Source organism: Pelophylax lessonae (assembly GCF_965119305.1).
Source record: "Pelophylax lessonae genome assembly, chromosome: 5".
Taxonomy (NCBI): Eukaryota; Metazoa; Chordata; class Amphibia; order Anura; family Ranidae; genus Pelophylax; species Pelophylax lessonae.
Window position 1 is genome coordinate 515369405 of NC_138772.1, and position 144179 is coordinate 515513583.

At 44.0% G+C, this 144179-nt stretch overlaps 1 protein-coding gene across 1 annotated transcript; it reads left to right on the forward strand.

Annotated features, from left to right (window-relative positions):
- Positions 1 to 13899: 13899 nt before the first annotated feature.
- On the forward strand, positions 13900 to 107780 carry TBC1D31 (TBC1 domain family member 31). Its single transcript, XM_082259631.1, has 21 exons — positions 13900 to 14109; positions 16350 to 16496; positions 28366 to 28481; positions 30081 to 30259; positions 42032 to 42183; positions 54291 to 54450; positions 56445 to 56645; positions 61789 to 61980; positions 64323 to 64402; positions 67839 to 67985; positions 69460 to 69593; positions 69817 to 69950; positions 78523 to 78702; positions 84663 to 84895; positions 86058 to 86210; positions 90175 to 90403; positions 93813 to 93947; positions 96451 to 96645; positions 98862 to 99015; positions 104981 to 105100; positions 107566 to 107780. The coding sequence occupies exons 1-21, from the start codon at positions 14033 to 14035 to the stop codon at positions 107706 to 107708; spliced, it is 3261 nt and encodes a 1086-aa protein (XP_082115757.1). The 5' UTR covers positions 13900 to 14032; the 3' UTR covers positions 107709 to 107780.
- The last annotated feature ends 36399 nt before the right edge of the window (positions 107781 to 144179 follow it).

The following is a 144179-nucleotide window of genomic DNA, read 5'->3' on the forward strand; positions in this document are numbered from 1 at the left end:
ACAGGCGCAACTGCTAGAGTAGGAAAGTTTGTTTGGGCCAGCTTGGAGTTTAACCACTTGCCGACCGCTCACATTGAGCGTACTGCGGCAAAGTGGCTTGTTATCCTCCAGCGACGTAGACCTACGTTGCTGGACTCCACCCCTTCTCAGCGGCGCGCGCGCCGCCGGAGGCTCACTCCCGCTGCATTCAGACACAGCGGGAGTCGGGCCAGGGGAGGAGAGGCGGTGATCACCGCTGCTCTTCCCCGATCGTCGGGGATCGAGTGAAGAAATCCGCCCGCTTGTGTAAACAAAGCGGGCGGATCTCCTCTGTGACAGACAGGGACAGATTACAGGATTCAGCATAGCTGAACCTGCGATCTGTCCCTGTGTCACTCAGTCACCTCCCCCCACACATGGCAGTAAGCACCAGGCATACATTTAACCCCTTGATCACCAATAAAGTTAACCCCTTCCCTGCCGGTGTCATTATTACAGTAAGGGCTCTTTCACACGGGCTTTCCGTATGTCCGCAAATCATCCTATTTTTTTGCGGATGATTTGTGGACATAATGTAAGTCTATGGCATTGCGGATGTCAGCGGAATACCATCCGCTGACATCCGATTTTCTTCCTTTCAGTTCTGTTCCGGTTTTTTGGAACGGAACAGAACCCTATTTTTTCCTCCGTTCAAAAAACGGAAAGGAAGGAAAATCGGATGTCAGCGGTGTCATCCGCAATCCCCATAGACTTACATTAGGTCAGCATATCATCCGCAAACGGATGGGATGATATGCGGACCTACGGAGCAGATGACAGAAATGTCATCCGCTCCGTGAAAAAAAAAAAAGGACCGCAGCGGAGCTCTCACACGGAAAGCCCGTGTGAAAGAGCCCTAACAGTGCATATTTACAGCACTGATTACTGCAGTAATGTCCCTGGTACCCCCAAAAGTGTCAAAAATGTCAGTTAGGGGTCCAATCTGTCCGCCGGCAATGTCGCAGTTCCGCAAAAAAAATCACAGATCGCCGCCATTACTAGTAAAAAAAAATAAACAATAAAAATGACAAAAATCTTTCCCGTAGTTAGTAGCTGCGATAACTTTTGCGCAAACCAATCAAAATACGCCTTTTGCGATTTTTTTTTTTACCAAAAATATGTAGCAGAAAACAAATTGGCCTAAAATGTTAAAAAATTTAGATTTTTACATTTTGGGGGGGGGGGGGGGGGGGAATTTCATATAAAAAAATGTGAAAAATATTGTTATTTTTTCAAAATTGACGCTCTTTTTTTGTTTATAGTGCAAAAAGTAAAAATTGCACAGGTGATCAAATACCACCAAAAGAAAGCTCTGTTTGTGGGGAGAAAAAGGACATAAATTTAATTTGGGTACAGCGTCGCACGACCGCGCAATTGTCCGTTAACGTAACGCAGTGCCGAATCACAAAATATGGCCTGGTCAGGAATGGGGTAAAATCTTCCAGTCTTAAAGCTGTTAAAAATACGCTCATTGAGAATTTTTTTGTCAAAGACATGTAGCTAAATACATTTTGCCCTCAATATATGACAAAAATGTAATATATTTGTCTTTTTATTAATATCGCAAAAAATGAAAAATCGCACCGGTGATCAAATACCACCAAAAGAAAGCTCTGTTTGTGGTAAAAAAAGGACGTAAATTTTGTTTAGGTACGGCATTGCATGACCGCGCAATTGTCAGTTAAAGTCGCACAGTGCCAAGTTGCAAAAAGTGGCCTGGACGTAAAGCAGGAAAATCCTCTGGTGGTAAAGTGGTTAATATCACAATTTCAAAATGTCACATGTCATCAGCGCCACCTGCAGACTATCAGTTAAAACTGCAGCCAAGCTTATCTGTTGTAGAATTTATTAAAGTAATTCTTCAGTCAGGTTAAAAAAAATAAATAAAAGTTAGCAGCTATAAATACTGTAGCTGCTGAGTTTTAATAAAAGGACAACTACCTGTCCAATCCTGTGCTGTCCTTAGCCAGCCTTCGGGTCCCTGGCGCTGGCATGTTTAGTGTGGGGTGACAGCTGTGGCTCCATGTGGCCTTAGAGCTGGCATGAGCCGCGCCGCACTGTGTGAATGGTCCTGCAGCCTCCTGGAATCTGTGATGCGTCCCAGAGAGCTGCGGGTGGGGGAGAACTTTTAGATGAATCGCCTAGACGATTTCAGCAGAAGTGGGAAGCAGGCATGGGCGTCCGCAGGTAGGGGCAAGGTGGGGGGGGGGTCAAATGCCCCCCCCCCCTGGAATCTCAACTTCCCCTTTTACAGTGGCTGTTAAGCAACTTTATACCACCCTGTTGGTCTGTTTAATAATGCTGTGTGCCTATGTTTTAAAAAAATAAGCCGTTCTTTACCAATTTTTATAGCGCCGAGCGCCGCTCATGTGACATGTGCGGGCGGGGCCAAGTATTCCTTGCTGACGTCAATCTGGAGGAGGGGAGGGGGAGAGGAGGAGAGAGGCGGCGGTTCACGTGAGCGGCGATTGGCGCTATGAAAAGTTTTTATAATACAGACACAGGGGCACACAGGATTATTAAACAGACTGTAGAGAGGATATAAAACTTTAAATTAAACTACAGCAGCAGAAGGGGAGGGGGGTGGTAACTGACACAGGAGCAGACAGGGAGGGAGGAGGGAGAGAGGACAGAGGAGGACAGGAGGGCTGCGGATGACGGAGACACATAAACTGACCACAGTGTCAGAGCTCAGCAGCCATGGTATACCGTGGTCAGTTTACAGAGGGGAGGACATAGCCAGGCAGGTATTTTAGGTAATAGGGGGGGGGGGGATTACACAGCAAAGCACTGTGCTATAAATCATGCTTTAAGGCAGGGGTGTCAAACTCAATTACATCGCGGGCCACATCAGCATTATGGTTGCCCTCAAAGGGCCGGTTATATGTGTAAGATTAGATGTCCAGAGCACGCCATGCCCCCTTACACCCTTACATGAGATGTCAAGAGCCCCTTGCCATCATAGGTCAAGAGTCACCCACCCTTCCTTACATCACAATGCACCACCCTTCCTTGTGCTACTGCCAGGAAGAAGATACGGGTGGATCTGGGAAGAAGAAAGTGCAAGGTCCGGAGGAGGACCAGAGGAGGGCTGGAGTCAGTATACAGAGTCTGCTGAATTCTGCGACCAGGGGAGACAGAGAGAAGGTGGTGTTGTGGCTGCACAGAGAGGTGCAGGATCTGTAGTTCTGCCCTCCACTCTACTGTAGACTGCTGAAAAGGGGGATTGGCAAAGACGAGCCTTTCTGCAGCAGTACAGAGAACCACAGGATCTGGCAAGGGAGTTCTGTCCTCTCTGCTGCTGACTGCTAAGACGAGGTGGGGGCAAAGACAAGGGGGGTGCCGTAGCTGCAGGAGAGGGGCGAGGGCCACATGAAATGGCCTGGGGGGCCACATTCGGCCCCGCGGGCCTTGTGTTTGACACCTGTGCTTTAAGGGAACAGGATCAGTTGTTCTTAACAAATGCTTTAAAAATAAATGCTGCCACTTTCCCTTTAAAAATAAATACTTAAAATAAGTATAATGATTAAGCCCCTCCCCTTCATGACATTGTTGAAAAGAGGCGGAGCATGGGTGACCTTAAAACTATGCCCCCCCCCCCGTGAAAAAAGTTCTGAGAAAATTAGGTATCCCCCCCCCCCCACACACACACACACAACAAAAAAAGAAGTTCCAAAAGAAGAAGGGGGGGGGGGGGGCATATGGTGGAACTTTCTCTATATGGTGAAGTTCCGCTTTAAAGTGGTAATAAACCCAAAAGCAAACATTTATTATATCGCAGCTTATAAATTCTTAGATGTAATGGCTGCATTTGTTTTCTTTTTTTCTTTTCACCGAGTGATCCGGCCAGTAAGTCTGTTGTTTTTCAACAGAACAATCTGTCCTCCAGATGTAGCATTTAGAGGGATTAGACAAACAATTTACTACTGACAGGTGCTTACAATGATCAGCTTTTATCTATTTATGTCAAATCTTTATCCTAAAGGGGAAAAAAAACTTCTGTAACTGCTTATAAATTGTGATCTGGAGTTTGGCTTCAATTTGTTAGTGTATAGAAATCTGCTAGTAGATCAAACACTCCCCTCCCCCAGGCTGACAATGCTGCTGTCCAAAGGTGCCCCCAGTGCCCATTCATCCAGAGTGGGAGCACTCTAATACAGGAGGAGTTTTACTGACCGGATCACCAGGTGAAGACTGCGGAAAAAGCCTAAATGTAGAAAACGAATGCAGCCACACATCTAATGATTGGTAAGCTGCAATATACATAATTGCTTTTGGCTTTAATACTGCTTTTTCAGGAAGACTTACCAAGTGTAAGGCAGTATCAGGCTGATCTCTAGAGCCTATTAAAACCTGCACCATCATCTTCAACCTGGCTTCAGGGTCTGGTTGGGGTTCATGGCCTACGGTCATCCTGATTGGCTAGTCTAGGATGACATACCTTCCACGCATGTGCAGAGCAGAGTGATTTCCAAAACATCAGGTGAGGTAATAAGACTTTTTTTGTGCCAGAGACATAGTAGGTCTCTTCTGCAATAAAATTCCTTCCTGCTTGCTCAGTTATTTATAGAGATACCTCCAAATGAATGTTGCAGCAAAGTCCACTTGCAGGAGCCCCTGAGGATGAAGCAGCGTCTCTTTGTGTCAGAGACCTGAAGAGAAGATCTGTGATGATTAGACCCTCCAGACATTACCCAACCAGCCTGGAACGCAGTCCTGGCTATCTGGCACCAGCAATCCTAATAGTAACACACTTTTTGTCTATGGAGTAGGTGTTTTGTAGTCCACACAGATACTTCAGGAAGGGCTTATTTGAGAGTTCAGTGCAGCATTGTCAGCTTGCTGCAGGAAGTTAGAGGATCACTAGGAATCCTAGGAAGATCAATAGGCACATAATGGTCTCTTGTGGCTGGGTGAAAATACAACAGCAGCAGACTTTATCTCTCCCTTTACTTCCTTCTTCCTGGCACAGACAGCAGAGGCAGGAAATGCTGTACATAATTATACATACAACTATTACAGTGGGGAAAATAATTATTTGAGTCCCTGCAGATTTTGTCGACTTAAAAAAATAAAGGCTCCTTTCACACGGTCCGCTGTCCGGTGTGGACTGTTCTCTGCTCAGCGGGGATCCATCCGCCGAACCCCGCTGAGCAGGCGGATGACAGCTCCGTCTCCGCACTGTGTGTGGAGAGGGAGGTGTTAGAGCCCCGCTGTCCTCTATGGGGGAATAGCTCTCATCCGATCCCATCCGATCCGATCCCCTGGATGGAAAATAAGGTTTCCATCCATCCAGATTTCACGGACAGGATCGGACACGGATGGCAGCGGGTGTCAGTGGACATGTATCCGCTGACATCCGCTGCCCCATAGGGATGCATGGAGGATCTGATCAGATCCGCCTAAAAAACTCACAGGCGGATCTGATCGGATCGTTCCTGTGAAAGGGGCCAAAGGGTCTAACATTTTCATCATAGGTGTATTTTTAATGATGGAGACAGAATATCAACCAAAAATCCAGAAAAAACACATGATACAAATGTTATAAATTGAGTTGCAGTTCCGTAAGTAAAATAAGTATTTGACCCCCAAGCAAAACATGACTTGTTGGAAAGCAGAGGTAAGACTTTTCTTGTAGTTGGTGACCAGGTTTACACACATCTCAGGAGAGATTTTGGTCCACTCTTCTTTACAAATCTTCTCTAAATCCTTAAGGTTTCTTGGCTGTCTCTTGGCAACTTAAAGTTTCAGCTCTCTTCATAAATTCTATTTTATAGGATTATGGACTGGAGACTGGCTAGACCACTCCATGACCATAATGTGCTTCTTCTTGAGTCACTCCTTTGTTGCCTTGGTGGCATGTTTTGGGTCATTGTCATGCTGAAAGACCAATCAATGACCCATCTTCAGTGTTCTGGCTGAGGGAAGAAGGTTCTCATCCAAGATTTTCCAATAATTGGCCTTGTCCACTGGCCCCTCAATGCGGCAAAGTCGGCCTGTACCTTTAGCAGAAAAACAGCCCCAAAGCATCATGTTTCCACCTCCGTACTTGACTGTAGGAATGGTGTTCTTAGGGTCATAGTCAGCATTTTTCTTCCTCTAAACATGGAGTCGTGTTAATGCCAAAGAGCAAAATTTTGGTCTCATCCGACCACGCCACTTTCTCCCAATCCTTCTCTGATTTATTTAGATGTTCATTGGCATGACTGTACATGTGCCTTCTTAAGGAGGGTGTCAGGAACTCAATACCCTGCGCAGGCGCACTGGCGTCGCTAACCGGCGAACGCCTATGCGCATGCGCTGAGGCTACCTTGGTAGAGTTCGAGGCTGCCTTGGTAGAGTTTGAGGCTACCTTGGTGAAATTCGAGGCTACCTTGGCAGAGTTCGAGGCTACCTTGGTGGAAGTTTGAGGCTAACTCGGTAGAGTTCGAGGCCACCTCGGCAGAGTTCGAGGCTACCTCAGTGTAGTTCGAGGCTACCAAATTGGCGTCAAAATGGCCTATTTTAACACAGCTGTCACTCTAGGTGATTGCTGTGTTGTCTTCAGCTCTCCTGTATCCTGTCCCTGTTATATCTGCTGTTCCTGTTTACCTGACCCGGCTTGTCTTTGGATTCTGATTACCTGCTGCCCGCCCTGACCTTGGCTTTTTCTGACTATCCTCCTGTCTAGTCATGATCTGTTTACCTACTACCGGCTATTGGTCCTGGACCTGTTCCTGGCTCTCCCAGGGAATCCGTGGGGCCGCGACCTGGTGTTAGCAAGCGGCCAAGTCCATCCCCACCATCTGGGGCCCTGGTGAAAACCGGCTAACACTTAGACTCCGCGCCTCTGGTGAACCTGTGCCACGCCAGTTACCCGGTAAGCCACTCCTCTTACGTCAGGCTCTGCCACGTTACCCCATGACAGAGGGGGACTCGCCGTGTTTGTAGGAAGACAAATGCTGACTATGACCCTAAGAACACCATCCTTACAGTCAAGCATGGAGGTAGAAACATTAGGCTGTTTCTCTGTTAACGGTACAGATCGACTTTGCCGCATTGAGGGGACAATGGACGGGGCCATGTAATGTAAAATCTTCTCTCAGCCACAACACTGAAGATGGGTAATGACGGGGTCTTCCAGCATGACAATGACCCAGACATACCACCAACGCAACAAAGGAGTGGCTCAAGAATCACATTAAGGTCATGGAGTGCCCTAGACAGTCTCCAGATCTTAATCCTATAGAAAATTTATGGAGGGAGCTGAAACCTTAAGTTGCCAAGCGACAGCCAAGAAACCTTGAGGATTTAGAGAAGATCTGTAAAGAAGAGTGGACCAAAATCCCTTCTGAGATGTGTGCAAAGCTGGCAACCAACTACAAGCAACATCTTACCTCTGTGCTTTCCAACAAGGGTTTCTCCACTAAGTACTAAGTCATGTTTTGCTTGGGGATCAAATACTTATTTTACTCACTGAACTGCAACTCAATTTATAACATTTGTATTATGTGTTTTTTCTAGATTTTTGGTTGATATTCTGTCTCTAACATTTAAAATACACCTATAAAAAATTATAGATCCTTCATTTCTTATAAGTGGGCAAACTTACAAAATTGTAGAACAATCCTCCTGCGCTCGAGTGACATATGACAGAGGGAAGAGAGATACTTCAGACTCAGGTGGATAAAGCCTATGGTCTTGCTGCCCCCTCAGGATCAAGGGTATCCAGAACCAACTGGGAAAAAGACAAAAGAAAAGGGGCGCACCGACCTAGTGCATTACCACTAAAACCATTTATTAAAATATTAAAAAGTATGCAATATACTCACAAAGCAGATGTGAATGTACACACATCAACATATTGTACATAAAATCTCCAAGTTTGCCAAGGTCCCACACGAAGCTGAATGGCATGCAGACTGCCGCATGGGGCTGCTATGGCTAGGCTGACGCGTTTCAGGGGCAAGCCCCCTTCCTCAGAGCCAGAAAAGTTGCTGCTTGGAGATTTTATGTACAATATGTTGATGTGTGTACATTCACATCTGCTTTGTGAGTATATTGCATACTTTTTAATATTTTAATAAATGGTTTTAGTGGTAATGCACTAGGTCGGTGCGCCCCTTTTCTTTTGTCTTTTTCAAACTTACAAAATCTGCAGGAGATCAAATAATTATTTTCCCCACTGTATATTAGCAGCTAACAGTAGAGGGCAGTAGATCCCTACACAAGCTTGATGTCTCAGTATATCATGCACATGCAAAAATCTAAAGTTGCTGGCAGGGACCTTTGGTGTATCGCAAAACATGGCCTGATCATGAAAGGGGGTAAATCCTTCTGGGGCTGAAGTGGTTAAATTACAGAACAATAACTAAAGACTAGGCGGCCATTTTGTTGTAGTCTAAAGTAAGTGTGGAGTTCTCTCAAAAGAGCCAACTCGTCAAAATCTCCAATTACGTCACTTCTGGTGACTCTCAAGCTAATTGCAGATTTCTATAGCAGAGCAGTAAGTTCAGATTTCTATAGCAGAGCAGTAATTGCAGATTTCTATAGCAGAGCAGTAAGTTCAGATTTCTATAGCAGAGCAGTAATTGCAGATTTCTATAGCAGAGCAGTAATTGCAGATTTCTATAGCAGAGCAGTAATGTCAGATTTCTATAGCAGAGCGGTGATTGCAGATTTCTATAGCAGAGCCGTAATGTCAGATTTCTATAGCAGAGCGGTGATTGCAGATTGCTATAGCAGAGCGGTGATTGCAGATTTCTATAGCAGAGCAGTAATGTCAGATTTCTATAGCAGAGCAGTAATGTCAGATTTCTATAGCAGAGCCGTAATGTCAGATTTCTATAGCAGAGCAGTAATGTCAGATTTCTATAGCAGAGCAGTAATGTCAGATTTCTATAGCAGAGCCGTAATTGCAGATTTCTATAGCAGAGCAGTAATGTCAGATTTCTATAGCAGAGCCGTAATGTCAGATTTCTATAGCAGAGCAGTAATGTCAGATTTCTATAGCAGAGCGGTGATTGCAGATTTCTATAGCAGGGCAGTAATGTCAGATTTCTATAGCAGAGCCGTAATTGCAGATTTCTATAGCAGAGCAGTAATTGCAGATTTCTATAGCAGAGCCGTAATGTCAGATTTCTATAGCAGAGCGGTGATTGCAGATTTCTATAGCAGAGCGGTGATTGCAGATTTCTATAGCAGAGCAGTAATTGCAGATTTCTATAGCAGAGCAGTAATTGCAGATTTCTATAGCAGAGCAGTAATTGCAGATTTCTATAGAAGAGCCGTAATATCAGATTTCTATAGCAGAGCCGTAATGTCAGATTTCTATAGCAGAGCCGTAATGTCAGATTTCTATAGCAGAGCAGTAATTGCAGATTTCTATAGCAGAGCAGTAATTGCAGATTTCTATAGCAGAGCAGTAATGTCAGATTTCTATAGCAGAGCGGTGATTGCAGATTTCTATAGCAGAGCCGTAATGTCAGATTTCTATAGCAGAGCGGTGATTGCAGATTGCTATAGCAGAGCGGTGATTGCAGATTTCTATAGCAGAGCAGTAATGTCAGATTTCTATAGCAGAGCAGTAATGTCAGATTTCTATAGCAGAGCCGTAATGTCAGATTTCTATAGCAGAGCAGTAATGTCAGATTTCTATAGCAGAGCCGTAATTGCAGATTTCTATAGCAGAGCAGTAATGTCAGATTTCTATAGCAGAGCCGTAATGTCAGATTTCTATAGCAGAGCAGTAATGTCAGATTTCTATAGCAGAGCGGTGATTGCAGATTTCTATAGCAGGGCAGTAATGTCAGATTTCTATAGCAGAGCCGTAATTGCAGATTTCTATAGCAGAGCAGTAATTGCAGATTTCTATAGCAGAGCCGTAATGTCAGATTTCTATAGCAGAGCGGTGATTGCAGATTTCTATAGCAGAGCGGTGATTGCAGATTTCTATAGCAGAGCAGTAATTGCAGATTTCTATAGCAGAGCAGTAATTGCAGATTTCTATAGCAGAGCAGTAATTGCAGATTTCTATAGAAGAGCCGTAATGTCAGATTTCTATAGCAGAGCCGTAATGTCAGATTTCTATAGCAGAGCCGTAATTGCAGATTTCTATAGCAGAGTAGTAATTGCAGATTTTGACAACTTGCCTGTTTTCTCCAAACACCGGTGTTCTGCCAAAATCTCTAACTTGCCGAGAACCCAAACCACGTCACTTCAGGTGACTGTACAGCAGAAATAATTGGAGATTTGGATGAGTTGCTGTTTTCACAGACCCCCGGCAGCCTATACACTCCAGTACGCGCTATAATGCCTGGACGTTGTTGGCAATGGCTGCTACTAACCAACAACATGGCCGCTTCCAAGGCCGCGACAACAGTGTTCCTCCTTACCCGGTGTTCTGTGAAAAGAGTGTATTGGCTGCTGGTGGTCTATGAGAACAGCAACTCATCGATATCTCCAATTATTGCTGCTGTAGAGTCATCGGAAGTGACATTGTTGGAGATTTTGGTGAGTTGGAGTTTTCGACAGAACAGGACGAGTTGGCTGTTTTGACAGAACTCCGGGTACGGAGGAAAAAAGTTGTCGCCGCCTTGTGGGCGGTCATGTTGTTGGTTATTATCGGGCAGACTAACAATGTTTACTTATTATAATGGGTACCATAGTGCTGACAGCACGCAGTGCCAACCCTGAAGAATCTCAAAGCCGTTTTTCTATCAGAATAGCGCTACCTATCAGATTCTGCAACCAGAAGTGACGTACGGACAAGAACAACTTACTGCGCAGGCGCCATGCGTTCCAACATGGCCGCTATGCGCTCCAATAGGTTTCCTAATGTGACAGAACAGGAAGCAATGGCGGACATCTTCTTACACCCACGCAATTCTTGAATTTTACATTTATTTTAGCAGTAAACTCACCTTATAGACTGAAATAGACTATTTCACCACGACCGAGGGAAATAGTTTATTTCACTATATAATCAGTGTGGCGCTGAGCAGTGTGGGTGTACCAAGATGGCCGCCGCCACCTTCTGCTTGCAGATTTCTTGTTATATTTACTATTATACAATAATTATAGAAATGTAATACTGTTATTCAGTATATAAGGTGAGCTTACTGCTAAAATAAATGTAAAATTCAAGATTTGCGTGGGTGTAAGAAGATGTCCGCCTCTGCATCCTTTTCTGTCACATTAGGAAACCTATTGGAACGCATAGCGGCCATGTTGGAACGCATAGCGCATGCTCAGTAAGTTGTTCTCGTCCGACCGTCACATCCGGTTGCAGAATCTGACAGGTAGCGGTATTCTGATAGAACAACATGATAGAGTAACATTGCAGCTCTTTGGTCGTCTTTCATGAATAAGCCACGCCCTCTGTGCAATCAGTGAGAGAGTAGATATTGGCAGTGAGGAAGCACGCCCCCCATCTCTAGTTTATCTCCGCCCTTCCCTAATATGTCACCGCCCATCACCAAACTCACTTCAATCGCTGAAGAACAGGACTCCGCCCATGTACTGGCATCGTGTAGGCGGAGCCGCTGTATTGAAACCTACATCAAGTGCGGGCGGAGCTTTGTAGGCTGGGTTCAGCTGCTATTATAAGGGGGTCCAAAGCATTTTTATCAAATAGCAGGCTAGACTTGCGGATTTCCAGACTGTGAGAAAGTTTATAGGAACTGTGAAATAGTATTAATTTCAAGACTGGCAAACTGCCATTGGTAAAGATGGCCGACCCTTCAATAAACTTCCGCAGTAGTAATAAAAGTTTGCACTCAGTCAATAATGAATTCCAGTACTGGCAAGCTGCCATCAGTAAAGATGGCCGCCACTAACACGTTTTCTCCGACCTTAGCTAAACTTTGACTGGAGTAACGACTACATTACATCGTTTTTAGTTTTAAGAGGCTAACTTTGCCCATGCGTGCTTTGCTGCACCGAGTAAATAAGACCGTGAACAAACAAAACTGCCGTTCTGGGTGACCGGAGTGATGTCACCTGTGTGGGCAAGGCGGAGGGATAGGTCACTTGTGTGGGCGGAGCGGAGGGATACAGGGAAGTTTGAAGTTCCCGCTGTAGAGCGCGGCAGCTCAGGTGTGGAGTGCGATGGGCGGGGCTAGTGTAACTCCCAGCAACACACAGACTGGGCACACACACAGCGGAGAGGACATGCAGCCAGGGAGATAGACATTGCTCATACACACAGCCAGGGATATAGACATTGCACATACACACAGCCAGGGATATAGACATTGCACATACACAGCTTATTTATCTACACACACTTGTTAGAATATAGCACAGACCCACAACCTGTCCCTATTGCCTACACACACCATATACAGGCAGAACACAAGCTGTACACACACTGTGCATAGACACACAGCCTCCATATAGTGATATCTGCCTCATACACACTGCTAGAAACTTCTTTACAGCTGCTGCAAACATTTGACAGGACTGGCACATATTCCCAGGCCAGTGTACAGCTGAAATACAGGCTCGCTGTATTCCATTTAGCTCCCACACTCACATTTGCTGCACGGTAGCACAACCTGTGTGTACAAACCCTGCTGTACATGCTGCGATCTGACATGTCCAGCACACTGTGAGTGTCTTAACTGATCTAGACAGGTGTGCAACTGCTGCATACAGTATGCTGTGACACAACGAGTGTACACACCGTGACGAAACTGCTGCATGGAAACACACACGGCTGTATACCAGCTTGTAGCATTGCTCTAGGCCTCTACAGCTCTATACCACACCACATCATAGTATAGATATAGACCTGCTACTGGTGATCGGGACCTGCTACTGGTGATCCGGACCTGCTTTACTGGTGATCCGGACCTGCTATACTGGTGATTGGGACCTGCTTTACTGGTGATCGGGACCCGCTTTACTGGTGATCGGGACCTGCTACACTGGTGATCCTGACCTGCTACACTGGTGATCCTGACCTGCTACACTGGTGATCCTGACCTGCTATACTGGTGATCCTGACCTGCTATACTGGTGATCCTGACCTGCTATACTGGTGATCGGGACCTGCTATACTGGTGATCGGGACCTGCTATACTGGTGATCGGGACCTGCTATACTGGTGATCGGGACCTGCTACACTGGTGATCGGGACCTGCTACACTGGTGATCGGGACCTGCTACACTGGTGATCCTGACCTGCTACACTGGTGATCCTGACCTGCTACACTGGTGATCCTGACCTGCTACACTGGTGATCCTGACCTGCTACACTGGTGATCCTGACCTGCTACACTGGTGATCCTGACCTGCTACACTGGTGATCCTGACCTGCTATACTGGTGATCCTGACCTGCTATACTGGTGATCCTGACCTGCTATACTGGTGATCGGGACCTGCTATACTGGTGATCGGGACCTGCTATACTGGTGATCGGGACCTGCTACACTGGTGATCCGGACCTGCTATACTGGTGATCCTGACCTGCTATACTGGTGATCCTGACCTGCTATACTGGTGATCCTGACCTGCTATACTGGTGATCCTGACCTGCTATACTGGTGATCGGGACCTGCTACACTGGTGATCGGGACCTGCTACACTGGTGATCGGGACCTGCTACTCTGGTGATCGGGACCTGCTACACTGGTGATCGGGACCTGCTACACTGGTGATCGGGACCTGCTACACTGGTGATCCTGACCTGCTACACTGGTGATCCTGACCTGCTACACTGGTGATCCTGACCTGCTACACTGGTGATCCGGACCTGCTATACTGGTGATCCGGACCTGGTGGTGTTACACAGTCACCCAATACACACCACAGGATGCAGGTATAACGCCGGGCACAGCTGGGTTCCGGTTGCACACACTCCGAGGTCATTGATACCAACATTTTTATTTGACTCTTGCATAGTGGGAGTAGCAGAGTTTGTAAGGTAGCCATATAAACTGGCACACAGCAGACTGGTCTGCTTTACATTCCACTTCTGATCATCTTTGGGAAATCATATCTGCCGGAGATCACCGGGTACAGCGCGGCATCATGCAGGCAACAGATTTGGGCAGCAGAGAGACGGGCAAGATCTGGCACAGGAAGCCCACACCGACCTCCAGTGATGGGTAAGGAAAAATACTTTTGATATACTGATTTTACTATTTTTTTAACTGGAATGTGAAAGAAGTTAAAGCTGACCTTTACATCAGGGGTCACCAAACTTACTAAGGCCGGACCCATTTTTTTTTGGGAGGCCAGACTATGGCCAGCAAGAGTAGAAAATGCCCCAGTGTCAGTGGGAGTAAACAATGCTCCGTCATTGGTGTCAGTGGGAGGAATAGTGCCCCATCATTGGTGTCAGTGGGGAGGAAGAGTGCTCCATCGTTGGTGTCAATGGGGGAAGAAGAGTGCTCCATCATTGGTGTCAATGGGGGAGGAAGAGTGCTCCATCATTGGTGTCAGTGTGGAGGAAGAGTGCTCCATCGTTGGTGTCAATGGGGGAGGAAGAGTGCTCCATCATTGGTGTCAATGGGGGAGGAAGAGTGCTCCATCATTGGTGTCAATGGGGGAGGAAGAGTGCTCCATCATTGGTGTCAATGGGGGAAGGAGAGTGCTCCATCGTTGGTGTCAATGGGGGAGGAAGAGTGCTCCATCGTTGGTGTCAATGGGGGAGGAAGAGTGCTCCATCGTTGGTGTCAATGGGGGAGGAAGAGTGCTCCATCGTTGGTGTCAATGGGGGAGGAAGAGTGCTCCATCGTTGGTGTCAATGGGGGAGGAAGAGTGCTCCATCGTTGGTGTCAATGGGGGAGGAAGAGTGCTCCATCGTTGGTGTCAATGGGGGAGGAAGAGTGCTCCATCGTTGGTGTCAATGGGGGAGGAAGAGTGCTCCATCGTTGGTGTCAATGGGGGAGGAAGAGTGCTCCATCATTGGTGTCAATGGGGGAGGAAGAGTGCTCCATCATTGGTGTCAATGGGGGAGGAAGAGTGCTCCATCATTGGTGTCAATGGGGGAGGAAGAGTGCTCCATCATTGGTGTCAATGGGGTAAGAAGAGTGCTCCATCGTTGGTGTCAATGGGGGAGGAAGAGCGCCCCATAGTTGGTGTCAGCAGGGAGGAAGAGCGCCCCATACTTGGTGCCAGCGGGGAGGAAGATCTGGCACCCCAGATGTTTTGAAACTACATTTCCCATGATGCTCTCTGAACTCTGCAGTGTAGTTGAGCATCATGGGGAATGTAGTTCCAAAACATCTGGGGTGCCAAGGTTCGCCATGACTGGTCTATGGGAATGTTTGACCATTCTTCCAGAAGCGCATTTGTTTGTGAGGTCAGGCAATGATGTTGGACGAGAAGGCCTTGCTCAGTCTCCACACTAATTCATCCCAAAGATGTTCTGTGAGGTTGAGGTCAGGACTCTGTGGCAGGCCAGTTAAGTTCCTCCACCCCAAACTCACACATCCATGTCTTTATGGACCTTGCTTTGTGCACTGGTGTGCAGTCATGTTGGAACTGGAAGGGGCCATCCCCAAACTGTTCTCACAAAGTTGGGAGCATGACATTTTCCAAAATATCTTGGTATGCTGACACCTAAAGCAGGGGTCTTCAAACTATGGCCCTCCAGTTGTTCAGGAACTACAATTCCCATCATGCCTAGTCCTGTCTGTGAATGTCAGTTTTACAATGCCTCATGGGATGTGTAGTTCTGCAACAGCTGGAGGGCCGTAGTTTGAGGATCCCTGACCTAAAGAGTTCCCTTCACTGGAACTAAGGGGACAAGCACAAGCCCTGAAAAACAACCCCACGCTATAATCCCCCCTCCACCAATGATTTGAACCAGTGCACGAAGCAAGGTCCATAAAGACATGGATGAGTGAGTTTGGAGTGGAAGAACTTGACTGGCCTGCACAGAGTCCTGACCTCAACCCGATACAACACCTTTGAGATGAATTAGAGCGGAGACTGTGAGCCAGACCTTCTGGTCCAACATCATTGCCTGACCTCACAAATGCACTTCTGGAAGAATGGTCAAACATTCCCATAGACACACTCCTAAACCTTGTGGACAGCCTTCCCAGAAGAGTTGAAGCTGTTATAGCTGCAAAGGGTGGGCCAACTCAATAATGGACCCTATGGACTAAGACTGGGATGCCATTACAGTTTATGTGCGTGTAAAAGCAGGTGTCCCAATACTTTTGGTAATATGGTGTATTTCCATACTGTAATATTTATATTGCATAAATTAAAAAAAAAATTTGCTATTTTTACAGCATAAAAAGCATTGTTGGTCCCTGCATTGCAGCGTGTATTCATATGATTTCTGCTATACTTTGAATTTACCCGTGTATCTGGGGTTTTTTTTCCTGTCCAGGATTATGGTGAATGTAATGCATGGAGCTGCAGCTTCTCACACCCAGACAAAGCGGTTTCTGCAAGTAGCATTTGATGAGTCTGGTGATTGCTTCCTTGCCGGGGATCACTTAGGAAACATCTATCTGTTCAACCTAAACACAAACAGGTGAGAGGCTCGCCGACCTTCCTGCTAATCTGTGAATTATTAAATAGCCTGTCTAGGCAACGAGTAAAGCCAATGATTGAGCGTTCAATGCCCTCTGTTAAGTGCTCAAATCACAAAGTTAAAGCCCAACTCCGGGCACACCAAAATAATTACCCTTGAAGTCAAGGCCCCCCCACACTGCAAGGGATGAATGCTCAACAAAGCGGAACATTACCCATAACAAGTTGATAAAAAAAATAATGTTCTGTCGAGACTAGAGTCACACCTCTGCACTCCTAGTGGCCTTGGTGTGCTAGAGTTCTCAAAGAGCAATTGCTGATTTTTATTCACTGGTTGGTTCTCCATGTAGCTCAACCAGTCACCGGTACAGCAACATTGGTGCGCTAATCTGCTGTTCTGTATGGGGAGGAATGATGTGTGAAAGATGAGTTCTGCTTGTAACTTCTGTGGTGTCTGATGTGCACATGCCGCAGTAACATCACTTGTTTTACCATTTGTATAAACAGCACATTACAACATAGTTAAATTGTCAGTGGGCAAATTTTTACACCAGTTGGTGGATTCTCCTACTAGAGAAAACGCAGTCCTGGATCTATTGATCACTAATGACCCGGACCTAATCTCGGAGGTAGGAGTCCAGGACAACCTGGGCTCTAGCGATCACAGGATGATCACATTTAGCGTAAATAACAATATAACAAGGCAAGTGGGGAACATAAGAACCCTTAACTTCAGAAGGGCAAACTTTCCCAAAAGTGCTCCATGATGGAAAGGGTAAACTGGGACCAAACCCTGGGATCACTGACCACGGAGGAAAAATGGGATTGCTTTAGGAACATATTAAACAAATGCATCTTGCAGTGCATTCCTATGGGAAATGAATTTAGAAGAGACAAAGCCAAACGTGGCTGGCTAAACCGTAGCGTTAAAAAACTTATTAAGGGAAAAAAATTGGCCTTCAAGAAATATAAATCAGAGGGCACAGTATCGGCCTTCCAGCAATACAAGGAGGCAAATAAGAAAAGTAAATACGAAATCAAAATGGCTAAAATCAACTTTGAGAGACAAATAGCGGAGGATAGTAAAAAGAACCCAAAGAAATTCTTTAAATATATCAACAGCAAAAAAACTAAGGCAGAGCATATTGCACACATAATTAACAATGATGGGAGGATGGTTACAGAGGACACTGAAAAGGCAACCGTGCTGAATGCTTTTTTCTCGTCAGTCTTTACACAGGAAAAGGAGGGGTACACTGACCATGGCTGTATGGTTAGTAGTAATACACAGGATTTGCCACTATGGCTAACAGAGGGTGAAATCAGGGAAAGGCTGGATAAAATTAACACAAACAAATCACCAGGCCCGGATGGCGTACATCCGAGAGTACTCAAGGAACTCAGTAAGATTATATCTAGACCACTGTTCCTGATCTTTGCTGACAGTATTAGGACAGGAGATGTACCAGGGGATTGGAGGAAAGCTAACGTGATTCTGATATTCAAAAAAGGGCAGAGGCATATCCCGGGAAATTATAGGCCTGTCAGTCTGACATAGATAGTATGTAAACTTCTGGAGGGGATGATAAGGGACTATATCGTAGAGTTTGCTAAAGACAACAGCATCATCAGTAGTAACCAGCACGGGTTTACAAATGAGCGTTCTTGTCAAACCAATCTATTAGCATTCTACGAGGAGGTGAGCTGTGAGCTAGATAGGGGGAGACCAGTGGATGTGGTGTACCTGGATTTCGCTAAGGCGTTTAATACAGTTCCCCACAAGCGCTTAATTTATAAAATAAGGTCTGCAGGCATCGACCGCAAGGTCTGGCCTTGGATACAGAACTGGCTAAAAGGGCGTGTCCAAAGGGTGGTAATAAATAGCGCATACTCAGACTGGTCTGAGGTGGTAAGTGGGGTTCCCCAAGGCTCAGTCCTGGGACCAACCTTGTTCAATTTATTCATAAACAGCATTGAGGTCGGGGTCAGTAGTTCTATATCAGTTTTTGCAGATGACACAAAATTGGACAGGGCAATAAGGCAACGACATGACAAATGAGGTTTAATGTGGAGAAGTGTAAGGTTTTGCACTTACACAGGTTCTGCAGTGTAAGGTTTTGCACTTTGTATCTGTGATTAAATAAGATATAACTTAATGTATAAATATTGTCACAATAAAGTGGCCATGCTAATAAATATTAACTGTTGATACACAAGTGGAAATTCATCAACAAATAGTGCAAAGTTCATAAAAGTGGTGATGCTTCTGTGCTGTGCAGATATCAGGTAACCAGGTGCCGGTGCTTTAATTCATAGGGTGACTTAGTGCATTGATGATAATGCTGGCCGCTCACCTCCTGGTTTGGCTCACAAGTTATAATAAGCCAAGCTCGTCTTTTGCACACACAGGTGCTGCTAGGTAATGGATAGGCTGCTTCCTCCTGTCCTCCCTCTGGATGACGGTGCCTCAGGTAGGATATGGTGGCCAGACTTGCCGTGTCAGTAACACAGTGAAGGGGATAAAGTTGTCACTTCCTCATAATCGTCTCTCCACCGTCACGAATGGGTACATGTATAAAATAAACACAGCGATCTAGTGCTCTCTGTAATATCTGATTTATTGGGGTAAAAAACAGCAAAACACTCACATGGGATGGCACTTAGCCAGTGCAAGCATAGACAGCAATAATGGGTGCTACAGCGTGTGCAGGCTCCTCCCCCGTACGCGTTACGTCAAATCCACCACTTGCTGCTGAGGATTTTTTATTGCTGTCTATGCTTGCACTGGCTGAGTGCCATCCCATGTGAGTGTTTTTGCTGTTTTTTTTTTTTCACAGAAGGATCACCCACTTTTATGAACTTTGCACTATTTGTTGATGAATTTCCACTTGTGTATCAACAGTTATTATTTATAAGCACGGCCACTTTATTGTGACAATATTTATATATTAATTTATATCTTATTTAATCATAGATACAGTTTCTTACCACCTGGATTAATTTAATTAATGATTTAAGAGCAAGTGCACTTTTATTGTGATATCCACTTTATTTATTTATTTTTGTGTAGCTATTTGATATTCACTTTGCTTTAGTGCCGGTTCACATTACCGCGACGCTACTTGCAGGGGCGACCTCCGAGATCGCGGTGCGAGCAGCGCGCCGCGACCTCGGAGCGGCCGCCACGGACTTCATAACATTGAAGTCTATGGCGGTCGCCTCCTGGTCGCCCCAAAGAAGCTCCGGACCCTTTTTCTAGGTCGTAGCGACTTGTGTCGCTCCTATTAGAACGGGTCCGCAGCTTCCCTATGGGAGGCGACCTGTGAGGCGACCAGGTCGCCTCACAGGTCGCCCTAGTGTGAACCGGCACTTATTATTATTATATCTTTTGTTGCTACATATCTTAGGGCTCTTTCACACGGTCCGCTCCGTAGGCGGATCCGTGTTGTTCAGCAGGGATCGATCCGCGATCCCCGCTGAGCCAGGCGGATGACAGCTCCGTCTCCGCTTGCAGAGCGGAGAGGGAGGTGTCTCAGCACCCGCTGCCCTCTATGGGGGATCGGATGAGAGCGGACCGCTTGTCCGCTCTCATCAGATCCGCTCCGCTCCGATTACTGAACGGATGGAAAAATAGGGTTTTCATCCGTCCAGATTTCACGCACAGGATCGGATGCGGATGGAGACACCTCCGCTGACACCCGCTGCCCCATAGAGCTGCATGGAGGATCCGATCAGATCCGCCTAAAAAACTGACAGGCGGATCTGATCGGACCGCCTGTGTGAAAGAGCCCAAATACGTTTTGAGTTAGTGATTTAGTTGGTATCAAACTTATTTTTCTGACTTTAAAAAAAAAGATAAAAAAATAATGTTCTTTAGCAAAGATCATACATTTCACATGAATAATAATGCTACCAATATTAATGTGCGCTGTAAATTGTCCCCAGCAATATTCCTGTTTTTTCTCGCTGAAGGCCAGAGCCCCTGAGCAGCAGTAAATCTTTAGGCTGTCAACAGATCAGTCTCTTAATTTTCAGCACAGTGCAGAAAAATAGAGAGCAATTGCGTATTTGTAGAGTAGGAGGAGACAGTGTATTACTGGATTAAAAAAAAACTATATAGACACTTATTTGTAATGTTTTATATAGCTATACCTGCAAAAGGGGGCCAGAAAATAGTGTTCTGGCAGGACTTAATTTTCAAAGTCTAGGGGATTGTGGAAGAGGCTGTAATATTTACCTTCTCTTTGCTGCAGCAGGGTACCTCGATCTGTGCGCCCGGTCCCCCATGGCCTCCTCTCCGATGGGCTTTTGGCCACAATTGCAGCCTCCATGTACAATGCAGGATTAGAAGCCTTGCATTGTACATGATGAGATCTAGTGACTGTCAACAGCCCATAGATTTGGGAAGAAGTGAACAGCGCTGGAAAGGTGATTCAGGTATGTATCCTCTTGTTCTACCTTTCTACTGCCTAGACTTAGCAAGCATTTAACCCTTTTATTGCCACTGATTTTATTTGCACTCACAGCTGCTATGTTTGAGGGTTTAACCACTTCTGGACTTGAAGGATTTGCCCCCTTAATGACCAGGCCATATTTTGCGATTCGGCACTGAGTTACTTTAACAGACAATTGCGCGGTCATGCGACGCTGTACCCAAATAAAATTGACGTCCTTTTTTTCCCACAAATAGAGCTTTCTTTTGGTGATATTTGATCACCTGTGATAATTTTTATTTTTTGCGCTATAAACAAAAAAAGAGTGACAATTTTGAAAAAAAACCCCAATATTTTTCACATTCTGCTATAAGACATTATCAAAAAAGAAATGTAAAAATCAAAATTTTTCATCATTTTAGGCCAATTTGTATTCTGCTACATATTTTTGGTAAAGACAATGGAAATAAGCATATTTTGATTGGTTTGCGCAAAAGTTGCCTGTGGATGTGGTGTATCTGGACTTTGCAAAGGCCTTTGACACCGTTCCCCACAAACGCTTACTGTACAAACTAAGGAAGGTAGGTATGGACCATAAGGTGAGTACCTGGATAGAGAACTGGCTCCAGGGGAGAGTCCAGAGGGTGGTGATTAATGGGGAGTACTCGGATTGGGCGGGTGTGGAAAGTGGGGTCCCCCAGGGTTCTGTCCTGGGACCAATCCTGTTTAATTTATTCATAAATGATCTAGAGGAGGGGATATCTAGTACAATCTCAGTATTTGCAGATGATACTAAATTAGGCATGCCAATATCTTCTATGCAGGATGTGGAAATCTTGCAAGCGGACCTGAACAAAATAACGGGGTGGGCAACTACATGGCAGATGAGATTTAATGTAGAAAAATGTAAAGTAATGCACTTGGGGGCCAGAAACCAGAAAGCAAGCTACTCACTAGGGGGGGGGGGGGAACCTCTGGGTGAGTCTAGGATGGAAAGGGACCTGGGGGTACTGGTAGACAACAGGCTTGGCAGTGGCATGCAATGCCAAGCCGCTGCAAGCAAAGCCAACAGAATACTGGGTTGTATAAAAAAGGGGATTCACTCCAGAAATAAAGAGATTATTCTTCCACTCTACAAAACTCTGGTCCGGCCACATCTGGAGTATGCTGTCCAGTTCTGGGCACCGGTCCTCAGGAAGGATGTGCTGGAACTGGAGAAAGTCCAGAGAAGGGCAACAAAAATAATTAGGGGAATGGAGGACATCAGCTATGAGGAAAGACCACAAGCACTGAACCTATTCTCTCTGGAGAAGAGACGATTGAGAGGGGATATGATATCAAAGTACAAATACTGTACTGGCGACCCTAGCATAAGGAACAAACTATTCAGAGTAAGGGAATACAATAAGACACGTGGCCACTCACTAAAACTTGAAGAAAGGCGGATTAACCTTAAAGTGCGTAAGGGGTTCTTCACTGTAAGAGCGGTAAGGATGTGGAATTCTCTTCCACAAGCAGTCGTATCAGCAGGGAGCATTGATAGTTTCAAAAAACTATTGGATGGACACCTTAAAGACCACAACATACAGGGGTATACAATGTACGGTTAAAAGTTGTAACTATGTAACTATATAAGTTATCGCATCTACAAACTAGAGGAAAGATTTATGTTATTTTTATTTTATTTTATTTTTTTTTACTAGTAATGGCGGCGATCAGCAATTTTCAGCAGGACTGCGACATTGCGGCGGACAGATCGGACCCCTGACTGACATTTTTGACACTTTTGGGGGGACCAGTGACATTACTACAGTAATCAGTGCTAAAAATATGCACTGTTACCTGTAATAATGACATTGGCAGGGAAGGGGTTAACCTAGGGGTGATCAAAGTGTTAAGTGTGAGCCTAGGGAAGTCTTTACTAACTGAATGGGGGATGGGCTTGTGAAATGACCATAGAGACCTGTGATCCTATATAGAAGGATCACAGGCGCTCTCTGATCATTTCAGAGAGAACGGTCGGCTGTGTTTACAACAGCTGCCCGTCCTTCACTCTCAGCAGGGAGCGATCGTGGGTGGCCGGCGGCAATTGTGGCTGTCGGCCCCCGTGCATCAGCATCCCCACTCGCTCCCCAACACCACGCGTGCGACTCACGTAGGGCTACGTTGGTTCGCGCAGTAGAGGGTGCCTGCCGCAGTAAACCTGCGGCGGGCGGTCTTAATGTGGTTAAAGTAAACTTCCGGTTTTATATATATATGTAATCCAGGTCTTCCCGGTAGTGCGCGCCACCGGCAGCTCGCGATTATAAGCAGCGGCAGCCGATCAGGGGGATCAGGGGATGCCGCAGATTCAATGTCCGCCGGCACCCACAGATCATCCTGCAGAGACACAGAACCGCAATCTGCCGATGTAAACAAGGCAGATTGCCATTATGACAGGAGGGAAGGCATGGATCCTGTGTGTCTGCAAAGCAGGGACTAGAATCCATTCCTTCCCCCAAGTAAAAGCACCTCCCCCACAGTAAGAAACACTGGCTAGGCACACCGTTAACCCCTTCCTAGCCGGTGTCATTAGTACAGTGCTTATTTTTAGCACTGATCACTGTATTAATGTCACTGGTCTCCAAAAAGTGCCAGGGGTTCAGTTACTAAAGCTTGAGCGTGCAAAATTAGTCACAATACTGCATGGAATCCAATCAACTTTTAACCTTAGCTCGTTTAATTAAGCTTTGGCAATAAAACCTGGAAACTGATTGGTTTCAATATACGCTTATTGGTATTTTTTTTTACCAAAAATATTTAGCAGAATACATATGGGCCTATTTTATGAAGAAATTAGATTTAAAAAAAACATTTTGTTGGATTTGTTTTATAGCAAAAAATAGAAAAAAATAGTTTTTTTTTTTGTTCATAGCGCAAAAAATAAAAACCGCAGAGGTGATCAAATACCACCAAATGAAAGTTCTAGTTGTAGTAAAAAAAGGAAGTACATTGTTTTTAGATACAGCGTCACATGACCATGCAATTGTCAGTTAAAGTGCTGTATCGCAATAAAATGGCCTGGCCATGAAGGGGCTAAAACCTGGAGGTGAAGTTTTTAAAACAAGACATCACTAACCTGTCTAGCTGCTTGTAATGTGAAGTAATTCATCCTCAAATATCACTCTAAAGTGGGGATTCTGTCAGTTTCTAACAGCTTACAAACATTTGCTGTGAGTTTATATTGGAGGACTGGTGGGCTGCCATGATTCTGCTGCAATGGAAAGTAATAGAAAAAAAGCTGAGATCTCAGTGCCTCTTGTGAAATTTGAAACTGAATTTCTCCACAATTTCTGAGGTGATTGTAGCCGTATTCATGCACTTGCGACAGAAACAGACAACCCATCAAGAAACATAAGGAAGATGAGTTCTGCACACCTGTGGGACATAATTTCTCACACCTGGGCCACATTATAGAAGACCTCAATGTCTTATGGGCCATACACACTATACGATTTTCTGAAGACTTTTTCCTTTAGACTTACCAAAACCATATAATATGAGGCCAAACCTAAACACTTTCAATTTGTATGCAATCTGGCAGGCCCTTGCACTACATAGAAAAGGTAAATCTGAAGGAAATCTAACCACAAAAGTTGGATAGTGTGTAACCAGCTTTAGGGGAATTTCAGACTTTCCAGGAAAGGAAAACTTTTGAACTAAGAATGATACTTCTATTTGACACTAAAGATAACGGCCTGAATTAAAGAGGAAGTAAACTCTTCAAAAATGTTTTTTTTCCCCCCCTGCAAAGTAAATGCATAATGTGCTAGTATGCATTTACACCCGCTCTGAAGCCTGCGTTGTCCCTGCTACCGGCCGCATCCATCTTCACCCGTCTTCCTTCCAGGTCTGCGGACTCCGGCTGTATTACTGGCCGGGGACACATGACGTCACTCCCGTGCAGGCGCGCGGGAGCCGCCAGTTACGGCACAGGGCTCTAAAGGAACGCACGGGCGACCGTTTTTTCAGAGCGCATGCACCGATGACGTCATCGGCTGCATCCACTGTAAATATCTCCTAAATGGTGCAAGTTTAGGAGATATTTACAATACCTATAGGTAAGCCTTAACCGCTTGCCGACCAGCCGCCGCAGATGTAAGGGGGCAGGCCTGCTCTCCCGGGCAAAGTCCCGTACATGTACAGCGCTCGCCTGGGAGGAGCTAGGGGCAATGGTGCGCCGCCGGAGGCACGCTCCCGCTCTTCAGCAGGGAAGCTAGTGCGTGCGGCAGACGGCTCCGATGGCCGCCGGCCACTCGCGATCTCCTGCCGCTGACAGAGAAGGACGGACGGCTGATGTAAACAAAGCCGTTCGTCCTTCTCCCTGAAGTGATTACATATGTCATGTGATCCTGCTATATAGGATCACATGTCGCTGGGATGACTTCACAAGCCACGCCCACCCACAGTTAGAATCACGCCCCTAGGGTCACATTTAACCCCTTGATCACCAGTACTGTTAACCCCTTTCCTGCCAGTGTCATTTTTACAGTAACAGTTCATATTGTTAGCACTGATTACTGTAGTAATGTCACTGGTACCCCCAAAAGTGTCAAAAATGTTAGTTAGGAGTCCAATCTGTCCGCCGCTGTGTCGCAGTCCCGCAAAAAATCGCAGATCGCTGCCATTACTAGTAAAAAAAAAAAAAACAATAAAAATGACAAATCTTTCCCGTAGTTAATAAATGCAATAACTTTTGCGCAAACCAATCAAAATACGCTTATTGCGATTTTTTTCATTTTTTTATTTTAACCAAAAATATGTAGCAGAAAACAAATTAGCCTTAAAATGTTAAAAAATGTTGATTTTTACATTTTTTTTTTTTTTGAGAATTTCATATAAAAGATGGTGAAAAATATTGTTACTTTTTCAAAATTGACGCTCTTTTTTTTGTTTCTAGCGCAAAAAATAAAAAAATCGCACAGGTGATCAAATACCACCAAAAGAAAGCTCTATTTATGGGAAAAAAGGACTTACATTTTGTTTGGGTACAGCGTCGCACGACCGGGCAATTGTTCCATTAAAAGTCACGCAGTGCCGAATCGCAAAAAAGGGCCTGGTCATTAAGCAGCAAAATCCTCCGGTCTGAAAGTGGTTAATATAGGCTTACCTATAGGTAAAAGTCATTAAAGTTGGTTTACAACCACTTTAAAGCCTGGTACGCATTTTTTTTGGGTTGCACATGAAAAAAAAGAAACTTTCAGCTCAGGTCAGAGTTGCTGTACTAATGATCCGATATTAGTCCAGCGATCTCCCCTTCTGAGCTGTTGTGTTCTGACAGGGGGACAGCTCCCCGCCAGAACATTCTGATCAATGCTCTCTGCCATTGGCTGAGGGCGCTGATCAGGAGTCGGTCGGCTGCTGGTTTTCTAGCATGCACATTCGACAGATACCGGGTGTTCAGGTAGATTCTGTTGGACAGACTGACATACACACGGGCCGAATGTCGGAAGACATTGGCTGGTTCCAAAAAAATGGCCGACATTCGGCCCGTGTGTGTCGGTCTGTCTGACCGAAGCTAGCCAAATGGCTGGCTCGTGTGTACCCAGCTTTAGATGTGGGGTTTCTTACTCATTAGGCCCTGTTCACAACTGAGCGATTCTCTGCTTGAAGCTTGTAGCTCTAAAACGCTCAACAAGCCAAATCCCATTAATTTTAATGCCCGCCGTTCACATTTGAGCGTTCTGTCGCCTAAAGCAAAACGCTTGTCTCTCAAAACAGTACATGAGCTTCTTTTTGGCAGATTACAAGCGTTTATGGCCCCATAGACTTCAATAGAAAGCCTGAAAACCTGTGACATGAGTGTTTTAAAAGCATTTTGTTGTACGTTTTCTGCTCAAACAGGAGCTCTCCCACCCCAACCCCAAACAGGAGCTCTCCCACCCCCTCCAGTGCTTTCTGTTGGCTAATCATAAATGCCTGAAGCTGTAAAACACTTGTAATAAGCTTCTAAAAGCTCTAAAAAAACCCTCAAATAAAAATGCCTAAGAGTCGCTACGCTCAGGTGTGAATGCAGCCTTATCCAATAGTTTTGTGACCCCCCCCCCTCTGTGACTGTCATTCCCCCCCCCAGTCTATAAAGGCCCGTACACACTTGACGGAAAACTGACGAAATATCCTCCGATTTTTCTCTCTCTTGCTCAGCATTCATAACCGTTTTTAGTTGACAGTGCATAATGTTCACAAAATTTCTCGTCCGATTTTTTATTTTTTTTGGGGACTTTTGTTCCCAGACTACCGGGTCGTCAGCAACTTCAGATCATGCGCGGTCTTTCGTATCCAATTTTTCACGGACGTACTGCATACACATTAAACGAAAATTGGTCGTCTAGGGATGGACGATAAAAATTTTGGTGTTTGTCCCTCCGTTTTTTTTCGTTGAAAAATGTCGGCATCGGCTGCTGAAAGTTGTGTACACACTAGCTGAAAATCGTACGATTTTACCTCGGATGGGAATTTTCGGCAGATTTTCTACTAGTGTGTACCCCACTTAACCCTCCCTCTGTCTTATCTCATTAACTATGCACATTTTTTTACCATTGCCATGTACATTTGTTTGTGTGTTTTTCCTGTCTCGGTCCACTATGTCTATAACTACAGAGATGAATGAGGGCTTGTTTGAGTGCCGGTTCACACTAGTGCGATGCCAGACATCGCATGTGATTCGCACCGCATTGCTGCGCAGATCACATGCAATGTCTGTGCGATGCAATTTCAGCCATACAAACCGTATGGCTAAAATCGCATTGCATTCACACCAAAAATTGCTCAGGACCTTTTTGTTTGGTTTGCTCTAAAAATCGGATTGCATGGGTGTTGACACGTATGTAATCCAATTCCTGCACCATTTTGCAGTTTGCACTGCGATCCGCGAAAGTGCTGGTTCACACTGGTGCGATGGGGGGAAACACTGAGATTCAGTGCCAGTTCCTGCATAGCACTAAAAGAGCACACTGGTTCACACTGAGATCTACGAATTGCTGGGGGTGTCAATGTAAAGTTATAGACACCCCCAGATATTCGCAGATCTCAGTGTGAACCAGTGTGTGTTTTTGGTGCGATGCAGGAACTGGCACTGAATCGCAGGGTTTCCCCCATCGCACCAGTGTGAACCAGCACTTAAAGGGCTTTTTCTGCTCATTCATAATGTGTGCATAGTCTGGGCACAGGTTCTCTTTAATGTCTCTAAGGTAGCAAGGTGGCCAGGATGCAGAGGAGTTTCAAAATGAGATTGCCTAGTTATATACCCCTTCACATTACAATGCTTGCCTTGCCCTGCTGCTGTCTGTTAATATAACCGTACATAGTTCATGGAATCGCTTTGCATCTTTACGGTCATGCTGCATATTTTTTTCCTGTAAGGATGAGTCTCAACTTTCTATCATTTCTCCCTTCTAGGTTTGATCTGGTCCAGAAAACGATGCAGGCTTGCACAGCGTTGGCCTTTACCCTGCACAGGAAATCGGAGTTTCTCGTGGCTCTTGCAGATTATTCTGTGAAGTGTTTTGATAAAGGTAATCATGGATCTTTCTCTGACTCGGTTTACAGATGGTGTCAGTGAAATACATTGTTTTGCTTACAGACCTTACCTGCATAGAGACTTTTACCCTCGGAGCTGGAGCACAATTATAGTCACTCTTATTTTTATTATTTTAGGTGTAGTTTGATTGTTAGCTTTCATATTTAATGCCTTTTCACAGTTGTTTCTTTTTCTATTATATTGCATTATGATTTGAATGATTTACTATACTTTACTAGCCTAAAAATCACAATGGGCTCGTTCACACTAGTTTTGCTCTCTGAAGAGCATTTTGTGTTCGGATAGGATTCAGAGAGCATTTGACAGGTGGTGAGGAGGCATCCTTGTACCCCATAAAAACAACCATTAAAAAGTCTCTATGAAGCACTTGGAACAAGGCTGTATGGGCCATGGGTGTGCAGACACCGCTAATAAACACCAGTCTTGGAAAGGCAATAGTCACTGAAACAAGAAGAGTTTATTTGAACTGATGATAGTATAAAATAAAACATAGCATTAAAAATCCATGAGCGATTCAATAGTTAAAATTTGTATGCTGTGAAATGAGCCGGCACCTGGTCCACCAATAGCCAGATGTGAACAACCAGGGGCTGTGCAGACTACTTGCCCATATGTGGAGATGTGATGGATGGGTCCTCAGCCGTGGACGAATCACAAGGCTTGGTTACCCGGGCACACACGGAGCATGTAGAATGGCTGGGCTGCCACTCGTGGCACCAATGTTGAGGTAAAGATGGAGGGACCTGCAGTGTTCAATCCGTGGAGAGGCTTAGAGCGAGGGAGGCGGCCAGCGATGACGTCACAGAGCCGCGCCGGAATGGAGAGCCGGGTGAAAACCTCTGGGGATGATGGAACTGTGCTGAGTGGTGAAGGTCCTGTCACTATGACTACACGTTTCGCGCGCCTGCGCCTTATCCAGTCAACATCCATGCCGCGACTGGTGGCTGTGGTAGCAGCCCGGCCATTCTACACTTTCTTTGTGTGTGCCCGGGTAACCACATGTTCAGTGATTCGGCCACGGCTGAGGACACATCCATCACATCTCTACATACGGGCAGGTAGGCTGCACAGCCCCTGGTTGTTCACATCTGGCAATTGGTGGACCTGGTGCCGGCTCATTTCACAGCATACAAATTTTAACTATTGAATCGCTCATGGATTTTTTATGCTATGTTTTATTTTATGCTATCATCCATTCAAAAAAACTGTTCTTGTTTCAGTGACTTTTGCCCTTCCAAGGCTGGTGTTTATTAGAGGTGTCTGCACACCCATGGCACATACAGCCTTGTTCTAAGCGCTTCATACAGACTTTTTGGTGGTTGTTTTTATGGTTTACCTCCCTCCCTCCCAGGTGTTGTCTCCAGCTGCTAAGACCAGTAGAGCTGTCATTATTAACTCCCCCTAGTAATTTTCCAATGAGCGCCTGATCTCTATATGGTATTTTAGTCTTTTACCCCGCACTAGCACGCTGCATTGCTTAACCATGGGGGTTTTATCGCTCCCCAACCTCTAGTGTACTGTAAATGAGCCCTAACAAATATGCTGCCACTATATAAATATGATGTTTTAATAGATAGCAAAGAACTGGTAAGCTGGATGCGCGGACACGAGTCCACAGTCACATCTATCTCTGTACATGGTTCTGGTCGTTATGCGGTCACCACATCCAGTGACACCGCTCAGCTCTGGGACCTGGACACCTTCCAGAGGAAGAGAAAGCTCAATGTTCGCCAGTCTGTCGGAATTCAGAAGGTAAGGATTATTTTTAGGAGTATAAAAAAAGAAAAAAATGATTTCAACTGAAATATACTCTGTTTGCACTATTTATTAGGTAAGATGTATTTTTGAGGATTCATTTCAATATTGAACAATTAGTGCTCTATCAATCCGAAATGTTATTAAATCTGTTAGGAAAGTAAAAGTGAGGTTTTGACTTTCTTCAGAGAATATCTGTGTGTGCAGAATTATTATGCAACTAAATGAAAAAGGAAAATTTTCAAATCTCATTTGTTTTCTGGTAAAGTGAGAATATTAAGCAACTCAAAATTTACAAATAATAACATTTCTGACATTTCAGTGACTAATTTAGCCACCTTTTTTTTTTAATAAGGGCCTGTTCACACTGTAGTGATGCCAGGCATTGCATGTGATTTGCACCGCATTGCTGTGCAGATCACGTGCAACGTCTCTGCGATGCAAATTCAGCTAAGCATATTGTATGGCTGTATTCGCATCGCATTCGGGCCAAAGTCGTACAGGACCCCTTTTTTTTTTTTTTTTTTTCCCACACCAGAATCAAATCGTATGGGTGTTTACACCCATGCAAATCCGATTTATGTCCGAATTCACAGTTCGCACTGCAATCTGCGAACCAATCTGGGGGTGTTATTAACTTTGTATTGACACTCGCAGAGGGCAAACCACCAGCGATTAAGGTGCGCACCGGATTTGCAGGGTTTCCCGCATCGCACCAGTGTGAACCGGCGCTTAGTGATAAACCTTCCATTCGTGGAGTCTGTCTGTTTCTTATCTGTTGATGATCAACTTTTTTTGTGCAGCAGCAACCACAGCCTCCCAGACACTTTTTAGAGAGTGTAACGGAACAGGGCACCCCTGACCGGGTACCTCCATTGACAGATGCTCCTAGTGCTTCCCGAGGGGCTCCAAGCACTCCACCAGACACCGTAACCACTTCAGACCCCACGAACCGCCGCAGCTTGGTTAGGGTCTCACCGTTTCCTATCCACCCTGGACCTCCGACAAGGCTCCAGATTCCTGTGGGTGAATCTCTCTTTCCCCAGAGAGTGCAGTAGAACAAGCTCTTATACAAGCTCTTACAAGAGCTTAGTGATTATCCAAGGGAGTATGGAAGACCATAGCAATCCCTTGCAGCAAATTCCCCCCAATAAGAGACAGAACTCTAGATTGAGGGTGAAGGAACTCTAGAACAACTTTATTGAACAAGACTTATATACAGTTTTCACCCACAAGGTTACCACCCAGATGGACCTTGTTGAAGACTGAACATAATATTCACCATCCAATAGGAACAGAGTTTTACCCTCTCATACAGTGTACAAAATATACAATGTGGCACAATCCCCCCTCCCCCTTAGAATCCAATCCACATATATTTATACATCCCATAATACGTTTCTCTTAAGGCAGACAGACAGAACAATGGGAGGTCATTAACACTTAACAATGTAAAATCCACATTCCCTCCCAATACACAACAAAAGGAATACCTGTCTGACATTGAAAGACATGTAATATACCCAGCATTTAGGAAGAACAGATTTCATTGCAAATGGGAATAAATCTTTATATTCCTATATGGAGATATTGCTGGCAAATATGAAGCAATCCAAACCATTACTTATCTGTCTTTAAATTCCAGTGACGGTGAATACTGTCACATATCTTCCCCCCAAAGGTAGACGAACCAGGTACCAGACCTCCAACTGGTCTGTGCCTGAGTTCGTCGGGTTTATAAGTCCCAAAGAGTCCATCCATGAGGGAAGCTTCCTTGACAAAGTTCCACATAGTTTGTAAGTTTGTCTTGGCAAGGCGCATGGAGCTCTCATAACCGATCAGTCTGTGAAAGTCTGGTTTGGGCAGGCCAGACTGGGCTTCTTGGGCACCCTGTGTCCCTAAAAGACACAGGGTGATTTAGACATAAGAGGAGCCTAGTAGGCTGAGAGAAGAACTTTCCAACCTCTCTAAGGTAGGCTGTGTTCCACAGGCCCTCCCAATGTCTGCACCCACCCAGTACCCCAAACAAATTGTCGGGAAAACAGTGTTACTCTCCCAGCCAACCTCTGCCTCTCTCGCAGAATATACCCGCTGCTGGTGATAAGCGTGGACTGGCCCTTCTCCTGGGAGTCCTTTCAGCCGCTGAAGAGAAGACAGGGTGGTGGGGCTAACTTCGTCAGGCTGTTGGGGATCTGGGCTGACTGTCCAGCATCCCTGGGGTGTACAAATGAAGACTGTAGCTTTTGCGGGTGCTGGGCAGAGGTCGGTAACACTCTGCCCTGTCGCCAGCTCTTCTGCTGGGTTGGGGTTGGCGAATAGTACCCTCAGAACCTGGTTGGGTGTCTGCTGTAGAGAGGAGAGATCGCTTACCTCCTCCTCCTGGTATTCCTGCGGGGCAGGTTGGGGATCTGGACCGTCCGTCCAGCATCCCTGTAGGTCTGGTGCAGAGACCGCGGTCCCATCTGTACCATTGGGGTCAGGTCTGTTGTCTCCCTGTGGTTGGGGAGAAGGATTAGTTGTCTCCTCTCCCTGCAAGGTACACTGCTGCTTGGAAGGAAGAACGACACCTTCGGCTCCCTGTAACTCCTGCTGTAGCTGGGGACCTGGGCCGGCTGCCCAACCTCCCTTTAGGGCCGGTAGAGAGACCTCGGTCCCATCTCCACTTGCCATCGGTGGGTCTTCACAGTACCACCAGTCTGTATTGTCTCTCCAACTCAAGGGTTGTGGGTCTGGATCTGCCACGCAGGACTCGGGCTCTGCTTGCAGGGTAGATTGGGGTGGAATGGAGCAGAGCAGGCGTTGGTAGTCCTGCTCCAGTTCCCACTCCATTCTGACCAGATGAATCAGGTCTGACCCCACGTCATCCGCTTTGGGGCGACCCAGTAGGGCTTCCCTGGTGTCCTGGATTTCCCAGTGCCGAACCTCTGCTGGACATCCAAAGTCCCTCTCCTCAAAGGCCTCCCACAGCAAGCTCGGGCCACTATAGTCCTCACCTTCCGGCATATTGTAATCAGCCATCCAGTGCCGGGTGGCATACCACTTTAGTGCCCGGTAAGCTTCATCCAGCCACAACTCCTTCCAAATCAGGTTCCACAGCTCCGTCACCCACTCATCCAGGGGTTGCTCTCCTAGGAAAGGTAACCGCAGGGCAACGTATACCTGGAACCGCTGTTCTTCGCTGGGAAGGTTCTCTCTCCGCCTCCACTGCACATCCTCTAAGGTCTCATACCACATTTCCTTTCGAGTGACATCTCTCCAGTCCAGTATGGCTTCCTCTGATACAGACCCATCCTGTTGGACCAAGTGTTGCTGCAACCTCCAGAGAAACTCCTCCTCATATGGGGACGCTGCACGGGTGTTAGCTCGCTCCATAACGTTACCGGTGTCTCCGAGCTGCTTCTCCTCACACTAGGATGCCATCCCACCGCTTGCCACCAATGTAACGGAATAGGGCACCCCTGACCGGGTACCTCCGTTGACAGATGCTCCTAGTGCTTCCCGAGGGGCTCCAAGCACTCCACCAGACACCGTAACCACTTCAGACCCCACGAACCGCCGCAGCTTGGTTAGGGTCTCACCATTTCCTATCCACCCTGGACCTCCGACAAGGCTCCAGGTTCCTGTGGGTGAACCTCTCTTTCCCCAGAGAGTGCAGTAGAACAAGCTCTTATACAAGCTCTTACAAGAGCTTAGTGATTATCCAAGGGAGTATGGAAGACCATAGCAATCCCTTGCAGAAGATTCCCCCAATAAGAGACAGAACTCTAGATTGAGGGTGAAGGAACTCTAGAACAACTTTATTGAATAATACTTATATACAGTTTTCACCCACAAGGTTACCACCCAGATGGACCTTGTTGAAGACTGAACATAATATTCACCATCCAATAGGAACAGAGTTTTACACTCTCATACAGTGTACAAAATATACAACGTGGCACAATCCACCCTCCCCCTTAGCATCCAATCCACATATCTTTATACATCCCATAATACGTTTCTCTTAAGGCAGACAGACAGAACAATGGGAGGTCATTAACACTTAACAATGCAAAAGGGCAATCCACATTCCCTCCCAATACACAACAAAAGGAATACCTGTCTGACATTGAAAGACATGTAATATACCCAGCATTTAGGAAGAACAGATTTCATGGCAAATGGGAATAAATCTTTATATTCCTATATGGAGATATTGCTGGCAAATATGAAGCAATCCAAACCATTACTTATCTGTCTTTAAATTCCAGTGACGGTGAGTACTGTTTTCCTTTACCGTAAATTTCCCATTTAAGAAGGGACCACAAGTTCTCAATAGGGTTTAGGTCAGGTGAGAAAGGGGGCCATGTCATTATTGGCCTTTACTGGCTAGTTACCCAGTGGAGTGCTTTGATGCATGAGATGGAGCATTGTCCTGCATTAAAGGAGTTGTAAAGTCAGAAGGTTTTTAATCTTAATGCATTCTTTGCATTAGGATAAAAAAAACCTGTGTGTAACAGCCTCCCCAGCACCCCCTAATACTTACCTGAGCCCCATCTCTCCGCGATGTCCACGAGTCCCTCGGCCGTCTGGGACTCCCCCTTCTGATTGGCTGGGACATAGCCACGGCGCCATTGGCTCTTGTGGCTTTTATTCAAAGTCAGTTAGCCAATCGGGAGAGAGAGGATCCAGTCAGCTTTGTGTAAAATCAACTGTATAACATTATTATTATATAGGATTTATATAGCGCCGACAGTTTACGCAGTGCTTTACAACTTGAGGGTAGACAGTACAAATACAATACACTTTAGTACTCGTAAGAGCTTACAGTCTAAGAGGGAGGGTCAAGAGATACAAGAGGTAATAACTGTAAGGGATGGGTTGATGGAGAAAATATACGTACAGTTTTAGGTGGACATAACATGTTTGTTGTTAAAAAAAAAAAAAAGGAGACTTAACAATCACTTTAATATCATGGTCTTCTTGAAAGATGCAGATTTTCGCATGTCCGCTCTGATGATTCAGGAACAAATGTCCAGCATTGTGAATGATTCACACTCTTAATTCCTTAAAATTTGGGGACCATGGATTTCTTATGAGTTCCCCTCATTACAGACGGCTTGTGCGGGCCTCCTCTAACTGTCCCCGGCGGCGTCCGAACTCACCCCTTCTCTCCTGCCAGCTACTGATCATTAGTGGGGACCGAGAGCTGTCCTTGTTATCTCAGTCTCTGAGCTAGGAGCAGCGCTCTCAGTGCAGAAACATTGGCCACCAAGTGACATGTATGTGCAGCGTGTGGGTGAAAGTCTACCCTTTTGCCAACGCACATATGTGTTGCATGGGCAGCAACAGGTTAAAGAAACTTTGCCCTGAAAATAAAATGAAGACTGCCATCTTGATGATTGCCTACTAAAAATGTTACTTTTCCTGGCTTTAGTGCCCGGTAAGCTTCATCCAGCCACAACTCCTTCCAAATCAGGTTCCACAGCTCCGTCACCCACTCATCCAGGGGTTGCTCTCCTAGGAAAGGTAACCGCAGGGCAACGTATACCTGGAACCGCTGTTCTTCGCTGGGAAGGTTCTCTCTCCGCCTCCACTGCACATCCTCTAAGGTCTCATACCACATTTCCTTTCGAGTGACATCTCTCCAGTCCAGTATGGCTTCCTCTGATACAGACCCATCCTGTTGGACCAAGTGTTGCTGCAACCTCCAGAGAAACTCCTCCTCATATGGGGACGCTGCACGGGTGTTAGCTCGCTCCATAACGTTACCGGTGTCTCCGAGCTGCTTCTCCTCACACTAGGATGCCATCCCACCGCTTGCCACCAATGTAACGGAATAGGGCACCCCTGACCGGGTACCTCCGTTGACAGATGCTCCTAGTGCTTCCCGAGGGGCTCCAAGCACTCCACCAGACACCGTAACCACTTCAGACCCCACGAACCGCCGCAGCTTGGTTAGGGTCTCACCATTTCCTATCCACCCTGGACCTCCGACAAGGCTCCAGGTTCCTGTGGGTGAACCTCTCTTTCCCCAGAGAGTGCAGTAGAACAAGCTCTTATACAAGCTCTTACAAGAGCTTAGTGATTATCCAAGGGAGTATGGAAGACCATAGCAATTCCTTTGCAGAAGATTCCCCCAATAAGAGACAGAACTCTAGATTGAGGGTGAAGGAACTCTAGAACAACTTTATTGAATAATACTTATATACAGTTTTCACCCACAAGGTTACCACCCAGATGGACCTTGTTGAAGACTGAACATAATATTCACCATCCAATAGGAACAGAGTTTTACACTCTCATACAGTGTACAAAATATACAACGTGGCACAATCCACCCTCCCCCTTAGCATCCAATCCACATATCTTTATACATCCCATAATACGTTTCTCTTAAGGCAGACAGACAGAACAATGGGAGGTCATTAACACTTAACAATGCAAAAGGGCAATCCACATTCCCTCCCAATACACAACAAAAGGAATACCTGTCTGACATTGAAAGACATGTAATATACCCAGCATTTAGGAAGAACAGATTTCATGGCAAATGGGAATAAATCTTTATATTCCTATATGGAGATATTGCTGGCAAATATGAAGCAATCCAAACCATTACTTATCTGTCTTTAAATTCCAGTGACGGTGAGTACTGTTTTCCTTTACCGTAAATTTCCCATTTAAGAAGGGACCACAAGTTCTCAATAGGGTTTAGGTCAGGTGAGAAAGGGGGCCATGTCATTATTGGCCTTTACTGGCTAGTTACCCAGTGGAGTGCTTTGATGCATGAGATGGAGCATTGTCCTGCATTAAAGGAGTTGTAAAGTCAGAAGGTTTTTAATCTTAATGCATTCTTTGCATTAGGATAAAAAAAACCTGTGTGTAACAGCCTCCCCAGCACCCCCTAATACTTACCTGAGCCCCATCTCTCCGCGATGTCCACGAGTCCCTCGGCCGTCTGGGACTCCCCCTTCTGATTGGCTGGGACATAGCCACGGCGCCATTGGCTCTTGTGGCTTTTATTCAAAGTCAGTTAGCCAATCGGGAGAGAGAGGATCCAGTCAGCTTTGTGTAAAATCAACTGTATAACATTATTATTATATAGGATTTATATAGCGCCGACAGTTTACGCAGTGCTTTACAACTTGAGGGTAGACAGTACAAATACAATACACTTTAGTACTCGTAAGAGCTTACAGTCTAAGAGGGAGGGTCAAGAGATACAAGAGGTAATAACTGTAAGGGATGGGTTGATGGAGAAAATATACGTACAGTTTTAGGTGGACATAACATGTTTGTTGTTAAAAAAAAAAAAAAGGAGACTTAACAATCACTTTAATATCATGGTCTTCTTGAAAGATGCAGATTTTCGCATGTCCGCTCTGATGATTCAGGAACAAATGTCCAGCATTGTGAATGATTCACACTCTTAATTCCTTAAAATTTGGGGACCATGGATTTCTTATGAGTTCCCCTCATTACAGACGGCTTGTGCGGGCCTCCTCTAACTGTCCCCGGCGGCGTCCGAACTCACCCCTTCTCTCCTGCCAGCTACTGATCATTAGTGGGGACCGAGAGCTGTCCTTGTTATCTCAGTCTCTGAGCTAGGAGCAGCGCTCTCAGTGCAGAAACATTGGCCACCAAGTGACATGTATGTGCAGCGTGTGGGTGAAAGTCTACCCTTTTGCCAACGCACATATGTGTTGCATGGGCAGCAACAGGTTAAAGAAACTTTGCCCTGAAAATAAAATGAAGACTGCCATCTTGATGATTGCCTACTAAAAATGTTACTTTTCCTGGCTGCTGAACCCCCAGTTTAAATGCTCTGGGTTTTTCATCCCAAACAGCCATGCAGATGGCCTCAGAAAGTACTGAAGCCAAAGAGTCGACCTAACAGCCAAACAATGACATTTACAGAAGAAGGTCAGTGTCACGATTCGACCACGCCCACGGCGACTAGCTAACCGAGACGTGGTAAAACCGTGACTGGGGAGTATAAGGGGATAACGAAATAAAGAAAATTCCTACTAAGTAATTAGATTGGCTGCAATACTTTCACAGCCTGCACTGCCTTAGGTCACCACTAGAGGGAGACTCCACTCCAATCCAGGTGGCCGACCACACACAGGCAGATACAAATCTTACATACAATCTGGTGCACTCTAAGGGTTGGGGAGCAGTCTAGCAATTATCACACACTACTAGGATTCCTCCAGCTATCCTACAAGCCAGAACCCCTGTGTTAATCACTCTGTCCCCACACCCACACACCACAAATGATAGCCTGCCACCACCCAACAGTTTGTCCGCAAACTGGTCTGCTGGGACACCACACACACACAGATCTCCGTCTGGTGTACAATCTGCATGCAATCTGCCAACACACAGTGCAATTGCATACAGATTGGCATGTAGCGTAGCTCAAGCAATTTAGGCACTAAAATGCAAATTATCTCTCTAGAGGTATGAGTCCTAGCTTAGTACACAGAAGTCGCTTATTAATTTTATAATTTAATATCCCGATAGTGGGCAGTGCATAAAAAATATATACAGAATAAAAGCAGTTACAAAAATACACAAAAGATAAAAAGACACACAATTGGCAATTTGCTATGAAAATAAAAGGGAATAAAACAGAAATAAACTTTACCTAAGCTTATCTCTTTGGCAGAAGCATACCGGAAATCGTGCAGGAACTCCTCAGTTCAGAACTGGCTTCAAGGAAGAACAATGTGCAAATCTCAGATTCCCAATTTATTGGAATATCGATGTGGGCTGGACTTTAGCCCTTAACGAATCAGCCACAAGGGGTTGCCCCCGGCTCAGCCGACCTGAAGTTCTGTGTTCTGAACTGACCAGAGTTGAATTGGCCCAGAATGGCGCTGACCGCTGGGCCAGGGATAGGAGTTCTGACACCAGCGCATCGGTCTGATCGCGACAGTACCAAAGACTGCTTGCCTGCCGCAATCAGGCGCCATATAACGGTTTTGTTCAATTCTCCAGGACCCCACCCATGCCACTGACACAAATTTATACATACTCGTAGCCCCACACGTGAGCCACAAGAAGGAATTATTTTCATCTCTCTGCCACTAATATTTTAACTTTTATGAGAGATAAAATACATTCCTTTGATCTGACAGCTCGCTGACTGTTGGGAGCCTTCGACCGCACCCCTGTGGTTTTCCGCAGCCAAAATGACTAGCAGTCTCCTTTGAAGCTTCCGGGAAGGTGACAATTTTTGTTCAATTGCATGGGGGGCCTTAATTGGCAACCAGGTGTCAACTCTATCCCAGAGACCAGCTGTGTCCTTTCAAATGCTACTAACAGGACATGTGTGTGATAATACATTAATTAACCCAAAATGACATTACATCTACAATTCACTACATATTTCTACAGATCACTTCATATTTCATATTTCGCTAACGCAAAGCTATTCCATATCTGATATTTATGTTACAGTCAGCAATGGCAGCCCCTTGAAAATTTTAATGACAGGTTTACTTTTAGGTGAAACCGCCTTTTAGTTAAAGTGGTTCTAAAGGCAGAAGGTTTTTTATCGGAAGGCATTCTATACATTAAGATAAAAAAAAAACCTTGTGGGTGGAGCAGCCCCCCAAATACTTACCTGAGCTGCATCTCGATCTAGCAATGTTGCACGAGACCTTTGGCTATTCAGGACTCTCCCTCTTCATTGGCTATAACACAGCCATTGGCTACCGCTGCTGTCAATCAGTCACTGAGGCAATGAGGAGAGAGAGGGGGCATCTGAGTGAAAACGCAGAGCTGCGGCTCAGCTAAAGTGCCCCCCTAGCAAGCTGCTTACTGTGGGGGCACTTGGCAGGAGGGGCCAGGAGCACTGGCGAGGGACCCCGGGAAGAGAAGGATTTGGGCCGCTCTGTACAATAACAAAGACTTTAAAAAATAAGTGTTGTGTGGATGCTGGCAACTTAAAACACATGACGATTTCTTATCGTTTAAGATTTTACTGATGAGCATTTAACTGCTGTGGCCATTACATAGTAAAATGATGGAGCCCCTCCCCTTTAATGGTCTTTCCATTATATACAATTAAAGCTGTAATAAACCCAAAAGCAAACATATTGCAGCTTACCAATTCTTAGATGTAATGGCTGCATTGGTTTCCCGTTTAATCTTTCTTCTATTTTCACTTGGTGATCCAGCCAGTAAGTCTGATATTTTTCACAAGCTCAAGCTCCCCAGCAGAATGTATCAGTTTATACACACGAGACAAACCACCTAACACTGGCAGGGATTCCTAAAATTATCAGCTTTTATTTATTCATGCAAAACTTTAATCCTAAATGGAAAATAGTAAACTGTTTGCTATAACTAATTAAGTGTGCGCTGGAGTTTGGCTTCAATTTGTTAGTGTATCTAAGTCTGCTAATACATTTAACACTGCCCCCCCAGGACTGACGATGTTTCTGTGCATCCTGTTTTCCTCCAGAGTTGTGTTTAACTAATACAGAAGATGTGTTTATGGTCAGATCACCAAGTGAAAATAGAGAGGAAAAAGTCAAAGAAAACTAATGCAGCCACTACATCTAAGGCCTCTTTCACACGGCCGCTCCGTATGTCCGCAAATCATCCTATTTTTTTGCGGATGATTTACGGACATAATGAATGTCTATGGCATTGCGGATGTCAGCGGATGACCATCCACTGACATCCGATTTTCTTCCTTTCAGTTCTGTTCTGTTTTTTGGAACGGAACAGAACCCTATTTTTCCTCCGTTCAAAAAATGGAAAGGAAGCAAAATCGGATGTCAGCGGTGTCATCCGCTGACATCCGCAATGCCCATAGACTTACATTATGTCCGTATATCATCCACAAACAGATGGGATGATATGTGGACATACGCCGCTCCGTGAAAAAAAAAAAAGTCCAGCAGCAGAGCAAAAAACCGGAGTGGCCGTGTGAAAGAGGCCTAATGGGTTTAGCACCACTTTCAAGAAGATGTGCCGCCAGAGAGAGCTCGTTTGGCTGTACATCTCCTGTGGATCACAGGAGTACAGTTCATTCTGCACTCCTGTGACCCATTTTCAGCAGACATCAGGCTGAAGTCCGCTCTCTGCTGACGTCACAGAAATCGGTCCAGGCTCCGCGTCATCACAACCACAGAGTTGGGATCTGCCAGGTGCCTGGACCGACACCCACCCCCTCCACAGCCCAGCGCTCCAATGAGTGAGGAGGGGGCAGAGCTGAGAGCTGTGACTGAGAGTCAGCAGGTCTCTGCTCGGGGAGCTGTCAGAACCGAGCGATCAGCGGTTTTTGATCGCTCGTTTCTCAGTGTAGAGGCGCTGGGGGACAGATGCTACATCCACTTAAGCTTAAGTATGAATAGGGAAAAAATGGAATCCCATACATCTCCTTTAACTATTGGTGAATCCAGCTACAGAGAGAGTTGACCTTTTTATTGTCTTGTGGGAAGAGTAGAGCTAAACTTGTTTAATCCCAACAACGGCATCAATGGAATGTGCTTCAAATGAATCAATAGGTGATTCCATCACACTGGGACTCAACCCCAAGTGAAAAACCAGCCTTAACTGAGGTTGGCCATTTAAAAACAAAAAACAGTTGTAGATCATTTCTTGGGGGTGTGTGTGTGTGTGTGTGTGTGTGTGTGTGTGTGTGTGTGTGTGTGTATATATATATATATATATATATATAATGTGTGTATAAAATATATAATTTGTTCATTTCTTTTTTGTTTTATGTTTTTTTTTTTTTTTACTCTTCTGTCATTTTTATTTCCATAGGTATTTTTCCTTCCACTAAGTAATACCATTCTGAGCTGTTTTAAGGACAATTCCATCTTTGCTTGGGAAAGCGATACTCTTACCTGCAAATACCAGCTTCCGCCTCCTGAGGATGGATCCATGGTGCGATACAAGGCCTTTGCTGTTACAAGGTATGATGGGGCCTGTGGTCAGGGATTTGGATAGTCTTGAACTGGTTAGAAAAACATCCTTTCTTCTTCCTTGCACACACTTTTCTGACATTGTGGTAGGTCGCATTGGGCATGATTTTCAGGTTAGTGTGATTCTAGCAGGCATGTTTTAGGCATCGGTCACACAGAGCTTACATATCTCCATCGTTACAGGCGTTGAGCATTTTTTTCAGCCTATAAAAGTACCTCTATGTTGGCCTACGTGTCCATGCACACAGAAGTACTTTCAGGAGAGGAGCTGAAAAGAAGAAAAAAGGCTGAACATGACTAGCGTTTGACTATTAAAGTGGAGTTCCACCCTAAAATGTAACTTCGGTCCATCTTCTTGCTCCGGGTCACCTGAAAAACAAATGGATAATCGCAATTTTTTTTTTTTACTTACCTTGTTTTAGAAGAAAATCTACTCACCTTACCATCCACTTCCTCCCTCGGCGGCCACGGCCGCCGAGGGAGGAAGTGGATGGTAAGGTGAGTAGATCGCGCTGGCTTCAAGCTGCCCACACCTGAGATGGCAGCGCTGGACAATACATTTTCAAGGTAAGTATTTCTTCTTGCAGGTAAGTGCAACCCAGGACAGTTCAGAGGCTAGCCATTGTGGAATGTACTAGCCCTGACTGTTCCAGGGGTATTTTAATGTATTTTTTTTTTGGTTTTAGGTGGAACTCCGCTTTAATGCGTTTGAGTGGCCAGAATACATTAATATTCTGACCAATGAAGTCCATTAATGCTCAAACACTTGACGCTCCTGAACACATGTGCAATATGTGGCTTTTACAACATTTTTTAACAAAAAACCCCCTTGAGGAATGGTTGGGACTTTAGAGGTAACTATATTAGACTTTGTACAAACAGTCACAGGTTACAGCAGAATCCAACGCGTTTCAAATGCAGTATAATACATGAATCTTCCTCAGGGAATCTGCATATATTCCTGAAAAAGTAACCACATACAGAATAAGTCCCAAAAAGAGGGGCACAGTTCAGTATATACAGTTTACAAATATATAGATATATATAATCTTGCAATTGCGACCATGTGGTCTCGAGAAAAAAAAAAAAACCAAGACAAGAGGGGGGAAGGGGGGAGAGGGGAAGGGAAGGAGAAAAATTCCCAGATGGAGTTCCACTGATTAGGAGGTCACATACCTGCAAAAAATGGGAAAGCCCAGCAACCCTGTCCCAGTGGGGATATGTTCCGTTCCCACAAAGTGAAAGCTAGAGTCAGGTGTGTATATTATTAGCCTTAACCTAGAAGCAATGGTAAACAATCAGAAAACTACAATTGTAGAGTTCAAGCTGCACTATACCAAAAAAGTATATAAAATATTTCAAACAATTCACCTGGTTCGATGATTAATCACAAATGGAAATGTGAAAGAAAAGGGAGTAAAAAGTTTTCCCTGAAATAAAAAAACAACACCCACAGGGGGGAGGAAAAAAGATATTGTTCCTGGAAGGTTCCAATTGATTATTCCATAATATGAGTATCTCCAAAATTTAATAAGTCCTATATTAGGAAAAGAAAAGGAAAAACTGAGCCATACATAGATGTTCGTGGCCGTCATATGAAATATGGTGGACACATTTCATATGGGGTGCCTTACCTCAGTAGCGGTGAATCATTATGGTATTTCCATCAATTCAATGCATATGTATAGTCCCTCGGGATATGTATAAACAAAAGTATATTCCAAAATCCTTGGTGAGAAGTGCACCATTACTTGCCTAAGATGAATGTAAAGAAAATACATGAATACGTGATAATTGTTTCCAATAAAATAAAGGAAAATATAATACCATTAAATGTAGGGAAGGCAATAAACCATGGAGTCACGCTGTCCACCAAGGCTGACAGAATCCAGTTCTATGGTACCTTGATAGAGCCGCAATGGCGTCCACCACGTGTGTCCTAGTATACTGGAGGGAGGGGAGAAAAAGCCTCCTTAACCAGAATCAAAAATGAATGTAACAATCGGGGTCCTAAGAAAGGTACTTACTATCGTGTAACAGGTTTCGAGGAACACCAGTCCTGAGGTGACTTCGGAGAGAGGGACTGACTCTCGGCATGTCCTTATGTAACCCAAGGGGGGGCCTGTGATCTCGCGGTAAACATCGCGAGATTTGCGTGTAATGATGTCGTCATTTCCGTCTATCGCGGGATAGCCCGCGGGTTTTTTAAGGATGACATCACTTCCGTTTTAGATGTCCACGTTGCGGAGCGCTATATGAAGCCAAAACTAGTGACTACTTCCGCCCTTACTCGGTATTGGACATTATTGTATGTCCACCCAAGATCACGGCGGTTCATAGGCATAGCAAGATGAACAAAGGAATAAATTTATCACATAAGTGAAACCCGATTGAAAATATAAGGATATAAATTAATGGTTATATCTCACATAAAAGATCCAATCGTTGTACAGGTTCAACTAAATAGAAAAAAACCCTTTTTAGGCGGGCACCACTTGGGGAAAAAAAAGGGACAATCATTATCAGATATAGCCCCGGCATGGGTAGTGGCGTTAGACCCCCGAAAACTATCGGGGGTTCAGACCTGGAATCTCCAGAGACAATTGTCTCCAGGGATTTACCATTCCGAAAAACGCTTCTTTCTCCAGATGTTCAGGGTCCACATCCAGAGTTGAGGACACCCTTGGAGATGTCTCACCCATGCCGGGCTTCCACTTGGGGATGATCCCCCCACAGGGATCAGGAAATAGCAGTCCCACTGTGCTCGTGGATCCACCTGGTGGGAGGAAGAGAAATAATAATAATAAAAATAAGTAAATAAATAAAAATAAATATAAATAAAAATAAATATAAAAATAAAAAATAATAATCATAAAAATAAGAAAAAAATGATAAAGTAAAAATAATAATATAAATAATAATAAAAATAATAGAAATAAAAATAAAAAAAGGGGGGGAGGAAGAAAAGGAGAGAAAAAAGGGGGGGGGGGGAAAGGAGAAGAAGGAGAAGGGAAAGAAAAAGGGGGGGGGAAGGGAAGAGGGGGAAAAAATAAAAAGGGAAAAAGGGGATTAATTCCCTCGAGGAACAAGAAACCTCCCCATAATTGTCAGGGAGGACATGAATCGCACATGCAATCATACAATTCTCTAGTTCAATTATATTTTAACATTATACAATACATGAAAAATAATTCCTTGTTATTTCATATTTATCCCACTCCGAGAGAGTGTATATTTCTAAATAGAGTATAATATATATTCATTAACATATACCATTAAGATGAAAGGGACAGGGAGGGGAAATTAAAAAGAACCCCCAAACAAATGTAAAAATTGGGGGAGGGGAAGGTTTCTAGTGTGTAGCCTAAGATGGTAACAAGGCTTTATTAAAGGCATACATAGACCAGCAAAGTGAAAGAAACAAAAAGGTTTATAGTGATGGAAAGGAACAGAGGACCATCTAATCTGTCTTCCCGGAGGAAAACCCCTCCAAGAAAGACCTATAACTTTCCATTTCGTTCAGACCAGGGGGGGTGGTCGCCCCAAGCCTAACAATCCAGCGCATTTCGCGCTGGAGCAGCTGCTTGTTCCAATCACCCCCCCTGGTCGGAATGTGCACCCTTTCCAAGGCAAGAAAAGTCACCACTGGGGTCCTGTATTTGTGGGCAATAGCCATGTGTCGGCCAAGTGGCAGATACAAGTCTCCAATGTTAAGGCTTTGCATGTGTTTACTGATGCGTTTGCCCATTTCCTGCTTGGTCTTTCCAACATAGAAAGCCTTGCATTCGCAACGCATCAGATACACAACCCCCTTGGTTTTGCAGTTCACAAAATGTCGGGGGTGAAAGATTTCCCCATTAGGGAGCTTAGTTGTTTTGCATCTAACTATCACCTTACATTGGTCACAATGGCCACAGGGAAATGTCCCTTTGTCTCGACAGGGATCCTCTCTGTTTGCACCTTTATACTCGCTCTGGACTAACGTGTCCCTCATAGAGGTGGCTCTTCTGTAGGTGATAGCTGGGGAGGGTGTCACTATCTGTTGAAGGATAGGGTCCTCACTAAGTATTGCCCAGTGCTTTTTCAAGATGTCATAAATTTTCTCATGTTCCGTAGAGTAGTTGAGAATTATTCTAGGAGGGTTCTTAACAGGTACTTCATTAGATTTCGGGTTTTTGAAGAGCAAATCCTTTCTCTCCATGGTCTGGACTCTGTTATAACTTTTCCTAAGACATGTCTTAGAGTATCCTCTTTCGAGGAGTCTCTCTGTTAGTTCATTAGCCTTTTCCCTATAAACCTTTTCGGACTAACAATTTCTCTTAATTCTTAGATATTGTGAGTATGGAATAGATTTCTTAAGGGGCTCTGGGTGGAAGCTAGCTGCATGAAGCAGCGTGTTTCCCGCTGTGGATTTTCTAAATAGAGATGTTGAAATCTGGCCCTCATCACCCTTGGTGATGGTGATATCCAGAAAATCCACCGATTTCAGGTCATATTGCATGGTGAAAAACAAATTCATATTGTTGTCATTTAGCTTCACAAGACATTCTTCTAGTAGTTCCGCAGGACCGTCCCATACCAGGAAGATGTCGTCGATGTACCTCTGCCACAATAAAAAGTGGCAGAAGTACATCGACAAGTCTTCACTGGTGGTAATCATATGCTCCCACTCCCCCAGGTACAGGTTGGCGTAGGATGGGGCACAGCAGGTCCCCATCGCTACACCCTGTACCTGGAGGTAGTGGGAGCCTTCAAAAGAGAACACATTGTGTTCGAGAATGAACCTCAAAATATCAAGGATAAAATTGTTGTAGTTTAGTTCCTGTAGTCCTCTCTGTTTCAAAACTTTTTTGATAACAGAGAGACCTTTCTCGTGAGGTATGGAGTTGTATAGACATTCGGCGTCTATAGTTACTAGGAGGGCATTACAAGGTACAATAACATTTTCTAGAATTTGAAGCATGTGAATGGTATCTTTAGTGTAAGATGTCAGGCCAGTAACATGCGGTCTTAGATGAGCGTCTACCACCCGGCTTGCTGTTTCGGTAATGCTACCATTGCCTGAAACTATCGGACGGCCTGGTGGATTTCTTAGGTCTTTGTGGACCTTGGGCAGGCAATAGAACGTGGGGATACGGGGATATGGCGTCCTCATGTATTCCCATAATTCTGTCGTGATTGTGCCTGTTTCCCTGGCTGAGTCGATGATAGCGTAGTACTCTTCATTGAAACCTTTGATAACGGAAGTTGATATTTGTTTATAGCAAGTTTCGTTATCAAGAAGTTGATGACACATTTTTTCATAGTCAGCATTGTTCATCAGAACAATATTCCCTCCCTTATCACTGGGTTTAATAGTGATGGCGTTGTTTTTTTGAAGGGTTTTAAGGGCTTTACGTTGATTGGGGGGGAGGTTGATAAATTACACAAAAACCAAACGAGAGACAGTGTCCTTTGAGACCTGACGAACAAAGAGGGATATGGTGGGGTTTTGATTGAGTTGGGGAAATTTTGGAGATTTCCTCCTAAATTGTTTAGTGGAAACTTTATCCTTACTTTGAGTTTGTGTGGGTTCATCATCCGAAGAACTGCTGAGATTTTCCCAAATCTCCTCATTATCATAACCACTCTCCTGCAGAAGTAAATTCAAGTCCCGAAGGGCTCGATATTCTGCTGCTTTCAATTTAGAATCAGGTCTCTGTGATTTATCTGTTTGTTTTAGGTATTTACTTTTAAAGAAGATGTCCCTTGCAAATAAATTTATGTCTTTTAGGACATTAAACTTATCCGTTGGTTGACTTGGACAAAAAGATAAACCCAACATTAAGAGTTCCTCCTCCTCCGGGGTAAGATTATGAAATGAAAGGTTAATAACGGTTAGTCCATTTTCTCGGTTACCCTTATTGCAAAGGAGTCCATGCTGGCGTGTGTTTTGACCGCTTGTCGAGTATGGGGTTTCCCTAAAAAAGGCCCCTTATTGCTTGTGCCTTGTGCTTTAGTTGTTATTGCTCCATCTACCTGAATCATAGTAGGATCTTGACTAGCATGGGGGGCACCCATGGTCTCCTTAGTTGTGCCATCATTGTTTCTAGGTGTTGATGTTGGTCCTCGAGGGGTGTTAGTTCTATTTTTAGTTTTATCCTTTTTTTTACCCCGTTGGGGGTAATCTGCTCGAGAGCGGCCTCGTGAGTCAATTTGGGAAGAATTTGAGGCAGAGGAGTCAGAGGAGTGATGGTCACTCCTGTTGTATTCACTCCTACGTCTCATATTTCGTTGTCCTTGATTCCATCTATATGCCTTACCCTCATTGAATGCTATTCTGTCCCTCCAGTATTTTTTCTCCTTCCTTTGCAGGATTGACCTGTTATAATCCTCCAGGTATAATTTTAATTTACTCTCTTGTTCTATATAGAGTGGAGAGGTTTTAAGCGGAGTTAGTTGTTTATTAATAGCAGAAACTTCAGTTTCTATATGTTTTAATTGTTTTAAATATTCGGCCTGAAGAAGAATCATTAAATTCTTTGAGCATTCATTAAGAATTCTCTCCCAGTCCTGTTTGAGATCTGGTGAGATATTCTCCAGAGTAGGGAAGATCTGAATCCTTAATCCTAAAGGATTCAGACCTTCCTTCACATATTTATCAAAAGTTTTGATATGCCAGTGCAATGCTGACTTTTTTTCCAAGAACCGTTTCAAGGTGGAAAATAGAGTAAAGATATCTGATTCTATTTGTTCCTTTTGCTGAAATTTGCTTTCAATGTCTGACATTAGCTCCTCCCACCCATCTCCCTGAAACCCTCCCATCTGAGGTATATGTGTTACACACGCTCTGTAGAGAGCGTGTGAAGGAATATGCAGAGGAAACTTAGTGGTGAAGACCGTTTACCTCCTAAACCTATTATTGTTAGTGAAGAATATTAATAAATTATATCTCGAAGCGTGGGTGACCTGGAAAATACCTACAAAAAAATGGGGGTAGGGTGTGTTATCCACCCAAATCGTGAACTATAAATATATGTAGGTAGTTGCCAAGTGCTGTGTTACCATAATCCCTATAGAGTTATTTAACAAAAAAACCCCTTGAGGAATGGTTGGGACTTTAGAGGTAACTATATTAGACTCTCATAACAGAGATATATAAATAAAAATGTGTCTTTATTTTGAAAAAGTGGAATGATTAAAGAACCATCAAAACAGAAGGAACATATGTTTAAACAGTATACATGGACATTTGTACAAACAGTCACAGGTTACAGCAGAATCCAACGCGTTTCAAATGCAGTATAATACATGAATCTTCCTCAGGGAATCTGCATATATTACTGAAAAAGTAACCACATACAGAATAAGTCCCAAAAAGAGGGGCACAGTTCAGTATATACAGTTTACAAATATATAGATATATATAATCTTGCAATTGCGACCATGTGGTCTCGAGAAAAAAAAAAAAAAAAAAAAAACCAAGACAAGAGGGGGGAAGGGGGGAGAGGGGAAGGGAAGGAGAAAAATTCCCAGATGGAGTACCACTGATTAGGAGGTCACATACCTGCAAAAAATGGGAAAGCCCAGCAACCCTGTCCCAGTGGGGATATGTTCCGTTCCCACAAAGTGAAAGCTAGAGTCAGGTGTGTATATTATTAGCCTTAACCTAGAAGCAATGGTAAACAATCAGAAAACTACAATTGTAGAGTTCAAGCTGCACTATACCAAAAAAGTATATAAAATATTTCAAACAATTCACCTGGTTCGATGATTAATCACAAATGGAAATGTGAAAGAAAAGGGAGTAAAAAGTTTTCCCTGAAATAAAAAAACAACACCCACAGGGGGGAGGAAAAAAGATATTGTTCCTGGAAGGTTCCAATTGATTATTCCATAATATGAGTATCTCCAAAATTTAATAAGTCCTATATTAGGAAAAGAAAAGGAAAAACTGAGCCATACATAGATGTTCGTGGCCGTCATATGAAATATGGTGGACACATTTCATATGGGGTGCCTTACCTCAGTAGCGGTGAATCATTATGGTATTTCCATCAATTCAATGCATATGTATAGTCCCTCGGGATATGTATAAACAAAAGTATATTCCAAAATCCTTGGTGAGAAGTGCACCATTACTTGCCTAAGATGAATGTAAAGAAAATACATACATCTATGTCAATGTATATAGAAATCTCGGCTAGAATACGTGATAATTGTTTCCAATAAAATAAAGGAAAATATAATACCATTAAATGTAGGGAAGGCAATAAACCATGGAGTCACGCTGTCCACCAAGGCTGACAGAATCCAGTTCTATGGTACCTTGATAGAGGTAGATAGACATTTTTTTAGGCAGCTTTTCTGCTGCCAGGAGTTCTGGCATTCAGAGGGGCTAAATAGACACCTTACTGTACACAAACCTTTACTGATGAGTGATGAGTCTGATGAGGAAAGTATAATAGGAACATGTTGGGGTGGCTATATCAAACAAACTGAGAAAATAAAGAATACTCAGTACATATGTAACAGGCAGAAAATGTAAAAAATAGGCTTGGAGTTTAAAGAATATGTTACATTTCATATTCCTGATAGGTGCCTGTTGTACCATGTACTTGTAAGAAACCGTATCCTGTTCTCTTTGTATTGCTTCATTTATGTGAAATCGTTGGTGTTCCTGCCAGTCCCTCTGCTTTCCTATTTAAAAACTGACCACACTAAGCACGAGGGCACAGCAAGGTCAGTTTTCTGGCTATTCAGAGAACTCAACCTGCTCTCCTCCAATGATCAGACTTGTCCTGATACACCTACACGGCCATTCAGTGGGAAGATTTGTTTTTTATTTTTTGCGATATAAGCAAAAAAAGAGCAAAAATTTTGAAAGAGAACTTTTTGTTTCAAAAGAAATCCAATAAAATTTTCGTCATAAATTTAGGCCAGAATAAATTCTACTACATGTCTTTGGTAAAAAAAAAAAAAAAAAAGTCCTGATAAGTGTATAATAGGTTTGAGTGAAAGTTAAAGCCTACAAGCTAAGCTATGTATCATTGAAAATTGATCAATCCTGATGTACTGACTACCTATCTCATTTCTTGAGGCCCTAAAATGTCAGGACAGTACAAATACCCCCAAATGACCCCTTTTTGTAAATATGACTATCCACAGTATTTAGTAAGAGGCATAGTGAGTTTTTTGAAGTTGAAATTTTTTGCCCACAATATGTTGGGTAATGAAGATTTTTTTTTTTCCCCACAAAATTGTCATATTACCAAGTTATTTCTTACACATGGCATAGATAAACTTACAATTACACCCCAAAATATATTCTGCTACTCCGGAGTATGGCGATACCACATGTGTGAGACTTTTCTACATACAGAGGCCCAACACCCAAGTAGCACCGTCAGGCGGTCTAAAGGCATAAATTACACATTTCATTTCCTCAGTACCTATCACATTTTTGAAGGCCCTGGAGCACCAGGACTATAGATTTACCCACAAAATTACCCCTATCTGTGCTCACTGATGGGCCTCGGAAAGGGTTGTCTGCTCCCTCTGCGACTATTTCCAGATGGATCGGACAGACGATGATTCTGGCCTATTCCATCAAGGGTAAGGTTCCTCCTTTCCCTGTCAATGCGAACTCTACTCGGGCGCTCAGTGCCTTCTGGGCCTCCCGTCGTCAGGCGTCAGTGACGCAGGTTTGCAAGGCGGCCACCTGGTCGTCAGTGCACACTTTCACAAAGTTCTATAAAGTGGATGTGTTGGCATCTGCAGATGCTTCCTTTGGCCGCAACGTTTTGCAGGCTGCTGTTTAGATGACCTGGTCCTCTTTGAGGGTGTATTGTTTTTTCAGGTGAACTCCAGTTGTTTTGGTTGAGCTCCTGTTTACCTGGTTGGCTAGCCTTGGGAATTTATTTTTCTCTGTTCCCACCCCTCATGTTTAACACTGCTTTGGGACGTCCCAATAGTTAAAAATATCAGTAGCTCTCCTTAGCCATATCTCCACGACTGCTGGCCTGAAATCCTTCGAGACCCTGAGGGAACAGTTTTCCCTCCCTGGCCCCATGCACTACAGGTATTTGTAGCTGTCCCACGCCTATAGATCTCAATTTCCTGACGGACCACCGGGACTAGAGCCGGTTACTACCCTCGAGATTGTTAAATGTACAGAACCCAGCCACCTCATTTCCATATTCTACTCGGAGCTCCACACACCCTCTTCCACCACTATGGCGTATGCACTCAAGACTCGCTGGGAGCGGAGTGTGGGGGCTATGGAGGATGAGGAGTGGGAGGATGCCCTGGAGACAAGTCATTGTGTGTCACCGAAGCTGTCGGACCGCTTGACGCAGACCTTTATACTCCACCAGGCCTATCTCACCCCCCTTAGACTGACGAAATATAACCCTGACCTGGTCCCCTCTTGTCCTATGTGCGTAGACCCTGAGGCCTCCTTTTTTCATCTACTATGGAGCTGCCCCCAACTGCAGGTTCTCTGGCGACAGTCACTTTCCTCCATGACAAAATGGGATCTCCTCTACAGCTCTCCCCTAAGGCGTGCCTCCTGGGGGTCTACCCGGATGCAGAGATGCCCAAGTCCACTATAATATTCCTACAGGAAACCTTGTTTGTTGCACGTAAACTGATAGCCAGACAGTGGATGAGGACCACTCCCCCTACTTTTGGGCTCTGGATTAAAGAAATAAACAGTATCCTCCCTTTTCATAAAATTCTCTACAAAAACAGGGGATGCCCTCAAAAGTTCAACAAGATCTGGGACAGATGGGTGCAATGTCTGGATACGGGCCAGTAGCACTGTATATTACCGCCCCTTGAAGGTCATGTCCACTATTGTTCCTATAACTGAATGCATGTTGCTCAGCTATTTTCCTGCCTTATGTGCTTGTACAGTTTTTATATGTTCTCTTGGTTACTCTTTGTACATTTGCAAAACATGAACAAGGCAAAAATTTCAGTGTATAATTTATTTTTGTATTGTACCAAAACGTTTTCAATAAAACTCACTGTTTTCAAAAAAAATATCAGGAGCTGTGTCTGGCAATGAACGAAAGAGAAAATGGGATTTTTGACTTACCGTAAAATCAATTTCTCTGATGTTCATTGATGGACACAGCACCCACCGCCCTGTGGCGTGGTAATTTCTTCTGACACTGCTTGTAACAAAATGGAGTACCTATAGCCGAGAGGGGGAGTATACCCCCTGGGACTGCCCATAGGTGTAGCCAGACTTTTTTTTTTGCCTAGTGTCCTACTCCTCTAGGGGACAATATAACTCAATGGTTAAGAAGATCGGGAGCTGTGTCCATCAATGAACATCAGAGAAATGGATTTTCTGGTAAGTCAAAAATCCCATTTTTTTTTTATCAAAGGGTAACTCCAATTTCATGGGGGAAAAAAATGGCAAATAAAAAATAATATAGCATATACAATTGGGACACAAGTCATATTGTAAATTGAATGTTATTAAAATAACCTTTCCTTTTCAATCTGCAGCCACTGTAATTTTCTGAAAATGCAGTGCAATATGGCCGCCTGGAGGTGTTTTGTACACAGAATGTATACTGACCACACCCCAGAAACATCATTTCCTGCTTGTGTGATTGGCTCACCAATTTTCCCAGAAGTCTGCCTAAGATACAAGTCAGATTTCAGGCATTTCCTGGAACAAAAATGTAATTTTTGGTGACATACTGCCAATAAGAACACGTCTAAAGGGATGCAGAACCAGCAGATTTCCTCATTTATGCCCTGGAGGTGCAGCAGCTATATGATTATTATGAAACCACTCTTATTAGACCCACTTAGCACAGGGGCACAGAGGAACTAACAGTGATTTCCTCAGAATAACAAAAGGAAGGAATCTGCAACAAAGGTTGTTCTAATTCTTGCAATGTACAGAGAACACCCAGAGGGGAATGTTTTTTTTTCCTCAACAAAAGGAGTTACGCTTTAAGGCTTCTAAACAATGACATAAAGGGATGTCCCCAACAATTTTTGGCAGCAGTTGCTTCATTTGCTTTTGCTAGGTTTCCTCTGTGATCACCAATTGTGTAAGCTGACCTATACTGGTAACATTATTTTGTTGTTTGCAGGGACGGAAGGATGTTGGCAGCCGGAGGAAAATCCAACAATGTGCATTTGTGGTGTCTGACCTCCAAGCAGCTATTTCGAGTACTCCAGATGCCCAGTACGGTGCGGAGTGTGCGCCAGCTCGAGTTCCTCCCTGACAGCTTTGATGGAGGGTCCAGTCAGGTATGACTCTTGCCTCCTTAGATTGCATGCATTGCTTATTACTTAAAATGGCCATAGACTTTATGAATTTCAGCTGGTTTGTAAGGAACCTGTAGGCCTCCTTCCACCCAAAGCCATGGAAACATAAAGGGATGGAGTTGTGCTCTGCATTCCCAGTTTTAAAGCTTTTCTTGACAGTATGTGTGTTATATTCTCTATATTCTCCGTGTTGTAAGAGACACAGGACTCTGGTCTGGAACAACGGTTGTTTATTCAGGACTCACTGTACACTCTAACATGCATTACAAGACAGCTCTGTATATCAATGCATCTCTTACATGTCTCTAAGATGGCCACTCTGCCCCTTGACCCTTGTCATCACTCCTGGGTGGAGCCAGCCTTAAAGTGACAGTACATGTGAAACCCTTCAGGTATAACCGTGTGTCAGTACGCTGCAGTCATTTTTTTTATCCCTACATGCTGTAAAGCATTTTCCTTCACAGGCTTTTTCCTGGAGGTAGAAGCAACATGTTTGTGACTCTGCAAGCAAAATTATAGGTCATATTATTACTATAGAAGATGCATGAGAGCATATTGCTCTACTTGGTGATAGGTAGGCAGTACAGGAGGTTTTCCTTGCATGCTTTGCAGGAAAGTTGGCAGTTTCTGGTATCTTGGCATCCTCTGATTATAGGCTTGTCTCATGGTAACAATCTCTTGTTAGATGTTGCTGTATGTGACTTTGAACTACCACTTCCCCCCTTACCATTTAATACTCCAGTGGGAGAGCTTTAGCAGCCAGTAAGAAGTAGGGATCTATCGAGGGCCAATATGCACTTTCCCCGATATGTGGAGGGGGGGGGGAGATTAGTGTTCCCCATATCCTTGGCTCTGCCGGCTATCTTGTCTCTGCCCTTGACGAGATAAACCAGTGCTTTGTTTTGTTTCACCAAACCCTCTGTAGTTCCCGGGTGACCTATAGGGCCAACGAGTTGACCTCCTACTTCGAGACCATAGATATTTCTGTCCGAATCGGCCCCGGAGGTTACCGATATTTCGGGAAAGTGCTGTACCGGAGTGATGCCTGCAGCTAGAGGCATCACCCTGGTACCGGCATCCATAGCCGAGGGTTGGCTGTCTTGTATTGACAACCGATGCGGCTGAGAAGCGGCTGTACCATTTTTACCAAGCTGTGTCACCTAAAGTGGTTCTGAAGGCAGAACGTTTTTACCTTAATGTATCTGTCCATTATGTGTGCAGCTCTCTTTCAGCCCCCCTTATACTTATCTGGGTCCAATGTCAATCCAGCAATGTGCATGAGAGCAGCATCACTGTTCTTTCTCTCTCCTCACTGGCTTAGAGGCATCAGTGGGAGACATTGGCTCATGTTGCGGTCAATCACAGCCAGTAAGGAGGAGCAGGGGTTGGGCCGAGCCACACTGTGTGTGTCAATGAACACACAGAGCATGGCTCGGTAGAGAGCCTGCATGAGTGCTTCCATAGCAAGCGGCTTGCTAGTAGGGCACTTGGCAGAGGGGAGGAGCCAGGAGCGCCAGCAAGAGACCCAAGAAAAGGAGATTCGGGGCTACTCTGTGAAAAACCATTACACAGAGCAGGTAAGTATGACGTTTGTTTTTATTTTTATTTTTTTCTCTTTACAGTCACTTTAAGATTAGCATAGTCTGAGATCAGGTAGTTGGCTGAGCGATCTGTCAGGAAGCGTGGATCACAAGACTTTCTCAACAGACTTATAAATGCCTCTGGCAATTAAAAAATTCTACTTGTATGTATTTCAGCTGGAGCTCAGATTTAATTTTTCTATATAAATTTGTAATTTAGTTTCCCTTTCAATAAACCCTTCCTTTTTCCAGTTAAAGCAGGGCACATCTCTGTTTGAACATCTGCCAGCATACAGCAACAGCTGTAACTGTCTTCCTATATTTCCTCCAGTGATGTTTATATCTGTTTGAACATTTTACAGTATACAGCAAAGTTCTAACTTTCTGTTCCCGCAGGTTTTAGGTGTGCTCAGTCAAGATGGGATAATGAGGTTCATCAATATCCAAACATGCAAACTTGTGTTTGACGTTGGAAGCCATGATGACGGCATTGTGACTTCTTCTGTTAGCCCAAATGGACGTTACATTGCCAGTGTCATGGATAACGGCAGTGTGAATTTGTACAGCATTCAGGCTCTGACCAAGGAAATCAATAAGGTAAGGGGGATTAACCACTTCCTAAAATGTTTTCCCAGCACACTTACCAGCTAGCCTGCAAAAAACAAAAAAAATAAATGACAGCGTCTAACAAATTACATTAATAACCTAGGTGTTAGTTACACACATTTGCAAATATATATTGGAAGCTGCACTGCCTTGTCAATGCTTCTCTCTGAGACCCCGTTCACACTGGGGCGACCCGACTTGCCGGGGCGACCTGTGAAGTCGCGGTGCGCAGCTCGCACCGCGACCTCGGAGCGGCCGGCATGGACTTCATATCATTGAAGTCAATGCAGGTCGCTCCAGGTCGCCCCAAAGAAGCTCCGGACCCTTTTTCTAAGTCGGAGCGACTTGTGTCGCTCCTATTAGAACGGGTCCTGTGCTGCTCTATGGCAGGCGACCCACGGTGACTTGTCAGGCGACCAGGTCGCCCCAGTGTGAACGGGGTCTCAAGTGCGGTCCTAACTCATATTTGTATGGGACAATCATACTGGCGCAAAGAACATGACTTAGGCTACATCCCATAGGTAATGTGATATAATAAGGGCAATAGAAACTTCAATGAAAGGTTCAATAGGAAGTTCAAAATAGGTCCTTGATGTTCTTGTGCTGGCTCCTTTAACCACCTCAGCCCCGGAAGGATTTGCCCCCTAATGACCAGGCCATTTTTTGCGATTTGGCACTGCATTACTTTAACTGAAAATTGCGCGGTCCTGCGATGCTGTACCCAAATAAAATTGATGTCCTTTTTTCCCCCACAAATAGAGCTTTGTTTTGGTGGTATTTGATCACCTCTGCGGTTTTTAGATTTTGCGCTATAAACAAAAAAAGAGCGACAATTTTGAAAAAAAGAACGCCATATTTTTTACTTTCTGCTATAAAACATTCCCAATAAAAAAAATATTAAAAATTAAAATTTTTTATCAGTTTAGGCCAATTTGTATTCTGCTACATATTTTTTGGTAAAAAAAATCCCAAAAATCGTATTTTAATTGGTTTGTGCAAAAGTTTTAGCGGCTACAAACTACGGGATAGATTTTCGAACTTATTATTTATATTTTTCTATTAGTAATGGCGGCGATCCTGTGATTTTTAGCGAGACTGCGACATTGCGGCGGACAGATCGGACCCCTAACTGACGTTTTTGACACTTTTTGGGGACCAGTCACACTAATACAGTAATCGGTGCTAAAAAATAATATGCACTGTTACTGTATAAATTACACAGGCAGGGAAAGGATTAATACTGGGCGTGATCAAAGGGGTTAAATGTATGCCTGTGTGCTTAATCGCTCTGTGTGTGTGTGTGGGGGGGGGGGGGGGTTTGTGACAGGCACAGAGATCGGTGAGCTTAGCTGAAACTGCAGATCTCTCCCTGCCTGTCTGAGAGAAGATCCGCCTGCTTTGTTTACATAAGCAGGCGGGTCTTCTCTCCGTTTCCCGGACGATCGTGGGAGGAAGGCGGCGATCGCTGCCTCTCCTCCCGTGGCCCGCCTCCCTCTATGTCTAAACACAGTGGGAGCGCGGCTCCGGCGGGGCGCGCGCGCTGCTGAAACCACATGCACTCCAGTCACATAGTACTACGTGACTGGACGCAGCCGAGCCGTCCTGCCACAGTAAAAAGCCGGTGGGCGGTCGGCAAGTGGTTAAACGGCTGCTCAGTGTGCAAGCAAGAAGAGGCTTGTGGGTTACTAGAGAGAAAACACAAGTGCCATCTAAGTATAGCACATCAAGTGATTTATTGGCAAGAGGTATATAGGTACTGACAATTAAATATGTGATTGAGCGGCTGGTAAGGATGTGCTGACATCCACCGGTCAGGGGGACGTGCTTCACAGGGCTATATATGTTCTATCACATATTTAGTTGTGATTACCTGTATACCTCTTGCTAATAAATCACTTGATTTTCTACACTTAGATGGCGCTTGTGTTTTCTCTCCACTAACTCATATTTGGGAGTCTCCTTATTGGAGCACATATAACACCGGCTGAATTACGGGCAGGTGTACCTGGAGGTAGCCCATTCTTTCTTAAAGCGGAGTTCCACCCTGGATTTTTTTTTTTTTTTTTTAATACCCCCGGGACAGTCAGGGCTAGTGCATTCCACAATGGCTAGCCTCTGATCTGTCCCGGGTTGCACTTACCTGTTAGGACAAATACTTACCTTGCAAACGTCTTGTCCAGCGCTGCCATCTCCGATGTGGGCAGCTTGAAGCCAGCGAGATCCCCTTCGGCGTCTTCTTCCGCCTTCTTTGGTCCCACGATGCACTGCACCGGCCCCGACGTCACTTCCGGGTCACGCGCGTCATCCCTCTACAGCTTCTGGGCATGCCCAGAAGCTGTTTAGAAGGGGATGACACGCGCGACCCGGAACTGACGTCGGGGCCGGTGCAGGCGCAATGATTCCTGGGAGCTATGACGTTCAGCTCCCAGGAATCATTGCAGAGCCAGGAAGTGACGACGGGCCACGGCCGAGGAAGGAGGAAGAAGGAAGTAAGGTAAGTATTTTTTCTTCGCTACGAGGTAAGTAAAAAAAAAAAAAAATATGCGATTATCCATTTCTTTTTCAGGTGACCCGGAGCGAGAAGATGGAGGTAAGTATAAAAATAGGGTGGAACTCCACTTTAAGGGTGCCTGGGACACACTAGAAGCCCAGCTAAAGGTGTCCAGTGTGCCCCTACAACTTTCAATGCTGCTGGCTCCTGCTCTCTCATTGCTGCTTCTCTGAACTTCTGGTCTTCACAGGAAAGCATTAATAGTGCAGTCTTCATCCAGTCTGGTTAGATTGGAGAAGGAAGGAGGATGGAGGAGCCGGGGTGTGTCTTGCTATCCTAGGCTACAGGGCTGTGTGTTTTTATATTGATGACCACAACATAGGGAGACACAATTCCAGTCCCCACATGCAAGGGTTGCTTCATAGGATGCTGTAAGAGAAAGGAGCCTCCCTGAAATGAGAAACTTGGGGCAGTGGTCATGGGACCAGCTTGAAATGTAACATAGGCAAAGAATCAACAATTGGGAAGCTGCATACTCAGTAAGTGATTAAATCAGGTGTTAAAAATGCCTAAAACTAATTAACTATCCCATTAATGGCTTAAAGTTGTTTTAAAGACTCAAGGTTTTTTACCTTCATGCATTCTGTATCCATATTATTTATTATTTTATTGCTTAAAATGTCCAAAAAATTGAAACATAGTAGCAAAATAATTTTTTACATGGGTTATGTATGTATTATATATGTGTATTATGACTTTGCTGTGTAAACAACCAGATTGTTCCTTTTTGTGTTATTTTGCTACTATGTTTAAATTTTTTGGACATTTTAAATGATCTGCAAAAATAGTGAAAAACTATCAGCGCAATAATATAACAAATCAAAGGTGCTAACTAACAGTGATCAGCTGCAAACACTAATTGTGATCCCACTGCACAAACCATGAATAAAAAATAAAAAAATGTGTTGCGCTAGATCATATAAAAATAAACAAATCAAAACGTTATGGGATCATCTGAATCACGTTTTGATTTGTTTATTTTTATATGATCTACCGCGACCCATTTTTTATTTTTTATTTTAAATGATCTATTTAATAAAAGTGTATTTTTTATTACCCCTTTACAATATTTTTTGACTTCTACTTATAGGTCGCTATAGTCCCACTCAGTGGGGAACTTGTCTTTTTTGCCAGCTCAGAGAGGAATCTGTCTGCTGATCTGTTGGGCAAGTGGATGGCTGGTCCATGTCTGCCCTGCTTATGCAGAGTGGACACAGACACAGCCGGCTCTCCTCTGTGGGTGGACGGATTACCGCCTGTCCGCTTACCCCCGATTGCTATCCGATCTGCTAAACAGATGGGGAACAGAACCCCATCTGTTTTTTTCAAATCGGATTCAATCGGATTCAAAGTTGGTGGATGTAAACGGACACATGTTGGTTTACATCCGCTGCTCTATAGTGGATAATTAAGGGTCTGATCAGGTCTGCCTGCAAAACTGACATGCGGACCCAATAAGAACGCCCGTGTGGAAAGGGCCCTTATCAGTATCATGTTACACGTGGGATTTTTGAATTTGTTTTTAACCACTTAAGCCCCGGAAGATTTTACCCCCTTCCTGACCAGGGGGTATTTTGCGATTCGGCACTGCGTGACTTTAACGGGCAATTGCGCGGTCGTGTGACGCTGTACCTAAACGAATTTGATGTCCTTTTTTTCCCTCAAACAGAGCTTTCTTTTGGTGGTATTTGATCACCTGTGCGATTTTTTTTGATCATGCGCTATAAACAAAAAAAGAGTTTCAATTTCACAAAAATAACAATATTTTTCAAATTTTTTTATATGAAATCCCCCCCAAAAAATGTAAAAATCAAAATTTTTTAACATTTTAGGCCAATTTTTTTTACCATATGTTTGTTAAAAAAAATCGCAAAAAGCGTATTTTGATTGGTTTGCGCAAAAGTTATTGCGTTTACTAACAAAGGGAAAGATTTTTGTCATTTTTGTTGTTTTTTTTTTTTTAATGTAATGGCGGCGATCTGCAAATTTTTTTTTTTTTTTTGCGGGACTGCGGCGGACAGATCGGACCCTTGACTGACATTTTTGACACTTTTGGGGTTACCAGTGACATTACTACAGTATACATATGCACTGTTACTGTAAAAATGACACTGGCAGTGAAGGGGTTAACTTTATTGGAGAGGGAGGGGTTAAGTGTGTCCCTAGGGGCGTGTTTCTAACTGATTGGCTGTGGCTACTAGTGTAAGAACAGAGATCAACGGTCCTACATAGTAGAACCGTATGATCACTATTCTTACACAGGGAAGAATGACAGGCGGCATTGTTTACATTAGCCGCCTGCCTTTCTTCCAGTGTAACGGAAGATCGCGAGTGCCCGCCGGGCACACGCGCGGGGGAGTCTGTGACCGCGCGGGAGCGTGCCTCCGGCGGCGCGCACTCGCTCCCAAAACCCTTACAGGCTAGCGACGTAGTACTACGTCGCTTTGCCTGTGAGGGGCTGACCGCCGACGTAAATAGTCGTGCGGCGGTTGGCAAGTGGTTAATCTGGTATGTTATCTTTGTATGGTGCCTAATCTAAGAAGTCTGTATTTCTAAGTAGTGAATATAACCGTATTTTTGCAGCCTCCGCCACCACTTGTAAAAGCGGTTGATTTAAGTAAAGACAAGGACTCCACAGTGGAAAAGTCTAAAGCAAGCAGTGAGAAAGTTAAAGTTTCATCTAGCCGGATATGTCGCCCGTGGAAGTCGAAGGAAGAAATAGTGAAGACCCGAATTCTGCGCCCAGACGGAGATGACAACGACAGTAATAAAGAGGTTTGTTCTAAATTAACACTTTATAAAAATGCCCTTGTGCATGGTTTTCCACACTATAGGAGGTGCATTAGTGTTGGTACTGGTCCATGCTATAGGTAAGTATTGTAGTGGAACATGCATATTGTCGAAACCATCCCTTTTTTTTTTTTTTTTTTCAGCTGACATGGTAGCATGCAGGAATGCTTGCATAAGGCTAATAAGCGATTCCATTGTTCTCCTTCCCTCTTGTGTATTGACTGATCAAGCTCTTGCTTTTTTTTCGGAGTGCCTTAAATGAGTCTGGTCCTTGCATGTTACTGCTCTTCCTAGGAGGGAAGGGGGTAGCCTCTAGCAGTACCAGGACAGGTTCATCTAGCACCCAGGGCAAGGTTGCGGAACTTTGCCCCTTCCCCACTGCTAATGCATGCCATAGAATGGGTTTACTGCCCCTTTACTCAATTGTGGCCAGGGCAGCTGCTTGTCCTGGCCTTGGCCTCTAAGTAAGCTTGCTGACAGCTTTGTTGATTTATCCAAATATGCTCATATAGACCTCAATGTACACATGTGTGAGGATTTTGTTGTATGGCTTTTCTATATATTTGCGTTTGTATAAAAAACGATTCAGTTTGTAAAGAAAATGCAGTGTGCTTTCTCTGCATCAAGAATGCTAATTTTGTTTGACAGCCGAGACTCTGCATGTGCTGTTAATGCAGTGCAATGCTGCCAATCACCTGTCCGATCCCGGCTTTACAAATTAGTATCGTATTTTCCAGCGTATAAGAGGATTTTTTAACCTCAAAAAAATCCCCCAAAAATGCGGGGGTCGTCTTATACGCCGAGTATAAAAGTCTCCAAGGTAAGTAAGTGTAATCTCTCAAAAAGCGCTGGCTGTCTGTGCCCTATTCATCTCCAGGGTACCGTAAGTAAGTATTACCGGTAGATTTAATCTCTCGCTGGCTGTGTGTGAATCCTGTACCGGTATATATACCGTATGTACTGTAGCTTCAGCTACATACAGTGTACCGCACTGAGCCAATTGGATTGGTGGAGTCAGAGAGAGTAACATCAGCTCGCCTCTCTGACTCCGCCAATCTGAGCAGGCTTTGCATTCAATAATAGAATACATCGCTCACCGCGATTGGCTCAGTGCGGTATACTGTATGTAGCTGAAGCTACGGTACATACGCTATACCGGTACAGGATTCCTGCACAGCCAACGCCTTGTGATATATAAGAGATCTGAGAAATCTAATGTTTTTCAGTGGTGTTGCCTTGCTTCGGAAGATGCATATGGCGAGTATAGCCCAAAACCTATATTTTAACTTGAAAATTAGGGGGGTCGTCTTATACGCCGGAAAATATGGTATCTGAAAATAGAACTAAAGGCAAAACTTTTTTTTTTTTTTTGAATAGAGAAAGAGAGGGCTATAACCCCTTTCTTTTTTTTTTTTTTTTTATGCCATCTATGTCCCATTCAGGAGATTTCCTTTTTGCTTTCTGTCCCATAACCAAAACAGGAAGTAACTGGGAATCCCTCTAATGTAAGGTAAGCCCTCTTTGTCACCAGGATCACTAGAATTAGAGTCTCCATTAGAAGATCTCCTTTCTAATCCTGTTCTGGTGACAACTTAAAACTTGGGATTTACTTTTGGCGCTTTTCCACTGCATGGAACCGAACGGTTCGGCTCGCTTTTGTGCTTTTCCACTGCTGGTACTGCATGGTATGGTGTAGGAACGGTTCGGTACGGTACGGCGGCGCTTTTCCACTGCATGGAACCAAACGGTACGGCTCTCAAAAACAGTACCACCTCGATTGTGGTTCCAAGAGGTGCCATACCGGTACCATATCCCACAATCCTTTGCATGCAGTCACTACTAGCCACTGATTGGTCAGAGAATCGTTGTTATCCCACCCACTTAACTTTAGTACTACTTTAGCGGAAAAGCAAACCATACCGTACCGTACCGAACCGTTCCAACACCGTACCATGCGGTACCAGCAGTGGAAAAGCAAACCGGGCCAAGCAGGGTTGAGTAGAGCCGAGCCGGTACTTGCAGTGGAAAAGTGCCATTAGTGATACCGGTAAAAAGGAGAAATAGAGGGGGCAAAGCAAACACCTGGCTGTCTCTATATAGATTGGCAAAGGAAATGCAAAGCATTTTTGTACCAGACAATGCCACTAGCAGCTTGGTTATATAAATTAAAATGGGTTACTACTCCCTGCTTTTGAGTGTGATGAGTGTTTCTGTAAATTGGAACTAAACATTTATCCTTTACCCCAGAAGGCAGTGGTAAATCACTTTTAGCTTCCAGTGAGCTGAATTCAGTTATTTAAACCGTTTGATCTTTGTGCTTATTGCAGAATGTATTGCCAACTGGACTGAACAAGCAGCGCCTTTTAGCGTTATTGAAGGGCTTTGGAGAGTATCCAACAAAATACAGGTAAAATATAGCACATTAATTTGTTTTGATTGTAGTTTGTGAATAAAAAAAAGGTGAACTTTTTTAGTCCACAAACAAGTGGTACCTTCCTAAACACTCCGATTAGTTACTAGCTTTCCATTGGTAAAAAAAAAAAAAAAAAAAGTCCAAGCCTGAACTGTGCGCAGAAATGCCTGTACAAGGCATTCAACACCCAAAAGATGACCAAAGATGCTCAACTCAAGTATGCATGGAACCTTCTATTGTGTACAATGATTGTGCATTAGTGAGTTATTTATTTGCTGATAAGTGGAAGTGATTGTAGGGCCCCTTTCATATGGGGCACGGAGTGCCCCTGCTCAGCGGGGAATCTGACCGCGGATCCCCACTGAACAGACAGAGATGGCTTGTCTGTGTCCACTCCGCTTATGCACAGCAGACACAGCCTACTGTCCTCTATGGGCAGTCGGATGTAAATGGATCGCCATTTGATCTGATCCGCCATCTTTCTGTTTTCAGCGGATCGGATGTCGGCCATTCTATAGAGGACAACGGATGGTCCGAACAAGTACACCTGACAGGTGTACCTGATTGGGGATATCCGTGTGAGAGGGGCCTTAGGGCTTCAATTTTTTCTTTTCTAGACGAACAAAAGATCATACTTACCTGCTCTGTGCAGTGGTTTTGCACCAGGCAGCCCTGATCCTCAGGTCCTCTGCTGGCACTCCTGGTTCCTTCTCTTTTCTGATTCCCCCTTGCTATGGGAGCACGCATGCGGGCTCAATCCCAAGCCGCACATGACATGTCAGATTTAAATTGCTGTCTGTGAAAGAGACTCCCAAATTTCTGTCTCCAGAACAGTAATAGAGGGGAAATCTTCCAATGGGGATTCTAGTTCTGGTTGCAACCAGAGATTTTCTTTCTTTGAAGGGATTTCCTATCATTCCCGCCCGCAACCCGCTCCTGCTGTGATTGGTCACAGCAGGAGCCAAACAGCAGGTCCGATGGACGTAATGTCCACCAGGACCCACTGATCAGTCTCAGGAGAGGCAGAGCTATGTAAACAAGGCAGACCACCGTTCTATGAGAGGGGAAGACCGAGATCTTGCTAAGCAGAAACACAGATCTGTCTTCCTCCAGTCAAAGCATTCCCCACACAGTTAGGAAGCACTCCCTAGGAGCACACTTAACCCCCTTTGATGACCCCTGATGTTAACCCCTTCCCTGCCAGTGTCATTAGTACAGTGACAGTGCATATTTTTAGCACTGATCTTTATAATAAGGTCACAGGTTGCCAAAAAGTGTCAGGTGTCCGAATTGTCCACAGCAGTGTCACAGTCCCGCTAACAATCGCTGATCGCCACTATTATTCGTAAAAAATAAATAATTCAATAAATATATCCCATAGTTTCTAGGCGCTATAACTTTTGTGCAAACCAATTTACGCTTATTAGGATTTTTTTTTTTGGGTATGTTTAATAGCATAAAGTAAAAATATTGTTTTTTTTTATTATTATTTGTTTTTTTTTTTTTTATAGAACAAAAAATAAAAACTGCAGAGGTGATCAAATACCACCAAAAGAAAGCTCTATTTGTGGGGAAAAAAAGGACATCAATTCTATTTGGGTACAGCGTCGCACGACCACGCAATTGTCAGTTAAAGTAACGCAGTGCCGTATAACAAAAAATTGCCTGGTCTTGAAGGGGGTAAACCTCTGGGGTTGAAATTATTAAAGTTAAATAAAAAAAACAAACATGTTATACTTACCTGCTCTGTGTAGTGGTTTTGCACAGGGAAGCCCTGATCCTCCTCTTCTCCGGTTCCCCGCCAGGCTCAGGTACATATTTGGAGGGCTGGGGGGCTTCTACACAGAGAAGGTTTTTTTTTTTTTTACCTTAATGCATAGAATGAATGAAGGTAAAAAACTTTAGCCTTTACAAACACTTTAAGCCACAGGTGTCAAACGCAAGCCTGCGGGCCGAAAGAGGCCCCCCCAGGCCATTTCACGTGGCCCTCGCACTTCTCCTGCAGCTGTGGCACCCCCTTGTCTCTGCCCCCACATTGTCTCAGTAGTTGGCAGCAGAGAGGACAGAACTCCTTTGCTAGATCCTGTGATTCTCTGTGCTTCTGCAGAAAGGCTTGTCCTTGCCCACCCCCCTTCTCAAAAGTCTGCAGCAGAGAGGAGGGCAGAACTCCTCCTACAGATCCTGCACCTCTCTGTGCAGCCACAGCACCACCATGTCTCCCCGAAACATGTAGTCTGCTTTTGGCGTTCTTTCCTCCCTAAACATCTGGCCGCCTCACTATCACTCCGGTACTGTAGAGTGTGGACACTGTCTTTCTCTTCACTGACTCCGGCTGCCTGGTGACGTCATCTTCCGGCGCTGCTGTGGACCCACGAGAGCAGGAGACGCCGGTGCGCTCTGAGGATGTTGCCGGTCATTCTAAGCAAGCACCTGTGATTCATCTTTTCGATGCGGGATAACCCTGCAGGCTCTCGCCTGTGATGTGGCATCCCTCCGGTTGTTCTTCCCCCCCACCATCACCAGGCTCAGCTCCACCTCATCCTCTATTAGGGGTGACATCTCCTGCTTAGCACAGTGTCTTCAACATTGGCTCCCACTCAGGGTACTGCATATTCACTTATGCTATTTACATGGCAGTGGTGGCCAGTGTTTCCTATCCATCACTTGGAGTTTCCTGTTATGACGTCTTCAATAAACTGACATTTTTTACCCCAAATTTACAAGCCTTGTTTTCTTTGTCTGGGGGAGCGCTTTTTATCTCATTTTTGTTGTTTGTTCCGCCTTGTCTCTGCCTCCCCTGGTCTCAGCATTCAGCAGGCTCTGTAAGCTGACTCCAGCCCTCCTCTGGTCTCCTCCTCCAGACCTTGCACTTTCTTCTTCCCAGATCCACCCGCATCTTCTTCCTGGCAGTAGTAAGGGGATGCATTGTGATGGAAGGAAGGGTGGGTGACTCTTGACTTATGATGGTGGGGGGGCTCCTGACATCTCATATAAGGGTGTAAGGGGGCGTGCGGTGCTCTGGACATCTAATCTTACAGATATAACCAACCCTTTGAGAGCAACCATAATGCTGATGGGGACCACGATGAAATTGAGTTTGACACCCCTGCTTTAAGCTGTCTTTTGGGTTTCACTATGAATATAGTCACTCACCAGAAACCACTGCAGTCAAAACTCTCAAGCAGGATACTTTGGAGATTGAGGACTCCTATCATAATGTTTCGGAGCACCTGGTTTTTAGGGTGTTCTATGAAAAACAGAACAGCCATGGCGGCATCCAGAAGTGCCTACTTTATAGAGTAAGTGTCAGGTGTATAGGTTTTCTGTAGCCATAGATCTATTTTATAGACTCTGCTTTGTAGAGGTTTATTAGCTGTGTGTGTAGTGTGAGTGTTACTCCATCTAAGGTTAAACTATCAATTCTCCTTAGGATGTTTATCTGGCGCTCACTGCTCCAGCTGCCAGAGAACCATGCAGCTTTCAGCAGCCTAACCGATAAAGGCACGCATCCCCAATACCTCCAACTTCACCAGGAATACCCCATCAAGAGCAGGAAGCTCCTGAGAGTACTACAAAGGTAAGCAGGCTTTGCGGAACCCTGACACGGCACTGCAAGTATTTTTTTTCTTTTTGCAAGTTAGAAGGCAGCTTGAGTCTGGCACATCTCAACTATGGCTGCTACTTAAAGCGAAGCTCCACCCAATAGGGCAAGCTTGGTTTGTTTGCACCCCCCCCCCCCCTCCACTGCCAAAGTTGGCACTTTTTGTGGGGGGGGCTGGGTACCTGGATTTGACAGGTACCCTGTCCCACTTCTGGCTAAGATTGCCACAACGATCTTTGGCCCCTCCTCCTCCCCCCCCCTCCCTTCCCTTTACCAGGGTTATGACTGAAGCCATCAGCCATAACCCGGTACTTTTTTTTTCTAGCCGCCAATCCTCTTTCTCATAAAAGCGATCTGAGTGGCTGATTAGCATCTGGATCACTTTTAGAAGCAGTGGGAGGGGTTACGCAGCTGGTGACAGAGGTAAGGAGAGACCAGACCAATCTAGGAGGACCAGAGGGACCTCTGGCCTAGGGCGGAAGTAAACATTTTTTTTTTTTTTAAGCATAGGATCATTGTTATCTCTTTTTTTTGTTTTTCTTTGATCTGACAGTTTTAAAGGTAGAGGAAATATTGATCTTTCCATAAAGAGGACCTGTAATCCCTTATTTCTATCACAAGTGATGTTTACATTCCTTGTGATAGAAATAAAAGTGATGCAAAAAGAATAAAGGGACAGGGTACAAAAAAAAATAATAATAATATATATATATATATATATATATATATATATATATATATATATTTATATATATATATATATATATATATATATATATATTTATATATGCACATAGGACGCGCACGCATATGTAAACGATGTTCGCACCACACGTGAGGTTATTACAGGGAATATTATAGCAAGGGCAATTCTAGCCCTAGACCTCCTCTGTAACTTTAACCCGGTAACCTGTAAAAAATTTTATAGCGTTGCCTATGGAGATTTTGAGTATCGTAGTTTGTTGCCATTCCACAAGCGTGTGCAATTAAAAAAGGTGGCATGTTAGGTATCTATTTACTCAGTGTAAAATTATCTTTTATATTTTACCAAAAAAGTGTTTTTTATATTGTGTTTTCTTTGCATTAACATTATTTAAAGTATATTTTTTCCAAAAAAATTGCGTTTGAAAAACTACTGCGCGAATACCATGAAACATAAAAAATTGCAACGATCGCCATTTTATTCTCTAGGATCTCTTCTAAAAGAGGGGGTTCGCAAATCTTGCAAAAAATACTGATTTTTACTTGTAAACAAAAAGTGCCAATGTGTAGGGGTTTAACTAATCTTCAGGCCTAAAATGTGCATTTTAATGTGTGGAAAAATATGGAAAAAAATGTTTTGGCAGTGTAAGGGTTAAAGAACACATGGAGAAATCTGCACGTGTGACCGTGATGTATTTAATATTTTTTTATTTCTAAACAAGTTTCTGTGATTTCCTTTGCTCCCCAGGACACTTTCAGCCTTGGCTCACTGGTCTGCGATATTTGGAGAGACGAAATACTTACCGCTGATGGCCTTCCCGTTTGTCAAGCTTTTTCAGAACAATCAGCTCATTTGTTTTGAAGTTGTGGCTACTGTCATAAGTAAGTTGTTTTTCTATGTGTGAAAATATATTTTTTGTTTTTTTTAAGAAGGTGACAGTGTGAACATGTAGCATTCAGACTTCTGTTCTTCTGATTATAAAGCCAGCAGTGTCCTTCCAGTTGTCCGGAAGCTACAAGGATCAGTATGTAGGGATTGTCCTCCCAACATCTGGAGGGACTTGCATTGACCTAGCCTATGATAACCTGTCATGTTTCTTTGCAGCTAACTGGTGTCAGCATTGGTTCGAGTACTTTCCTAATCCACCAATCAACATCCTTGGCATGGTTGAGAATGTTTTAGTGCATCACGACAAGGAGGTTCTTCAGCATTTTGTGAATTTTGGAGTCACATCCCAGGTAACAGGTCCATCCTCTGTATAGTTAGCTCTCAAAGTCAGCATTGTGTTTGTAGTTTGATTAACCAGTTACGGGCCCCTCCTGTGTGAACCGCCATAGGGTTACGTCGGTCGCGCGCCTGGTGCTGGGGGGCGAGCGCACATGACCAACTAGGCAGCGGGGATGCCGATGCACGGGACCACCCGCGATCGCTCCCCGCTAAGAGAGAAGGACGGGCAGCTTTTGTACAGTGGGGATCGAGATTTTTTCATCTTTCCTTGGCTTCTTTATGCACATTAATACAAATTTTTACCTGGGGTGCCCAAACTTTTGATCCCCACTGTAAACACAAGCTGACCGTTCTTCTCTCTGAAATGATCACAGAGTGCCTGTGATCCTTCTATATAGGATCACAGGTCTCTATGGTCATTTCAAAAGCCCATCCCCCCACAGTTAGTAAACATGCCCCTAGGCTTACATTTAACCCCTTGATCACCCACTAGGTTAACCCCTTCCCTGCCAGTGTCATTATTACAGTAACAGTGCATATTTTTAGCACTGATTACTGTAGTAATGTCACTGGTCCCCCAAAAAGGTCAGTTAGAGGTCCAATCTGTCCGATCTAAAAATCGCAGCTTGCCGCCAGCACTAGTAAAAAAAATATATAAATAAAAATAACTTAAATCTTTCCCCTAGTTTTGTAGACACAATCAATTTCGCGCAAACCAATCAATAAGCTTATTGCGATCTTTTTTTTTTTTTACCAAAAATATGCAGCAGAATACAAATTGGCCTAAAAGGATGAAAACATTGGTTTACATTTTTTTTTTTTTTTTTTGGGAATGTTCTATAGCAGAATGTGAAAAATGTATATATTTTTTTCAGAATTGTCGCTCTTTTTTTTGTTTATAGTGCAACAAATCAAAATCGCACAGGTGATCAAATACCACCAAAAGAAAGCTCTTTCTGGGGAAAAAAAGGGCATCAATTTTATTTGGGTACAGCGTCACAAATTTCTGTTAAAGTAACGCATTGCCTAATCGCAAAAACTGGCCTGGTCAAAAAGGGGGCAAATCCTACCGGTCTAGAACTGGTTAAAGTGATATTGAACCCTCAGTTTTTTTGCAGTCACTTGGGGTACATTTACATTTATGGTGTAATAAGACTGCGTTGGTCAGCGTATTCCAGGGCATTCCCACTGCAGGACAAGGCAAAATTCCTCATCTCCTACCTGGCTGGTCCATACCACTGAACTGCAGTGTGTGTGCTGGAAAAAAGTACTGTATTAAGGCGCTCCATTCAGAAGTTTGCGCGATTTTACAGCGATTAGTCGGGCGACAATCGCGACAAAATCGCACCGCGATTGGGGTTACATTGAAAGTAACGGGAACCGCAAGCGTGTCCCATGTTTTGTGGCGATTCGGAAAGGCGGGCAGAATAGCAGCAATTCCCCCTGCGAATCGGAAGGCCTAGGTGTGAATGGAGCCTAAAGTGGTTGTGAAACCTTACATATACCTAGTAAAGTGACTGGCTTCAGGGCATACACTGAGCTGAAACAAATCCTCCTACGTAAGTTGTACCTGTTTATCTGCAGTTTTCTCTTTTCTAAAGCCATTCAAAATGTATAAAGCTTGTCTGAGATGTCAGAATAAAAGGGGGCAAAGAGGTGCTGATTGGAAGGAAGGAACACCCCCACCTCCCTATTCACGCCAAACACAGGAACAGAGCTGAGGCTGCCAATTACAGGCTGTGTGCTGGAGCTCCCTTCTGTCACCTTTTTTTTTTTTTCTTGGTGCCCGGATAAATTGTCAGAAGTGATTCATGCTGATAGCAGAGGAAGAGGTAGCAGTCCAAAAATAACACTTAGGTGTCTATTCATGAAACCGAGATGGGCTCTGGATTGAGACAACTACACACTATAGAGGGATATGCTTTGCTTATATTTCATGTCTTAGGTTTACAACCACTTTAACTACTTTTTTTTTTTTTAGCGCAGTGTGACGCAATCCACCACCTAGTACCGCCCTGCGGCCAATAGCATTTAATAAAAGATTGAAGAGAAGAATTTGAATAAAGTTGGCTTTATTGACACATGTCCAAGTACAATGTACAGCAGGAAAAATGTAGATGCGTTTCACACATAGTGAACGTCTACATTTTTCCTGCTGTACATTGTACTTGGACGTGTGTCAATAAAAGAGATATTGCTTCATTCAAGACCGGACACCCCCCCCCCCCCCCCCCCCCGTGGTGTGTGGCCACTTTCTCTTCTAGTCTATTGTTCATGGTGGCGAGCCGGAGTCAGGCACCTAAGTCGGATTGCTGGTGCAGACTCACCTGAGCGATGTACACATCCTCTTAATATAGGAGAAATAAGAGGAAGAGGGAAATTGATCGGGACTTTAAATGAGGAAATTACATGGTAGGGTCATATACCGCCATCCCTAGGCCAATTGAATAAAAATAAGGGGAGATTGGGATTTTAAATGAAAAAAGGTTTCATTTAAAGTCCCAATCTCCCCTTGTTTTTATTCAATCCTCTCGATATACTGGAATTACATACTTAAATGTCTGTTTCTCTTACGTCCTCCGACAGTCGCCGCCATCTTCATATTCGTCACAATGGGGTATTAGACTTTGCTCCGAAGGAGTAGCTAGGCAACAGAATATGTTAACATTAAAGCTTTTAACATATCCCACCCCCAGGGGGTGGTCCCCTCAGTCAATACCCTCCTACTTCCTGCATCCATATCTCAGTTTCAATGTCTAGCTTGTCAGGAGTAGCTGGATCTCTCTATGCTGGGGCATTTTGTCTCAGCCTTTCTCTTCTTTTTTGATTTTTTGTTTGAGTTTTTTCTCTCTCTTTACTTAGCTGTTCTTTTTGTCAGCATTAGTTAGTTCTTCTGATGAAGAGGATTTGTGCGGGCTGGGTCTCGGGCTGATTCCCCTGGTCTCAGGTTGTGGGTCAGTGGCTTCCCAGCCTGCCATAGAGCGTTCAGCCAGGTAACGCTCCTGGCACAGTGAACGACCCATCCCTGTTCGGTGCAGGGATGATTTGGTGAGGTGGCTACCTCACTGGACGCTGTGCGGTTTCTTAACCCCGATTTTTTCTGCGTCCTGAATGCGACTCTCCCTGCCACATGTGCAGTGGCTTGTTCGCCTGTGCGGGTTCCCCACGCCATTAGGAGGTAAGTGTATCTATGTGGGGACCTGTCTGTTGGGGGGGGGGTTTCAGTCTGGGACTGTGTAACCTGCCTCTGTTCACACTGTTTAGCTCCCTATCGCTCTGGCTGCATGCAGTGGGCTGCAGGGGGGGGGGGGGCTGTGCTGCACTATCTGTGTCAGACTGTGGGATGTGTGACAGGCTGTGTGCTGTGGGGCATGTTTTGTCATGTTTGGGCACAATACAGCGATCGCTGCGGCGGTCCGCCATGTTTTTTACATGTTGTAGTGTTATACTGCGGTCCTCACAGTAGTGGGGGAGCGGCGGTTTCGGCGCCAAACGGCGCCATTTTGGCTGCGCTCGCCCCGGCCGCATGTTTGCACTGCGGGTGGCCATTTTCTTGTAGCCTTCCATAGGCTTTAATAGAGCGCCCTGATTTCATCACTTCCTCTTTCCTGGGTGCACCGATCGAGGCGGCAGCAGCAGCAGTGGTCTCTTCAGGTTTTATCCTCTCTTCTTCCTATATCCATTGCCTGTGTTCAGTTTTATCCCTGTGGGGGTCTGCTTGTGCTAGTGTGTGTGTGTGTGCGGTGGGCTGCGCTCGCCGCGCTTGTTAAAGGGGCATTTAACCCTTTATTCTCCAGCATATTTTTTTGGGGCAATGGATTCTCAGGAAGGCAAATTTCCTGCCACCTTGGTGGGAAGCCAGGGGACTGCTGTTTCCCCCCCAGGGGGGGATTTGGCTGAGGTGGTGGCTAACCTTGCTGCTCAGGTGCAGATGCTTGTGGCTGCTCAATCCACTAAAAGACCCAGAGTTTCAATTTCCTCTGATTCAGAGGGTGATGGTGATGGGGCTGCTATGGCTGGGGTCTCCTTATCGGGGTCCCATTCCTCCCTGGATCTCGTGGGGTCCGAGGTGGAGGCTGAGGTTGAAGGGGTTGATAATTCTCGCCTGAAGAGCTTGCAATCATGGATGAATTGGTTGCTTCTATTAAACAAACGCTGCGTTTGCAGGATGAACCGTGTCCTCCTGCTGCCCTGGCGGCTTATGGGACACAGAAAAGACGCACGACATCGCAGGTCTTTCCCTGCACTGATGATTTTCAGCGCGCTGTTAAGGAACAATGGCGCAATTTACGCAAACCTTTTGCTGTGCCAAGTAGGTTCAGGCTGCGTTATCCTTTCACGCCTACCACTGATGAACGGTGGTGTGTGCCACCCCCGGTGGATCACGCGATAGCGGTTTTCAATAAATCCACTGCGATTCCTGCAGAGGATACTCCGGTGTTCTGAGATGCCACGGATAGGAGACTGGAGTCTCTTGCCCATCATACTTATTCTGTTACGGGTTCGATGCTAAAAGCTCTGTTTGCCTCTCTTATGGCAGCCCAGGCTGTCGCGAGTTGGACGCAGGTGCTTAGGCGCGTCCTAGTGGCTGATTCGGCCTCACCGGCGACATTGGATATGGTGGATCAAATCCATCAAGGTGTCATGTATTTGTGTGATGCGGACTTGGATTTAGTGCCGTTGGCTGCACGTGTACACAGCGTGGCGGTGTTGTCTCGCCGCCTGGTTTGGTTAAAGTGTTGGTCTGTGGACCAATCTTCGCGCAAGACCCTAGCCAATCTGCCTTATGATGGATCTCGCCTTTTTGGAGAATCCTTGGATACGTTGATAGAGGGGATCACGGGCGGTAAGAGCACACTCTTGCCCCACTTCCCCAAGGCTAAGGGGGCTCCTGGTAAGAAGCATACTAATTTTCGGCCTTCTCAGGGGTCCTTTCGTGCCTTTCGGTCGCACTACAAGGGCAAACCGTTCAAGGGTCAAGGCTCCCAAAAGAAGCCGTGGTCTGGTAAGCAGAAGTCCGGTCAGTCCGGACCCGCTGCCCATAACAATGCGGCCTGAAGGGACGCCCTCACCCAGTTCTGGAGTGGGGGGACGCTTGCTCGGTTTTCTTCAACCCTGGCTGGCCCGCGTTCGGGACCGGTGGGTTCAGGAGATCGTTCGATCTGGCTACAAGATCGAGTTTCTCTCTCGGCCGGAGAGCAGATTCTTTCCCTCAAATCTTCAACTGTCTCCAGAGCGTTTGCGGGATCTGCACCTAGCGGTGCGGGACCTGAGGGCTCAGGGAGTGGTGGTTCCGGTGCCTCATCGGGACAGATTTCGGGGGTTTTATTCAAATCTGTTCACCGTGCCCAGGAAGGAGGGCAAGGTTCGTCCAATTCTGGACTTGAAGGCTCTGAACCGCTTTGTGCGGGTTCGCAAGTTCCGCATGGAATCCCTGCGGTCGGTGGTGGCTGCCCTGGTTCCGGGGGAATTCATGGCCTCCATCGATTTGAAGGATGCGTACCTTCACATCCCGATTTTCGAGGGTCACCAGAGGTACCTGCGATTCGCCATTGCGGAGGATCATTACCAATTCGTGGCGTTACCTTTTGGTCTCGCCTCGGCTCCACGGGTTTTCACCAAGGTGCTTGCACCGGTTCTGGCTTTGTTGAGAGCCCAGAGCATCTCTGTCCTGGGGTATCTGGACGATATTCTGGTTCGGTCTGCGACCAGCCAGGGTCTGGAAAAGGACCTGTCCGTCACGATGCACACTCTACAGGAGTTTGGTTGGACGATAAATTTTCCAAAATCGACACTGGGTCCGTCGGTTCGTCTTCCCTACCTGGGAATGATCCTGGACTCGGTCCAGGCGAAGGTCTTCCTGCCGGAGGACAAACTCAGGACTCTTCAGGAGGAAGTCAGGTCCCTCAGGGACGTTCCGCACTCGTCACTACGGACGTGCATGAGATGTCTGGGGTTGATGGTCTCGGCCTTCAAGGCGATCCCCTTTGCCCAGTTCCACACGCGGGGTCTCCAAGCGGAGATCCTGTCCAGGTGGGACGGGCGACCGCAATCTCTGGATCTTCAGATCTCGTTGAGCCATCGCACCAGAAGGGATCTTCTGTGGTGGCTCCAGTCCCCGATGGTGTCGGGGCAAGTCCTTTCGTCCTCTCTCGTGGACAGTGATCACCACGGATGCCAGCCTGTCGGGCTGGGGTGGTGTTCTGGGCGTTCTGTCCGCCCAGGGAACTTGGTCGGAGGGTGGAGTCCTCCCTTCCGATCAACATTCTGGAATTGCGTGCGATAAATCTCTGCCTTCGTCGTTGGACGGACCGGCTGCAGGGCTGTCCGGTTCGGGTGCAGACGGACAATGCCACGGCGGTGGCCTAAATCAACCACCAAGGGGGCACCAGGAGTGCCTGAGCGGCTCAGGAAGTAGCCGACATTCTATCTTGGGCCGAGACTCACGTCCCGGCGATAACGGCAGTTCACATTCCGGGGGTGGAGAACTGGCAGGCGGACTATCTGAGTCGCCAGACCCTGGATCAGGGGGAATGGTCTCTCCATCCGGCTGTCTTCCAGATGTTGTGCGCGAAGTGGGGTCTTCCAGATATGGACCTGTTCGCGTCTCGTCTGAACAACAAGGTGAAAAGGTTCGTGGCAAGGACGCGCGACCCTCGGGCAGACGCATCGGACGCGTTGGTGGCCCCGTGGCATCAGTACCGACTGATGTATGCGTTTCCACCGATTCAATTGCTGTCCAGGCTCCTTCGCAGGTTGCACTCAGAACGCAGCACGGTGATTCTTGTGGCGCCGGACTGGCCTCGCCGGTCCTGGTACGCGGACCTCGTGAATCTGGCGGTCGACGCCCCGTGGCGTCTGCCTCTTCGAGACGATCTCCTGTCTCAAGGGCCGATATTCCATCCTGCTTTACAGTCGCTGGCTTTGACGGCCTGGCTGTTGAGACCGAGGTCCTGAAGGATAGGGGTCTCTCCCCTGAGGTCATTCACACTTTGATCAACGCGAGGAAGCCTTCCTCGGGGAAGGTCTATTACCGTACTTGGAAGGCCTATTTTGCCTGGTGTGAGTCCAGGGGGTTTTCACCTCGCACGTACTCGGTTTCTCGAGTGTTGTCCTTCCTTCAAACGGGTGTCGACCAGCGTTTGGCGCTGGCTACGGTCATGGGTCAGGTGTCTGCGCTGGCCGTTCTTTTTCAACGTCCTGTGGCTTCTAACCCCTTGGTTGGCACTTTTGTTCAAGGGGTGCGACATCTGGTCCCTCCTAGGAGGGAACCTCTGCCTCCTTGGGATTTGAATTCACTTGGATAAGGTGGTCTTGCGACCTAACCCTTCTTTTCTTCCGAAGCGAGTTTCGGAATTTCATCTCAATGAGGATATTGTTTTGCCTTCGCCTTGCGCGAAGCCTAAGCATCCGAAGGAGGTGAGGTTGCACTCCTTGGATGTTGTTCGGGCGATAAGGGTTTACCTTAAATCGACTGAGTCTTTTCGCAAGACGGACTCTTTGTTTGTTCTTCCGGAAGGTCCTCGGAAGGGCATTGCGGCGTCGGCTTCTACCATCGCCAAATGGATCAGACAGATCATTGAACGGGCATATGCTTTGCAGGGAAAAGTTCCCCCTATGCCTGTGAAGGTGCACTCTACTAGATCTCTGAGTACGTCTTGGGCCTGTCGTCATGGGGCTTCTGTGGCCCAGGTGTGTAAGGCGGCGACCTGGTCGACCGTGCACACTTTTACAAAATTCTATAAAGTGGATGTTCAGGCATCGGCAGATGCTTCCTTTGGCCGCAAGGTTCTTAGTGCGGCAGTTCCTTAGGGTCCCTTGTTTTGGACCCCTGGCTGTTTTGGGATACGTGTTTTATCCCTGGGTTATTTGCTTTTCCTGGGTTGTTGCTCCTGTTCAAGTTTTTTTCATGTTGCCCAGCTGGTTTCCTTCCTTTGGTAAGGTTCCTTTCTTTGATGTGGAGACTGCGTTGCCTCACGGCGCGGCTGCGTTTCCCACCCCTCATGTTTGCACTGCTTTGGGACGTCCCCATTGTGACGAATATGAAGATGGCGGCGACTGTCGGAGGACGTAAGAGAAAACGGAATTTTTGTAAAATCTTACCTGTAAAATTCCTTTCTCTGAGTCCTCCGACAGTCGCCGCCCCCGCCCCTCTTTTGGGGTTTGGTTGTATACTCTACTGCTATTCCACTGAAACTGAGATATGGATGCAGGAAGTAGGAGGGTATTGACTGAGGGGACCACCCCCTGGGGGTGGGATATGTTAAAAGCGTTAATGTTAACATATTCTGTTGCCTAGCTACTCCTTCGGAGCAAAGTCTAATACCCCATTGTGACGAATATGAAGATGGCGGCGACTGTCGGAGGACTCAGAGAAAGGAATTTTACAGGTAAGATTTTACAAAAATTCCGTTTTTTTCCTGGGATTATTTATTATTTTAGTGCTTTGCGTTGAGAGAATATATTGAAGAATACTCATGGTGTGTTCTGTCTGCATTGCCATGCATTACTTTTTTAAAACTTCACAAGGTTGTTTCTACGTTTAAAAAAAAAAAATTGGCTTTTTGGTGACTTTCTTTGCAGGTTTATGCCTGGCCACTCCTGGAAACTCTGTTCTCTGAGGTTTTAACCAGAGAAGAATGGCTGAAGCTGTTTGATAATGTGTTCTCCAACCATCCCTCCTTCCTGCTAATGGCGGTAGTGGCCTATGTCCTGTGCTCCCGCTCTCCTTTACTGCACTGCAACCAGAAGGAAGACATTGAGGTACCCTCTCCACTTTGTATGCAGAAGTTACTGTAATGTATATTATTACACAGGATTTCTATAGCGCCAACAGTTTACGCAGCGCTTTACAACATAAGGGCAGACAGTACAATTTAATACAGTTGGAATCAGAGGGCCCTGTTCATTAGAGCTTACAATCTAAGAGATCCATAGAAGTTAAAAGCTATGATGAAAATGTTTTGTTTGTACAAGAGCATTAAGATTTCAAAAGAAAGTGTTTTTGCTATAGTACAGTGATGAAGATAGTATAGGAGGGCAATAAGGAAAATAGGATTCCACTTGTTTTTAGGGTGCATATGTAATCTGTTCCCATTGCTGGAGCTGCTGCCCAATCCCTGCACTCCCTGTGACAGCAGTACGGGGAGAAGTTCCCCGTACAAGCTGTCACTTTTTGAAGCGGGCATTTGGGCGGAGCCCCGCAGGGTCACATCATTCATGCACACTGCTTCATGTGTGAATTAACAACAAGCCCCAACATCCTTTGCGGCTGTTGGCATGTAGTTCTCAATGAACCAGGGTCTGTGGAGAGCCTTGGTAGTTCATTGATTCTTGCTGTCGGGATGTACGGGCACACAGATACACTGAGAGATCTGCCGGAGACTGGAATGGCACCAGCGATGGTGCAATGCTTTACAGGTTCCAAAAAAAAAAGAACAAATAAATGCCCATTCATTTTTTTTTTTTTTACCTGCAAAAAAAATGTGCATTTATTTATTTAAAGTGAACTTATCCTTTACATACTAAGTTTTCAGTTTATTTACCCAGTGATGATCTGTAACATTATATGAATGGTATAAATATAATTTGGTAAAGGTTAAAGTCAAATGCCAGCAATATGGCTAATTACATACGCCCTGTTTTTTATTTATTTTAACAAACTTTTATTGCAGTTTCTAGAGATAGATACAAATACAAAAGCAAAAAGTATGTTAAAATACAATCAAAAGAATTGCATTCGAAACAGCATCAAACAATACAATGCCATTTTATCCTAAATGCAAACCATGGAAAAGAAAACATAACCAACATTTTAGGAAAACAAAATACATCTTAAAAAAGAAGTAGGATATAAGCACTTTCAAATGGCTGTAGAAAAATAGAGCAAATCTGGGTGAATCCAACGCATAGGACATAGAATTTACATTGCATAAACCAAACAGTAAAAAAAAAAAAAGTGACCACATGAAAAGTCGCAGGATCAGTCTACAGAAGGAAGACAATACACAAACCAAGGATCCCACTCGGCATCAAAACGTGGTTTTGATTTGTGAATCGTATAAAAAATGTGCTCCATTAGCATAATAGCATCCATCCTCGAAATCATCTGTGTAAATGGTACAGAGATTGACTTTCATTGGTAAGCGATTACCAGCATGGCTACACATAGGGCATGTATCAATCTTTTCCAAGGGTTGAGGGAGGTGTGGAAAATGGGAGAATAATAAAAATTTGAAATTGCATTAAAGTTATTGGTTTACCAACCATCTTAGACACAAGGTCAAAAAGGTCAGCCCAAACCGAATATATATTCTCACAACTCCAAAAGGTATGCAAAAAGGATCCAACTTGAGAGCATCAACGGAAGCAGTGAGGCGAGGCCTGAGGATAGATAGGGAGTTTGAGCGGAGTGTAGTACCATTTAGTGAATAATTTAAGTGCAGTGTCCCGGACTGACAGCACATGAATTGATTTGAACAGATTTGTAATCTTTATTTTTTATTTAGGTTGGACTTGTGATTTACAATCAGAATCCTGCTAGACAGATGGGTGTTGAGTTACTAAAACTGGAGAGTGCAACATCTATTGCAGCTGTGCATAGAGCTCAGCTTCCAGGTATTTTGTCAAAGCTTATTTGAACACGCTGAAGTTAGAAACTGGTTTCAATGCAGAGCTGCACCAGATTTTGTGCACTCCAGTTTTAGTAAATCAACCCTATGATGTCCCCTTATTTCAGCTTCCTGTGTCACCTGCCTGCTCATTGGACATTTAGCTTCCAGTATAACTATGCTCTTTCATAATTTATAAATGGTGCAATGAATGTAACATGCGTTAGTCACTAGCAGGTCAACCCCAGCAGGAATATCATCATTTTAAATTTATTTAAGCAAAATAAAACCATATTTAAATTGTGTGTGTTTGTTTACATATGACATTCTACATGTTACCATGTAGAATGTGATGCCAGTCTATTCAGGTTTATATCTCTCTTCAATAAAAGATCAAAATATTGCACTAGGAAAAAAAAAACATAAAACAGCAATAATTAATAGGAGTCCAATGAATGGGTCTTGAGCTGCTAGCACACCGTCCTATTGGTAGAGGATAATGTAGTATAATCAAGTGAACAGCAGCGCTCAAGGTGTGAATTTTAAACAGACCTCCAGTGAGATATCCACAGACACTGTGAAATCGATAAATCCACCACCAAGGAAACTAAACATGCAACCTCTTACCAGATCATACTGGATTCAACAGCAGTCTGAAAAAGCATGTACCAATCACTTGGTCATTGGATCCAATCGCATAAGCACAGATTCCAAGGCATGTACATGGAGAAATGAAAGGGCAATCGTTGTGCAGACATCTTTAACCACTTTACCACCGGAGGATTTTCCTGCTTTACATCCAGGCCACTTTTTGCGATTCGGCATTGTGCGACAATTGCGCGGTCATGCAACGCCGTACCCAAACGAAATTTACGTCCTTTTTTCCCCCACAAACAGAGCTTTCTTTTGGTGGTATTTGGTGGTATCACCTCTGCACTTTTCATTTTTTGCGATATTAATAAAAAAAAGCAACACTTTTGAAAAAATAACAATATTTTTCTACTTTGAAAGTTAAAAAATATCCAATATATTCAATTTTTGTCATATATTTAGGCCAAAATGTATTTAGCTACATGTCTTTAACAAAAAAATTCTCAATGAGCGAGTTTTTTAACCGCTTTAAGACCGGAAGATTTTACCCCATTCCTGACCAGGCCTTATTTTGCAATTTGGCACTGCGTTACTTTAACCGCTTGCCGACTGCTTACAGTATATTTACTGCGGCAGTCAGCCCCTCACAGGTCTACGTCGCTAGCCTGTGAGGCTCTGGGGAGCGAGCGCGGTCACGAACCCCCCCCCGCGCGTGTAACCGGCGGACCCGATGTCCGCCGGTCACTCGGCGATCGTCGGGGGAGAGGGAGAAAGTCAGGCGGCTTGTGTAAACAAGCCACCTGTCATTCTCCCCAGTGTAGAAACACTGATCACACGGTTCTACAATGTAGGACCGTTGATCAGTGTTCCTACAGCTCAAGCCACAGCCAATCACAGTAAGAATCACGCCCCTAGGGACACACACAGCCCCTCCCTCTCAAATAAAGTTAACCCCTTCACTACCAGTGTATTTTTACAGTAACAGTGCATATGTATAGCACCGATTACTGTAGAAATGTCACTGGTAACCCCAAAAGTGTCAAAAATGTCAGTCAAGGGTCCGATCTGTCTGCCGCAATGTCGCAGTACCGCAAAAAAAATCGCAGATCGCCGCCATTACGCGTTAAAAAAAAAACAACAAAAATTACAAAAATCTTTCCCTTTGTTAGTAAACGCGATAACTTTTGCGCAAACCAATAAAAATACGCTTTTTGCAATTTTTTTTTTTTTACCAAACATATGTAGCATAAAACAAATTGGCCGAAAATGTTAAAAATATTTGATTTTTACATTTTTTTGGGGGAATTTCATATAAAAAAATTTGAAAAATACTGTTATTTTTGCAAAATTTACGCTCTTTATTTGTTTATAGCGCATGATCAAAAAATCGCACGGGTGATCAAATACCACCAAAAGAAAGCTCTGTGGGAAAAAAAGGACGTCAAATTCGTTTAGGTACAGCGTAGCACGACCGCGCCATTGTCCGTTAAAGTCACGCAGTGCCGAATCGCAAAATACCCCCTGTTTTTTTAGCAACCAAATCCTCTGGGGATTAAGTGGTTAACAGACAATTGCGCGGTTGTGCAACGCTGTACCCAAATTAAATTTATATCCTTTTTTTTCCCACAAATAGAGCTTTCTTTTGGTGGTATTTGATCACCTGTGCAATTTTTACTTTTTGCGCTATAAACAAAAAAAGAGCGACAATTTTGAAAAAATAACAATATTTTTCAATTTTTTTTATATGAAATTCCCCCCCCCCCCAATTAAATTTTTTTTTAACATTTTAGGCCAATTTGTTTTCTTCTACATATTTTTGGTAAAAAAAAATCGCAATAAGCGTATTTTGATTGGTTTGCGCAAAAGTTATCGCAGCTACTAACTACGGGAAATTTATGTCATTTTTATTTATTTATTTTTTTTCTAAGTAGTAATGGCGGCGATCTGCGATTTTTTTTTTTTTTTTTTTCTGCTGGACCCTTGACTGACATTTTTGACACTTTTGGGGGTACCAGTGACATTACTACAGTAATCAGTGCTATAAATATGCACTGTTACTGTAAAAATGACACTGGCAGGGAAGGGGTTATTTTTTTCTGGTGATCAAGGGGTTAATGTATGCCTGGTGCTTGCTAACGTGTGTGGGGGGAGGGGACTGTGTGACACAGGCACAGATTGCAGGTTCAGCTATGCTGAATCCTGCAATCAGTCCCTGTCTGTCACTTAGGAGATCCGCCTGCTTTGTTTACACAAGCGGGCGGATCTCCACACTCGATCCCCGACGATCGTTGTGACTGAATACAGCAGGAGCGAGCCTCCGGCGGCGCACGCGCGCCACCCACAAGCGGAGGAGTCCAGGTCTACGTCGCTGGACGATAACGAACCACTTTGTCGCAGTAGGCTCAATGTGAGCGGTCGCCAAGTGGTTAAAAACATTTATTATACCAATAAAACCTTCACACAGGGTACTCACACTTTCTCCAATACAACAAGCATAAAAAATGGCAAAGATGTGGTGTAGATTTGTTTCAAACCGAAAACATGGCCGACCTCCAGTGGCATACAACTCCAGCGTTATGAGGTTAGGCTCCTACCAACGCGTTTCATCTTAGGTGACATCATCAGAGGCGGGACTGTTTGAAATACACACCTTGAGCGCTGCTGTTCACTTGATTATATCTATCTTCATATGTACATGAATGTCTTTCTTGAGTTCACATTTCTGACCGCATGAAGGAAGCTAAGTGGTCATTGGGGGTACAGATAATAACTTTAGCTACTGTGTGTGCTGATGACCACACTCAATACTAGAAAATCTAATACTTTTTCAAAGAAATTTCCAGGTTACTAAGACTCCCCCTCTCTGTCTGGCTGTGATTGCCAGGATCACAATTCCTCCCTAAAACCACATGCCATGGTTATCCCTCTGTGGTTCCAAAGGTTCCTATAGGCCCCTCCTTCTACAATTTACTATAAAATGGCATCACCTCCCAAATCATACAAGTCAAAAGACAACCCTAAATAGGACAATGCATTTTGCTACAAATAGCTTCCTCGGGGGTACAATATGTACAAGTAAAATGCTAAATGCTCAAGTGAAAAACAGACTACATCGGAAAATTATGATATGACCAATATATATATATATATATATATATATATATATATATATATATATATATATATGCTATTTCCTAGTCCAGTAGGACACAAGAAGTTGCAGTAGTGAATAGCCCCCCCTTCTGGCAATGCATTGTGGCAGTGCGTGTGAGTCGCTTACATACTCAAGAAACCCAGCCCCTGTTTCCCTCCTCTGCTTTCTACCTCTCTCTTGCCCTTTCCCACTTTTTTTTCCTCTCTCCCTCTTGTTCTCTTTACTTCTTCTCCTCTCTTGTTCTCTCCCCCCCCCCCCCCCCTTTCCCATGCTTTTCCCTGTTTATGTTGGATTTTCGTTTAATGTTATTTTAACCATTTAATATGCAGCTTTTCTACATGCTTATGGGGCTTTTTGTGTTTTTGCAGTATTTTTTCCATCACCGGAATAACCTGGATATCAATCTGATGATAAAAGAATCGTATCATCTCATGGACGCCACCCCAGCCGAGATCCACCCTCAGCGTCTTCTCAGTGAATTTGTGCCCCTCACTAAGGGACAGTATCCCATATTTAATAAATACCCCAAATTTATTGTGGATTATCAGAGTCAGGAGAGGGAAAGGCTACATCAAGAGGAACTGGAATATTTGCGAGAGAAGTATGGAAGGCTTTCATTTTTTTTTTTTTTTTTTTTTTTTAACAAATATTTTTATTAGTTTTATAAGAGTACAACAGTTTAACAACAAGAGCACCATAAGGCCCCTTTCACACTTGTGGGACTGCAAAATCGCATGACAAGTTTTTCTCCATTATTTCCAATGAGCCCCATTCATATCTGTGCGACTTGAAGTCGCACCGACTTCAAAGTAGTCCCTGCACTACTTTTGGCATGATTTTGATGCGTTTTGAGTAAAAGACATTATAAGCCCAGTCAAACTCGCGTCAAAATCACGGTAAAATCACGCGACTTTGAAGTCACACAAGTGTGAAAGGGGCCTAAGATATATTAAAGAGGTTGTAAACCCGATATGTTTTTTGTTTTTGTTTTTGTTTTTTCACCCTGAAAGAGAAACACATAATGAGCTAGTATGCATCGCATACTAGCTCATTATGAAATACTTACCTTAGAACTAGCCCCCGTTGTGCCGCCCGCTTACCTCTATGACGGGCGACATGTTCAGTAGCCCGTCTTCCGGGATCGCGGCATCCGGCCATCTGATTGGCTGGAGCCGCGGTGACGTCACTCCCGTGCACGCGCGCGGGAGCCGACGGTCACGGCACGGGACTCTGAAGGAACGGCACCAGCGGCCGTTCCTTCAAAGCGCATGCGCCAGTGACGTCACTGGCTGCATGTAAGGTAAATATCTCCTAAACTGTACATGTTTAGGAGATATTTACAGTACCTATAGGTAAGCCTTATCATAGGCTTACCTATAGGTAAAAGTGTCAGAGGAGGGTTCACTTCCTCTTTAAGAAACATTTTACAGGTGTACAGTGCAAAACATAGACTGTAAAACAACATATATCAGTCGTGTTACATATTAGGATATAATTCGAGTTAAAGGGCTTTCATTTTTAAATGCTACAAATATTAACAGAAATCTGCAGACACCGCCCACAATTCATTATTTTCTATGGCATTTGAATAGCTTGCTTTTTCCATGTCTGGATTTTGATTCTTTTTTTTTTTTATTGGGTGCACCGTATGGCTAAACATATCACCAAAACTGAATACTGAATTCTGGGCTTTTTTTTTAGGGGGGGGGGGGGCTTGTGTATTTTAAGTCAGCTGCAAGCTAATCTTTGTAATTTTTTTGCAGACAAATAACCCATGAAGTTGAGGCAGAAGCAATAAAACGCAGAGCTGAAGATGCAGCCTGGTATCAACAACAAGAACTCCTACGAGGAGCAGAGCAACAGAGACGCCAACTACTAATGGATGAGGAGAAAAGGCTGCTGTACCAGAGGCAGAGGTAATGACCTTTGCTATTGCCATGCTAAATGAGACTTCAGCAAAAAAAAAAATAATCTTATAGGCTCTGTCCAGACAAAAGTAAGATTTCAGTTTTTGTTAGATGCTGGTAAGTTGACCCACCTGCAATGTTCTATCTCAAAATCTTCTTGTGATCTACTTTTTTCAAGACTTGAGTGCATGAAAATCTAGATACCCATATCTAGCATAGTAGTGTCAGTAAACACAAATTAAAGCCTAACTAAACTTTCTATATTTATTACTGTAATGCATTCGGGCTGCTTTTTTAGGTTTTGTTAGCTGCTTCAAGGGTTAACCACTTTAGCTCCAGGCCATTTCTGGCCCTTTTTGTTTACTTGTACCAATCAGTATTTTTTGCTAAAAAATGTCTTAGAACCCCTAAACATTATATATATTTTAAAGCAGAGGCCCTAGAGAATAAATTGGTGGTTTTGCAATTTTTTTTATGTCACACGGTATTTGTGCAATGGTTTTTAAAACACAATTTTTGGGAAATACACTTTTTTTTAAATTTAATGCAAAACACATTACCTACCCTAATTATTTTGTAAAATTTACAGCGACAAACTATCCATAGGCAATGCTTTAAAAGCCCTTACAGGTTACCACTTTAGATTTAGAGAGGCGGTCTTGTGCTAGAATTACTGCCCATGATCTGATCTTTGCGGTGATAACTCATGTGTGTGATGATTGCTGTTTGCACGCCTGCCTTTGTGCAAGAGCACAGGGGGGTGGGGACACTTAAAAAAATGTTTTTTTTTTTCTTTTTATTACTTTATTTTAATTATTTGATTTAAACTGTTGCTTTACATTTTTTTCTTTGACCACTTTTATTGCTGTTATAAACATTCCTTGTGACAGCAATAGGCACATGACATGTACTCTTAATGGAGGGATCTGGGGTCAAAGAGACCCCAGATCCCTCTGCACTTAAAAGTGGCTCTGCACTTAAAAGCTTTTACAACACCAAGATTGGCATTTTTGAATGCTTTTATTTTTTTGAAAATGGCGCCGATGACATTCGGATAAATCGGAAGTGATGTCAGTTCATTGCTTCCAGGTTACCGCTATGGAGACCGATCAAAGCCTAACCCGGCTTTGTTCAGGTGTCCGGCCTGTTGCTCGGGTCTCCTGGTGGGACAGGAGAGCCCAAGCAAGCCAGGGAAAGTGGGGGGTGGGGGTGATGCCTGCAGCTACGGGCATCATCCTGGTACAACTACTGGAAGTCAAGCGACGTACTGTATCTGCCAGGACTTTGTGGAATCGCACTGCTTCTTCCATGCAAACTAACCAGCCTGTGTGATGAGACACCCCAGCTTGCTCCAATCAACAGCACTTTTGCTCCCTAAGCAGCGCTGTTGATTTGAGCTCTATTTTAGAACACCAGTCTGACTATCCAACATGCGCTCCTAGCACAGAGACCAGGCTCTCATACTAATGATTGGGACATATACAAAGGGTTGTCCTAAACCAGCAAACCCCTATAAGGGGAGGTGCCACATCCCGGGAGAGCAAGACAAAAAATAGAAAAGGAGGGTTCCCCTAAGGGGTTGGGACTTTAACGGCACTCAAATTAGTAGAAAGAGGTAGAATTGTACAATTTTTGAAAAAGTAACAAAAGTTTTTTATTTGTAACAATAGAAGAGATATAAAAACAACAATGAAAATGCATATACATAAAAGCATAGGCAAGCAGATGTTATAATACAGCACAGCTATGGGGGCGTGCAGTTAAATTTTCACATTCAAATACCCAACGCATTTCGAAGCAGTTCGCTTCTTCTTCAGGGGTAATGTAAAAAATTGCACATAGAATTCTACAATGAGAGCAACATAGAAACAAGTTAGAGACAAGTAAATATATTTGGATAACTCTACATAGTCTTAGGAGAAAAAGAGTAACAATTCTATATGAATACATACTTGCATAGCTTTAACTGTGTAAAGATGGTTCTGCTTGCATTTGTTAAAACCAATTAAGCAGGCTCGGCATATCTCCGTGTGCTCCCGGTATATTATAGGTAATAGGCGGATATCTGACAGGTCAGGCAGACCTGTAACTGAGGGGGGGTAAAAAACCCTCAAACTGCAACAAGGCTTTCAAAGTACCATCCACAAAAATAGTTGTATGCGGCTGGAGTCCACAGGGTAAAGGCTTGGGTATATGAGTAGTGTAAGGACAGTGTTGCCTGGAAATACATATAGAGGATTTTGTATAAACAGGTAAGATTTTTTGGCGGCCAAGGGAGGGGAAAGTGAGGGGGTGAACGGGTGTGGGAGAGGAGTGGGATGGTGTAAGTGTGAGTGCTACACATAATAGAACACCTGAGAGCAAGGTGTACAGAAAAACACCAATAAATGGTGTGTGTGGTCCGCAAATGCGAGGTCAAAGGTGAAGCCAGGAAATCCAATTGTTTGATGCAAGGATGATGTAGTGTACACCATACTCTATAAAATACAAAACAATAATTGATATGTACTCAGTGCTAAATAAATAATTGGCATTAATGATAAATCAATAAATCAAACTATAAAGTGCTGTGTTGGTTCGATACTGATATATCGATTTGCCTTAAATCCTGCAATATGTGCTTACTATGTCCTCTCATGCAAAAAAATAAATAAATGTGGTCAATATCACATATAGTCCATAAAGTGCTTATAAATTTAAATATTGATATTGACCACATTTATTTATTTTTTTGCATGAGAGGACATAGTAAGCACATATTGCAGGATTTAAGGCAAATCGATATATCAGTATCGAACCAACACACAGCACTTTATAGTTTGATTTATTGACTTATCATTAATGCCAATTATTTATTTAGCACTGAGTACATATCAATTAATGTTTTGGATTTTATAGAGTATGGTGTACACTACATCATCCTTGCATCAAACAATTGGATTTTAGTTATACCATACACGGTACAATTTGGGATTGCCACTAATATTGTTAGATCAATATATACATAGTGATTTTTAATTTTGCGCAACACTATTTAACTATTAGCACGGTGCACTTTTTGAGGAGTGAGGTGTTTGCAGCAGCTTAAAAATCTAGGTTAGGGGGGTAGCTCGCAGGACTCTACATAACCCAACCCTGTGCTTACTTCCTCTGAATGAAGAGAAATATACCTTCTATCTTCCTCTTCTTGCAGGAGGGTAAAATCTAAACAAACCAAAGTGTAAAAATAAATAAAAAGATCAAGGTTTGCCAAGGTCAGTGTTAGGGTTAAGGTTGGGGTCACAGGTCACGGTCAGCATATTTTGAGCAGAATTAAAAAAAAAAAAAAAAACATTTTTAATTGGTATCGGTGTCATCTGTGTCAGTGTGTTTTAGGCTGGATAAAAAAAGCAAAATGTTCACCATTGATTCTGGGCTGTACTATGGGTACAAATAACGACTAACATACACATATGTGGTATCGTTGTAAATGTTGGGAGCTGGATACTTATTTTGGGTTTTTCTTTGGTTGCAAATTAAGGTAATAACAAGAAATCTACAGCTAAATTAAAAAAAGTACGTGTTTTTTTTCTTTACCATTTTAGGCCAGTTTTTTTCTTTTATAATAAAAATAAATAAATGAGGAGATATCCATTACCGTTAACCACCAAAAGAAAGCCTATTTTGTCCTGAACAAAAACAAGGTATAATCAATCCATCTAGATACACAAAGTAGTTGTGACAATATGTACAGTTATACCAACACGTCAAAGTTGCAAAATTGTGCTTAGGCATTTACATTTGTTTTAACCCTTAGACGTGAAAGGTTTAAGAACCGTTTATAGATAGACTACAGTCATTCATGAAAACGTATCTTTTAAATTTAGAGTATCTGTCATTCATTTTGTATAGCTGGCTGCATTGCTTTAGGTGCCGACATCATCTTCATTCTCAGAATGTAACCCCGCCACATTAATAAAACTCATTTTCCTAGGTTGGCAACTGTCAAAAGAGAGCTCAAATCAAAGGAGCTCCAGCTTCTGGATGCTGCACGTAGGCGCTTCTTGAGATACCAGCAGGATCAGCGCAAGATGGAGCTCAAACGCCTGGATGATGAGATTGAACGCAAGATGTGCATGCGAGAAAGAGAAACTGTGGCGGTCATGCAAGATGTGGAGCTCAAACAGATGGAACTGGAGGCCCAGAGACGCTTCTATGAGCAAGTATGTTCTGGTCCAAGGTCTCTCTGGATGTTCTATTATTGTGTATAACGAGAACTACACAAGTACTCTGATGGGAATATGAATGTTAGGGTAATAAAAATGCTAACCATAAAAGTAATAGGTGCTGCCACCCCTGCTCCATTTTACTGGGAGTCTGTTTAAAATGTAACCTGCAGATGAAACTTGGAATTACTGTACAGATACCTCTAACATCTTCTAGCATATACAGTGCCTTGCGAAAGTATTCGGCCCCCTTGAACTTTGCGACCTTTTGCCACATTTCAGGCTTCAAACATAAAGATATAAAACTTTTGCTGTGATTACAGCTGTAAGTCACTTGGGGTATGTCTCTATCAGTTTTGTACATCGAGAGACTGAAATGTTTGCCCATTCCTCCTTGCAAAACAGCTAGAGCTCAGTGAGGTTGGATGGAGAGCGTTTGTGAACAGCAGTTTTCAGTTCTTTCCACAGATTCTCGATTGGATTCAGGTCTGGGCTTTGACTTGGCCATTCTAACACCTGGATATGTTTATTTGTGAACCATTCTATTGTAGATTTTGGATCATTGTCTTGTTGGAAGACAAATCTCCGTCCCAGTCTCAGGTCTTTTGCAGACTCCATCAGGTTTTCTTCCAGAATGGTCCTGTATTTGGCTCCATCCATCTTCCCATCAATTTTAACCATCTTCCCTGTCCCTGCTAAAGAAAAGCAGGCCCAAACCATGATGCTGCCACCACCATGTTTGACAGTGGGGATGGTGTGTTCAGGGTGATGAGCTGTGTTGCTTTTACGCCAAACATAGCGTTTTGCATTGTTGCCAAAAAGTTCGATTTTGGTTTCATCTGACCAGAGCACCTTCTTCCACATGTTTGGTGTGTCTCCCAGGTGGCTTGTGGTAAACTTTAAATGACACTTTTTATGGATATCTTTAAGAAATGGCTTTCTTCTTGCCACTCTTACATAAAGGCCAGATTTGTGCAGTATACGACTGATTGTTGTCCTATGGACAGAGTCTCCCACCTCAGCTGTAAATCTCTGCAGTTCATCCAGAGTGATCATGGGCCTCTTGGCTGCATCTCTGATCAGTCTTCTCCTTGTATGAGCTGAAAGTTTAGAGGGACGGCCAGGTCTTTGTAGATTTGCAGTGGTCTGATGCTCCTTCCATTTCAATATTATCGCTTACACAGTGCTCCTTGGGATGTTTAAAGCTTGGGAAATCTTTTTGTATCCAAATCCGGCTTTAAACTTCTCCACAACAGTATCTCAGACCTGCCTGGTGTGTTCCTTGTTCTTCATGATGCTCTCTGCGCTTTAAACGGACCTCTGAGACTATCACAGTGCAGGTGCATTTATATGGACACTTGATTACACCCAGGTGGATTCTATTTATCATCATTAGTCATTTAGGTCAACATTGGATCATTCAGAGATCCTCACTGAACTTCTGGAGAGAGTTTGCTGTACTGAAAGTAAAGGGGCTGAATAATTTTGCACGCCCAATTTTTCAGTTTTTTATTTGTTAAAGTTTGAAATATACAATACATTTCGTTCCACTTCATGATTGTGTCCCACTTGTTGTTGATTCTTCACAAAAAATTACAGTTTTATATCTTTATGTTTGAAGCCTGAAATATGGCAAAAGGTCGCAAAGTTCAAGGGGGCCGAATACTTTCGCAAGGCACTGTACAGTATAAATTAAAGTGTATGTAAAGAGTAGGAAAGTGTTGGATCCCTTGTCAGGTTTTTATTGTTGTCTGTGTCCCCACTGTGGAGATTTAATTTCTCTTGGTACTGGCGACCATTGTCTCCAGTTCAGAAAGTGAGAGGAAATCCAAGATTTTTGGTTGTCCTAGGAAGATGAGGTGAGGAGATACAGCATATTACCAAAAGTATCAGGACACCTGCCTTTACACTCACATAAACTTTAAAGTGATTGTAAAGTCTTGTTTTTAAAAAAAAAAAAAAAAAAAGTTATACTTCCCTGCTCTGTGCAGTTGGTTTTTCCCCACCCCTCATATTTCCTTTGGCACTGCTTTTGGACATCCCAGAAATTATGATTTATGGAGCGCTGTGTCTGTCGATGAACGCAAGAGAAAATGAGATTTTTGTACTTACTGTAAAATCCATTTCTCTGAGTTCGGACACCGCACCCACCCCTCTATGGAGTTTTGGTACTTCTAATACTGCTTTCTACTAAACTGATTACCTAGAGCAGAGAGGGGGGTTATATAACAGCTGAGGGGGGCCATGGGCGTAACCAGGTGTTTTTTGTTCTGCTTAGTCCTACTCCTGGAGGAGGCAATATAACCCAGTAGTTATAATTTATGGAGCGCTGTGTCAGTCGATGGACTCAGAGAAATGGATTTTACGAGAAGTACAAAAATCCACTTTTTTTATAGCTCTTTTTACCAGAAATAAAAGCCATGTTACAGCAAGGACCATTCCCATTGCTTAAGGATAGCAGGTGCTGCAGCAACAGCCAGCTGGAATCATCACAGGTCAAAATACATAACTGTCAGCACACCATGGATCTTTAAATAGCATCCAAAGTTTTTATGTAAAAGTGATCACATCACAGCGAAAGAGTGCAAAGTTTCAGAGCCATGTTTCGGACCCCTTTTATCCTGTGTAGCCTCGAAATGTTGCACTGTTTCGCTGTGATATGATCACTTTTGAATAAAACCTTTGGATAATATTTGAAGATCCATGGTGTGCTGGCAATTATGTACATTGATGTTTCAGGAAGGGGCTGCACTCCAGAGTTGCATAAAAGGCAGTTGTGCAGGCTTGACCACTTTACAAATATGTGATTATTAGTGCCTCTTTCACAGAATACTAACTTTAAGGTCTCCTTAAAGGCAATGTTCAACCATCAACTTGCTTGCTACACATCTGTCATTTTTCTTCCTTACTCAGTGAAGCACTTGCTCTTTGTGAATAATGTAGGTCAGGGATCCTGGCCCTCCGTCTATGTACACCGTTTCTATTTCAGATAAGAGCAGGCTACAGATATCCATACTAGCCAATCAGAATTCAACTTTCATTGATCCCACTTCGGTCAGCTTTGGTTGGTTAGTATGAGTAACTGTACATGGCATATCACCATTACGAATTGAGCTGGGACATTTATTAAGCATGTAGATCTGCCAAATTATTATTATGAGGGCTAATGCAGCAGCTCAAGGATGATTGCAGGACCACAGAGTATATCAATATATGTTTATTAGTGCTGGATAGCCCCTCTTTATATTGAAATAACCCCAGTGACTGTTCCAACTCTATTAACCTGAGCGTAGTTAAAAGCTTGGCCAGTTTGGTAGGCTTGTAGAAGCGGCAGGTATATTTTCCTTTGTAATTTTCTGTATGTGAATAGACAGTAAACATACCCACATTGTATTCATTTTGACAGCAACTTGCTAAAGAGCAAGAAAAAGAGAGACAGGAAGTTAAAGGAGAACTTGACACCAACCGAAGGAAGGCTGACCTGGAAGAACAGATGTTCTGGAGGCTAATGGAAACTGAGGCTGATCTAAAGGACCAGAAGGTTAGTTTCAGTACTGCCACGTGCTAATGCTCCTCTTCTTCTCCAATGATACTTGCCGCCATTTTGACTATTACAGGTCATCGTTGACCAGCTATTTCTTGTGTGTTTTTTACTGCCAGTCCACCAGTGAAGTCACTGCCAGATCTCGTGCATGTGCTGCCTGAGGTCTGGTGCTGTTTAATATTGTTTATACATTGCTATAGTTATGGCAGAATGAACGGTGTTGCACTAGCAGACATGTCGCTGAAGCCATTGCAGCACATAAACAGTCATGTGAGTAAAAACCCCTTTTCCTTCTAAATCTGGTGAGATCCCACAATGTACAGATATGATCTCCTTGGAAGGGACTAGTGATCTAGCCTTCCCATCAGGGCAGCTGTGAAACACTGACTACGTTGGCAGTGCCCCAATTTACCAGGAAGCTAGAGTAAAGTAAGCATAAGCAACAGAATACTTAAAAAAAAAAAGACTTAAATGTCTTTTGATATTAGCAGTGCAAAGCTGTTGAGGGGTGGGGGGAAGGGTTCACTTAAAGAAAAAGTATGGCCAAAACTTGTTTTCCTCTTCCGCATTACAAGTCTTTGCAAGGACAAAGACTTGGGGGGGGGGGGGGGGGGGGGTGAGGGAACCAAAAGAAAGTTCAACAAAATGGAGATTAACCAGGGGGGCTATACCTTTTGTATTTTTTATGGGCAGCCCCTGTGCTGATACAATAATTTCTCTCTTTCCGCATTAGCAGTGACTGCACTTTGCCATTGAGCAAATGTGGGAGGGCAGGGAGACCACCACTTTTGATCTATAAGTTAGCTGTACAGACTAGTAGGAATGATGACACAGGTTGATTGACTGCATGTCATCCCATTCTAGTATACATAGAGACATGCTTCCCCGCTAGGCGGGGTATTGAGATATTGATTGTACCCAAAGGGGGTACATAAACTTTCCAGAAAATACTTTGTGTGATCCAAAAGTGCTCTGTTAGGTGAGCGCCCTGTTGGAGGAGTAGCTTGAGAGAATAAAGAGAGTCACAGACTGAGAGGGACATGAAAAACTGAGGACTTAAAAATCCTTTACATAGACTCACCCCCCATTCCCCTTTATATTACCCCCCCCCCCCCCAAACCAAACTGCTTTGGCAATGCTAAAATGTACTTGGTCCTGCCAATAAAGCTTATTTTGAATTTGAATTTGAATTTTGAATTTTGAATTTGAGTAGGAAAATAGAGGGTTAAAGACAGGAGGTGTAGGGGAAAAGTCAGGTCAGGCTACCATACCCAGAGTGGACCCTCACATAACTGCAGAATCTTTTCTTTAATCCTAAGTCTGTCTGTTATGTTTGATACCATGGCTGCGAGAACGTGTTCTATTGGGGGGATAGCAAGACTTTGCATACACTGCTGTTTAGAAGCGTAGACATGCATATAGAAACGTAAAAGGGACAGGTGAAAGATTAAACGTAGGGTAAAACCGCTGTTCTCTCTGCAGCTTTTTTTTTTGTCCTTCTATGTACTTGTCACTTTTATTTTTCTTGCAGTCTTTCTAAAGCTGCCTTGTGAATGCAGATACAAAGAGGCGAGATTTGAATCTCTTTTTTATAAGATCCACCTGCATGCCCATAGATATGAAAAAGTAGAAAGATGGTACAGTGCTCCCCTATGGGTTCTACAGTAAACTACCACAATAAAAACACTCAATGTGACGCCCTACATACAACTAAAACAAATAAAATATAATGCACTATGTAAATAAATCATAAATCGCAAAATCAGCCAATGCACTAAAACATGACAACACTGTGATTCCAATATCAGTGATAAACAATTAATGTACACATCCAATGGTGTTATATATACTGCTAGAACATAATAGACAAAGTCCAAAATGTGGAGAAACTATTCTGTGAATCCCGCCACCTTCCAAACTATGCTCTCGCCTCCATTTTTGTCCTTCCGCAGGTCAACATGCACCTTCCCCTTTAAGGGACTTAAAAATCCTCTGGTAGGTAGATAGATCCCTATTTACACCACTGTATCGTATAACAGTGGAAGCAGGTACCTGATTTTGACAGTTCTCTCTCCTACTCCCCCCCCCCGAAGTCTTCTGGGACACACGACCGGTCCCAGAAGACTGCGGGACCATTCACAGTGCGCAGCGCCACTCACACATGCACAGTTGGCACCATAGTAAAGATGCCAGTGAGGGAGGACACAGGGAGAATGTGGCTGGGGTGAGCATAGACTGACTGTGGGACAGGCTGTTTAATAAATGTCAGCAGCTACCTTTTTTTTATTTGCTGACTTTAATTTTCACTTAAGAGACTGGGGCTCCTCTTTAATGGCTTAATCTGGCTTTGTATAGCGTAGCATTAACTACCCTTCCTTAGAAACCCCTAAGCGTAATCATTTGAAGAGGTGTTCACATAATATTGTCCATATAGTGTGTGGATGTATGTTGTTAGCACATTGCCCGTCTTAGACTTGTCTGTCCTGCAATATCCCTTCAGCTGCTGGAAGAGAGTTTGGCAAAAGCTGATAATCTGTGCTCGGAGACTGAGTGGAAAATCCAGGCTCTTCACAAACAGCAGCAGGAGGACCTAAAGCGCAGCAAACATTATGAAGAAATGTTGAAACTGACCGAGGGTGTTAAAGAGCAGGAGAAGCAGCTGCATGATGTCGTCAAAGAGCTGGAAACTCGAAAGGCAAGTGGCCGCCATCTTATCTTTTTAGAAAGGTCTCCTGTATTAACTTGAATTCAACTGAACAATCCGCACAGGAACATATTTATATTAACCACTTAAGCCCCGGAGGATTTGGCTGCTAAACGACCAGGGGGTATTTTGCGATTCGGCACTGCGTGACTTTAACGGACAATTGCGCGGTCGTGCGACGCTGTACCTAAACGAATTTGGCGTCCTTTTTTTCCCACAAACAGCTTTCTTTTGGCGGTATTTGATCACCTGTGCGATTTTTTGATCACGCGCTATAAACAAAAAAAGAGCGTCAATTTTGCAAAAATAGCAATATTTTTCCCTTTTTTTTATATGAAATTCCCCCCAAAAAAAAATGTAAAAATCAAAATTTTTTAACATTTTCGGCCAATTTGTTTTATGCTACCTATGTTTGGTAAAAAAAATCGAAAAAAGAGTATTTTGATTGGTTTGCGCAAAAGTTATTGCGTTTACTGACTAAGGGAAAGATTTTTGTCATTTTTGTTGTTTTTTTTTTTAACGCGTAATGGCGGCGTTCTGCGATTTTTTTTTTTTTTGCGGTACTGCAACATTGCGGCGGACAGATCGGACCCTTGACTGACATTTTTGACACTTTTGGGGTTACCAGTGACATTTCTACAGTAATCAGTGCTATATATATGCACTGTTACTGTAAAAATACACTGGTAGTGAAGGGGTTAACTTTATTTGAGAGGGAGGGGCTGTGTGTGTCCCTAGGGGCGTGATTCTTACTGTGATTGGCTGTGGCTTCAGCTGTATGCAGAGTGATCAACAGATCTACATAGTAGATCCATATGATCAGCTCTCATACAGAGGGGAGAATGACAGGCAGCTTGTTTACACAAGCTGCCTGACTTTCTCCCTCTCCCCCGCCGATCGCAGAGTGGCCGGCGGACATCGGATCCGCCGGTCACACGCGCGGGGGGGTCCGTGACCACGCGGGAGCGCGCCTCCGGCTGCGCGCGCTCGCTCCCTAGACCCTCACAAGCTAGTGACGTAGCCCTACGTCACTTTGCCTGTGAGGGGCTGACCGCCGACGTAGATCGGCGTGCGGCGGTCGGCAAGTGGTTAAGCCCCGGAAGATTTTACCCCCTTCCTGACCAGGGCTTTTTTTGCATTTCGGCACTGCGTGACTTTAACGGACAATTGCGCGGTCGTGCGACGCTGCACCTAAACAAATTTTATGTCCTTTTTTTCCCACAAACAGAGCTTTCTTTTGGTGGTATTTGATCACCTGTGCGATCTTTACTTTTTGCACTATAAACTAAAAAATAGCGTAAATTTTGCAAAAACAACAATATTTTTCACATTTTTTATATGACATCCCCCCCCCCAAAAAATGTAAAAATCCAAATTTTTTAACATTTTTGGCCAATTTGTTTTCTGCTACATATGTTTGGTAAAAAAAAATCACAATAAGCGTATTTTGATTGGTTTGCGCAAAAGTTATTGCGTTTACTAACTAAGGGAAAGATTTCTGTCATTTTTGGTGTTTTTTTTAACGCATAATGGCGGCGATCTGCGATTTTTTTTTTTTTTTTTTGCGGTACTGCGACATTGCGGTGGACAGATCGGACCCTTGACTGACATTTTTGACACTTTTGGGGTTACCAGTGACATTACTGCAGTAATCAGTGCTATACATATGCACTGTTACTGCAAAATGACACTGGCAGGAAAGGGGTTAACTTGGGGAAGGAGGGGTTAAGTGTGTCCCTATTGGGCGTGCTTGTTACTGTGATTGGACATGGCTACTAGTGTAGGAACAGTGATCAACGGTCCTACATAGTAGAACCATATGATCACCATTCCTACACAGGGGAGAATGACAGGCGGCTTGTTTACATAAGCCGTCTGCCTTTCTCCCTTCACGGTGGACGATCGCGAGTGACTGGCGGACATCTGGTCCGGCGGTCACACGCACTGACTTCCCAGGGAATGAGCCGGGGCGGGCGGGCGCGCGCCTCCGCGGGCGCGCGCTCGCCCGCTATTGGCTCACAAGGAAGTGACAGGCTAGTGACGTATATATACACGTCACTTTGCCTGGCCGGGGCTGACCGCCGCCGTATATAGTCGTGCGGCGGTTTCTTATATTAATGTTTACTAATGGGGGATACTGAGCTTTACACACTGCTCTGCATTGTTGAATTAGTAAGCTGCTTGCTTGTTTTCTCCTATGTAAATAGTGGGCTGAGGCGTCTGACAGACTTGGGCAGCTAGAAACAGAACAACTCACAAAATCCACACAAGATGCTGAAAGGAGGACATTTTTACGCACGGGAACAGTACAGGAGGTGGCGGCAGAGGACATCTTACTACAGACTGACAAGGAATATTATGGTTAGTATGAAAGTTTATTTGAACAGCATTAATGCAAAAAGTACACCATTGTGATCGTTACATGTGTAATTAGCAGGGCTTTTTTTTCAGCTGGAACTTGGTGGAAAACTCAGTTCCACCACCTCTGGCTCAGGCCCACGGCTCCCTGCTCACCACAATCACTTGTAAACCCAAAAGTCTGGCTTCTGTGCTTACAAGTGACAGCTTGTCTCCCAATGGCTCCCACAGATCTGATCTCCTGAGCGGCTCTCACTGAGTGAAGGATAGGGACAAGGGAGATGCGGGTGCAGTGTGAATGCTGGCACACCCATTGAATGATCTTCCTGCAAGTGAGAGAGGCGGAGCCAACTACAGTGTGCATGGAAGTACTAGAGAGCTAGCTGGGTGCTTCAGTTTAATACAGCAACAAAAGTAAGACATGTGAAGAACCGCCTTTCGCTGCATTACAGCTGCAAGTCTTTTTGGGGATGTCTCTACCAGCTTTGCACATCTAGAAAGTCAAATTTGCACCCATTCCTCTTAGCAAAATAGCTCAAGCTCTGTCAGATTGGATGGAGAGCATCTGTGAACAGCTTCAAGTCGTGCCACAGATTCTCAATTAGATTTAGGTCTGGACTTTGACTGGGCCATTCTAACACATGAATATGCTTTGATCTAAACCATTCCATTGTAGCTCTGTCTGTATGTTTAGGGCAGTTGTCCTGCTGGAAGGTGAACCTCCGCCCCAGTCAAGTTTTTTGCAGACCCTAACAGGTTGTCCTCTAAGATTGCCCTGTATTTTGCTCCATTCATTTTCCCATCAACTCTGACCAGCTTCCCTGTCCCTGCTGAAAAAAAGCATCCCTACAACATGATGCTGCCACCACCATGTTTTACGGTGGAGATGGTGTGTTCATGGTGATGTGCGGTGTTAGTTTTCCCTCTCACATACCGGTAGCGTTTTGCTTTTTAGGCTAAAAAGTTCAATTTTGGTCTCATCTGGCCAGAGCGCCTTCTTCCACAGGTTTGCTGTGTCCCCCACATGGCTTCCTGAAAAAAGGGCTTCTTATGGCTTTCTTTTAACAATGGCTTTCTTCTTGAAACTCTTCCATAAAGTCTAGATTTGTGGAGTGCACGACTAATGTTTGTCCTGTAAACAGATTCTCCCACCTGAGCTGTGGATCTCTGTAGCTCCTCCAGAGTTACCATGGGCGTCTTGGCTGCTTCTAATTAATCCTGGCCCAGCCTGTAAGTTTAGGTGGACGGCCATGTCTTGGTAGGTTTGCAGTTGTGCCATACTCTTTCAATTTTTGGATGATGAATTGAACAGTGCTCTGTGAAATGTTCGACACTTTGGATATTTTTTTTATAACCTAACCCTGCATTAAACCTCTCCACAACTTTATCCCTGACCTGTCTGGTGTGTTCCTTGGCCTTCATGATGCTGTTTGTTCACAAAGGTTCTCTAATAAACCTCTGAGGGCTTCACAGTACATCTGTATTTATACTGAGATTAAATTACACACACACAGGTGGACTCTATTACTTAGGTGACTTCTGAAAGCAATTGGTATCAGAGTAAAGGGGGCTGAATACAAATGCACGCCACACTTTTCAGATATTTATTTGTAAAAAAAATTGAAAATTATAATTTCCTTCCACATCACGATAATGTGCCACTTTGTGTTGGTCTATCACATAACATCCTAATAAAAACATTTACGTTTTTGGTTGCAACATGACAAAATGTGGAAAATTTCAAGGGGGTATGAATACTTTTTCAAGCATATGTCTCTATAATGTTAACCACTTCAATACAGGGCACTTTTCCCCCTTCCCGCCCAGGCCAATTTTTATAGCTTTTAGCGCTGTTGCATTTTGAATGACAATTGCGCGGTCATGCAGCACTGTACCCAAACCAAATTTATGTCATTTTTTTTCCCCACAAATAGAGATTTCTTTTGGTGTTATTTGATCACCGCAAGGTTTTTTCTTTTTTGCTAAACAAATAAAAAAAGACAGAAAAGTTTGAAAAAAAAAAAAAAAATGTTTTCGTTTGTTATAAAATTTTGTAAATAGATACGTTTTTCCCCGCACTGATGAGGCCGCACTGACAGGCAACGATGGGGTGGCACTAATATGCAGCGCTGATAGGCAGCACTGATAGGTAGCACTGATATGCAGCACTGGTGGGCACTGATAGGCGAGACTGATGGGTACTGATAGGCAGCACTGATAGGTGGCACTAATGGGCACTGATAGGTGGCACTGCTGGGCAATAATGGGCTCTGGTGGGTGGCACTGATAGATTGCAATGGTGGGCAGCACTGTTGGTGAGGGCACTGGCGGGCTCCCTGAGCCCTGATTGCCATCCCTGGTGGCCATAGTGGGCATCCCTGGGGTCATGGGTGGGCATCCCTGGGGTCATGGGTGGTTCTAGTGGCACCCCCCCAAGGGTCTGCACTGGTAATCAATGCTCTCATTTCCAGTGCAGACCCCCCCGTCAGGAGAGCCGCAGATCGGCTCTCCTCTACTCGTGCCTGTCAGGCATGAACTGAGGAAAGCCGATCAGCGGCACTTCCTATTTACTATGTGACCAGCTGTGATTGGACACAGCTGTTCACATGGTATAGAGCCTACGTCAGTAGGATCTTAACCTAGATCAGAGATGCGGTGTGTCAGAGTGAAACGCCGCATCACCGATTGCCGCTCTGCCGTCCGGTCAGGATAATGTAACCACCTTCCCGCCGTCTTTTGCCTATAGGGCGGGCAGGAAGTGGTTAAACTACACTGCTCAAAACAATGAAAGGAACACTTTTTAATCAGAATAACAATAATAACAAAATATTGATTTGGTCAGTTAAGTAGCAGAGGGGGTTGTTAATCAGTTTCAGCTGCTTTGGTGTCAATGAAATTAACAGGTGCACTAGATGGGAAACAATGAGATGACCTCCAAAATAGGAATGGTTTTACATGTGGAGGTCACTGGCATTTTTTTTACCCTACTCCTCTTTTCTGACTGTTTTTTACTAGTTTTGCATTTGGCTAGGGTCAGTGTCACTACTGGTAGCATGAGGCGATACCTGGACCCTATAGAGGTTGCTCAGGCAGTCCAACTCCTCCAGGATGGCGCATCAATACGTGCCATTGCCAGAAGGTTTGCTGTGTTCCCCAGCACAGCCTCAAAAGCATGGAGGAGATTACAGGAGATACGCAGTCTCTCTAGGAGAGCTGGACAGGGCCGTAGAAGGTCCTTAACCCATCAGCAGTACCGGTATCTGCTCCTTTGTGCAAGAAGGAACAGGATGAGCGCTGCCAGAGCCCTACAAAATGACCTCCAGCAGGCCACTGGTGTGAATGTCTCTGACCAAACATTCAGAAACAGACTTCATGAGGGTGGCCTGACATCCTCTAGTGGGTCTTGTGCTCACTGTCCGCCACCGTGGAGCTCGATTGGCATTTGCCATTGAAGACCAGAATTGAAAGGTCCGCCACTGGCGCCCTGTGCTTTTCACAGATGAAAGCAGATTCACCCTGAGCACATGTGACGGACATGAAAGGTCTGGAGAAGCCGTGGAGAAAGTTATGCTGCCTTTAACATCGTTCAACATTAACAGTTTGGTGGTGGGTCAGTGATGGTCTGGGCAGACATATCCATGGAGGGACGCACACACCTCTACAGGCTAGACAATGGCACCCTGACTGCCATTAGGTATTGGGATGAAATCCTTGGACCCATTGTCAGACCCTATGCTGGTGCAGTGGGTCCTGGGGTCCTACTGGTACACGACAATGCCCAGCCCCATGTGGCGAGAGTATGCTGCCAGTTACTGGAAGATGAAGGAATTGATACCATTGAATTGCCCCCACGCTTGCCTGACCTAAATCCAATAGACTACCTCTGGGACATTATGTTTCGGTCCAACCGATTCCGCCAGGTTACACCTCAGTCTGTTCAGGAACTCAGTGATGCCCTGGTCCATATCTGGGAGGAAATACCCCAGGACGCCATCCATCGTCTCATTGGGAGCCTGCCCCGATGTTGTCAGGCATGCATACAAGCACGTGGAGGCCATACAAAATACTGACTACTATATTGAGTTGCTGCAATGAAATTTCCGCAAACTGAACTAGCCTGCTGCATAATTTTTTCACTTTGATTTTTTGATCATTTTCATTTCCATCAAACAATGTGGCATCCTTTGGTTCCTATAACATTACCCAGTCCATACCAGTATAATATTTTTCCCCATTGAGATCTGATGTGTTTTCAACATGTTCCTTTCATTTTTTTTGAGCAGTGTATATTTAGACTCTACACCAGAGGCTACTGCGATGCATTGTACCTTCACTGACAAAAAGAATCTTAACCACTTACCGCATATTGACGTACATCTACGTCGGCAGACTTTGCGGGGGCATACCGAGGTGATGCCTCTAGCTAGAGGCATCATCCCGGTACCGTGGTTAACAGCCAATGGTCGGCTTTCCTTCAGTAACGACCGATGCGGCTCGGGAGCCGCTCGATCGTTACCCGGGTGAGCGGGAGGGGACGTCCCCCCCTCCTCCCGCCGCCTTCCGTGACTTTGCTCGGGGCTCCCGTCCCACCGGGAGCCCCGAACACCCAGCCGGCACGTCCACCGGCTGGATGGAGTCCCGATCAATGCCGGAAACGGTTTCGATCGGGACTCCGATGACGTAACACGGAGGCAGTGTCCATGATGTCACTTCCGGGTTACTGTGCTGCAAAAAGCGGCAAATTTTAAAAAACGGCTGTATACAAAAATGCCGTTTTCGGCGTTTTGCATACAAGGAAGTGTAGTGGAGGGTTCTAGGGTCTTTTAGACCCTCGATCCCTCCATAAAGAGTACCTGTCACTACATATTGGTGTCACAAGGGATGTTTACATTGCTTGTGACAGCAATAAATGTGATCAGATTTTTTTTTTTTTTTTTTAAAAACCTGTAATAAAGTTAAAAAAATAAATAAAAAGGAAAAAAAAAAAATTTAGCTGCCCCCCTCACCGTTAGCTCGCGCACAAAAAAAAAACGTATACGGAAGTCAAGCCGCGAATGAAATCGCTGTTCAAACCACACATGTGAGGTATCGCCGCGATCGCCAGAGCGTGGGCAATAATTTAAAAAAAAAGAACTACACTCTAACTCTAAACTGGTAACCGATAAATAAATTTGACCGTAGTTTGTCGCCATCCCACGGGGGGGGGGGGGGGGCACAATTTTAAACCGTAACATGTTGGGTATCTATTTACTCGGCGTGACATCATCTTTCACAATATACAAAAAAATGGGCTAACTTTACTGTTTAGTATTTTTTAAATGCAGTGAAATGTGATTTTTCAAAATTTTTCCAAAAAAAATTGTGTTTTAAAGACCGCTGCGCAAATACCGCGTGGCAAAAAATATTACAATGACTGACATTTTATTCTCCAGAGTCTTTGCTAAAAAAATATATATATATATATATATATATATATATATATATATATATATATATATATATATATATAATGTTTGGGGGTTCTAAGTAGTTTTCTAGGAAAAAATACTGGTTTTAACTTGTAAACAAAAAGTGTCCGAAATAGGGCTGGGGCTTAAGTGGTTAAAGATGGTGGAGTAAAGCATTGCCAAAGTGCGTGCAGCTTTGGTGTCTCTTGTTGGTTACTGACCAAATTACACATCAGGCACATACACAGATGTATTGAAATCCTGCAGACACTCTTGACTGATCATCAGGAACCAGTCTTCATAACTTTTCAGCACTTCTCAGACAGATACAGTACTCTTGCAGCGTGGTGAAGATTGCTCTAGTAACTGTGGAATGGCCAGTATTCATGTACAAACAAAACATAAACCCATTTACTGCCCCTAATAATGTGGTTTTCCAGGTTAAATTCCAAAGTATCATCTGCTAGACCCATGTTTTCCTCCAGGAACCTTGCCCTTACCTTATTTCCCATTTTCTACAGATCGAGTTTTGAATCATGGCATGCCCGCAAGGAATTCTTTACGGGAAGAAGGAGATGGTCAGAAGAAGCCAGAAAATGTTTGTTTAAATGATGTGTCTTCCTCTGACTCCTCCACCCACTGTAAGTTGTTTGCACTATGACGGGTGTATAAAGTTGGAGACGGTACCAACAGCAGTTATCTCTAACTATTTTATAGACCTTTCCTCCTCTAAACCGGCCTGGGGATGCTGCACAATTATTATTTTTTGTTTCTTTTCTTTATTGACTTTCTGTGCTTATAATACCTATTCACTGATGTCATTGAATTTTACCACTTCCATATGTTTGCGGTTCTAGTTTAGATATGCGATCTAAATAGTTTAAGGTCTGCAGCAGATCTGGCTTAGGTAGTGCAACAGGTTCACTTTAATCCCCACCTTATTCACATGCAGAACATACTCACCTTACCTTTACTTTTGGTGCTTTGTGATTGGCTCAACACAGTCACATGGAACAAGTCATGTGAAATGCTGGGTCTTTTCTTGATTCCTGGCAACTGAAAGGAGCCGTGGGGGAGCAAAAGAGAAAGCTGGTGAGTATGCGCTGTTGGGGAAGCGGTGGGGTGGGGGGGGGGGGAAGCCTGTTACTTTAACCTCCCTGGCGGTATGATTCTTTCGGATTTTAGGTGCTGAAAGCGGTATCATTATTTTGCATGTACTTCCTAAGAATGAGCAGCCCAAACCAACTATTTACATATAATTTTTTTTTACTGTGCGTTCTTCTTTATATCATCTCGGGTATGATAAAGTTTGAAACACAAAATCGTAAATTATAATATAATAAAAAACTATAAAAAAGTTAAAGTATGTGTATATATATATATAAAAAGTACAGTAAAACTGCAGGAAAGGGCACTGGGGGGCAAACTAATGTGATTTTTATTTTGCATTGTATCAGTGTGTTTGGTGTGTTTTACATTTGAATTTGCCGCCGGTTCCACCCCCCCTGCGAACGTCACGTCGCAGGAGACAGAAGCCGGGGCACAGAGAGGATCGGGAAGAAGATCTGCCGCTAGACACCGCCGGGATACATCGCTGGATCCCGGGGACAAGGTAAGTAACCCCGCTTTCAGGATCCAGCGATGCTTCTGGCGGTACCCCGAGTGTGGCTCGGGGTTACCGCTTTTGGCTCTGAAATTTAACCCCGAGCCACGCTCGGGAATACCGCTACGAAGGTTAAAGGGCAATTTAACTCATTGATTTAACGATTTAAAAAAAACATTACATTCTTGGCATGCCGGGAATCTTCTTTGTCACATTTGATTGCTTTCGCAACAAAACCATCAAGTGGCTGGTTTCATAGCAGATCGCATGTACAGCGCCACGGCAGTTGTAGATCAGCTAAAGCCTAGTACACACTATTCGTTTTTTTTTGTTTTTTTTTTATTCAAATCAGTGGGCAGAATGAAAAAAAAAAAACAGAAGAGCTCAGGGAGGAGCGGCTGTAGTAACTATGCAATGTTCGTACAGTGATCTCTCCTGTTAAGCTATTGTGCCAAAGCACACTGGTCAGAGCTCTCAGCCATTGGCTCAGAGCGTTGATCGGATGCCGATCGGCAGACCTTCTCTGGTCATGCCCCTTCGACAGAAACCGGCCGAGCGGCCAGCTTCTGTCCTGTCGGACCAGCTGCTGTACACATAGGCTGATGCTGCCCGTGTGTATGGCCCTTTAGCTATCTTGGCTGAAAAGGATAGGAGGGTTTAGTTCTGCATTCAATTCGGGAAGTTCAGATTCCATTACTAATTAAAATTCCATAGCAGTTTTCTGCATAGCGAGTGCCAGGCCACTTTCTTACCCCCGACCCTTGTGTAGACTTGGCTTACAAGGAATAACGCTAGCACTACTCAAATGTAAGCATGCAGTCACTCAGCATAGATGTTTCAAAAGTAGTGGACAACAACCTGATAAAGGCCATAGCCGTACTTGAATGCCTAAAGCCGATCTCCAGCTTTTTACTTAAGGTTGAAGTGGAACTTTAGGCTATGATTTAAAAATTGGTGGACAGGAAGGAGTTTTAATGCAAAAAAAAGTGCTTTGTCTCTTCTGCAGAACGGCAGCTTACTTGCCCATGAACAGCTCACTGCACAAATTCGGCAGTGCTGAATCTGACGGAACTCCGAGTATGCACGGTAGTGACTTCATCTCCGCCTGGCCAATGACAGCCACCGGTGGGGAGTTCTGAGGACAGCACATGGCTGGATTCTAGGGGAGTATAGTTCTGCTTTAAATAGTTTGACCAAGCTGGACCAAACAAACTATTAACTTCACGAACCGATGCAGTGGCTGTGAGTGCTGCATAAACTGTATGTAGTCTCAGCTTCAGTATACAGCACTGTGTTTCGGCAGTGGTATGGAAAATTTCTGTCCCATCTCCAGAACAAAATTGAGTTGGGCTGAATGCTGCTCTATGAATGAATACAAAGCTTCCTCTGATTGGCTGAAGCGGAGAGGTAAGCGGATGAAGATGTTGAGCCATCAGTTACTGTTTTTAGAATTGACAAGTGTTTTCTGGATATTATATATGTACATTTTTTGTGCTTTTTTAGTTTCTTTGGATCGAGGAAGGGGAGATTTGGAGAATAAAGAGCGCGTTCTCCTGTCAGAAGTACGAGAGCTCAGACAGAAGTTGGCTTCTCAGGCTCGCAAAAAGTACCCAACCTCGCTTCACTCAGACACACTATGGACTTGATACTGGTCTTGTCAATGTGATTGTATTTATTTTATTTTTCACAGTTTGGCTGTGTTTTGTACAGTTTATTTTATGATGTTCAGAGTTATTAAAAGCAGTCTTTGAATAAAAAAATTAAAAACTCACAATCTGTGTGTGTGATAGTGATTGCTTTTCTTTCTCATCTATTGCAAGACACAGGAAATCGCAAAATATACCCCAGCTTGATTCACCCTGATACACTATGGACCTGATACTGGTCTTATACTGCCCTAACTTTGTATAACCAGGTTATACTGCCACCTACAGGAGTATTGGGCACTGCCCAACAAACAACTGTAGACAAGGTCAGGATCAAGATCTTACTATCAGTATGCCTCTGCTTTTATTTCTAGTATCATAGTGGGATGAACTAACACTATTTTACTCTCTTTTTTTCCTTTTTGCTTCGTATAAGCTCAACGACACATTGTACGCCAACCTGGCAAAACTCCTGCAGATGTACTATTTGGATTGACTCAACTGGACTGCTTTTAAATGTTCTGAAAATATGAAACGTTGTGTTCCTTAATGGATTAGAAACAAAATACGATTTTTGTACTCGCCATAAAATCCTTTTCTTGGGGTCCACTGGGAAAGACCGGTCCTATTCCACTGGGTTTATGACCATGCTCTTGGTACTAATTTGCTACAAAACTGAGGCATGCTGGTAGTGGGAGGGGTTATCCTTGGCTGGCCTACAGAACAAAAATCCTATTTTCTAGCTCAAGGTCATTAATCACTTCCTGCCCGGCCTATTGTAATATAATGGCCGAGCTGAACTCTCCTGTCCTGGGTGGACATGTGCCATACGGGTCACACTGCGGCACGATCTGTCGCAGATAACAGATCAGTGTACCGGGCCGCTGCCGGTGCCATGTAATCGCTGTGACCAATCAGAGCAGATCACGTGACAATTGTACTCAATGGATGGCTTCCATTTATTGTGTTGATCTCTGTAATTGGTTACAGTGATCACATGGTACAGACAGGGCAAACCACAGCTAATCACTATAGTACACACTGAATATATTTCATTCAGAAAAAAATGGTTGCTTATAACAGTGATTATCACTGTTATATACAATCATAGTGTGTGAAAAATATAAAAAAAATCACCTCCCCCAAAGTAGTACAGTGTTGCTATTGCTCTGGTCACAGTATGAAAAGAAAAATTGTAAAAAAAAAAAAAAACATACAGTCAGGTCCATAAATATTGGGACATCGACACAATTCTAATCTTTTGGGCTCTATACACCACCACAATGGATTTGAAATGAAACAAACAAGACGTGCTTAACTGCAGAGTTTCAGCTTTAATTTGAGGGTATTTACATCCAAGTCAGGTGAACGGTGTAGGAATTACAACAGTTTGTATATGTGCCTCCCACTTTTTAAGGGACCAAAAGTAATGTGACAGATTAACCATCATAAATCAAACTTTCACTTTTTAATACTTGGTTGCAAATCCTTTGCAGTCAATTACAGCCTGAAGTCTGGAACGTATGGACATCACCAGACGCTGGGTTTCATCCCTGGTGATGCTCTGCCAGGCCTCTACTGCAACCTTCTTCAGTTCCTGCTTGTTCTTGGGGCATTTTCCCTTCAGTTTTGTCTTCAGCAAGTGAAATGCATGCTCAATCGGATTCAGGTCAGGTGATTGACTTGGCCATTGCATATCATTCCACTTCTTTCCCTTAAAAAACTCTTTGGTTGGTTTCGCAGTATGCTTCGGGTCATTATCCATTATTGCACTGTGAAGCGCCTTCCAATGAGTTCTGAAGCATTTGGCTGAATATGAGCAGATAATATTGCCCGAAACACTTCAGAATTCATCCTGCTGCTTTTGTCAGCAGTCACATCATCAATAAATACAAGAGAACCAGTTCCATTGGCAGCCATACATACCCATGCCATGACACTACCACCACCATTCTTCACTGATGAGGTGGTATGCTTTGGATCATGAGCAGTTCCTTTCCTTCTCCATACTCTTCTCTTCCCATCACTCTGGTACAAGTTGATCTCGGTCTCATCTGTCCATAGGATGTTGTTCCAGAACTGTGAAGGCTTTTTTAGATGTTGTTTGGCAAACTCTAATCTGGCCTTCCTGTTTTTGAGGCTCACCAATGGTTTACATCTTGTGGTGAACCCTCTGTATTCACTCTGGTGAAGTCTTCTCTTGATTGTTGATTTTGACACACATACACCTACCTCCTGGAGAGTGTTCTTGATCTGGCCAACCGTTGTGAAGGGTGTTTTCTTCACCAGGGAAAGAATTCTTCGGTCATCCACCACAGTTATTTTCCGTGGTCTTCCGGGTCTTTTGGTGTTGCTGAGCTCACCGGTGCATTCTTTTTAAGGATGTTCCAAACAGTTGATTTGGCCACACCTAATGTTTTTGCTATCTCTCTGATGGGTTTGTTTTGTTTTTTTCAGCCTAATGATGGCTTGCTTCACTGATAGTGACAGCTCTTTGATCTCATATTGAGAGTTGACAGCAACAGATTCCAAATGCAAATAGCACACTTGAAATTAACTCTGGACCTTTTATCTGCTCCTTGTAAATGGGATAATGAGGGAATAACACACACCTGGCAATGGAACAACTGAACAGCCAATTGTCCCATTACTTTTGGTCCCTTAAAAAGTGGGAGCCACATATACAAACTGTATTAATTCCTACACCTTTCATCTGATTTGGATGTAAATACCCTCAAATTAAAGCTGAAAGTCTGCAGTTAAAGCACATCTTGTTTGTTTCATTTCAAATCCATTGTGGTGGTGTATAGAGCCAAAAAGATTAGAATTGCGTCGATGTCCCAATATTTATGGACCTGACTGTACAGTATCTCACAAAAGTGAGTACACCCCTCACATTTTTGTAAATGATTTATTCTATCTTTTAATGTGATAACACTGAAGAAATTACACTTTGCTACAATGTAAAGTAGTGAGTGTACAGCTTGTATAACAGTGTAAATTTGCTGTCCCCTCAAAATAGCTCAGCACACAGCCATTATTGTCTAAACCGCTGGCAAGAAAAGTGAGTACACCCCTATGTGAAAATGTCAAAATTGAGCCCAAAGTGTCAATATTTTGTGTGGCCACCATTATTTTCCAGCACTGCCTAAACCCTCTTGGGCATGGAGTTCACCAGAGCTTCACAGGTTGCCACTGGAGTCGTCCTCTACTCCTTCATGACGACATCACAGAGCTGGTGGATGTTGGAGACCTTGCGCTCCTCCGCCTTCCATTTGAGGGTGCCCCACAGATGCTCAGTAAGGTTTAGGTCTGGAAACATGCTTGGCCAGTCCGTCATCTTTATCCTTAGCTTCTTTAGCAAGGCAGTTTTCGTCTTGGAGGTGTGTTTGGGGTCGTCGTTATGTTGGAATACTGCCCTGCGGCCTGGTTTCTGAAGGGAGGGGATCATGCACTGCTTCAGTATGTCACAGTACATGTTGGCATTCATGATTCACTCATACTTCATACCACCAGGCCCCCACCTGCCTGCACTCATCCACAATGCGGATAGCAGGGCCTTCCCCGGCCCCTGCTTTCTGCCTTTACCCACACCAAGGGTGGCGGGGCCTCATAGCACCAGGCCCCCACCTGCCTGCACTTATCCCCCTGGGCCCTGCTGCCTGCCCTCCCGCTACACCAAGGGTGGTGGAGCCTCATACCACAAGGCCCCAACCGGCCTGCACTAATCGGCACCGCAGGTAGCAGGGCCTCCCCCCCCCATGCCCTGCTGTCTTCCCTCACCCACACCGCAGGTTGCGTGGCCTCATACTACAAGGCCCCTACCTGCCCGCACCATGAGTGGCAGAGCCTCATACCACCAGGCCTCCACCTGCCTACACTCAACCACATATTTAACTAAACATCCACCACTATCTTATTACTCTTACCTTAGCCCTGGTGAACTCATGGCGTTTTTACAGCTGTCACTAGGAGCATTATATCCCATACAAACTAGCATGTTTACAATATAAACATTAAAACAGAACGATAACCTTCAGGACTCACAGCCTTACATCAAAAATTGAACTCCATTACAAAATCTAATGGAGTGCAAGAAAGAATAGCCCGCCACTAAAAGACATAATGAGAGCATCAGGGTGGCTGGAAGTGGAAACCCCTCCATAAAAGGGCACACCTGTCTGGGCCCACTCTGTTCCTTTTAAGATTACGTATTTTTACCAACTCAGCAAAGATGTCTCCCACCACCACTTGGACAGGCAGGCTTTTTCCCCTAGTGGACAACTGACACCTTGAGTACCTTGTGTATTATGGGACAACTATACTGACTAAATACGGTAAAGCCAAATCAAAACTTCGAACCACCCTCAACGCCCCGTAGACTCGCTCAGAGTAAGACGAGGAAGAAAAGCGAGGGTATTTAATGATACCCTCCACTACTCTATCAACTTCCATGTTGAAAGGGCACTGAACCAGTAAATGGTCTTTGGTCTTCAGCACCCCTCCACACTCAGGACAGAGACAGCCACGGTCCTCCAAGTTCCTATGCTTGAGATTTGCACGGACATACAGTCACCCATGGAACAACTTTCATGCAAGATCCCAAAACTACTAGGAATTCTACTTGAATTCAGGAGAGCTAATTCCTTCTTAAGGACCCTTTCTAGGCAGTCTCTTAAGGCTAGTGGTTTCAAAAAGTCTGAGGTCAGAAGCCTTTGGTACAATGCTCGCAGACCAACCGACCCAACCTCCAAAGCAGTTATCTGCCACTTCTTCAGTACTTTCAAAGACTGTGGGACAAAGGATGGCTCAATCTTCTCGGCCTTCCCCCTTCCTCACACTTGTTAACATGAACCACTTCTTACATAAACATGCCCACAGAGAAAGTCCTCCCATAAAGAGAGACTAAATGTTGTATTTAATAAACATGGTAATGAAGAACACTACTGGCTGTATCATGCACAACCCACCTAACCTTCTCTGCAGGTATGTGATCTCCCTCTTGATCAAACTTCAGTCTGTTTCCCCACAGCAGCAGGAAGAACAGACCGTTGATCTGCACATGGAGTGAGTCTGGCAAAAGACATACGCCACATACAGTGGCTTCAAAAAGTATTTCATACCCCTTGAAATTTTCCACATTTTGTCATGTTACAACCAAAAACGTAAATGTATTTTATTGGGATTTTATGTGATAGACCAACACATAGTGGCACTTTATTGTGAAGTTGAAAAAGGATAAAGGGTTTTCAATTTTTTTTACAAATATGTGAAAAGTGTGGCATGCATTTGTATTCAGCCCCCGAGTGAATACTTTGTAGAACTACCTTTCACTGCAATTACAGCTGCAAGTCTTTTTTGGGGATGTCTCTATCAGCTTTGCACATCTAGAGAGTAACATTTTTGCCCATTTTTCTATGCAAAAAAGTTCAAGCTCTGTCAGATTGGATGGAGAGCATCTGTCAACAGCAAGTTTCAAGTCTTGCCTCAGATTCTCAATTGGATTTAGGTCTGGACTTTGACTGGGCCATTCTAACACATGAATATGCTTTGATATAAACCATTCCATTGTAGCTCTGGCTGTATGTTTAGGGTCGTTGTCCTGCTGGAAGATGAACCTCCACACCAGTCTCAGGTCTTTTCTTAACAGGTTTTCTTCTAAGATTGCTCTGTATTTGGCTCCATCCATCTTCTCATCAACTATGAACAGTATTCCTGTCCCTGCTGAAGAAAAGCATTCCCACAGCATGATGCTGCCACCACCATGTTTCACAGTGGAGATGGTGTGTTCAGGGTTATGTGCAGTGTTAGTTTTATGCCACATATAGCTTTTGCTTTTAGGCCAAAATGTTCAATTTTGGTCTGATCTGACCACAGTACCTTCTTCCACATGTTTGCTGTGTCCCCCACATGGCTTCTTGCAAACTTCAAACTGGACTTCTTATGGCTTTCTTTCAACAATGGCTTTCTTCTTGCCACTCTTCCATAAAGGCCAGATTTGTGGAGTGCACGACTAACGGTTGTCCTGTGGACAGATTCTTCCATCTGAGCTGTGGATCTCTGCAGCTCCTCCAGAGGTACCATGGGCGTCTTGGCTGCTTCTAATTAATGCTCTCCTTGCCCGGCCTGTCAGTTTAGGTGGACAGCCATGTCTTGGTAGGTTTTCAGTTGTGCCATACTCTTTCCATTTTTGGATGATGGATTGAACAGTGCTCTGTGAGATGTTCAAAGCATGGGATATTTTTTTTCATAACCTAATGCCCCGTACACACGTGCAGATTATCTGAAGACTTTTGTCTGCAGACTTACCAAAACCATATAATATGAGGTCAAACCTAAACACTTTCAATTTGTATGCAATCCGGCAGGCCCTTGCACTACATAGAAAAGGTAAATCTGAAGACAAAAGTCTTCAGATAATCTGCATGTGTGTACGGGGCATAACCCTGACTTAAGCTTCTCCACAACTATATCCCTGACCTGTCTGGTGTGTTCCTTTGCCTTCATGATACTCTTTGTTCACTTAAGCCTCGTACACACGCGTCGAAAATTGGCAGGGAATTTTCGTCCGACGACCGATCTGCCGATTTTTGGCTTGTTAGTATGATGCTTCCGACAACGACTCCGACTTTTTGGCCGAAAAAAATCTGGTGTGCAGGCTATAAAATTTTTGTCTGCCGTCAAAACATTTTTATGCAGTCAATACAGATTTCGACAGGGAAAAATCTAATGAGCAAGTCTGGGCATGCTCAGAGAAGAAAGAACACAAAGAAACCAACACATGACATCACTTCTGAAGTAGAATTTTGTCGGGCGAGAAAATTCGTGTGCAGTCTAGGCACATTCCAACCAACAAAACACCACTCTGGACAAAAGACGGACGATCGGTCGGCCGATAATCGTTGCGTGTGTACTAGGCTTTAGGTTCTCTAACAAACCTCTGAGGGCTTCAGAGAACAGCTGTATTTATACTGAGAATAAATGACACACAGGTGGACTCTGTTTACTAATTAGGTGACTTCTGAAGGGAATTGGCTAGAATAGATTTTAGTTAGGGGTATCAGAGTAAAGGTTCTGAATACAAATACACACCGTACTTTTCAGATATTTGTAAAAAATTTTGAAAACCATTTATCATTTTCCTTCCACTTTACAATTACGTGCCACTTTTTATGTGTGTTGGTCTATCATATAAAATCCCAATAAAATGCATTTATGTTTTTGGTTGTAACATGTCAAAATGTGGAAAATTTCAAGGTGTATGAATACTTTTTCAAGGCACTGTATAAAAACTCCGGCACCAGGTAGGTCTTGATCAGATCCAGGCACAAAAGAAGTCACACTCCGACACCGAATGTGAAGAGTAGACTTTGAGTAAAAACATATCTTGACAGTAATACAATCATCATGCACCTGCTGAGTATCCTGGGGAGCCAGAACCCTGAGCTTTCCTGGAGCAGCCCGACCTTGGGGACAAGGATGCTGTGGCCCCTAACCATGTTGGAATAGATAAGGGGATGGAAGACTGCAGCAGGACTTCACTAAGACCCTTGATTCTAGCAGGACCTTCCTCTTCCTAGGAGTTGGGACTGGGGGCATAACATTCACTGCCTGGGACACCCCAGTGCCACCTGTGGATAGACAATAGATGGATTGAAAACTACTTGCAAATAAAAAATGTAAATAAGATAAAAGTAATAGAAAAAAAAAACAAATGGTTGTAAAATAGATTCAGTACATAGGTAAAATTAATTAGAAATACATAAGGATTTGATTTTGAATAAAATAAACTGGTAACAAATATCTATGAATGAAGATGCACTGCACAAAATTACCACTAGAGGGAGTGCCTGTATAACTATATAAAACTAAGGGAGTTCTCTGATACAACGTAACAAAGTTCTTTTAGTGGACATCACTGAACCTGAAAACTGTGTATCATGAGTAGTTGGCAGAAATAAAAATGAATAATATGAATGCAATGGATCTAAAAATATTGAGAGAGAATATATAAAACGGGGTTGATGCAAGAGCAGAAATAGACACAGATAAGACTGGAGTATAGTGAAAATTGTATATTTAATAGTAGGCATCAAGTGGATTAAAAGAAATATACAGATTATACAACCCCCCCCCCCCCCACACTCAGCACTAAATTGTGAGGAAAGCCCAAAGTCAAACATTATATATAGTGTGAAACCTGCCATAACAACAACCCTCAGCAGATGAGATACTGTATATACGGCTGTCCCTTATTCTTACGGAACTGATTCACTTAAAGCGGAGTTCCGGCCTCAAAATCGATTTTGGGCCATCCGCTTGCTGAGGGCAACCTGAAAAAGAAATGGATACTGGTGATTTTTTATTTTTTTTGGTCACTTACCTTATTATAGAAGAAAATATACTCACCTTCCTTCCACTTCCTCCCTCTGCGGCCGCGGCCCGCGCCATTTCTTCCGGTTTGCGATGATTCCTGGGAGCTGAGCGTCATCGCAGGCGCGGCATTCACTGCTAAACAGCTGCTGGGCATGCCCAGAAGCTGTGCAGGGATGCTGCGCCTGAACCGGAAGTGACAAGCGGGGCCGGTGCAGTGCATTGTGGGACTTCGACATCACGGAAGAGGACACGAAGAGGGACACTGCGGCTTCAGCTGTCCACACCTGAGATGGCAGCGCTGGAGAAGAAATTTTCAAGGTAAGTATTTCTTCTTACAGGTAAGTACAACCCGGGACAGTTCAGAGGCTATCCATTGCGGAATGTACTAGCCCTGACTGTCCCGGGGGTATTTTTAGGTCAAATTGACCCCCGAGGCCGGAACTCCGCTTTAAATAGAACCAACAAAAATGTGTATAAATGAATATACATGTAAAAATAACTAAAATACAACCCAAACCAAATGAGTGGATGTCAGCACATAAAAACCTACTAGAAACCCCTTAGTGCATGGATCTATACCCTGTAGTGCATTGTTATCCCAGTTATAGGATAAAATAATATTATAATATCTTGTAGATAAGTGTGAAAATACCAAATGAACAAATAATTCAAGGAATATCAGCACATAAAAAAAATACCAAAAGCCATTCAATGTAAAAATACACTGCTCAAAAAAATGAAAGGAACCCTTTTTATTCAGAGTATAGCATGAAGTCAGATAAACCCCTGGGATATTGATCTAGTCAGTTAAGATAATCAGTTTTAGCTGCTTTGGTGTTAATGAAATTACCAGGGGGACTAGAGTCAAAAGAAACTAACAAAAGGGCGCACCGGCCTAGCACATTGTCCTCAATAACAGGCTTTATTAATTTAAAAGTAAATATACTCACAAACAAAGATAGTAAAAAAGCTCATCCAATCCGAACATCTGGAACAAACTGTATCCGTGACCGTGTGCATGGGGCTCTGAAGATGAGATTAAGCCTCGAAACGTGTTAGCCATCATATATTGAGGACATTGGTCACAGATACAGTTTGTTCCAGATGTTCGGATTGGATGTGCTTTTTTGCTATCTTTGTTTGTGAGTATATTTACTTTTAAATTAATAATGATTGTGATTGAGGATAATGCGCTAGGCCGGTGCACCCTTTTGTTCTTTTCTTTTGACTCTAGTGCCTTCGGACAACCCCAGTCCTAAAGGGCAGCAGGGCGGTGGCCATTTGGGAAGCCAAGTGAGAGCACCCTGGAATAACATCTCCAAACAAGTTGGACAGGGGACCCTGTCTCTGAGCGCAGGAGAAAGGAGAAAGAAAAATGCCCCTCCGCCCAACTGCACCGATTCCCAATGCTGTTGGGCCACACTGTGTGCCCAGGCCCCCCCCCCTTACAGGAGGACTGGTCCCCCCCCCCTTTCAGTGACCCTACTGGTGTGAATGTCTCTGATCAAACAATCAGAAACAGACTTCATGAGGGTGACCTGAGGGCCCAAGAGCAGGTTCACCCTGAGCACATGTGACAGACGTGAAAGAGTCTGGAGAAGACAGGGAGAGCATTATGCTGCCTGTAACATCGTTCAGCGTGACCGGTTTGGTGGTGGGTCAGTGATGGTCTGGGGAGGTATATTCATGGAGGGACACACAGACCTCTACAGCCTAGACAATGGCACCCTGACTGCCATTAGGTATCGGGATGAAATCCTTGGACCCATTGTCAGATCCTACATTGGTGCAGTGGGTCCTGGGTTCCTCCTGGTGCACGACAATACCCGACCTCATATGGCAAGAGTATGAAGCCAGTTCCTGGAGGATGATGGAATTGAAACCATTGAATGGCCCCCACGCTCGCCTGACCTAAATCCAATAGAACACCTCTGGGACATTGTTTTTGTTCCGACACCGCCAGGTTGCACCTCAGTCTGTTCAGGAGCTCAGTGATGCCCTGGTCGAGATCTGGGAGGAAATACCCCAGGACACCATCCGTCGTCTCATTAGGAGCATGCCCCGACATTGTCAGGCATGCATACAAGCACGTGGAGGCCATACAAACTACAACTGAGTACAATTCTGAGTTGCTGTAATGAAATTTCAGCAAAATGGACTAGCCTGCTGCATCATTTTTTCACTTTGATTTTCGGGTAGTCTGAATTCAGTCCTCTGTAGGGTGATAATTTTAATTACCATCAAACAATGTGGCATCCTTTCATTTCTAACACATTACCCAGTCCATACCAGTATAGATCCTAACACATTTCCAAGTCCATACCAGCATAGATCCTAACACATTACCCAGTCCATACCAGTATAGATCCTAACACATTACACAGTCCATAACAGTATAGATCCTAACACATTACCCAGTCCATACCAGTATAGATCCTAACACATTTCCAAGTCCATACCAGCATAGATCCTAACACATTACCCAGTCCATACCAGTATAGATCCTAACACATTACACAGTCCATAACAGTATAGATCCTAACACATTACCCAGTCCATACCAGTATAGATCCTAACACATTACCCAGTCCGTACCAGTATAGATCCTAACACATTACCCAGTCCATACCAGTATAGATCCTAACACATTACCCAGTCCGTACCAGTATAGATCCTAACACATTACACAGTCCATAACAGTATAGATCCTAACACATTACCCAGTCCATACCAGTATAGATCCTAACACATTACCCAGTCCGTACCAGTATAGATCCTAACACATTACCCAGTCCACACCAGTATAGATCCTAACACATTACCCAGTCCGTACCAGTATAGATCCTAACACATTACACAGTCCATAACAGTATAGATCCTAACACATTACCCAGTCCATACCAGTATATATCCTAACACATTACCCAGTGCGTACCAGTATAGATCCTAACACATTACCCAGTCCATACCAGTATAGATCCTAACACATTACCCAGTCCGTACCAGTATAGATCCTAACACATTACCCAGTCCATACCAGTATAAATCCTAACACATTACCCAGTCCGTACCAGTATAGATCCTAACACATTACCCAGTCCATACCAGTATAGATCCTAACACATTACCTAGTCCGTACCAGTATAGATCCTAACATATTACCCAGTCCATACCAGTATAAATCCTAACCCATTACCCAGTCCGTACCAGTATAGATCCTAACATATTACCCAGTCCATACCAGTATAGATCCTAACACATTACCCAGTCCATACCAGTATAAATCCTAACACATTACCCAGTCCATACCAGTATAGATCCTAACACATTACCTAGTCCGTACCAGTATAGATCCTAACATATTACCCAGTCCATACCAGTATAAATCCTAACCCATTACCCAGTCCGTACCAGTATAGATCCTAACACATTACCCAGTCCATACCAGTACAGATCCTAACACATTACCCAGTCCATACCAGTATAGATATCCAGCATAAGATTTTTTCCCCATTGAGATCTGATGTGTTTTCAAAGTGTTCCTTTAATATTTTTGAGCAGTTACCTATAGGTACAAATTACAAGGGAAGCTTTACTTCCTCTTTAACCACTTAAGCCCCGGAAGATTTTACCCCCTTCCTGACCAGGGGGTTTTTTGTGATTTTTTTACTGCGTGACTTTAACGGACAATTGCGCGGTCGTGCGACGCTGTACCTAAACGAATTTGGCGTCTTTTTTTCCCACAGAGCTTTCTTTTGGTGGTATTTGATCAACTGTGTGATTTTTTGATCACGCGCTATAAACAAAAAAAGAGCGTCAATTTTGCAAAAATAACAATATTTTTCACATTTTTTATATGAAATTCCCAAATAAAAATGTAAAAATCAAAATTTTTTAACATTTTAGGCCAATTTTTTTACCATATGTTTGGTAAAAAAAAAGCGTATTTTGATTGGTTTGCACAAAAGTTATTGCGTTTACTAACAAAGGGAAAGATTTTTGTCATTTTTGTTGTTTTTTTTTAACGCGTAATGGCAGCGATCTGCGATTTTTTTTGCGGGACTGCGACATTGGGGCGGACAAATCGGACACTTGACTGACATTTTTTACACTTTTGGGGTTACCAGTGACATTTCTACAGTAATCAGTGCTATACATATGCACTGTTACTGTAAAAATGACACTGGCAGTGAAGGGGTTAACTTTTTAGAGAGGGAGGGGTTAAGTGTGTCCCTATGGGCGTGTTTCTAACTGTGATTGGCTGTGGCTTGATGTGTAAGAACAGTGATTAACGGTCCTACATAGTAGAACCGTTTGATCACCATTCTTACACAGGGAAGAATGACAGGCGGCTTTGTTTACATTAGCCGCCTGCCTTTCTCCCGCTGTCACGGACAATCGCGAGTGCCCGGCGGACATCGGGTCCGCCGGGCACACGCGTGGGGGGGGGGTCCGTGACCGAGCGGGAGCGTGCATCCGGTGGCGCACGCTCGCTCCCAAAACCCTAACAGGCTAGCGACGTAGCCCTACGTCGCTTTGCCTGTGAGGGGCTGACTGCTGACGTAAATAGTCGTGCAGCAGTCGGCAAGTGGTTAATAACATCATATTACAGCATGGCCCATGTATCAGTTGTATATTTTATATTATATTAATGTATTTTTTTTTCTATTTAACCACTTGCTGACCAGCTGCCGCAGTTATAAGGGGGCAGGTCAGCAGGTTCCCGCGCCCACTCGACAGCGGGGAAGCCGAGGCACGGGGCTGGCGTCCGCGATCTCTCCCCGTGAAGAGAGAACAGCGGTCTGCTGTGTTTGTTGTGGTTGTTCTCTCTGGTATCAACACAGAGCTCCTGTGTTCCTGCTATTTAGGAACGCAGGTCTCTGTGTTGATATTACAAACCCATCCCCCTCAGAGTTAGAAAACACCCCCTAGGCTCACACTTAACTCTTTGATCGCCCCTGGGTTAACCCCTTCCCTGCCAGTGTCATTATTACAGTAACAGTGCATATTTTTAGCACTGATTACTGTAGTAATGTCACTGGTACCCCCAAAAGTGTCAAAAATGTCAGTTAGGGGTCCAATCTTTCCGCTACAATGTCCCGGTCATTTTTTTTTTTTTTTTTTTGGGAATGTTATATAGCAGAGTTGATCGCCGCCATTACTAGTAAAAAATAAATAAAAATGACATAAATCTTTCCCCTAGTTTGTAGACGCGATAACTTATGCGCAAACCAATCAATATACACTTATTGGGATTTTTTTTACCAAAAATATGTAGCAGAAAACAAATTGGCCGAAAATGATGAAAAAAATTAGATTTTTTATTTTTTTTTGGGAATGTTGTATAGCAGAAAGTGAAAAATATATATATATTTTTTTCAGAATTGTCGCAAAAAAAAAAAAGGACATCAATTTTATTAGGGTACAATGTCGCACGACTGTGATACTGTCCGTTAAAGTAGCGCAATGCCGAATTGCAAAAAAGGCCTGGTCATTAAGGGGGAAAATCTTCCGGTCCAGAAGTGGTTAAAGAGCACGCATGGTGTCTTCCTTTGCATACGCATGCTTGCTGCTGGTGTCTGGGACCTTGTAGAGCCTCCGCGTAATATGTGCTTATACAGTGCCTTGCGAAAGTATTCGGCCCCCTTCAACTTTGCGACCTTTTGCCACATTTCAGGCTTCAAACATAAAGATATAAAACTGTAATTTTTTGTGAAGAATCAACAACAAGTGGGACACAATCATGAAGTGGAACGAAATTTATTGGATATTTCAAACCTTGTTAACAAATCAAAAACTGAAAAATTGGGCGTGCAAAATTATTCAGCCCCTTTACTTTCAGTGCAGCAAACTCTCTCCAGAAGTTCAGTGAGGATCTCTGAATGATCGAATGTTGACCTAAATGACTAATGATGATAAATAGAATCCACCTGTGTGTAATTGAGTATCCGTATAAATGCACCTGCACTGTGATAGTCTCAGAGGTCCGTTTAAAGCGCAGAGAGCATCATGAAGAACAAGGAACACACCAGGCAGGTCCGAGATACTGTTGTGGAGAAGTTTAAAGCTGGACTTGGATACAAAAAGATTTCCCAAGCTTTAAACATCCCAAGGAGCTCTGTGCAAGCGATAATATTGAAATGGAAGGAGTATCAGACCACTGCAAATCTACGAAGACCTGGCCGTCCCTCTAAACTTTCAGCTCATACAAGGAGAAGACTGATCAGAGATGCAACCAAGAGGCCCATGATCACTCTGGATGAACTGCAGAGATCTACAGCTGAGGTGGGAGACTCTGTCCATAGGACAACAATCAGTCGTATACTGCACAAATCTGGCCTTTATGGAAGAGTGGCAAGAAGAAAGCCATTTCTTAAAGATATCCATAAAAAGTGTCGTTTAAAGGTTGCCACAAGCCACCTGGGAGACACCAAACATGTGGAAGAAGGTGCTCTGGTCAGATGAAACCAAAATCAAACTTTTTGGCAACAATGCAAAACGTTATGTTTGGCGTAAAAGCAACACAGCTCATCACCCTGAACACACCATCCCCACTGTCAAACATGGTGGTGGCAGCATCATGGTTTGGGCCTGCTTTTCTTGAGCAGGGACAGGGAAGATGGTTAAAATTTATGGGAAGATGGATGGAGCCAAATACAGGACCTTTCTGGAAGAAAACCTGATGGAGTCTGCAAAAGACCTGAGACTGGAACGGAGATTTGTCTTCCAACAAGACAATGATCCAAAACATAAAGCAAAATCTACAATGGAATGGTTCACAAATAAACATATCCAGGTGTAAGAATGGCCAAGTCAAAGTCCAGACCTGAATCCAATCGAGAATCTGTGGAAAGAACTGAAAACTGCTGTTCACAAACGCTCTCCATCCAACCTCACTGAGCTCGAGCTGTTTTGCAAGGAGGAATGGGCAAAACTGATAGAGACATACCCCAAGCGACTTACAGCTGTAATCGCAGCAAAAGGTGGCGCTACAAAGTTAACTTAATGGGGCTGAATAATTTTGCACGCCCAATTTTTCAGTTTTTTATTTGTTAACAAAGTTTGAAATATCCAATAAATTTCGTTCCACTTCATGATTGTGTCCCCCTTGTTGTTGATTCTTCACAAAAAATGACAGTTTTATATCTTTATGTTTGAAGCCTGAAATGAGGCAAAAGGTTGCAAAGTTCAAGGGGGCCGAATACTTTCGCAAGGCACTGTACATGCTACAGGACTCTGCCAGTTCCCAAATACCTGGAAGACAGCCATGTGTGGATTCCTGTTGTGCACAGCGCCTCTTGGGATGTTCACCCCTGTGCATTACCATACGATCCAGTAAAACATGTTTTAACGTGATTCCACAATGCACAGATGTGAAAAGAGCCAAAGGTGGTCCCTGCGCTAGAACAGTTTTGGATCCCCAAGATTAATGTCCTTGTAAACTCTGTTACACCACTTGTACCTACAGATAAGCCCATAATAAAGCTTACCTGTAAGTACAGTGAATATCTCCTAAACTTGCACAGTTTAGGAAATATTCAGAGTGCATGCATCCAATGACGTCATCGGCGATGCACTCTGGAGGTCCAGCTTGCCGTGCCAAACCCCCAGAGCCTGTGCCGTAAACGGCGGCTTCCGCGCACATGCATGGGAGTGACGTCATTGCGGCTCCGTCACTCACAGCGCCGGAGCCCGCAAACCTGGTAGAAACACTAAGGAAGGTGTCAGCCCGCTGGAAGAGCTTCCTTCTAAGGTTAGTATGTACAGTATTTACCTAGTGCACTCTGGCAATGAGTGACTACGGAGATATGTGTGTTACCAACTTTTACCATTCATTTTGAATAGAGAAAAGATATATCGGTGCTCAAATCCCAATAGCTTGTACATGTATTTAATCACTAGCTGACTGCTCACAGTAATCCTGCGGCAGTGCGGCTCTCCTGTATCCAGCGAAGTAGACCTACGTCGCTGGAGTTCATGTGATTCCAGCTGCACGCACCCGCCACCGGAGGCTCACTCCCGCTGTGTCAGGCCGAAGGAGGAGAGGTGGCGATTGCCACCTCCCTTCCCCGATCGTCAGGGAAAGTGTGAGAAGACCCGCCTGCCTTATTTACATAAGCATCTTCTCAGTGACAGACAGGAGGAGATCACAGGATTCAGCACAGCTGAACCTGTGATCTCTGTCTGTGTCACAGAACCCCCTCCCCCCACACACGTCAGTAAGCATGAGGCATACATTCAACCCCTTGATCACCCACAATGTTAACCCCTTCCCTGCCAGTGTCATTATTATAGTAACAGTGCATATTGTTAGAACTGATTACCAGGGGCGTCACAAGGGGGGTGCGGAGGGGGCGGACCGCACCAGGGTGTCCACCAGGGGGAGGGTGACACCCAGGCACGGATTGGCCAATCAGGAGAATTCAGGACTGGTTGCTTAGCTGAGAGGAGGCGGGACGGAGAGAAGACATCCTCGGGTCTGAGAGGAGGCGGGACGGATTGCTTAGCTGAGAGGAGGCGGGACGGAGAGAAGACATCCTCGGGTCTGAGAGGAGGCGGGACGGATTTCTTAGCTGAGAGGAGGCGGGACGGAGGTAGAGAAAAAATGTAATCAGCTAGCTCTGCATTATTACAATTATGCTCGATCTCCATTCCGCCTCCTCCCAGCTAAGCAGTTCGTCCCGTCTCCACCCCGCCTCCTCTCAGACCCGAGGATGTCTTCTCTCCATCCTGCCTCCTCCCAGCTAAGCACTTCGTCCCGCCTCCGCCCCGCCTCCTCTCGGTGCTGTCTCCTCTCAGTCTCAGCTAAAGAATGTAATGTTCCGGTACCTTTGGTACCCTAAATTACACTTTCCACAAGTGTATGCGCCCCACCATTTACTTTTGGAAAAGGTGCGCATACACCTTTAAGACTGGAGCTGTCATCACCCAGCGCCGGACTAGATGGCTATTTAAAGCGCCGGTTCTCACTCACATGTGTTCGTTCAAACACCCTTACCTGGATGCTAACCTTGCTTGAAGCTTCCATGCTTGCAAGCTTACTTCGCTGACGGAACCTCGCTGCGCTGATCCCTGTATCCCGCTACTGGATCATCCGCCTCTCCTGAACCACCCTTCGGCTGTATCGCTAATAGTGCTAAGTACCCCGCAGGGGAATTCTCTATAAACTTATACTAAGCTTACACTATCTAGCTCTGCATAGTAAAGACTGTTTATCACATCTGCATAACTAGATTGCTAGCTCTTGAGACTACTGCTACTTTTCTGCACTGGGTTGATCTCTTTTGTATGTCCACCTGCTATTCTATCATCTGCTATCATACAACATTGCTAAACCTTCCTGCATCCATCTGCTACTGTCTCACCTTCAAGTGTCTATCACCTACCACCTCCACTCAACCTATCCCTCAACCTTCATCATTGTGTTACCACATACATAAAGTCACTCTAGGAACCAGTTTGCTAATTGTGTGTATTTACTGGCTGAAATAAGACCTTCCACACATGATGAGTCATTGAGGTTGGGAATGGTATCTCAGCATATCTCTTACATGACTACTGACGTGGAACTATTTCTGCAGCTGAAAATCCACACCATATAAGAAACGCAGGAGCGTTACAGATTGAACGAACCAAAAATGGATTCAGCAGAAATAGCCACTCAGGTGACACAATTAAAACAGCAAGTATCTGCGTTAATACACGCACTTGCTGAATTAAAAGAAGACAATCAGGCTCTGTCGCAGCAGGTAATTAGACTGACACAACTTACCTCTGCTCAGTCCCCTGAACCCAAGATAAATCCCCCTTTGGTATTTACAGGCGATCGCAAAAAATTTCGCGAATTTAAAAACGCATGTGAGTTACTTTTTTTTGCTAAAACCTCGTACCTACCTTACTGATCACATTAAGGTTTGTACTATTATTTCTTACCTATCAAGCGATCCTCGAGCCTGGGCAGATTCTCTTTTTGAGAGAAACGACCAGCTTCTCAACTCCTATGCCTTGTTCCTGGCAGAGCTCACTAGCCTATATGATGACCCCAATAGGCAGAGTACTGCTGATCTTCAGTTAAGATCCTTGAAACAAGGAAGGAGGCCTGTTGAAGACTTTGTCGCAGAGTTCAAGAGATGGACCCTTGATTCAGAATGGAATGATGCATCTCTGAAAACCCAATTTAGGCTTGGCCTATCAGAAGCCGTTAAGGACGAGCTCGCCCGAGCGGATCTGCCAAAAACCCTGGATGCATTAATACAACTCAGTATTACCATAGATAGAAGACTATGAGAAAGAAAGGCTGAAAAGATGGGAATGCCATTATCCGTTTCCTCTCGGAGTCTGGCCGTTCCTATGGAGATAGGAACCATACGCCCACCGCTATCAACTATGGAAAAAGCCAAAAGACGAAATGAAAATCTCTGCTTGTACTGTGCATCCCCGGATCACAAGATAAACGTCTGTCCCCTAGTCAACAAAAAGAAGGGTGAGTGTTCACATGTCTCTCTAGGAGGATTGACAACTTCATTCACTAACCCCTACATTTCTGTTTTTTTGACATTACAGTGGGACCAGAACAGGATTACTACTAAGGCCATGATTGACACAGGATCTTGTGGAAATTATATGGATATATGTTTTGCTGCTTTAAATAAAATTCCTATTATTTCTAAACTCAAACCTGTCTCAGTAAGTCTTATTACCGGTGTTCCGTTATCCTCTGGTCCGATCACCGATCAGACACAAGCACTTCTAGTCACTATTAACGAGTCTCATAGGGAGACTTCTACCTTCGATTTAATACCATCACCCCACTTTCCCATTGTGTTGGGACTTCCCTGGTTGCACACACACCAACCAACCATAGATTGGAAGAAACGGTCCTTGACCTTCTCTTCTTGTTATAGCGAGGAAACGTGTAACCTCCCGTTTTCCGGGAAGATTCTGTCTGTGGTGACAGATGAGATTGCACCACTATGTTATCAGGATCTTTCTGAGGTTTTTCTTGAGAAAAATGCTCAAGCATTACCTCCTCATCGAGACTATGATTGTAGCATTGATCTACTTCCAAATAGCAAATTGCCGTTCGGTCATGTTTATCCTCTTTCACAGGATGAACTTGCCCATCTCAAAACCTATTTGGATGAGAACTTGGAAAAAGGTTTTATTAGACCTTCCACTTCTTCCACAGCAGCAGGACTCTTTTTTTTTGTTCGCAATAAAGATTCAAGTCTCAGACCTATCATCGACTACAGGAAATTGAATGCTATCACAATAAAAGATCGCTATCCTCTACCGCTTATCCCTGAGCTCATTGAGCAGGTGCGTGGAGCTACCTATTTTTCAAAATTAGACCTGAAAGGAGCATACAATCTCATTCGAATCCGTGATGGACACGAGTGGAAGACTGCATTCAGAACTAGATACGGATTGTTCGAATATCTTGTGATGCCATTCGGCCTATGCAATGCCCCTGCAGTTTTCCAACGATTTATAAACAATATTTTTAAAGACTTACTAGATGTCTGTGTTGTGGTATATCTGGACGATATACTTATATATTCACGGACCCTGTCTGAACACATAAGACATGTAAGACTTGTATTATCGAGATTGCTTGCACATAATCTTTATGTGAAGCTGAAGAAATGCTTGTTCCATAAAGATGAGGTACTCTTTCTAGGCTACATCATATCCAAAACAGGAATCGAGATGGACATGAGTAAAATATCCTGCATTCAGGATTGGCCTACACCAACTACACGCAAGGCGCTACAGCGATTCCTGGGATTTTCAAATTTCTACAGGAAGTTCATAAAAAACTTTTCTGCTATTGTGAGACCCCTCACACAGCTCACTAGCATAAAAATACCATTTAAATGGTCAGAAGAAGCAAATAAGGCTTTCCACTTGTTAAAGACAAGGTTTACTTCCGCTCCCATATTACGCCATCCAGACCCATCCCTCCAATACATTCTGGAGGTAGATGCGTCAAACATGGCAGTAGGAGCAATACTCTCCCAACGACCTACCCACACTTCACCACTTCATCCAGTCGCTTTTTTTTCTAAATCCCTGAGCAGTCCCGAGATAAATTACCCCGTGGGTGAAAAGGAACTGCTTGCTATAAAATTGGCTCTGGAGAATTGGCGACATTTACTCGAAGGCACCCAACTACCAATAATTATATACACGGACCATAAAAACCTCCAATATCTTCAGACTAGCAAAGCTCTCTCGCATCGACAGGTACGATGGTCACTATTCTTTCTAAGGTTTAACTTCCTAGTGACCTACACACCTGCAGATAAGAACAAAAAGGCAGATGCACTATCACGACTAACTGAAGAAAACTACTTTGAAATCCCTTCCGTTCCTATAATACCTCACAAACGCATTATTGGAGTTGTCCGTTCCTTAAAGGAAGAGGTTCTGCATGGTATAAGTTTGGATTCACCCCCACCACAACTAAATACTGATGCAGAAGGCTTCCTCTACTACAACGACAAACTTTACATACCACCTACCCTACGCACCAAGATCTTGGAATTATCGCATGATGTGCCTATGGCAGGACATATGGGTATGACAAAGACTTTAAATTTGATTTCTCGACAATTCTGGTGGCCTGACATGAAAACATCTATACAAAAATTCGTCTCTTCATGCAATGTCTGTGCCAGGTCCAAAATTGACACTACGAGACCATCCGGTCTACTATGCAGTCTACCAATACCCCAAACTCCATGGGAGGTTTTGTCATTGGACTTCATCGTAGAATTGCCTCCTTCCAAAGGATTTAATACCATCTTGGTGTCAGTGGACCATCTGACAAAGATGGCACATTTCATTGCTATTCGCAGACTACCTTCGTCCAAACAAACGGCAGAACTCCTGATGAAACATGTCTTCAGATTACATGGTATCCCAAAAACTCTTCTGTCTGACCGTGGATCCCAATTTATTTCTAAATTCTGGCAAGAACTATGTCACATACTACGGATTGAGCGGAAGCTCACTTCTCCTTACCATCCGCAGACCAACGGACAGACTGAAAGAGTCAACCAATGCATCGAGCAGTATTTACGTTGTTACACTTCTTACCAACAGGATGATTGGTTGGATCTTCTCCCCCTGGCAGAATTTGCCTACAACAACGCAACTCACAGTACAACCAAGCAGAGTCCGTTCTACTTGAACTATGGGTTCCATCCCTCTATTCTCCCTCCACGCATCCTTCCTTCAAATAACCCAGTAGCCTCAGACTATCTTACCCAAATAAAGGATTCTCTGGGTTTACTAAATACTACCATTGCACATGCTCACAGTCAACAAAAGAAGTACTATGATCTTCGTAGAAGACCTTCTCCACAGTATACTATCGGGGACCTCGTTTGGCTCTCAACAAAAAACTTGAGACTGAAGATCCCTAGCAAAAAGCTTGGACCTCTGTTCTTGGGACCTTTCCCAATCAAGAAACTTATTGGAAAAGCTGCAGTGCAGCTTACATTGCCAATGGACCTAAAAATCCATCCCATTTTCCATGTGTCGCTACTAAAACCCCATGTTCCGGACCAAGGAATAAGGCCTAATATTCCACCTCCCCCTCCTGTACAAGTTGAAGGTGGAGAAGAATACGAGATAAAAGAGATTCTGGATTCTCGTATCTACAGAAGAAGACTTCAGTACTTGGTTAGATGGAAGAACTATGGGCCCCAAGACGACACCTGGCTAAACACCTCTGACATACATGCCCCTAGATTAATCCGCAATTTTCATGCGAGATACCCAGACAAACCAGCTCCAGAGGCCTTCAGGAGCAGGCCTTAAGGGGGGGGTATTGTAATGTTCCGGTACCTTTGGTACCCTAAATTACACTTTCCACAAGTGTATGCGCCCCACCATTTACTTTTGGAAAAGGTGCGCATACACCTTTAAGACTGGAGCTGTCATCACCCAGCGCCGGACTAGATGGCTATTTAAAGCGCCGGTTCTCACTCACATGTGTTCGTTCAAACACCCTTACCTGGATGCTAACCTTGCTTGAAGCTTCCATGCTTGCAAGCTTACTTCGCTGACGGAACCTCGCTGCGCTGATCCCTGTATCCCGCTACTGGATCATCCGCCTCTCCTGAACCACCCTTCGGCTGTATCGCTAATAGTGCTAAGTACCCCGCAGGGGAATTCTCTATAAACTTTGTGAGGGATTAGCTCGGTGGTAGGCGTATGGGTGACCCCTTTGGGGGTGCGTTTTCACAGAGATAGCCGATTAGAGGTTGAAAAACAAGACTGATTTATTCATGCAATTTACTTAACACAATTGCAAGCATCAAAACAGCCAAAATAAAATAAAAGACAAAATAAATCCTTGCCTCTGTGGGCGGCTACCTTCTCACGCTGGAACCTACCTAAGAAGTCTTCCCAACCTACTGTTGGGCCGACACTGCTGATCCTACAGCAGACACTCAAATGTCCATTTGTTTGCTTTTCACACAGCACAAACATTGTCCATTGAACATGTCCCTTTGTTTTCTTTCACACAGCACATGTTCATTTATAACAGGATCCTTTACTCTTCAGATTCTTCATATTGAACACAGTTCATTTAACAGGTCCCTTTACTCTTCACACTCTTCACATGGAACACTTTGTCTTCTCACCTTTGAGACGTCTTCACTCGTGGTTACCCTCCTTAGCTTCACATCGCTGTAGGGGGTCTTCTCCCATGCTCACCAGCTTGTCGGGAGGCACACATCCGACTGTCCCCCTCTCCCAGCCCACACGGCGACAGGCGGCAGCAGTCCTTCTCCCATGCCCACACGGCGTCGGGAGGTACACGTATGTCTGTCCTCCTCTCCCAGCTCACACAGCGACAGGAGGCAGCACTCAATAGATTTTCTCTGGACAAATTATAGAGGCCTTGATCTCCTCATTCTGAACAGCTGAAGGCCTTTCAACTTCCTGCTGGCTAGCTCTGTAGCCAACACCCTAAATTAATTAATGGACTTTCTAAGTCAGCTGGAAATGTATCTCCTTCCTGTGACTACATTCCCAGATTTAGCTGACTTCCTGTTACATACCCCCCCCTCTTGTTTCAACCCTAGGGTTGGGACACAGATTTCCAGGCACGCATGTGTCAAGCACTGCTGACTCACTGATAAGCCTCCTATTATCCTCAAGCTTCCGGATGAAACTGTTTTGTCATCTTCATTGACGGATTCCTCATAAATGCCACACAGTTTGTCTCTCATCTCATATACACATTCTTCAACTGCATTTTTGGCATCATTTTGCTCCTTCTCGTTTCTGTCATCTTCATTGACAGCTTTCTCATAAATGTCAGACAGCTTGTCCCTTATAACCGTCTGTCCAATCCACCATGGAGGACCGTGATCCATAGGCAACTCAATTGGGCTAGTCTTAATGTCTTCAACATTCTTAAGACGCCTCTCTCTGCAATCCATAAATGTTTTCCACAAAACTTTGAGAACCTTTGCTTCACTAAGCTTTGTTCCAAGTAGGGACTCTTGACATCCCTCTGTGACTTGAGTTGCCTCTCCATACATCTGTACACAATCATTGACTTTTTGTTGTAAAAGGGAATGATCTTCCTTCTTGAGCTTTGCTTGCTCTAAGATGCTGTGCAGAGGATTTTCCAATTGAGACAACAGGCTGTCACACATTTCTTCAAAGTGACCCCTGTTCCTTTTCCCAGAGATATCAATATCATTCAAACATTTCATATTCATAGGCAGATCTGAAGCATTTGCACTCATCAACTTCTTAAACTTTTCGCCCTCCTGAGCGAGTCGCAGTAAAGGCCTACTATTTGATTTGATATTCAGTTTATATTTCTTGCCAAACTCTTCACAGAAGAAGCCAACCAGAACATCATCAACTTTCCTTCCACCAACATAGGGGTCAAAGGCAACAACACAGTTGAACCCAGCGACCTGGGTGGTATCCATTATAGACCTCCTCTCTGCATCAGTGAAGAAGCATGGAACTGCAACACATTCTTTTACAGGTTTCTTCAATGCACTTTCTGCTGAACTATTTGACCACTCAAGGTCACCTAGTTCTTTTTCTCTATCTGAATTCCACATGGAATGCATCTCAAGATCACGATCAAACTTCTGCCACCCGTCTTTTACCAGTTTCATTTTAGAAATATTCTCTGAAAGGCACTTGAAATTCATTTGCTTCACGTTTTCACCAACAGCCTTAGTTTTCTCCACTAGGTGGCGTTTGCTTTTTCCTCCCAGATTTATATCACTTGCTTTAGTTTTCTCCGCTTTAGTTTTCTCCACTAGGTTTTCAGCCTGAACTGAGAAATCATCACATTTCTTACACAACTCCTTTATTTGCTGAAGTTCTACTGATACATTTTCCAATGCTTGAAGTTTTTGAAGGAACGGTTTATTCCAAAGGGGTGATTCAAGCCACGTGTCATCACATTTCTGAGGCTCACTCAGGACAGACCCCAAAACACTGATCCTTTTAAAAACTGCATCAGGCACACTATCCCCTCTTTGGGACAGATCCTCTGTTGCCTGGAATTCCTCTTCCAGTTCCTGCAACGGAATCTTCATCTCTTCTACTTGCTGTTCTAAGGCTCGTTTAGACTTTTCTAGCTCCTGAACTCTTTTCACAACATCATCCTTGGAGCTGACCAATTCTTCCATTTCTGTACGCAGCTGTTTGTTAACACTTTCTAGTTCAGCCTTACACTCTAGAACTTCCTCCAAAGAGCGAGCCAAGAACAGGGCTTTGCTCTCGTTATCACGCGCCTCCGTTTTTGCACGGTCGCGTTCTTCTGCATATTTTGCAGACACAGTCTTCTCTTCACCAAGCATCTGATCAAACTTCTTTTTCACATCTTCAACACACTGTAATGAACCAACGCTTTCTTCCATGCGTTTTTTCATATCCGCTATCTGAGCTTGCAATGTTGCGACTTGCTCTGATAGGTTTTTCTTTGCTTCCGCCTCCTCTTTTAATTGTTCCAGGAAGCCATTTTTCTCATCTTCCATTTGTTTGAGCTTTGTGCTAAAACTCAGCCTTTGACACCTCTCTTCCTGTAAGAGTTCCTGCGTGTCTTGCAGCTGCGATTCCAAGATAGAAAAATCTTCCGCAATTTCTCTAGATTTTCTGTCTGCTTGAGAAAGCTGATTTGTAACATTGTCCAACTCAACCTGCAGTCGGTTTGCCTTCTCTGACAGCTTAGCACACAATCGGTCACCTTCTGACACCTTGACTTGCGATTCCAGAAGCTGTGCCTCTACTTTTTCCCTCTTATGTTCACAATCTCCTTTTCCCTGCATAAGAGCCTTCACCTCATTGGCTAGCATCTGGGAATAAGAATGTAATTCTGCCACACAGGCTTCTTTCTCCTTTAACTGCTGCTGGACACGTTGGGCTTCCCCTTTCCAACTTTCACAGTCCGCACGCCATTCATTTACCACATTGCTCAAAGTAGTGAGCTCATACACAGTACTCAGTAATTTAGCCTCTCTTTCACTTTTCTCTTTGTCGCTGAGAGACAATGTCGCTTTCAGAGCAACATTCTGTTCCTGCGACTCCTGCAGGTCTATTTTTGTAGCTCCCAAAGACTGAAGACTTTTTTCCAGCTGATTACGCAACTCCAACATATCAGCCATACTTTGCTTCTGCAAAGTCTGAATTTCACTTTCCTTTTCCATGAGGATGGTATCTTTCTCCATTATAGTCTCTCTGCGTTTTTGCAACTCGACCAAAAGAAGAGCAGTGGATTCTTCCCACTGTAACACATGAGACTTGAGTAGTTCATTCATTTCCTGCAAGTTTCTATGCTCCATTTTAAGCAATTCCAAGGCTTGTTCCTTTTCTTCCATTTTCCGTTGCAAGGCATCCAACTCAGCCCTGCACACATACTCGGTTTCCTCCATACCGATGGCCTCCATTGGCTGCTGGCGTCTCTGTTTCCAGCCTGCCATGCTCTCTTGATGAGCCTTTTGTTGAGCTGCAAAGCTCCGTTGTTTCAGCATCTCCCCCATTTTGGGTTTACTTTTCATCTGAGCACACTGCGTCTCCATAGCAGTTTCATCAGTGTTGCTAGGGACAACACCCTTCCTCTTTAGTAGACTCTCTTTAGGCATGGATGGGGCTGGTTCAGACGGTAACATCCCCTCCATCCATAGAATCCGGTCTCTCATTTCATCTATCTTTGCATTTTTCAGGCGTTTGGATCGCCCCATCTTCAATAACTCCACAAACAAATTTTTCACAGTCCAGCAAAAATTTTTCAGACCACTGTCTCTTTAACACATGTAGTTTTTCTCTCTCTCTTGCAAGATCTCTTTTCCTGCACACACAGTTTGTGCAGTCACTTGCACCAGACACAACAAAGTTCATCAAATAATTTTGAGACCCCTGTCTCTTTAAAACACTTTTTTTTTTTTTTTTTTTTTTTTTCTGTCAGGATCTTCTCTCCTGCACACATAGATTGTGCAATCTCATGCACCAGATAAAGTTCATCAAACATTTGCACTTCCTTGCAGGGATCTCTGCTTATGCCCACTGCATACCTCCACCATATGTGAGGGATTAGCTCGGTGGTAGGCGTATGGGTGACCCCTTTGGGGGTGCGTTTTCACAGAGATAGCCGATTAGAGGTTGAAAAACAAGACTGATTTATTCATGCAATTTACTTAACACAATTGCAAGCATCAAAACAGCCAAAATAAAATAAAAGACAAAATAAATCCTTGCCTCTGTGGGCGGCTACCTTCTCACGCTGGAACCTACCTAAGAAGTCTTCCCAACCTACTGTTGGGCCGACACTGCTGATCCTACAGCAGACACTCAAATGTCCATTTGTTTGCTTTTCACACAGCACAAACATTGTCCATTGAACATGTCCCTTTGTTTTCTTTCACACAGCACATGTTCATTTATAACAGGATCCTTTACTCTTCAGATTCTTCATATTGAACACAGTTCATTTAACAGGTCCCTTTACTCTTCACACTCTTCACATGGAACACTTTGTCTTCTCACCTTTGAGACGTCTTCACTCGTGGTTACCCTCCTTAGCTTCACATCGCTGTAGGGGGTCTTCTCCCATGCTCACCAGCTTGTCGGGAGGCACACATCCGACTGTCCCCCTCTCCCAGCCCACACGGCGACAGGCGGCAGCAGTCCTTCTCCCATGCCCACACGGCGTCGGGAGGTACACGTATGTCTGTCCTCCTCTCCCAGCTCACACAGCGACAGGAGGCAGCACTCAATAGATTTTCTCTGGACAAATTATAGAGGCCTTGATCTCCTCATTCTGAACAGCTGAAGGCCTTTCAACTTCCTGCTGGCTAGCTCTGTAGCCAACACCCTAAATTAATTAATGGACTTTCTAAGTCAGCTGGAAATGTATCTCCTTCCTGTGACTACATTCCCAGATTTAGCTGACTTCCTGTTACAACTTATACTAAGCTTACACTATCTAGCTCTGCATAGTAAAGACTGTTTATCACATCTGCATAACTAGATTGCTAGCTCTTGAGACTACTGCTACTTTTCTGCACTGGGTTGATCTCTTTTGTATGTCCACCTGCTATTCTATCATCTGCTATCATACAACATTGCTAAACCTTCCTGCATCCATCTGCTACTGTCTCACCTTCAAGTGTCTATCACCTACCACCTCCACTCAACCTATCCCTCAACCTTCATCATTGTGTTACCACATACATAAAGTCACTCTAGGAACCAGTTTGCTAATTGTGTGTATTTACTGGCTGAAATAAGACGTTCCACACATGATGAGTCATTGAGGTTGGGAATGGTATCTCAGCATATCTCTTACATGACTACTGACGTGGAACTATTTCTGCAGCTGAAAATCCACACCATATAAGAAACGCAGGAGCGTTACAAAGAATCGGTTTCGTCTCCTCTGTCCGCAGTGACGTAAGGGCGCCGGCGGGGTGCCATTTTTAAATCTAAAGCAAAATACTGCAGTGGCCCAGCAGTGGCGCGCGCCTTTCATCACGGCCAGGTAAGACCCCTCCACAGCCTCTGACCATCTCCCCCTGTACCATGTCCGCAGCCTCTTACCATCTCCCCCTGTACTATGTCCACAGCCTCTGACCATCTCACCCTGTACCATGTCTGCAGCCTCTGACCATCTCCCCCTGTACCATGTCCACAGCCTCTGACCATCTCACCCTGTACCATGTCCGCAGCCTCTGACCATCTCACCCTGTACCATGTCTACAGCCTCTGACCAGCTCCCCCTGTACCATGTCCACAGCCTCTGACCATCTCACCCTGTACCATGTCCACAGCCTCTGACCATCTCACCCTGTACCATGTCTGCAGCCTCTGACCATCTCACCCTGTACCATGTCTGCAGCCTCTGACCATCTCCCCCCTGTACCATGTCTGCAGCCTCTGACCATCTCACCCTGTGCCATGTCTGCAGCCTCTGACCATCTCACCCTGTACCATGTCTGCAGCCTCTGACCATCTCACCCTGTACCATGTCTGCAGCCTCTGACCATCTCCCCCTGTACCACATCTGCAGCCTCTGACCATCTCCCCCTGTACCATGTCTGCAGCCTCTGACCATCTCCCCCTGTACCATGTCTGCAGCCTCTGACCATCTACCCCTGTACCATGCCTGCAGCCTCTGACCATCTCACCCTGTACCATGTCTGCAGCCTCTGACCATCTCCCCCTGTACCATGTCCACAGCCTGTGACCATCTCCCCCCTGTACCTTGTCCACAGCCTCTGACCATCTCCCCCTTTACCATGTCTGCAGCCTCTGACCATCTCCCCCTTTACCATGTCTGCAGCCTCTGACCATCTCCCCCTGTACCATGTCTGCAGCCTCTGACCATCTCCCCCTGTACCATGTCCGCAGCCTCTGACCATCTCCCCCTGTACCATGTCTGCAGCCTCTGACCATCTCCCCCTGTACCATGTCCACAGCCTCTGACCATCTCCCCCTGTACCATGTCCGCAGCCTCTGACCATCTCCCCCTGTACCATGTCTGCAGCCTCTGACCATCTCCCCCTGTACCATGTCTGCAGCCTCTGACCATCTCCCCCCTGTACCATGTCCACAGCCTCTGACCATCTCCCCCTGTACCATGTCTGCAGCCTCTGACCAGTTATTAATGTCGCTATTTCCACTACATTTAGTGTTATATGCTATGATTTACGAAAAAAAAAAAACATTATTAAAAGGGGTTGGGGTGACACCGTGAGTTAACGCACCGGGTGACACCAACCCTAGTGACGCCACTGCTGATTACTGTAGTAATGTCACTGGTCCCCCCAAAAGTGTAAAAAATGTCAGTAAGGTGTCCGATCTGTCTGCCGCAATGTTGCAGTCCCGCAAAAAATCACAGATCGCCGCCATTACTAGTAAAAACAAAAACAATAGCAATGACATAAATCTTTCCCGTAGTTAGTAAACGCGATAACTTATGCGCAAACCAATCAAAATACGCTTATTGTGATTTTTTTTTTACCAAAAATATGTAGCAGAAAACAAATTGGCCTAAAATGTTAAAACATTTTCTTTTTTAATTTTTTTTTTTTTTTTTGGGGAATGTTATATAGCAGAATGTGAAAAATATTGTTTTTTTTTTTTTTTTCCAAAATTGTTGCTCTTTTTTTGTTTATAATGCAAAAAATAAAAATCGCACAGGTGATCAAATACCACCAAAAGAAAGCTCTATTTGTGGAAAAAAAGGACATAAATTTAATTTGGGTACAGAGTCACACGACCGCGCAATTGTCCGTTAAAGTAACGCAGTGCCGAATCGCAAAATAGGGCCGCGTCAGAAAGGGGGTAAAATCTTCCGGTCTTAAAGTGGTTAAACTATCAGGTGCTAAAGAAGTGTGACCAAATGTTAACATTCATTTTGAATGGCACATATAAAATGTCACTGCACTACAGTACATTGCAATTCAAAATCAAGTTGCAGTGTGCTGGGGTGAAAAAAATGACTGCAAGGATGATTTTGCCAGCATTTAAGTGTATGTAAACCCTAACAATGAACTTATTTTATTTGCGTCCTTTCGGTTTGTTAAATTTACCATTGAAAGCATATTGTTATACACTATATTACCAAAAGTATTGGGACGCCTGCCTTTACACGCATATGAACTTTAATGGCATCCCAGTCTTAGTCTGTAGGGTTCAATATTGAGTTGCCCCCCCCCCCCCCCCTTTGCAACTATAACAGCTTCATAGGAGTGTTTCTATGGGAATTTTTGACCATTCTTCCAGAAGCACATTTGCAATGTCAGGCACTCATGTGGATGAGAAGTCCTGGCTTGCAGTCTCCACTCGAATTCATCCCAAAGGTGTCCTATCGGCAAGGCAAGGACTCTGTGCAGGCCAGTCAAGTTCCTCCACCCCAAACTCGCTCATCCGTGTCTTCATGGACCTTGCTTTGTGCACTGGTGTGCAGTCATGTTGGAACAGGAAGGGGCCATCCCCAAACTGTTCCCACAAAGTTGGGAGCAATAAATTGTCCAAAATGTCTTGGTATGCTGACGCCTTAAGAGTTCCCTTCGCTGGAACTAAGGGGCCAAGCCCAACCCCTGAAAAACAACCCCACACCGAAGTCCCCTCCACTAAATGATTTAGACCAGTGCACAAAGCAAGGTCTATAAAGACATGGATGAGCGAGTTTGGTGTGGAGGAACTGGACTGGCCTGCGCATTCTATGCATTAAGATAAAAAAGCCTTCTGTATGCAGCAGCCCCCTAATACTCTAATACTAACTGAGCCCATTCAGCGACGTTGGTCCTCTCCTTATTGGCTGAGGGGGCACTCGGCAGGAGGGAGGAGCCAGGAGCACAGAAGAGGGATCCCAGAAGAAGAGGATCGGGGCTTCCCTGTGCAAAATCAACTGCACAGAGGAGGTAAGTGTAGCATCCTCCTAGGTACCCTCCTAGGTAGGTTCTAGGAAAAGTATATATGTGGCCCTGTCTGCTTATCAGGGGGGGGGGGGGCTTCATTGTTCAGCTAGGCTGTCATGTGTTCCCAGGTGTGCCTGTTGAGCTTGGGGAGTCTCCCCACTGTGTCCAATGAGGGCTCTCATTGGACAGTGGAGGAAACCTGGCCAATAGCACACCAGGGCTTGTATGTACCCCAGAGGGCAGAATCTTCTGCAGTGCATCCTGGGAGGGGATATAAGTCTGAGGGGAGCACATAACAGGGCATCTTTGGTGGGAAGCAGAGTCCCAGGAGGAGGGTGACGGCTGTCTCTCCTGTCAGCGTCAGGAAAGGTGTCCTTGGGCAAACATGGGATGTTTTATTTTACCTTGACCCGATCAATGCACAGCAAAAGGCATTACATGATGCCTGTACCGTTGCATGCAATGCTTACCTGGCTTATGGAAGAATGGAGTGGTGTAAACTTTTTATGAACTCTGTTGATCAGTCTCAACCTGCCATGAGTCCAAATTAGGAGAGTATTTTTTATTGTCATATTTGAGCGTGTAGGGACTTGGGGTAAACATAAGAAGGTATTGTTTTGCTAGAGACAGAAAGGAAACAGCATTTGGAGCCAATTGCTAGGGTGGAAGAATCTATAGATTACCATACCTGTGGTGGTGACATGTTTATGGATAGATTATATTACACAGGTAGATGCTGATACATGATGGTGTGTGCAATAATATTTGTACATACACACCAACTGATAACATGTCTGTATAAGCCATATGACAGAGGCTGGATTTGTACCTTTGTGTTTTTTGCTTGATGCGTTTTCCATTTAAATCAATAGAAATGTATTAAAAAGCATCTTATTGCACGTTGCACATTGTCATGCACGTAAATGCATTGTGATGCCCATCTACATGCATTGATGTATGTCATCATGCATATTATCACTTCAATAAAAGTACATTGCAACTTTTCACATTCTTTTCCATCCACAAAAGTTTTGATATGTTTCAACTGATTATAATGGAAAATTAATGATGTCAGGCCTGAGATACAGCAAAAGGTTGTAGGTACCAACATCCCAAATTCGACTAATGAACGGGGAAAAGAGGAAATAAGGACCGTTTTCCCCACAAAAACAGTCCCAGGGAAAGGGGAAATGGGAACAGGGAGAATGGAAAGGATTTTTACGGTGCCATTTTATATCATAGATCATGGGTGTCCAAACTTTTGGCTTCTCTGGGCCACATTGAGTGTAGAGAAATTTTCTCTGGCCGCATATAAAATATATACTGTACTATAGTTAAGGTATGTAATAAAATGCTGCAGCGCCCTTCCCGCGCCACGCCCCCCTAATTTAACACAACTAGAGGATGATGAAATGAAATGAAATGTAATCAGTATACAGAGGTTTACTTCTTCTGGGAGATATTAAAGGAACACTCTAACCACCATGACCACTTCAGTGATTTGAAGTGGTAATGGTGGTAGGAGTCAGAAACACTGCACATGCTCGCCTCCCCTCCAAGGCAGCCTCTGCCTACCATTAGTTGGAAGCTGCTGTGGCCATGCCCCCCGACCCAACTTCCTTCCTCCCCAGCAAAAAAAAATTGTCAGGGGGCAGTGGGCCGCATTGCCTGCGGCTCTGGGCCGCAGGTTGGACATGCCTGTCATAGATGCTTCACATGTAAAATCTTTATATCAAATTTAATTCAAAACAATTCACATTTAAAAAGGATGAAGGTCCATCATCAATACATAGCTTCTAGAGTGGGTAGCCGAAAAACAGAGTATGCAGTATAATGTTCAAGTGTACATTCCTCTACATGTTTCACGGATTGACCACTTCTTCAGGAGGATATACATGCACTCTAAAGGTGTTAACAAAAACATAACCAAATCAGTATTTTTTTATAAACAGACAAAAATCACATAATAGCAAATCAGTTACAAAATGGTATAGCGTTGCTTATCAGACATGGGAATAATGCCCCATACACACGTGCAGATTATCTGAAGACTTTTGTCTGCAGACTTACCTTTTCTATGTAGTGCAAGGGCCTGCCAGATTGCATACAAATTGAAAGTGTTTAGGTTTGACCTCATATTATATGGTTTTGGTAAGTCTGCAGACAAAAGTCTTCAGATAATCTGCACGTGTGTACGGGGCATTAGTCACACTTGTGCAAGTCACAAGCAAGTCTCAAGTCTTATCCTTCAAGTCTCAAGCAAGTCCCAAGTTACTGTGGCGAAAAGCAAGCAAGTCAAGTCGAGTCCCTGCTAGAAGTCATGCAAGTCAAGTCAAGTCATTTATTTAGGTCAAGTCACAAATCAAGTCAAAATACTGATCTACCCCAATTTTCGCCTTTAAATCAGTTAAAAGTCAGTGGTCAGGAAAGGTTTTGTTTTATTTTAAACATTAACAAAACTGCTTAGTGCTTTTTTCTTGGCATATTAAAGAAACACTTTGGATGCCCAAACAGCTCAAAATCCTTCGTCCAGTCATGTTTCAACACCACAGTCACTAAAAACATATTAGGTATTTCCATTGTTAAACAGCCAGTGTCCTAAAAATCAGAACACACTGAGGTGTTTTAAGTGACCGTGGTATCAGAAACATAACAGGCACATTCATTTAGCTTTAACACATCTTGAGAAAATGCAAATATTTAATAACTTAAAAAAGTAAAGTCGTTTCGAGTCATATGTCTCAAGTCAAAGTCAAGTCTCAAGTCATGAATACCAAGTCAAAGTCAAGTCGAGTCTTTTATTAATTTTAGTCTAGCAAGTCTCAAGTCCTCAAACTGGTGACTTAAGTCTGACTTAAGTCAAGTGATGTGACTCAAGTCCCCCACCTCTGTTACATCAATATGTGGGGGAGAGTTTGGGCTCACCTGGAGACAGCATAGATCGCAAACCCCTCTGGCAGGTCAGCCACCAAATACTCTTCATTGATTATAATGGAAACTGTACCAGGAGGGAAAATGGTGTATATCTGGCCTTAGAGTTCTTATAAATGTTTTCACGCAAGATTCACACAATTGTTACCCAGGCTTTGGGTATTTTTTAAAATTAGATTCAATTTGAAATATGTGTGAATTTTTGGTGAAATATAAAGCTTTTTGAGTCGCATAACCAGAACATGCATGATGTGCAGTGCACCCGGAAAGTATTCACAGCGCTTCACTTTTTTCACATTACAGCCTTGTTCCAAAATTGATTAAATGCATTATTTTCCTCAAAATTCTACAAACAGGCGTCAACGCATTTCCGGTTGCGGCAGAACCAGCTACATCACTTCCTGGTATCCCTGAAACGCACACCGGCGGCGTTCCCGGAAGTAACCTGTATCGGTCGGCGGGACCGATTCCTCTCATATGCGTGCCTTTATAAAGATCTCTGTAAGTGTATTACTATGTGGAAATAAAAATTGTTGTTTTATGGACTTCACTGTGTGAACATTTATTCCATTTGAGCTGTCCGGAGATATTTATAATAAGGGGTCACAGCGATTGAGTGCCTTCCTAGAGGATATCTTCTGTGGATTTGTACCAAAAGCCCACTTGACCCCTAGTTGAGGGTCCATCGCTTCTGGTGAGTAGGGTCCCAGAAGGGGATTGAGACACTGTGCACTGACTGCCATTTGGAGCACCCCAGCACTTTTATTTAGCACTTGAATCACCTTCTATCAAATATTGCACATTTTATTGGACTATTTCCAGCACTATTTGCACCTTTTCAGAATATTGCACAATTTAATGAACCCATTTTAAGCACTAGTGCACTTTTTAATTATTATTTTTATATTTATATATATTTTTTTACACTATTGTATTCACTTAAGAGTTTATTATTGTCTTTTTGCAAGCGCTGTCCTTTGTTAGTAATTTTTTGTCTGAGTTTTTACTTGGTGAACAGAAGCTGCATTATTTATTTATTTATGTTACACCAAATTTAGTTGCCATTATTTATATGAATTATCATTCACTATTAACCTCCCTGGCGGTATGATTATGTCAGGAATTATATACCAAAAGCGGTACAAATTTGGCGTTATGTATTATAGGCCTACAATTCTTAGTAATTACTGACTTAAACCTGACCAAAACAAGAGTCTAGTAGACATCCCAGATGTAATAAATTTGAAACACAAACGCATGAATTATAATCGAATCAATAATATAAATTTTATTATATAATATATAATATATATAATAAAATTATATTATTGATTAGATTATAATTCATGCATCATATTATATATATATATATATATATATATATATATATATATATAATTATAATCGAATTTTATATATATATATATATATATTTATATATATATATATATATATATATATATATACACGTGTGTATATAGGTATATATATATATATATATATATATATATATATATATATATATATGTATATGTATATAAAACATGTGTTATGTGTTTGTGTTTGTGTTTTGTGCAACGTTTTGAATTTCCCTCCCTAGTTCCGCTCCCATGCAGCATTGCTGCTGCAGGGAACAGAACCAGGAAGTCATCAGACCGACAGACGAGCGGCGGGACTCTCGGCTGGCGGTCACAGCAATGAGAGATCATCGCTGGATCGCCAGGAGAAGGTAAGAGACACCGCTGCGCTCTCTGCACATCCACCCCGAGCGTGACTCGGGGATACCGATCCTGGACTAAAAAATCCACCCCGAGTCACGCTCGGGATTACCGCCAGGGAGGTTAATTTAGCGTGGGTTTTAATTATTTAAAATACCCCATAATGACAACCCTATAGAACAGGGGTCTCCAATGTATGGCCCTCCAGTTGTTAAGGAACTACAATTCCCATCATGCCTAGTCATGCCTATTAATGTCTGTGAATGTCAGAGTTTTACAATGCCTCATGGGACGTGTAGTTCCACAACAGCTGGAGGGCCGTAGTTTGGAGATCCCTGCTGTAGAAGTTTGTTTGAAATCTTTGCTAATTTATTTTAAAAAAAATCACATATACATAAGTATTCACAGCCTTTGCCATGACACTCAAAATAAAGGTAAAGTGCATTCTGTTTCCACTGATCATCCTTGAGATGTTTCTACAATTTGTTTGGAGTCCACCTGTGGTGAATTCAGTTGATTGGACATGATTTGGA

Bases quoted from the DNA above. Each gene is read 5' to 3' on its own strand.
- TBC1D31 (XM_082259631.1), top strand. From the start codon at position 14,033: ATGCAGGCAACAGATTTGGGCAGCAGAGAGACGGGCAAGATCTGGCAC. The intron at 56,646-61,788 runs GTAAGGGGGATT...GTATTTTTGCAG, and splicing joins TGACCAAGGAAATCAATAAG to CCTCCGCCACCACTTGTAAA. The intron at 61,981-64,322 runs GTTTGTTCTAAA...TGCTTATTGCAG, and splicing joins ACAACGACAGTAATAAAGAG to AATGTATTGCCAACTGGACT.